The sequence below is a fragment of the Watersipora subatra genome, chromosome 4 (genome assembly GCF_963576615.1).
Source record: "Watersipora subatra chromosome 4, tzWatSuba1.1, whole genome shotgun sequence".
NCBI classification, from domain to species: domain Eukaryota; kingdom Metazoa; phylum Bryozoa; class Gymnolaemata; order Cheilostomatida; family Watersiporidae; genus Watersipora; species Watersipora subatra.
In genome coordinates this window covers 48,781,263-48,925,441 of record NC_088711.1, presented here as the reverse complement: position 1 = coordinate 48,925,441, position 144,179 = coordinate 48,781,263, and the positions used below count along the sequence as shown (strand labels likewise).

The window sequence follows — 144,179 nt, the reverse complement described above, 5'->3', positions numbered from 1 at the left end:
TAGTTTTCTGATGCAATGATTACTTTCATCAGCAAAGATGATGATATCCTCACTCAACTGAAGAACAAATGGCCACGAGAGGCGTACCTCGTCTCCTTGACCGTTAGCATAACCTTCTGAACACTTGTACAGGGAGCATCCGACTAACCTCTCAACATGAGTTGAATTTACGGTTGAAATGTAAAAACCTGCACCTATAAGTAAACTATTGTCAGCAGTTAGGTCTTTTTCCATGCTAACGACAATTCCAAATTGGCCGTCCCATCGCGACCAGTTTCCAAATGTTATCCTGGAGAGATTATCAAAGGATAAGTGATCACTGATAATCACGAGTTGCTTATCTAGGAATGTTCAAGATGATGATAAACACAAGGAGTTAATTTAAAGTACTTAATCTACTATCTGTCATATCGCTTCACTGTAAGTTAAGTGTAGATGTTCAATATATAATTTATTATATGTCCAGCAAATCATTTTTTGAGATATCAAAATAATTATTACCAAGTTTTTAACTGGAAACCAACAGACCATATGTCTACAATACTTGATATTTTACGCAGAATCTGTGAGATTTAACTAGTGACTTAGAAATTCTTTGCTAACAATCTCTCTGTTACATCAATGAAATATAGAAGTACTCACTCAAGCTCTTCGGTCTGATATGAACTGGTATTGAAGAACTCGTATGCTAGACTTGCGATCAATAGAGTCAGCTAAAATGTATAAAAGCAGTTTACTTGATTACTTACAAGCCGTGAGACATTCGATCAGCTAGTCTTAAATAACAACCTACTATTAATAACACCTCCAGCCAAGCTGTTTCTTTACAAAACATCATTGCAGTGAGCCAGACCTTCCAGAACCTTCTCTAACCAATATAAGCTAGAGCAGATCTTTTGTTGATGTGGTGCATCAGACCTGCTGATTGCTGAATCTGAGAGTCTGCAAGAAGTCACAAGAATATGTCCATGGTATTACTGATTTTACATATAGCATAAGGTGAAAACAATAAACATAATTGAGTTTTTTAGTTTATTAAATGTTAAAAACACGGTTCATCAAGTTATTACTAAAATAATCTTTACTTTAATAAGATCCGTGTTTGTCCGCCTCTCCTGTCTGAAACCAGGCTAATAGTGATTGGCTAACAAAAACCTTTTTTTCCTGAGCGTCACGAAAAAAAGATTGTCTCGGAAGTGAAACCTGTGCATCAGAATTGAAGGCAAGCGCATTACCACTGCACCATTTCACATGACAATTATGCATACACTGATTACTTGATTACTCATGATGATCTCTCACAGTGCACGGGACTTGCACACATACACAAAAAGCATTGAAAAAAACATTCATTGATTAAAGATGATCGCATCAACAAAACGATGAAATTAAAAAACTGATTGAATACAATATCAAAACTTTTTTCATGGCCAAGTTTCATAGCCAATTTAATTTTTAGGTAATTGCTTGAAGTAAAACATTGTTTGATAGCTGTACCAAAATGAATATTTTAAGCTCTATAAGACAATTATTTATGTAAATACCTTTAAGGCCAAGTTTACTGGCCAAGTTTGAGATGAATACTTCAGCAATTGACTATTTAATCTTTCAGGTAATCGGTTGAAGTATGACATTGTTTGACGGCTGTACCAAAATGAATATTTTAAATTCTAAAACAATTATTTGTCAATAATTTTAAAAGTAAAGAAGAATTTTTTAACCAATTTTACTTAAATCACACTATAAAACGTCTATTAAAAACACAGGCTATATAAGAATTACATTGAATTTCTCATTAATTGAGAAGGCTCGACTGGCGAATGTTTGACTGTCTGTTGCAGCTTGTACTCTAGCCTTATCAATTCAGATTCTGCGTGAAATAATAAAACGTAGAAATAGATTCTGTAATTTAACTTAATAGAAAATAAAACAAGATAATATACACTAATACATTGTACAAGACACAGTCAGAGGGTCATCAATCTCAACTAACATCTCTGCATCTGCAGTTGAATGGTAACAATATGAGAGACAGAGAGTAATGGTTAGCGAGTGACCCGTACCATAGTGTAAATGTTATAATGAAAAGAGTCTATCAGCCTTGACTGGCCTTATTTTAGACTAGTAGTTTTTAACCTGTGTGCCTCAAACTCTAACAGTTTACGGGATTTGATGAATCCAACCCCTTTTAACTAAGTTTCTATATTACATATCATATAAAAAGTCTGATGAGTGTGTATTGACTAACTTGTCACTTTTCTGCCAAGTATCACTTGTTGCATATAATTGTCTTCTTTAGAATCAACTAAATTAGTTCTGTTTTGGAGGAATCTCGTTTCATTCTTTAGGCTAATCTTTCCATTAAATAACTTACGCAAAAATTAATGATGTCATATTTTATCACCACAGAAATTTGGCTCCGTTCTAAAGCGTCAACATTACAGGTATTAGACTTTTTACTAAGATTACACTAATAATTGAATTGATCAAAGATCTTAATCTACAATTTAATTATTTCAAAGGGCCACATAAGTTCATAACATAAAAGATTTAGCAACTGTGATAACTGTGATTACACTCAAAGGTGATAAAAGATTTGTTCTTAATTGTTTTAAAGCTATTTGAGCTTGGAAGGAATAAAAACCCAAAGTTCATTGAAATTTCATCATTTTTTTACATTTTCAGTTCTCCTAATAAACAGCTGTGTTACATAACACATAAAGGCATCTGAAACGAGAAGCTTTTTCTGAAAGGCTGTAATTATCTTCCCTTTTGAAGAAGAGGGCGCAACTATGAGTACACTGACAAGGGTGAACTATTGCTTAAGCGGCAGGGACTGCCTAAAGAAGTAAAATTTTAAATTGATGTTTGAATAAAGTTTTAAATTATTTAATAACTTTTTATTGTGTATTTGCAGCTTGACAATTGATGGATAAAAACTGTTGAATTAAATATAATCGGCATTATTTGTAGCATGATAAAAATTACAGTTTGTAAATAGAGGTGCCCACTGCAAACTGCAACTTTGTTTCTATAAGTTCTGCAAATCGTGATTTGTGTAGTAATTTGTTTTTCATATGAACTCGCCAGGGAGTAAAGAGAGACTACCACAAAAGTTGTTTAACCATATCTTTGCATAAAAACTTTCATTAAGCACGCTCTTTGAAGAAAGGCATTATCTTTGTGAGGTTTCTACACAAAATTTCTAAAACTCTCAAGGTGGATTGTTGTGTGACGAAAGGCTAAAGCAAAAACATTAATCAATTGTGCTAAAATATCTGCTAAAATATTAAAATAGGATTAAAAGTATAAGAGAAGATTAAAATGAAACGCAGTATTAACTTGGTTAGGTTCAATTAACTAAAATGTGTATAATACTGACCTTGGTCTTTTTAGACAATCCCTGGAATAACTTTGATTCATACTAAATTTACGTTAACTCTTGCGTAACTCACTGCGTAAAGCTAAGGGGATGGGAGCTATTACTGTATATCCCTGCATATATGCTGACTCCAGAGCCTAAATTGGTGTGAAACTAATGAGTTCGGCTTATATGTGCGTAACTCTGATTAAAGGCAAATGAAATGACACTATGCTAACTTAATTTGAATGACTGCAACTCGAACTAAACCCTGCAAAGCATGTGGCTGGCAGCATTTTACTTACGGTTTGTTATATACAGTAGCGATGGTTTTGCCCTTGAAAAAAAGCCACACATGAGGATTCATTGAAAAATAAATGCAACAGACACTGGTGCATTTAGCCTGGCTCTTTTCAGATTTCATTCTCATGGTAAAAGTGTGCACCCTGTGGAGTAGTTTTTGTTTGGTTATAGAATGCTATGACAGCAATATAAGTCTGTGGTTGGTCATACACATGATCGTTTGTACTTTATGCACATCACATGCAATCACATTAATAGTATCGCTAGTACATTTAATAAAGTTTATCGAAGAAATGTCTGATTTTACCCATAGCAGGAAATGTATGTCTTACACTGCTTCTTTCATAATAGTTACCAGTATCAGTCACTATTTTGCTACCAAATATTTTTTTCCAAAATCATATAGTATTTGGTGAAACCAAATGAAGTAGACCCCAACATAAGGCATTAACTCGTTCTGATGTTATGATCGTAAAGCAAAAGATTTCTAAGGAGGGGCATAGGAACCTATGGTAATTATCTAATGGAATTCTAGGAGAAAAGATAAAATTTTTATATATGTAACGTACATACTAAAAGTTGGTAACACAATAGTATAGTAACCTTGGTAACTATAGTTGCCCATTTAATGGTAATGATATGCACTAAAATGTAACATTACTATATACAGTGCTGTAGTGGCAGATGTAGTTGCTAACAGAGGTGTGAGAGACCTGATAGCAATGCACTCAGTACGCTAGACTTATGTGATGTTACATAACAGTATTGAATTTAATTTAAATGTATTTAGCTTACTAAACACACACTTAAAGCTAAGTTTGAATATTTTACTAAACAACTTTAAAGGTTGACTTGCAACAAAATTCACATCACAGTTATTACTAGTTATTACATTATTATTAGCTTTACTAAGCAACTTTGATTTTTTTATCGTCTTAATTTTTCATTACTTATATGTTTACGGCTTTGCGCTTTTTGCTTTGCTTTCGCTATAACTTTTAGTCTACAGTTATAAAAAAATTTAAAATTAAGTTGACAAAAAAGACCGAGCGACGGTGTTCTCAGAAGCGACTTTTCATATACTTGGCTATTATATATGGTCATGGAACACCGACAAAGTATGCAGCGACAATTACAGTCATGTTACAGTTGAAAGCCAAAGTTGAATTTCAGAACGATGTTGTCGTTAATGCCACCCGCATGGCAGGAAAAACGCCGAAATGACAGGTCAGAAAAACTTTGTATGCTGAAAAAACCGTAAAACAGAAAAACCGTAACCCGAGGGTCCACCGTGTATGTATCTGACATTGGTGCATATAAGTTGTCATAACATTTGACCAAATCAGTTACCATAATTTGAATTAAGTTGTACTAGAAACTACCCTGTCATACAGCCCACGACTAAAGTGATATTGGAAAAAAGAAAGGCTACTGATGGTTGAGAAATGCAATATTAGCAGTCAAATGGCACTGCAGTGCAATAGGATAACTGCAATGGTAGCTGTAATGTACTGGGTGTGTGTGTTATTATGTACAACAAACAGCAATAATGAAAGGAAAAGATTATATGTTTATATCTCTTCCCCTGCAATAGGAGAAATGCAATATTAAAAGTAAAATACACTGATATTATTAGAATAAACAATATTATTAATATAGTAATACAGTAATAATAGAAAACCAATGCACAATTTTGTTTACATTTCAAAACATCATAGCTAACAATATCAAGAGGTTGTGATATTTATATAGATTTTTAGAAAATCTATTTAACAAAACTATTTAGAAAAAATAATAACAGTAACATATTGCCCATCATCGATGTTGTTAGTGTGACTATAAGACTTCGATAGTCATCCAAACTTATAATTAGATATTGTAATAATCTCATAAGAATCGTTAGAAAAAATATCATCATCATTTCCTTTACTTTCACTGCTTTGTCCAAAATGTCAGTTACTTTGAAATCGGCAAAAAGAAACGATTATATTTCAGTACTTCTACAGAAACCTGCAATTCGACAATACTAGGCTTTAGACTGGTGAAATGTGCACTTTGTTTTTGTCCAATGCGCATGACTTAATGGTTCTATTCTCTGTCGCTCGGCGTTTTGTTTGCCGGTCTTAATTTTGATAAAAATAAGGCTTGGCAAGTTTTAATAACTATTTTCGGCCAAACTAATCTATCTATTTGTGTATAATCCGATCAGATGGGTAAGTTTTAAAATAAGGTCGACAGTTTACAAAGACTTGGTAACATATTTAAATAGGATTGTATGTGTTTTTTATGGTTATTATACTTAAACGACTCCATGGGCAAATGGTTAAATTTGTTGATGAGATTTCGGTAAAAGGGTTTGCGACGGCGTTGATGAATAATTTTCGTGAGTTGTGTGCACATGCATTTATCATAAATCTCTCAACCAATCGCTCCGCTCGTGTTTGGTCGTGGGATTATTTGCCATTGGCTAATTTGAGTAAGCAAGCATAGGTATTGCTAAACTTACCAATAAGAGCCGTAAGAACGATGTTGAGAGTAACACAAAGTCACTATTTTAACCCAGATAATGACTATCTGCCCATATAATCCATTAAATCTCACCTAGCTTAATGGATTAGCTTGTTGCCTTGTCAATGGGAGGTTCCGAGATCAAATCTGCTGCGATACCAATTTTCCATTGATAGATTTAAATTGCTTTAAAGCACATCAATTATATCAGTACTGTTTTAGCTTATTCAGGTTCTTCAATATCTTGGCTTTCAAATAAGCAATTTTTGACATGGTGAGACAGATATTGGTTGGTGTTTATAGGATTTCTTCAGAACTCTACCACATAAATGTTCAATAGTATAGGCTCGAAAATTATGACGTCACAATTTTTATAGTTGGTGTTGTGTGCTCTTACCACTTATTTTATGGCTTACCGCTTATATTTATCAACTACGATAATGATGCTAGTGGCAGGGAAAGGTATGACAACTCCAAAGAACCAATAAAAATGACTAATGAATCTGTGTCATTAGCTCTCCATGTACAGATTATTTCTCTGATAAAATGCTCAGATTCCAAGCAACATTCTATGCTTTCCCGATGATATTATACACTAGCCCTTTCTTTTTATTGTGATGTTGAAGCTAATTAATTTCAAGCATTACGTGATCTCGCTAGAGTACAATTTACATATAGTCCGAGGGCCACGCCACTACAGGTCACAATTTAATCGATGTGATTTCATTACCTTTATCAACGACAGTATATTTATTGATGATGATGATGATGAAAGCTTTGATTAAAAATAATGCATAAACAAAAACAGAAAAATGCCCCATTTTGCGGGCCAAACGAAAGGTTAATATTTGAGTGTATAAATACAATCTACGGTGTACCTAATTGTTCCTGTACAGATTTTCACAGCGCTATAATGATCTAATATTGTAACGATAATATAATAATATATACAAAATGATACTTGAAAATCAAGATTTTATGAGTATTAGATTGGCAATTTTTGAGGTTTATATTCCATGAGTGATTGTGATGTGTCCTCTGAGATTTGGTGTCTGCGGCTCTGGTTTCCATTCCATTAACAACAGACGGCCCTAGTCGCCACAAAACCGAAACTTTAGCACCAATTTACAACTATAGGCTTAGTCGAAGCGTAATCATAATTAGAAAAAAACATGAAAAGCGATACAAATTCTTCAGAGAATATTAGAAATGTTTAAAATGAACAAAAGGATGCAAAAAGAAAACTCTAACAATCACCCGAAATCTATTAACCCGGAACATGTGTTTGTATTGGTCGGGCGTTAGCTTGATCCCCGAGCATTGTTGATTATCTAAAATCATAGTTTATTATTAGCGCTCTCTAGCTTTAGGAGAACCAATTGTCATAGAAAAGCGCAGTTTCAATGGCAGGGAAAGGAATCGACGATCTAAGGCTAAATGATAATTATGACATCACATTGTGGAAACCACAAGTGTTTTTTTTTATTGGAGGACATACTTTTGACACCCTGTTTCTCATATTTCTATTATTCTTTGTGTTTTAAATATAGGCTCATTCGAAAGCCAAGACTCTGAAGTACTGAAATATATGATAAAAGTACTGATATAATTGATGTGGTTTAATTGCACATGGGCTGCAAAAATGGCAAAAAATGCAACAAAAAAAAAACAAACAACAAACACTGATATTTATATATTTAGAAGTACTTCACTATATTTTTTATGTACGATGTCCACTCAATAAATAAAGTGATTTTATCTATAAAAAAAATTCTATTGTATGCAGAAAGCTATTTCTTATTTGTATAATCCCTACTGATAACTTTAATAATATTTCTTTAAAATTAGGTAATTATGTGATGCTTTCTTGAGGTCTTCTACTATGGCCAAGCAAAAATATACTTCAAAACTAAACTGAGATCAGTTATCATATTTTTGGCAGCAGAAGGGTGTAAATCCAGTGAGATTTACAAAAAACAGTGAAGGTTTACGCAGAAAACAGCTTTAGCCAAAATGATGTCTACAAAGTGCAAAATTGTTTAAAGAAGGCGAAACAAGTATTGGTGATGAAGAGAGATCAGGTAGACTCGTTGATGTGAGAATCTCTAACATGATTGAAGCAGTTAATGATCTTGTTCAGTCTGAGAGAAGGTAACAGTGGAAGATGTTGCAGAGAAATTCGGTGAGTCAGTTGATACAGCCCACAAAAATATTCATGAGAACCTGGCTTACTCTAAAGTCAGCCGTCACTGAGTTCCTAACCACTTGACCTAAGAGCACAAATAAAAGAGCCAAAACAGTAGAAGCAATCCACAAATTCTTTTGGGAGTTGTCTCCTCATCCTCTTACAGCCCTGATCTTGCATCATCTGTCTTTTACCCTTTTGGGTCGGTGAAGGAGTTTCTAAGGGGAACCTACTTCAATAGTGATGATGAGGTCAAGATTGCACAAGTGAATCTTTACCGAGTCAATTTAAAGATTTCTATGTTGAAGGTATTCAAGAGCTTGTAAGCTGAAAGCAAAGGCGAGTGTCATTACATGGAAATTACTGTATTATATCAGGGAGAGTATTATACCAGGAACTGATTCGCTGTTCGTGATCTAATCAGACTCGTGTGGAACTTGTAGTCGCTGTCAGCATCTTCTATGAGAAATGATGAGCTGTCAGCTTCTGACTCACCATTATGCGTTTCCAGGTAAATACTCAACTTTTGGTTTTTCTCAGACAAATGATGGATGGCTTCATGATCTGTTATAAAAGAAATCAAAATAGTAAAATAGCAAAAAAAATGGTAAAGCTAATCACAAATCAACCCTTGTAAAAATCAGTTCTCACAATCAGTCAAAAATCTGATACTGTACTGTCAAATCTGACAGTACCAGATTAGTGACCACATCGAGAAGATAACTCCAAGCTTTTCAGAAGACTGAGATTTGCTAAACATGTTCCAGCTCATATCTCTAAACTTTTAGAATTTACTTAGACTCATTGATTCAGCTTGACTTGTCTATATTATCAGTTCCTTTAATTTTCTGAGTCGTAACACTATAACTTATAATTTTGATGTCGATTTTAAAGGGTTAGTCGGTTTTTTCCTCAAGGTGTGTCTAGTCTTATAAGTCTAAATGTCTAGTTATTTTGTTTGGAAAGGCCAAAACAGCGGATTTTGAAAGATCTTAAACGGAATAAGCGTCTACCTGTATTTTACTGTTTACTATGGATTATTTATGTTGTAGGAGCGTCGACTGTATTTGGATACCCAGCCAAGCGCGATACCAGCTGTGCCCCTAGACCACCATGCAACTTAATGGAATAGTTGTGCACATATTCATGACACACGATAATTCGGCTAAAAGTTGATATTATTCTCTCTGTGTTCTAGAAGGTTCTATATTTTATTCACTATTTACGCACTACAGTCATACTTCAACTTACGAGCTTAATGCGTTCCGGGACTGAGCTCGTATGTCAACTTACTCGCATGTTGGTGCAATTCATTTATATATAGAACAATTAAATATATATTGATTGGTTTCCATACTCTAAAAAAAGCAAATAAAACACTCAAAACAAGATATTGTAACAGAAAGAACATGTTGGTTATTGTCCTTACGTACTACATGCTTTCAAAAAGCAACAAATAAAAAATAATGCAAGGAAATGTGATTAATTAAAATGTAAAATTAAATACATACAATAGCAGTTAACACTCGCATTTGCCAGGGAAGGAGATATAAGTTATCCTTCGTTACAACAGTTGTCCTTGATAAATTTGGATTTTATCAAAGTGTTAAAAGACAAACTTAGAAGCAAACCTAAAAGCAAACTTTCATTTTCAACTAAACGTAATTAAAATTTCTTCGACGTTCATAGTTTGAAATTTCTCGCTGGTTAGCGAGAAATGTTTCCTTTTTTTTCGCTTTCACGACTAGCCGGCCGTTTTAAGATAAACCTATCTAAGGACGTTTGCCTTTGTCGCCCTTGCAACATGTTGCGATTAGGACGAACACAGGTGTCGTCACAAATGGTTAACGCACGACCACTAGCCAACTTGTCCGAATGTCTATTAAACAGTTTGGATAGGTAGCGCCGGCCTTTTCATAGCATTCACATAGCATCGTTTCATTTACGCTGTCACCGACCAATTGTTTGTCCAATGCCATCAGCGGTCGTGAAGATCGCTGCACCGTTTAGAAACTATGGTTAGTCCTTTTGCGAACTAAATGCCCTGAATATAATCCTTCTGTTTGCTAATTATGAATGTATTTCTGTCATATTGCCGAGCTAACTGAATCACGCATACACATTTCGCATATTTTTCAATATTTTCCCGTTTAATATCGACTGTTATCATTTGCTTTTTCTTTGTATTATCTTTCATTTTACTGGCTAACTTTCGGTCTACGCACAGTACTTTTAATTCACATAATTCTGCACAGAAAATCGTGCACAAAAAACACGGTACAACAGTATAACCTGAGCAGTTGAAAAATACAGAGTGATGCTGTTCTCATAAAACACCTCCGGCATACTTGGCAACTGACTCAAGTGCTCGTATCTCAAACGTGGCTCGTATGTTAGTGCTAAAACTTGCTTGAAAGCTGGCTCGTATCTCAAGTTTCTCGTAAGTTGGAGCACTCGTAAGTTGAAGTATTACTGTAAAGCAAATCTTAAATAATGTAGACCCTTGAGTATAAGCCGCTACCATGTTGCATAAGCCGTACGCCAAACTTTCGAGGCTGTTTTCCAGGTTACAGGTATTCAACGTTTAAAAACTGCACCAGCCATTTTCTTATTAAATCAACACACTTAATTTAATCTAGTTACATGAGTCAAGTCTACCGTCTGTTTCTGTCATCACACTCACGCTTTGACCAATGAGGTCGCAATCGACCAGCTAGTATTCCCACTTTTGTGAGGCAATACGTTATGTCACAAGCAAAATACTTTTCAGTAAACAGGCACCAAATCAGTGAACACATTTTGTAACACATGTCATCAAGAACTTGGTGCAGGCAGCTTTGAAGTGAAATGCTGCTGCAGTCTGTGCATTAACAAATATAACCCAGCTAGTAAAATCAAATGCTGGATATGTCACAAAAAGTGACCATGACTAATGAACTCATTACTTCCGTACAACTGCTGGATATTTCCTAGCGTACTGTTGTTGAATAAATTATTTTTATCATTATTGAATTTCTACAGTTAATTCAGTGTGAATCAATAGGTTATGTTTTTTACCTAAACTTCAATTATTATAACTTTTGGTTTTAATATTTCCTTCAACTTTCAATCTTTCCATAACCATTTGTCGTTTTTTCAAACATGCAATATATATGGTATATGATTGTACTTACATCTGTCACCCGAACAATGTCGTGTACCAATGCTAACATCTACATAAAGTACACAATGCAATTCTCCATATTATTAGCTTAGATTTTGCTAGAAAAGCACTCATACTTGTGAGCCTGCTATTAAGCTACAGTTGTGATAGTGATTATAGGACAACCTAGTAATATTATTTGAATCCTTGGACAGTTATGACCTAAAAACTCTCTTTTTTCTCGTATGCTGGTACCTTGGTAGATTATATTATAACATTATTATATTATATTATTATATTACAATATAATAATCAGAATTCATTCATCTCTCTCATGCCCTTATGCAACACCAATGAATGCATGCTTGCCAATCATCAATGGTTCGCACTTGACGAGGAACTGGAATGTTAAGCTATTAGTTTCTAGAATTTTCTAGGTTTCTTAATAAAGAAAATACGAGGTCTATTGGCAAAGCGTATGAAACTAATGGGAGAGTTTATACTTGAGACCCAAAATCGATATAGCGCACCGTACGCTGGTACCTTGGTGGGCTTGTTTCAAATGTATACACATAGCTTTGTTGAATTAGTAAAACACCAATGGAGTAATACCAAAGTACTGACTCGCTCTCTAGAAATGGATAAACTTGTTACCTTGAATATCTTGTTCCTACCCAAAGTATACGATTAGATTAATCTGTTGCGCTTGTATCCTTGAAGGTCACATAGCCTGTTACAATGATTTCATTTAAGAGATAGCAACAGGTTTGCAGGACGGTCCCGCAAAACAGTAATTAGTGTGACTGGTTAGTAGAATACATTTTATATACAAATCTTATATGTCATTTTAACACAACCACTACAGTTATATGATATTTTCTGTTTTCATACACATGTTCACTGCCAATATTAATACAAAATTAAAATATTAAATTCAATGACTAGTTCTTTTTGCTCCCCCAGAAGAGTTTTGAGTTATCAACATACTTGGTGTTAGAAACAGGCCCTGTGACTAACTAAGCACACGTGCTAGCCAATGAAATACATAGACATATAGCTATATAATAATATTATATATTATGTTATATTATATAACATTATTTTATAATGTTATATAACATATATATGTATATATATAACATATATAATTATTATATAAAAATATTATATATTATATTATCATATCACATATTATATGATTGGATAGTACAAGTAGTTATAATACGTATATTCATTGTTCAATTGCTTGTTGACTGAAGGGATATTCAATTTGACTGCCTGACTAAACCTTTGGCCGTGTGCAGGTAATGTGGTTTATCAAGTTGATCACTTTTGATACGCTAAAGATATGAGCACTACGCAGATGTACATGTAGAGCAATGAATGCATTATGGTAGATGCTGAAAATAGCTTGAGAGTATCACTAACAACTAAACGCATAGACACAACTAATGGCTCTCTTTTATTAGCAGTAGTAAAACTTCCAAAAAATTTCATTATACTATTCATTATTCTATCATACTTTAATAATACTACAACATTTTTGGATAGGAAACCTGAACACAGAGTTGCATCCCAATACTGTGAGGAATATTCAACATGAGCCATAAATTAGCTCTATTGCCTGACTTAGGACAATATACTAATAGCCCTTTGAGCGGCCCTCAGGGCTGGATATCATCTAAAGATCTGTATCCTGAAAATGTACTAGAAGTACTAGAGAATGTAGCATACATGATACACCATTGAGTTGTCCTCAGTGATGGATATCAACTAAAGATTTGTACCCTAGACAAGTACCAAAGAGTTTACCATACTAAATACACTATGGAGTTGTCCTCAGTGATGGATATGAACTAAAGATCTGTACCCTTTACAAAACATCCACATCCAAAACATTACACTGTATCGTGGGTACGTCGCTGTCTCAATTTCAATCTCAAGGACATGCATGTAGTTAGGATGACAGACAACTCAACATTCTGTTATTGCATACAATTGCAATAGCTTATGGCAATTGCTCGTTTCTATTTCTAAATACTATCATTCCATTGAAAAGCGTTCGGTTACATTAAATATTTTTTCAATAACTTAAACACAGCAGATCTACTGTAACAGATGTTGTTATTTATAAAGGTCACTTTCCTGTGGCATCATATTTTTAAAGTAATGCTCTTAGGCAAGGTCTTTTGGTAACAGAGTCAGGGAAATCCCAACTGGAACGAGTGATATCCGGATTGCGCTTAATGGTCATATGTTGTACAATGTACTGTCTTTACTGTTCATACAAGGTTTAATGTACCCTAGGACACTTATATTACGCTAATATTTAGTTTCGTGAGTAACATACAGAGTAAAATTTCACTGCAACTTAATTTCGCAGCTCTGATGAGTGCGAAAATATAGTGATGTGAAAATAAATGATGTGGAACAAACATAATTAGATTCCTCAAGTTCAGTTCACAGCAGGCCTGTATTCACTGGTTGCAAGTTGGGTCGGCTAATGTTAGGCGACTAGTTATGAACACCTGGGGTGTTGAGAGGGCGGTGTAAGCCCCCAACAGGTTTCTCTCGTGTAGGGCCTCAGCCGGGCCTCTTGCGTGAAGTTTTAAAAAATTTAATCGGAAAGAATCAACATTTTTCGATTTTTTGACATTTGTTTTGTTTTAGGTTATGTGACTGATGAGACGTTTTTAAATTAAAATAGGCAAAACTGGATCGCAGTTAAAACGCTGAGACATTTTTCTTTTGAGCGTTTTAACACAGATCAATTTTGCCGGTTTTATTTTAAGTTCATACGGAGGTTTCCACGCTTTCGATGGAACATGGCCAAGCGGATGTTTGGTAAAACTTGATATTTTGCAAACCTTTATAAAGATCGTTAGCAAGAATATTTTGCCACTGATGATGATAATAATGACGCCTAAGAACTACTAAAAGTTGATGTTTGTCTCTCTGGCTTCGAATAAAATGATATTCTACAGCGATAAAAACCGTCTCCATAGCCGTTGGGCAAATAACTTTTCGAATAAATGATGTTGAAGTCGAGTTATCTGAAGCAATTTATCATTGCGTGGGAACGGACCAAACAAAGCCGTTCGAATTAACCTTGTGTTTGAGATGAAATGTTACATTTTATCTGAGGGCGAGTTTGACTGTACTTAGCAGCGGAAAGTTCCTAAAAAGTTGTGATGGCTCAGGCCCAGGGAATAAGGGCCTGGTGCACGGGTAAGAAAAAAATTTCAATTTGGGACTAGTTTGTAATTGTGAATCGCAGGTAGAATGGTGTGGGCGAGGTCGATAATGCAATTTGATCGCTTGCTGCCATTTGTTTCTTAAACTATCAATGAACAAAGCCAATTAATTTGGCGTTTTCGATAGTTTAGTTTCTCACATGAAATTTTCGCGAGAGGATGATTCCGTGAAAACGCGAAAGTTAGATGAGGCGAATACGTAAGTGTCCTAGGGCAGATAAGTTGTTGAAATAAAACTAAAAACAAAAGCTAATTTATATATACATGTATATATAAATCTCAAAGTTTGTCTTTGTATCTGTGCATCTGTTCGTCTGCTCATCCGTTGGTCTGTTCAGCTATACCGATTAAAATCTAGCAAGGAAAAGTCTGTATCGCAGAAGATATGATCTCGGAGAATTATGTTCACAAGGCCCGACTAAGCTACACGGAATGCAGTAGATTCTTCAGCGATATGAGTCATTCTCTGGGTTAAAAGACGCATAGCGACTCTGCGTTACGCTCAATGTCACTCAGCTTGCTCTCATGGCTCTTATTAATACATGTAAGTTTAGCTTACTAAAATTAGCCAATGGCACCTACATTACTTGCCGCTGTTTATAACACCCATGCATCACTAGACCTTTGACTAGTCATTACAAAACCAAAGTCATGTTACTGTAAATATTTTGTTTGTTCACTAAATTTGTTTTTAAGAAGCAAACGTCTTGGAGAAACTGGTTACACACAACCTCTCTATGATTGAATCGAGATTGGCGCAAGTATTTTTCCAGGCGAAAGAGCCATAGCTGCTATCCTAGTGCAGGAATCCACATGTTGTTCACAGGTCAGGTGTTTTAGACCACTGTGTCACAGAAGGTCTCCTAGTACAGGAATCAGCCTATTGTTCACAGGTCAGGGGTTTTAGACCACTGTGTCACAGAAGGTCTCCTAGTACAGGAATCAACCTATTGTTAACAGGTCAGGTGTTTTAGACCACTTTGTCACAGAAGCTCTACTAGTACAGGAATTAACATGTTGTTAACAGGTCAGGTGTTTTAGACCACTATGTACCAGAAGGACTACTAGTACAGGAGTCAACATGTTGTTAACAGGTCAGGTGTTTTAGACCACTGTGTCACAGAAGGTCTCCTAGTACAGGAATCAACATGTTGGTCACAGGTCAGGTGTTTTAGACCACTGTGTCACAGAAGGTCTACTAGTACAGGAATCAACCTATTGTTAACAGGTCAGGTGTTTTAGACCACTTTGTCACAGAAGCTCTACTAGTACAGGAATTAACATGTTGTTAACAGGTCAAGTGTTTTAGACCACTATGTACCAGAAGGACTACTAGTACAGGAATCAACATGTTGTGAACAGGTCAGGTGTTTTAGACCACTATGTACCAGAAGGACTACTAGTACAGGAGTCAACATGTTGTTCACAGGTCAGGTGTTTTAGACCACTGTGTCACAGAAGGTCTCCTAGTACAGGAATCAACATGTTGTGATCAGGTCAGGTGTTTTAGACCACTGTGTCACAGAAGGTCTCCTAGTACAGGAATCAACCATAGTTCACAGGTCAGGTGTTTTAGACCACTGTGTCACAGAAGGTCTCCTAGTACAAGAATCAACTTATTGTTCACAGGTCAGGTGTTTTAGACCACTGTGTCACAGAAGGTCTCCTAGTACAGGAATCAACATGTTGTTCACAGGTCAGGTGTTTTAGACCACTGTGTCACAGAAGGTCTCCTAGTACAGGAGTCAACATGTTGTTAAAAGGTCAGGTGTTTTAGACCACTGTGTCACAGAAGGTCTCCTAGTACAGGAATCAACATGTTGTGAACAGGTCAGGTGTTTTAGACCACTGTGTCACAGAAGGTCTCCTAGTACAGGAATCAATCTATTGTTCACAGGTCAGGTGTTTTAGACCACTGTGTCACAGAAGGTCTCCTAGTACAGGAATCAACATGTTGTTCACAGGTCAGGTGTTTTAGACCACTGTGTCACAGAAGGTCTCCTAGTACAGGAATCAACATGTTGTTCACAGGTCAGGTGTTTTAGACCACTGTGTCACAGAAGGTCTCCTAGTACAGGAATCAACATGTTGGTCACAGGTCAGGTGTTTTAGACCACTATGTACCAGAGTGACTACTAGTACAGGAGTCAACATGTTGTTAACAGGTCAGGTGTTTTAGACCACTGTGTCACAGAAGGTCTCCTAGTACAGGAATCAACATGTTGTGAACAGGTCAGGTGTTTTAGACCACTGTGTCACAGAAGGTCTCCTAGTACAGGAATCAACATGTTGGTCACAGGTCAGGTGTTTTAGACCACTGTGTCACAGAAGGTCTCCTAGTACAGGAATCAACATGTTGTTAAAAGGTCAGGTGTTTTAGACCACTGTGTCACAGAAGCTCTACTAGTACAGGAATCAACATGTTGTGAACAGGTCAGGTGTTTTAGACCACTGTTTCACAGAGGGTCTCCTAGTACAGGAATCAACATGTTGTGAACAGGTCAGGTGTTTTAGACCACTGTGTCACAGAAGCTCTACTAGTACAGGAATCAACCATTGTTCACAGATATCACAGGTTCGCAAATCTCAAAGTTTTTTTGTGCATATGTGATTCAGTTTGTCCAGTTATAGCTATTCAGATCTTGCAATAAAGAGTCCAGATTTCAGAAGATTTGATCTCGAAGCCTCTCATTCCCCACATAATATGCTAAACCACTGAGATACGCAAGATTGTTGGATTCATCAGGCGATATATGTCACTATGTGGGTGAAAATATGCATACAGCTCTATGTTAGGGCGCAACGTCATTTTATGCATCCTCTCACTAGCTTGCTCAAATTAACCATTGGCATTGTGCCAGGCTAATGGCAGACCACTACATCACCTGTCATCGTTTATAAGCTGATTTTAATACCCATGCAACGTGGAAAGCTCCGCTAGTTTTTATATAGTGCGTAAATGTTGTCCTTATGGTACTGCTTTAAATAAAGCATAATCCAATTCATCAAAAACTTCTAATTTCAAGGAAAACTATAGATTTAATTCTAGCCTGTGATTCTTACAATAAATCAACCACTAAAATGAGAACATCCAAACTACACTGTAGCCAGACTTACAGTCTACATTACCAGACTACATTACCACATGATAGCTAAAGCTATCATGTGGTAATTACTCCAATTACTAGCAAACACAAATCAATAAGACTGAAACTCAACAGTCATCCGGGTCTACCTAGATTAGACAGAGAACACCGTATTAGAAGCAGTCAAGCTAGATCAGCCACAGTAAATGGCGAAAGCAATTACACATCTTGTGAACATTTTGCAATTTTTCAAAATTCCTTTTCAGTTATAGTTTTGACAAGTTCTAGCTCTGTTCTTTGCTTACTTTTAGTTTGAGTTTTAGCGTATCCCTCTTTCGATTTCTAACAATTTGGTAGGTGTTATTGTCGTTTATTAAATGTTGCTAGTCATTAGCCTGTGGGTGAAAATTAAGGCGTTGTTACAATAGAAGTACACACTTAAAAAACGTAAAGAATTTACCTTTCAATTTCAAAGACCAGAATTTTCTTTACCCTATTCTCACCCCCACTATCACATAGATGTACATGACTTTAATGCTAACAAAGGAAGTAATGATGTACTGCATAAGTCAAGTCTGTTTAATTATTACATTACTCAAATGTGTCAGTATAGAAGTTGTCTCCTCACATTTTCCCCGAACCAAATAAATTCACATGAGTAATTTGATTTAGCTGTGATGTAATTTGAGGTGGGAGTATTTTGCTGCTCTACTGGCATGAATTCTAAGGTAATTATATCAATATGTGTTTTTATCATAGTTGTATTTAAATTAATCTCTTATTATCGATCATAGTCATTAAATCAGTAAAATATATCTTCGCAGAAGTTCTAATCCGCAGTGAATTACAAATCTTATTGTTTATACAAAATTCAAAGAATAATTGGTTTATCCAATATTACTCCCCCATCCACCAACAGGCTAAGGCTACAAGTATTGGTAATATCGCAAAGTTTTGTAGAGATCCAACTTTCTGGCTACAGTTCGCTGCCAATATCCTCGTTGAATCACGTGTAGTTATTGTGGAAGCACCAGTGGTGGCAGCGGAATTCTCACCACGTCTATTAGTCCAGCTGCTAGCCGTCTCACCCCGATCTTTTCCGCTCTCCCTTGTCGTAGCATTGGCATCGATGGTTATTCTTACCTTCACTAAAGCAATCCAAAGGCCATAAACTGAATTCATCATATAACTACCTTCATGTTTGCTGAAGAGCAATATAGTAGTTTAAATGGAATAGCTAATATGCCATTTGAATCTTCCTAATATTTCATTGAGAATGCAAGCCGAGTACGTTTGTACTGACAGGAAGTTAGGCCATCTTAAATTATAAGTTTAGCTACCAAAACTATTTTAAAATCGGAACAACGACAAGCTCAGAAGTGTTTATTACCTTTATTCAAATAAGTAAGATGAAAATAAAACTGTTTATTATAACTTATTTAAACTCAAAATGTATTTGCTATGTCAAGCAGCTATGAAGCTCATCACAGGATGAAGTCTTTTTAAACGAAGCTCAAAGTAATTATTGCGAGTCCAACGATAAACAGATGGTTGAAATGCATCACTTTTTTTCCATCGTTTCCTTGAACCTTCACTCTTACTTTCACTAGAATAAATAGAACATTTTAGTTGTGAGTTTACTATAGTAAGCTAGCGATCTAGACAGTCGTATTTTGACTAAAATATCGACAGTTTTCCGTTTTAAAAAATAGTGAAATACAGTTGAAGCTTTCAAGTTATCTACCGAAGGTCAGCATATTTATCATATATTCTAGTTTAGTTGGCTTGTGATATTAAGTACATACATAACGATTGGGCTTTGAAATACTTCCTAGCCTATCCTACTGCAAAAAGGCAATGAGTTCACTTATTTCTACTTTCCATATAGACTGTGTATCCAGCAATTTTCTTGTCAACAAATGAGCGGTTATATCAACAGTTTAAATTGGTGAGCGCATTGGCTATGAAAACTGAGTTCTCCCTCAGCCTATGTAAGGCTAGATTTATATTTTTGCTGTAAGGTACATTCAATTTAGTTAAACTATATGATTAAAAAATAATTAAATTTTTAAAACAATGAACTGGCAGCATATTGTAAAGAACATGGCTACACTACTTTCTATAAATGGTACAAAGCAGGAAATTCCTATGACTATTAATACTGTAATAGTAAGTGGTAGGCTAGACAACTTCTAGAGCTAATAATACATGCAGGAGTGAAATTGGTTGCGCAACAGCCTATTGTGAAAGGTCGTAGGTCAGCCTATCTACTGACCATAGACTGACCTATGACCTTTCATAATAAATAGGCTGTATTAAAGACTATTTTTAGGATACAAGGGAACTCCGTTGAACATTGAATTAAAAAATTGAACATTGAACATGAAATTAAAATTATCACTCGTTCACGTTTGATTAGCAACTTTATCTACTAGTAAGATATAAACACAATTCAATGTACAACCTAAAAGTATGCAGTTTTATTGATAATGGCTTTGTATTTATATCCGGATCATTTGAATACGGCTGAGCAATTGATTAACTAGTTTAGAATATATAATATATTGTTTCAGTTTGTCATTTCTGCAATGCTGGTGATTCACAAGTTATTGCCTAATATTGAGGAAAAAAATTATTACTTTTTCAAATGCCTTGACGAAAAGTCTACTAAAAGAATAATACATACCATCTAATGTGGCAATTATTTCATCCACAACATACAGAGTATTCTCGTCAATAGCCAGAAATCGCGAAAAACATCCCCCACAGGGCTTAATATACTTCATAACATCATTCCTCGTGTCTACTAGATAAAGAGACGAGCCCGTACCTATGAAGTAGATGTTTTTCTCCAAAGGCAGAATGTAAGAAATGCTTATATTTTGTGCCAGATTGGTTTTGGCAGGAGTCGGTAATAATGTAAGCAGGTAGGCGTAGTTTTTAGAGACAATATTCAGAGAGTTCAAGGTGTAAGGATTAACGTTGATCTTTATTATGTCTTCGGAGTCATCCTTGTATAAATTAGTCACCTGTTCAGTGAGGAGATCGAGTTTGTAAATGTACCGGAGTGAAGCCACCATATATACTGTGTTCGATCTGGGAAGCTTAGTCAAGCTGTGTGGAGAACTTAGCCTAGCATCGGTCCCTGTACCGTCTTTCATTCCCGCGCTGCCGCATTCGCCAATAAATGTATCAACTAGTAGCTGACGTCGATCTAGTTTTCTGATGCAATGATTCCCTTGATCAGCAAAGATGATGATATCCTCACTCAACTGAAGAACAAATGCCTGCGTGAGGCGTACCTCGTCTCCTTGACCGTTAGCATAACCTTCTGGACAATTAAAGCATCCGACTAATATCTCTATTCGAGTTGAATTTATGGTTAAGATGTGAGAACTTCCACCTATAAGTAAACTATTGTCAGCAGTTAGGTCTTTTTCCATGCTAAATGTAACGCTAAGTTGAATGTCCCATCTTGACCAGTTTCCAAATGTTATCCTGCAGAGATTATCAAAGGATAGGTGATCACTGATAATCACGAGTTGCTTATCTAGGAATGTTCAAGATGATGATAAACACAAGGAGTTAATTTAAAGTACTTAATCTACTATCTGTCATATCGCTTCACTGTAAATTAAGCGTAGATGTTCAATATATAATTTATTATATGTCCAGCAAATCATTTTTTGAGATATCAAAATAATTATTACCAATTTTTTAAACGGAAACCAACAGACCATATTTCTACATACTTCATATTTTACGCAGAATCTGTGAGATTTAACTAGTGACTTAGAAAGGCTTTGCTAACAATCTCTCAGTTACAGCAATGAAATATAGAAGTACTCACTCAAGCTCTTCGGTCTGATATGAACTGATATTGAAGAACTGGCCTGCTAGACTTGGGATCAATAGAGTCAGCTAAAATGTAAAAAAGCAGTTTACTTGACTACTTACAAGCTCTGAGACATATTCGATCAGCTAGTCTTAAATAACAACCTACTGTTAATAACACCTCCAGCCAAGCTGTTTCTTTACAAAACTTCATTGCAGTGAGCCAGACCTTCCAGAACCTTCTCTAACCGATAGAAGCTAGAGCAGATCTTTTGTTGATGTGGTGCATCAGACCTGCTGATTGCTGAGTCTGAGAGTCTGCAAGAAGTCACAAGAATATGTCCATGGTATTACTGATTTTACATATAGCATAAGGTGAAAACAATAAACATAATTGAGTTTTTTAGTTTATTAAGTGTTTAAAAAAACGGTTCATCAAGTTATTACTAAAATGATCTTTACTATAATAAGATCCGTGTTTGTCCGCCTCTCCTCTCCTGTTTGAAACCAGGCTAATAGTGATTGGCTAACAAAAACCTTTTTTCCTGAGCGTCACGAAAAAAAGATTGTCTCACACGGGAAGTGAAACCTGTGCATCAGAATTGAAGGCAAGCGCATTACCACTGCACCATTTCACATGACAATTATGCATACACTGATTACTTGATTACTCGTGATGATCTCTCACAGTGCACGGGACTTGCACACATACACAAAAAGCATTGAAAAAAACATCCATTGATTAAAGATGATCGCATCAACAAAACGATGAAATTAAAAAACTGATTGAATACAATATCAAAACTTTTTTCATGGCCAAGTTTCATGGCCAATTTAATTATTAGGTAATTGCGTGAAGTAAAACATTGTTTGATAGCTGTACCAAAATGAATATTTTAAGCTCTATAAGACAATTATTTATGTAAATACCTTTAAGGCCAAGTTTACTGGCCAAGTTTGAGATGAATACTTCAGCAATTGACTATTTAATCTTTCAGGTAATCGATTGAAGTATGACATTGTTTGACGGCTGTACCAAAATGAATATTTTAAATTCTAAAACAATTATTTGTCAATAATTTTAAAAGTAAAGAAGAATTTTTTAACCAATTTTACTTAAATCACACTATAAAACGTCTATTAAAACACAGGCTATATAAGAATTACATTGAATTTCTCATTAATTGAGAAGGCTCGACTGGCGAATGTTTGACTGTCTGTTGCAGCTTGTACTCTAGCCTTATCAATTCAGATTCTGCGTGAAATAATAAAACGTAGAAATAGATTCTGTAATTTAACTTAATAAAAAATAAAACAAGATAATATACACTAATACATTGTACAAGACACAGTCAGAGGGTCATCAATCTCAACTAACATCTCTGCATCCGCAGTTGAATGGTAACAATATGAGAGACAGAGAGTAATGGTTAGCGAGTGCCCCGTACCATAGTGTAAATCTTATAATGAAAAGAGTCTATCAGCCTTGACTGGCCTTATTTTAGACTAGTAGTTTTTAACCTGTGTTCCTCAAACTCTAACAGTCTACAGGATTTGATGAACCCAACCCTTTTTAACTAAGTTTCTATATTACATATCATATAAAAAGTCTGATGAGTGTGTATTGACTAACTTGTTACTTTTCTGCCAAGTATCACTCGTTGCATATAATTGTCTTCTTTAGAATCAACTAAATTAGTTCTGTTTTGGAGGAATCTCGTTTCATTCTTTAGGCTAATCTTTCCATTAAATAACTTACGCAAAAATTAATGATGTCATATTTTATCACCACAGAAATTTGGCTCCGTTCTAAAGCGTCAACATTACAGGTATTAGACTTTGTACTAAGATTACACTAATAATTGAATTGATCAAAGATCTTAATCTACAATTTAATTATTTCAAAGGGCCACATAAGTTCATAACATAAAAGCTTCAGCAACTGTGATAACTGTGATTACACTCAAAGGTGATAAAAGATTTGTTCTTAATTGTTTTAAAGCTATTTGAGCTTGGAAGGAATAAAAACCCAAAGTTCATTGAAATTTCATCATTTTTTTACATTTTTAGTTCTCCTAATAAACAGCTGTGTTACATAACAAATAAAGGCATCTGAAACGAGAAGCTTTTTATTTCTGAAAGGCTGTAATTATCTTCCCTTTTGAAGAAGAGGGCGCAACTATGAGTACACTGACAAGGGTGAACTATTGCTTAAGCGGCAGGGACTGCCTAAAGAAGTTATATTTTAAATTGATGTTTGAATAAAGTTTTAAATTATTTAATTACTTTTTATTGTGTATTTGCAGCTTGACAATTGATGGATAAAAACTGTTGAATTAAATATAATCGGCATTATTTGTAGCATGATAAAAATTACAGTTTGTAAATAGAGGTGCCCACTGCAAACTGCAACTTTGTTTCTATAATTTCTGCAAATCGTGATTTGTGTAGTAATTCGTTTTTCATATGAATTTGCCAGGGAGTAAAGAGAGACTACCACAAAAGTTGTTTAACCATATCTTTGCATAAAAACTTTCATTAAGCACGCTCTTTGAAGAAAGGCATTATCTTTGTGAGGTTTTTACACAAAATTTCTAAAACTCTCAAGGTGGATTGTTGTGTGACGAAAGGCTAAAGCAAAAACATTAATTGATTGTGCTAAAATATCTGCTAAAATATTAAAATAGGATTAAAAGTGGGAGAGAAGATTAAAATGAAACGCAGTATTAACTTGGTTAGGTTCAATTAACTAAAATGTATTTAATACTGACCTTGGTCTTTTTAGACAATCCTTGTAATAACTTTGATTCATACTAAATTTACGTTAACTCTTGCGTGACTCACTGCGTAAAGCTAAGGGGATGGGAGCTATTACTGTATATCCCTGCATATATGCTGACTCCAGAGCCTAAATTGGTGTGAAACTAATGAGTTCGGCTTATATGTGCGTAACTCTGGTTAAAGGCAAATGAAATGACACTATGCTAACTTAATTTGAATGACTGCAACTCGAACTAAACCGTGCAAAACATGCGGCTGGTAGCATTTTACTTACGGTTTGTTATATACAGTAGCGATGGTTTCGCCCTTGAAAAAAAGCCACACATGAGGATTCATTGAAAAATAAATGCAACAGGCACCGGTGCATTTAGCCTGGTTCTTTTCAGATTTCGTTCTCATGGTAAGAGTGTGCACCCCGCGGAGTAGTTTTTGTTTGGTTATAGTATGCTATGACAGCAATAACAGTCTGTGGTTGGTCATACACATGATCGTTTGTACTTTATGCACATCACATGCAATCACATTAATAGTATCGCTAGTACATTTAATAAAGTTTATCGAAGAAATGTCTGATTTACTCTTAGCAGGAAATGTATGTCTTACACTGCTTCTTTCATAATGGTTACCCCATCATTAACTATTTTGTTACCAAATAATTTTTTCCAAAACCATGAAGTATTCGGTGAAAGCAAATGAAGTGGACCCCAACACAACGCATTAACTCGTTCTGGTGTTATGATCGTAAAGCAAAATATTTTTATGGAGGGGCATAGGAACCTACTTGTAATTATCTGATAGCAACCCAGGAGAAAACATCAAAATTTTATATAATTATGTACTGTACAAGTTAAAAATTAGTAACAAAATAGTATAGTAACCTTGGTAACTATAGTTGTCCATTTAATGATAATGATATGCAATAATATGTAACATTACTATATACAGTGCTGTAGTGGCAGATGTAGTTGCTAACAGAGGTGTGAGAGACCTGATAGCAATGCACTCAGTACACTAGACTTATTGGATGTTACATAACAGTATTGAATTTAATTGAAATGTATTTAGCTTACTAAACACACACTTAAAGCTAAGTTTGAATATTTTACTAAACAACTTTAATTTGTTCATCGTCTTAATTTTTCATCCTACGACCAAACGAGCAGAGCGAATGTTTGAGTTTTATGATAAATGCATGTGCACACAACTCACGAAAATTATTCATCAACAACGTCGCAAACTCTTGTACCGAAATCTCATCAACAAATTTAACGATTTATGTGTAGAGTCGTTTACATATAATAACGACACAAAACACATAAAAACATATTTAAAAAGGTTACCAAGTCTTTGAAAATTGTCGACATATTCTTAAACCTTACCCATCTGATCGGATTATACACAAATAGACAGATTAATTTGACCAATTTGAAAATTGTTATTAAAAATTGCCAAGCCTTGCTTTTATCAAAATTAAGACCGGCAAACAAACCGCCGAGCAACAGAGAATAGAACCATTAAGTAGTGCGCATTTCACAAAAAAATAACGGGCATATTTCACCAGTCTATAGCATTGGCGAATTGCCGAAGGTTTTTGTAATTAACGTAGATGTACTGAAATCGTTTCTTTTTTGCCGATTTCAAAGTAACTGACATTTTGGAAACTTTTGAGTACTTTGGTATTCCAACTGATGTCCAAAGCAGTGTAAGTAAAGGAAATGACGATATTTTTTTCTAACGATTCTTATGAGATTATTACAATATTTAATTATAAGTTTGGATGATTATTGAAGTGTTATAGTCACACTAACAACATCGATGATGGGCAACATGTTACTGTTATTATTTTTTCTAAATAGTTTTGTTAAATAGATTTTCTAAAAATCTATATAAATATTACAACTTCTTGATACTGTTAGCTATGACGTTTTGAAACGTAAACAAAATTGCGCACTGGTTTTCTATTATTACTGTATTACTATATTAATAATATTGTTTGTTCTAATAATATCAGTGTATTTTACTTTAAATATTGCATTTCTCCTATTGCAAGGGAGAGATATAAACATATAATCTTTTCCTTTCATTATTGCTGTTTGTCATGACCAAACACTTTTTTAAATAGATTTTCTAAAAAATATATAAATATCACAACTTCTTGATATTGTTAGCTATGACGTTTTGAAGTGTAAACAAAATTGTGCATTGATTTTCTATTATTACTATATTAATAATATTGGTTATTCTAATAATATCAGTGCATTTTAATTTTAATATTGCATTTCTTTTATTGCGGGGAGAGATATAAAGTTAAAATCTTTTCCTTTCATTATTGCTGTTTGTTGTACATAATAACACCCAGTACATTACAGCTACCATTGCAGTGGCCTCTCTTAGAGTCTCTAACATAGTTTACAAAATACACAATATATCGGTTGGGTTAGTTCATTAACTACATCAGAGCTAATTTGTGATATGCCAATGATTTATGTCCCAAATAATAATCATCTGCTGTAAATTAATTGACTGGTTGTTTAGGACTATCGATGGTTGATTTAGGGTATTTCGCTCTTTTTTAAAATTAGTGTTGCACATCTAATTAATATGAGCGTCATTGTGTCCATTTTTCTCACCTATGCCACCTTGTTGTTAGGATGGGTTACATTGAGCTCCTTACTTATAGATAAGGGAAGCTACAAGTCTTTTTTCTAGTAAACCAGACTACTGGCATTGAGGCTGTATTATAAAAGATGGTGATGCAATACTAAATAAACATTTAATGTGTTGCATAGTACAACCGTTACTGAAAGCAGTAATGAGAATTGTACCGCCTTGAAAAATTCCCACTGCCTACTTATGAAGACCACAATGGTGTAATCCTTGCAGCAAAAGATAAATCTGTCACCATTAATATGATATTCCGACAAATTAAAGTCATAACCTGCTAGTTTGTGTAAAATTACTACCATTATAGTAGTCTTGTGAGTAAATCAAGTGTTCACCCAAAATTTTCCAAATTAGAGAATGAACTACCCTAAAATGCGAGGTAAAGCAAGTTAAAACAGCATTTACACCTACAAAGTGTCATATCACAAAAGTAACCTCTTTTGTAGTTAGAGGTTGGTCTCAACACAAGCTGAAAATTCCAAAGAGCATATCTCAACCAGTTTCAATGAAAGCCAAATGAGTAAAAATCAACCACAGAAAATAAACATAGTTTGTTACTTTCTGTCTTACGGTTGTGTGATTTTATTTGTTTCATTTCATAAGAAAATAAATAATTGTGTTCGCTAAAGATATTTGTCCAACAAAATGCACGCTTCAATTGGGCACTCAAAATGAGTTTGATTAAGACTGATCAGTGGCTGATTATTTTAGTAAAAGTTCCCGGCGTGAAAAACTCAGATTCGGAGTCATCCCTCTGTCCCCCATGCAGAACTCTAACCATAAATTAAAATTACCTCTAATCAAAGTAATCAAAGTTACACATTGCTATGTTGATATTATTAATAACATAATAGTCACAGAATATACATGTAGGTCCTTCAATTTACATTAAAAAGAGAAGAATAATGCAATATGTAATGTTAGTCATTAAAAATATTTATTGTTATGGCAAAACTAGATGATTTTGTATAAATAATGTCATTGAAATTCATTTCTAGAGTATTTCGAATATAACAGTCATTGGTCAACAAACGTTCAATCATTCATGAGATTGCTAATAGAAATACACCTATGTGAGAGTGGACAACTTCAAAACCTATATCAAAATTTCAAATTTCCAATACATGTACAGCTATTGCAACTTTCGCCTTAATGGGGTGCCTTGAGGAGTGCCCGACTTTGTAGGTGTTGATAACGGTGAAGAACCCTGAATAGATAAATAAAAATAGATATGAAGATTTATGCATCCGCTCCTTGAATTTGTAAAAACAAATGAGTGGCTCATAAGTTTTGCTCATGTTCACTCCAATGCAATGATAAGTAATGTGATAAAATAGAATAGGCCTATATATAGCTGGCTGACATGATAAGCTATTAGATAGTTTAAATGCATTAGAAGACAACTCCAAGTTGGTTTATTACAGAACTGCCATTTAGTCTCTTGTGGCTTCCAGTTAGTGAACAAGTTTAAATGCAATACTTTTTGTAAACTACACTACAGCATATACTACCACACCAGCTGAATCAACAGTTCAGAAATTATTCTCAAATCAGGCTTTAGCTTGTACGCGTAATGATTGTAATAGCTTGTAACTTAATGGAATGGAATCTTAATTGTACCTCACAAGTGTAAATATCTACTGAGTAAGTACATTGCTTTCGTTGTCATTAGTTCATCAATCATGTGGCCACATTTATGATTGCTCTGATAATACAAAACATACCATAGTATTTGAGGGTCGGCTTATATGTAAGTTTGTTCTCAGCATACATTATTTAGGGCAGTTTTCGGACGGTAATACACAGCATATACGGCAGCATATACGGCAGCATATACGGGAACATATACGGGAGCATATACGGGAGCATATACGGCAGCATATACGGGAACATATACGGGAACATATACGGGAACATATACGGGAACATATACGGGAACATATACGGGAACATATACGGGAACATATACGGGAACATATACGGGAACATATACGGGAGCATATACGGGAACATATACGGGAACATATACGGGAACATATACGGGAACATATACGGGAACATATACGGGAACATATACGGGAACATATACGGGAACATATACGGGAACATATACGGGAACATATACGGGAACATATACGGGAACATATACGGGAACATATACGGGAACATATACGGGAACATATACGTGAACATATACGGGAGCATATACAGTAAATGAACAACGATTAAAAGTTGTGGGAGCGATGTAAAGTATAAATAAATATTAGTAAAATGGTTTAAAATATACAAAAATTACTTCCTATGAGCTTTCCTGAAAAGTGTAATTGTACATATTTACATGCATCTTACAGGCTCATCAGAAAGAACAACCAATAAATAGAGAGTAATCAGAGAGCCCCAAATAGCCTATCCACAGACTAGCCTATAGCGACTGGAAAACTGTAACCAATCTAACAATACCAGTCAACGAATAATAGCTGAAGTACCTCGTATTGCGCCAATCTTCCTTTGAGAGCTGAGATTTCAGCATTCTCCACCTTTTTATTGGCCATGCCGAGTTCTACAGACTTGACTCGTTGAGCAAAATTGAGAGAGCAAAGCGTTTCGCTGACATGGTACTCCACAGGAGCAACCTGCACTATCATTAGCACCTTAGAGTCACCTCCTGAAACATCGAAAGATGAAAGGTTATTTGATTAGCCATCATTTCACAGATACTCCTCTAGCTGATAGCATTATTAGATGTCAAAACAACGCATTTCTCTCAAAATATTTTTATTGCACAACCTAAAGAATGTTGAGACAAAAAATATTTTCAGGCTTGTTGAGGCAATCTTTCCAAAAGGTTTGCCTAAGTGTAGCAAGAAAGCAAAAACACCAGCAAAGAACAGAGACGGGGTGCCAGCTGACTGAATATGTCTGAATATTCAGATGATTTTAGATTTCGTACACACACCTCTTTGGAGTGATCATAACAAACACCTATTGTGAATTGAGATAGCATGACAAGCTATTCTTTAGGCCAAAACGTCTCAATAAGCTTTGAGAGGAGTATGTGGTTGAAATCTGAATGTTATTACCATATTCCAACACGAGAATATGAGACTGACTTCTATTAATGATGACAAGTATCCTCACCTAACAACCTATCAGGACAAGTACCTTCAGCTGATGACCAATCAGGAAAAGCTCCCTAACCTAACGACCAATCAGGAAATGCTTCCTAACCTAATAGCCAATCAGCAAGCAAGATGATCATGTTTGGCCACTTCTGAACTTCTCATATATTAAAGAAATGTTGTTAGTCAAATTTTGCAGCAAGCTAGCCGATGAAGCCTAGTCAACGCTGTATTGGTCGAATTTAACATGGAAAGTAGATCCTAATTTACATCAAAGAATAAAGTTAGCCCGAGAGGCAATAGCCTGAAAAGCGACACCATACAACCGACCTAGAGAGTCTTGCAGGAGGTAAGTGAGCTTGCTATTCCGGTATGGAACGAAGGTCTGCTTGCTCCTCAAAGCTGCTATCACATCCCCGAGTGCAGAAAGACTTTTGTTAATAGCCTGAGTCTCCTTAAGACGAGCTCCATCCGCACCCGATTTGCTCACCCTTTCTGAGCCAGCGAGGTCAACGAGATTGAGCTTTCCTGAAAAAAAAGAGGATTTGATTCAGTTGGCTAGACATAAACAATAACTTCTTTCTGGCTGGTTGTAACACTCTCTTGCCTGTCAGCAAAGCCACGAGTTCCTAAAAATAAACCATACAAAAATGAAGTGGATGAAATTTATGATCAGAAACTGAACCCCGACTGTATCGCAACTACAAATCGCAGACTTATAGTACAAACTACAATTCTGTATCAGCATCTACCGATGCAATTGGCATACGTCTCAGCGAAGAAGCTGATTGTAAATTCTCTCTCTACTTCTCTACTACAACATTTTAGCACGAAATTTTATTCCTGTATGGTAAGCTATATAACTGTTATTGTTAGCTGATTTGAAAAAATCTGCTGCTGGGCTGATACCCTAATAATTACATTACGTAAAATAATTACGCTTAACATAATAAACATTTAACATAATAGAAGCAAACAAAAAATCTAAAGGATTTGTTCAAAACTGATAAAACCAGTGAGCACCTTTAATGACAAATAATCTCAGCAACTGAAGTCAAACATAGTAAGATCACAAATCTTGGCCGCAGCAACTGAAGTTTACAATGAGCTGCAACAAAAGCCGGAACCTAACTAAAGAATAAATGTTGTCCAAGCGATTTCTTATTCTAAGAAATAAACTGAATATTGCATTCGCTAAAGATATGTCATTCAATAAGACACTGACTTCCATTGCTCCTAGCTGAACCAAATTAGGAATGATCAAACACTGTTCGATTGCAAACTTTTAGGCTTTAGTTACTTGAACGAAATAAAATTTGCATCAAACTCCCGCTAACAAAAATCATTTAAGTATTAAATAAAATCAGTCAAGTTACAGATACGGTTTTATTTAGTCTTGCGTCCAGGCTAGTCGAAACCAAGCCTATTTCACCCAATATATTATAACTAGTGAAAGAATAGTAAAAACGTACCAAAGGTTTTGGCCCCGGTAGTTCGGTTAATGCCAGTGACCTCTACACAAAGCAGCGCGTGAGACCGTGATGAATGTTCATTCATGTTTGTACTCGCTGTCGCTCTGTTTCTGTGGCCAACACTGAATGTCCTGTTTACATCCTCCACGTTGCTCACTCCAACCCAAGACAGACCTGCAAAGCTAGCTCAAATGTTTGCTCGCCCGATTACTCAGGTCGACAAGTTTCCCCACATAACAGCATGCTAATACAGCTGTGCGCATTCTTTGGCATAAATGAGAAAAAATACTTATCTGTTTCTGAAACATTTATGCTTTATTACTGTATGGCAACATATGTAAGCTTGAGAATTCACTTTAAGTTAAGTTTTCCCCTTTAAAAACAAAGCTAACTAACCACACATTATGGGCTTCACTCTGAAGTACTATCTGATGGTTAAAATATCCCCTCAAATCACACAGCCTGCAATGTGTCAAAAACTGTCAATGTAAATATTTTTTGACATTCTTTACAATAGGCGCTGTGTCTGCTTGTCTCTCCAAGAAAATACAAGTAGATGGAGGTTGAAAGAAAAGATTACATCGTGTGGAAGTTAAATCCTTTCAACTTCTACATGATGTAATCTTGTGGAAGTTGTAATTTTCAAAAACAAGCAACTGAAAAATTTCAAGAGAAACAACAAATCTTAGTAAGCACTTATAGATGTGAGAAGTAATTTTTAATTGCATAGCTTTTTAGCGTCAACACTAACACATTTCTTCCGCTACCCATAGACATACAAACCAGGTACATGCAGATGTCCTTCCTGATTGTGCTTGATATCTAGTTTGTCACTCGGGTCACTACTGAGCAAGTCCCTAACACTCTCATTGTAAATTTCAATGACAGCTACTTGGATGTCGTATGTCCAATCTTTTGATCTCTCCTCGGCTTCCTCAAATAATTGAATCAGAGCTCGTTGGTTGATGCCCGGATCACTTTTCCTACCTTGAAAAATAAAATTCACAAGTCTGAAAAAACATATTTAAAGGTTAACTTGCTACAAAAATCACATTACAGTTAGTTATTATCAAAAGTTTCACCATGTTTTAGTCTGTTGTAGGTGCCAAATATGTGGAAATGTGATTACAAGCTCTTAAAAGCTCACAAACGAAAAGCCGCCGTAGATTGGAATCTGTTTATTTCTCTGACGTATTCATTACATTTGGTTATTGTCTTGTCACGTGATGTTCTCACGTGAATTGAAAGGCCAATAAAAAGCTCAATATAAAACTTATCGTAACACTAGTTTATGACAAACACTTCGGGTTTTACCGAAGACCCCGAATCAAATATAGATGCTCGCTACTTTACAGTTTTGTTTCGGCTTGATCTAATTGTCAAGTCGTAATCTGATCATGTGACCTAATACTTCGCAAATAATTTCTACAGCGCTTTTCGATTATCACAGGTGACCAACAGGCTCGTCATGATTATCTATCAGACAATGATATATACTCCTTCGGGCTAAGGTTAAAAAATTTAACAAAATTTTACTGTAAGTTATAAGATATCAGTGCTGATAAAAGTGACAGCATTACAATGACGATAAAATAGATGCGTAAAAACAATAGACATGGGTTTATTGAAAGTGTGAAGTATATTTGTGAAAATGTTTCGGCGAATGAGGTTGCATGAAAGTGTAAACAGAAACCATCTTGTAACAACTACGTCCCATTTGAGCCGTTTTGGAAAAAGAATCCAAACTGCGGCGGACTCGCGTGGCTGCGATTAACTGTTCGTTTTTTAGCTTTTAAGAGCTTGTAATCGTATTCCCACATATTTGGCACCTACAACCCAACAGAGTAAGACATGATGAATCTTTTGATACCAAATAAATGTAATGTGAATTTTGTTGCAAGTCAACCTTTAAGCTTTTTCATAAAAAAATATAGCCATAAATTTTGATGGAAAAGGTATGAGTAACAATTGAAGGAAGAAATATGGTCATAACTGAAGGAAGAAAGCTTGTCAAGAGTGAACCAACCTTCCATAGTGTGTGTTTTGCCGGAACCTGTTTGTCCATAGGCGAATATACATACGTGGTAGCCATCCACACAGCTAGTGACCAATGCCTGTACATCTTTGAACACCTGCAGTAAAAAATAACCGTCTACCACCCATTTGAAACGATACTTATCTCACTGAAGCCAAGGTATCAATAGAGCCTATTCAAAATCTTATAATCAAGAGTATAATCAAAAGTGCTAGTTCGTCTTTAGATAACTTGTGCCTGCTTATAAACCAAAAAAGACAATAATAAAACTATTAAATTGGTAATATGACAACAACCTTTTAACAGCCAGTTTGAAATGAAAAATGTTCCGTAAGTAAAACTATTTACCTAGCCACATGACTATACGTGTCAATACTGGTAAGAGCGGTAGACCAGGTAACTGCTTTACCTGGTCTACTGCTTTTATTTGAAGTTAGTATATATTTATTTAAAATATAAATGATATGTACATACTATGTTATAGAAAGTATTAGCTATTTATAAGCAACATTTGAAGCTATGAGCTGCCTAGAGATTCATCAGACCATTAAAATGAAACAATTATGGCTACTAAATATAATTAATTTACATAATTTAGAAATTTCAAAGTGATAAAAATCATGAATTTTTTAAACTCGCTTCAAATGTTTTGCGACATCTTGAGAATACACTTACATTATTAAAATGCCTAAACTTTTTGACAACAAATTGTTTAACTGGTCACAACCTAAAATCGCAGAATAAAGCAAGAATAGAATGCTGACTCACCTGCTGTTGCGAGACACTAGGAGTGAAAAGTCGATCCATTTCAAAGGACTGACTCCTACCCTTGCTATTTTCAACCATGAGCACATCTTCATCGTCAGGATGGGCGGACAGAACTGTGTGAGGGGATGCCCCATCTTCTTTGATAACCGGTCTCACTCGACAGAAAACTCGGATGTTCCCTTTAAAGAAAGTGAACATACGGACGTAAGCCAAGGAGAAATCGTTCCAAGTACATAATCATCGCAACACATGTGGAGTCAGCATTATTTCCTGCCATCAGTCTAGTCACTAGACTGATGGCAAGAAATAATGTTGACTCTATTGGATCAAAACTGAAATGAACAGGACCATCAGAAATACTTGAGACTAACATAGTCAGCAGTCAGATATTAATCTTAAATCAGCCTTGATCCTCTCCCAGGTGTACTACACAAGCGCTGATTCTATATTTGGCCCTGATATCTTAAAATTAACTAAAGTGACACTTCCGCTGTCAATTCCTTAAAAGTCTAGGGCTGTAGGTTTTATTGCAGTACCAATATATCTTAGCTTCCAGCCTTCTCCTGCGGTACTTTATATAAACTGCTGCTTATACCAGTAGTTCTTGGTAATTGGCGAGGCGACAGCGCACCGGTACAAAATATCATATTCTTCTGCAGTGATCTTTTGTTACCTGACCTTTCGCAATCTCAGTGGATCACAAATTTTTTAATAATTGCACTTCTATCACGTAAGGAGAGTACATAGTCAACTTATCTTTAAGAATGGGTTAAAGTATACTGATATATATATATACCTATTTATGTACTTAACCAATATGACACATTTTAAAACATATAAAAAACAACAATGGCAAAACAGTCAGCTAACTTTACTAAATAAAATATTCATTTTTCATCCGCAAAACCTTCAGTTTTCATCCTCTGTATCTTAATTAAACAACCAAGCTATTTCAGAGTCTAACATTTTAAGATCCTCCTCATTATTTAAGCTAAATGCACTGGCTGGTTAGGGTTCAACATTGATGCTGACATTTTCGAAAGCTCTAAAAATTAAGGCTAGCTCTATCTTGGCCCATGTGTCCACAACCCACCCCACCCGCGTATGGTGCCATAACTTGCACGCCGCTGCCTGCAGCTTAAACTAACCCTCTTAAGCATGTCGCTTTATCGATGTAACTTTAGTGATTTCTTAGACCAGTAAATAGCTATAAGCAGCACACTACTGTTCTATAGTTAGCATGAGTTTTCATTGCTTTTAGAGAAATGGGATGAGGAGCTGTGACCGTAGAGCACCTACCAATGCACACAACAGATCTCAAAACTCAGTCTACACACAATTGATTTTTTTTCAATATTTTAGGGTTTAAAGTGCTGAAAAGTACAGTAAATATAAATTAGTCATAGAATTAATCTATTACAACTCTCTTGGAAACACCGAAAAACTTGACATTACAATAGAAAAGCATGTTTATAATTGTTCTAGTTTACCAGCTACGATCACAAAGTAACAAATACCTAGCTAGTGGTAATGATTTGCAGTAGCGTGTGACATTATTATGCACAGTACTGTATGAAGTTCTTAACTTTGAAAGAGATGATAGAGGCTAACGGCGGTGTGAGAAAGACCTGATGGCAATATATGAGATGCAGTACACTCTGACTACACACACACACATGTAAAAATAAGTTTTAATCTTAAGTTACACAAAACTCAATTCTAATTTTGTTTACATTTTAACTTGTGTTAAAGTTGTCTGCCCTGTAACAGTTTTTACAATGCGCTTAGACTTTGTCGTTGTCACTCCTTCAAATGCTATATATTGTTCCGTATCCTCACCTTTCAGCTCAACGAGCTCGTTGTGATATTTTTTTCTTAGCGCCATCTCTTTCCGGTATTTTCTGACAAGATCTTTATTATGTTCACTTACATCCCTGATAGCCTGTGTCACCTGTTCGCTCACCGAGGTACTCTGGGCCAGATGCAGCTGCTCCAGCTCCTGACAAAGTTTATGCAGCTGACTACAAGTGAGGGGTTATTTGATCATAAAAGGAAAAAAACTAACTTACTAAAGCTTTCAATAAACTCAATAGAAAGATTTATAACACAAAACTACAACTAAATCACGACAACTAAAATAGTAATGCTAGAATTACAAGCTGAGAGTACTACTATTAATAAAATGCTCTAGTTACTGAAATATATATATTTCGCCTAATGTGAGTGAGAGAAAAGAAAATAATTACACTTTGATGCATTTTTTACAATTTAAATTCAACAACACTTGAATGTATATTTTTCTCATGAACCATAATTTGATCTACAACTCAAATACTTCACAATACCTAATTCAGGCAATTATATACAATAATAAACTTATGCGTTATATAGAACTATGTATAAACATATGTATAAACATGTAAAAAATACATAAAATAATGAAAAATAAAAAAGGTTTCTGCCAATTTAATTCTAATTTATGTTAAAGGTTTCCTTGCAACAAAATTCACATTACAGTTATTTGATATCAAAAGATTCCCCATGTCTTACTCTACTGTGTTGTGCAAAATATGTGGAAATGTGATTACAAGCTCTCAAAAGCGAACATTTAATCGCAGCCATCACAATAACGCCTTAGGTTGGAATCCTTTTCCAAAACGGCTCAAATGGGACATAGTTGAACACGATGTGCTTCTGTTTACACTTTCATGCTACCTCATTCGTTAAAATATTTTCACAAATATACTTCCCGCATTCAATTAAACCATGCATGTAAATAAGTTGTTTCAGACAAATATGTGCAGGAAAATCCAGGCGTTGTTTGTTAATTTTGTTAATTCAATCACTTGTTAATCAATTATAAATAATCAATTACAATTGATTATTTTATAAAGTGTCAAATTTGTAAAATATCCGTTGCTTATTATTACTAAACATAGCTTTAGCACTATTCAAGGCAATACTATGTTAGTTTTTATTGTTTATACTCTAAACATGTTAGCTACATAAATTCTAGAGCAAAGAAACAAACGTGTAATATATTCATATCATTGAAAGTTGACTGGTGTACCAAACATCATGTCATTTTTAAATTACAGCTTCACATAACTTTAGTAATGTATAATATTTAGCTACATCAAATTTTTTGGATAGTTTTGTTCATTAACATGTTGGCAACATAAAATATGTAACAAAAATATTCTAGAGTTTTTGAAATTGAAAACAGTGTATACATATCATGCTGCAAAATTGACAATTGTAGTAAAATGGCTAGCAGTAGGCTAAAAACTAAATTTGTACATGGATAGCAGTGAAAGGGTTAAAGACATGCAGATTGAGATATAGTCGTGATGATAGAGGAAACGAGCGGGGTGTAGGTAGAGATGATGATAGAGATACTGAGTCAGTCTAATATCGACTATATAAGCTTCAAGGTAATATAGTTCACACGGATCTGTTAAGTTTAATATTCGACAGTTTCTTATATCTTATCTTTAATTATCATATATAGTCTACTTTCACTTGTTTCTGGTCTGCATAACGTTCATCCTTTTTCACTAGAAAACTTTCATGATTGTAGAAAGTTTTAAAAGAATTATCCAAAAATGTTTGTGAGTTCCTCATAAATAATTTCTCGTTTGGCATCTAAAGAAGTATTACCTTATTCCTTTTTAAACACTGCCATTGCTTTCACTCGGAATCCACGATTTTAAAACTACAATGTGAACAGGCATGTATTCCCTAGTTGCAAGTTGGGGTGGCCAATGTTAGGCAACTAATTATGAACATCTGGAGGTTCAGAGGGAGCGGTGTAATCCCCCAACAAGTTCCTTTTATGTAGGGCCTCAACCGGGCCTCTAATGTAAAGTTTTACAAAATTTTATCGAAAAGTATAATTATTTTTTTATTACCGGTATTTGAGATTTGTTTGTTTCAGGTAATGTGACTGCCAGGACGTTTTCAGATTAAAATATGCTAAACTTGACCGCAGTTAAAACGCTCTGAAAAAACATGTTTTTTCTTTTGAGCGTTTCAACAAAGATCAATTTTGCTGATTTGATTTTAAGTTCGTCCAAAGGTTTCCACGCTTTCGATGGGCCATTAGCAAGCGGATGTCAAACCTTTATAAAAATCCTTAACAAGAATATTTTGCCGATGATGATAATAATGACGCCTAAGAACTCCTAAAAGTTGATGTTTATCTCCATGACTTGGAATAAAGTGATATTCTACAACGATTAAAACCGTCTCTGTAGCCGTTGGGCATATAACTGTTCGAGTAAATGATGTTGAGGTCGAGTTATCTAAAGCAATTTATCATCGCTTGGGAATGGACCAAACAAATCCTTTTGAGTTAACCAAGTGTTCGAGATAAAATTTTACATTTATTCGAGGGCGAGTTATTCGAGTTTGACTGTACTTGACCGCCGAAAAATCTTAAAAAGTTAGAGAGGCTCAGCCAGCCAGCCGCCCCAGGGAATACGGGCCAGAATGTGAAGGAATGGAACAGTGTTTAATATTATTTGAACACTGTACAAACTTAGAACTGCAAACATGGCTACTGATTAAGGGAAAGTGGAGCTCTGAGAAACTTCAGATGTTGAAATTGACAATTACTTGTGTGTCGAGACAATCACTTGTATGTCGAGACAATCACTTGTATGTCGAGACAAGTACTTGTATGTCGAGACAATCACTTGTATGTTGAGACAAGTATTCACTCATATTTTACTCTTATGCCAAAAAAACCGATGACCAATACTTTGAACTAATTTTGGATAGTCACTCTTTCATTCTTTATGCAGAAGCTGTTAAAGCAACGCCTACCGACACTCATTCCTTAGCCAAGAAACTTGAGGGAGAACTGAGGCTAGTTGCCTTCTCAGACGCTCATTCTCACTGCTTGTATCTGCCATAGAAAGTTTTAGTCGATTCTCTAATTCCTCAAGATCGACATCTCTGCAATTCTCCAACTCCACCACCTTATCCGCCATCGTTTGTCTGAGGCTGTTGAGTTCTGAATTCTTATCTTTAACCTGCGTAAAAAGGTAAATGGCCCATAGCTTATCCTCAGACTATCACTTCTGAGAAAGATAACAAATTTTTTTAGTTAGCAAGGAAGCTACAAGTTCTTTAGCAAACATCCGGGGAGAGCAATTTAATCCTCCTCCCCAACCAGAACTTTGATAAGAAAAAGTGAGCCTCAAGTAGTCTTCAATTCTTTTAATGAGCTCCTAGTACAAAATAGATCTGCCACTTATAGACATTCTTTTGCAGCATGTAGTATTATCATTCATGGACATCACTCAAAACATCGACATATAGTCTGACTCATAACCATGTAAATCCGTACCAAGGAAAATCTTTTAATAATATATAGACATATTAATATGTTACTGAGAAGGACCTTAAACACATAGACATGTAGATCATTGACACAGAAGAATAGTTTGATAATTCTATTTAAGGTACATGTATATGCTCTTACTTATTCCGTTTTGAAACTAAATGTCATCTATGATTTCAAGAATCATCCTGTTGATATTGACAGTCGTACGACACTAAAAACTATTATCGATATCTAGGAACAGTTAGACTTTTTATCGACTCTAATAGTGGGTCGCCATATGAAAAAATGGTTGTATGAAGCATAGATTATAATTGTAGGCTTGAATCAACTCTCAAAAGAATTCAAAAAGTTGAATCACTTCCTCATCTTTGCATGATTTTAGTAAGCGGTCAGATGATTAATGAAGACACGCAATACTGGAAGCACGAATATACCAAGGTAATTGATCGGAGTTGCCTCCACACTGACCAAGTCTGTTCGGCGTAACGTAAAACGGTTGAAAAAATGGCTTTGTTCCAGTAGCCGACACAATATTGGTAAAATGCTGCATACCTATGTTTGCCCATTTTTGATGGCCGTTATTGATGAAGTACAACATGGAATCAACCAATCAAATCTTGCAATAGCGCCGGAAATTTAAACCAAATGGCGGTAAATGCTGTTCTCATAGAGGATCAACTATCAATAACATTAAAATCGATAGTTACTGGGCAACTAATCACTGAGTTGCAACCACGATCTTTCATCTGGACCCACACCCTTACAGATCATTTATCTGTGATAAGCAATCCAAATCGAATGGGTATCATTGTTGTATTTCATTAGCTAAAAAGGTGACCCATTTCGTACAGTTTAAGTTAGTCTGGTGTAAAGTCTTTGCAAAAAAGTACTTAAAATCGAAAATACACTAAAAGTCCTTTATTTACTCATACATACCTGCTGCCTTAAGTCCATTATTTACTCATACATACCTGCTGCCTTAAGTCCATTATTTACTCATACATACCTGCTGCCTTGAGTCCATTATTTACTCATACATACCTGCTGCCTTAAGTCCATTATTTACTCATACATACCTGCTGCCTTAAGTCCATTATTTACTCATACATACCTGCTGCCTTAAGTCCATTATTTACTCATACATACCTGCTGCCTTAAGTCCATTATTTACTCATACATACCTGCTGCCTTAAGTCCATTATTTACTCATACATACCTGCTGCCTTAAGTCCATTATTTACTCATACATACCTGCTGCCTCAAGTCCTTTATTTACTCATACATACCTGCTGCCTCAAGTCCTTTATTTACTCACACATACCTGCTGTTCCAATTGTTTGACTGTCAATTGATGTGACTGCTTGAGCTCTGCCTCCTTTTCGTTTTGACTTTGGAAAACAGAATTCAACTCCTGTATTTCCTTTCGAGAGTTGGCCAGGTCTTTTTGTAACTTGTCAAGTGATTCTCTAAAAAGGTTCGTAGTTAATATATTGATGAACAACTGCAATGAGCTGACCAGGATTTTGGGAATTCATGACATAAGAGAAAAAGACTAAAAATTTATGCTGTACTATAGTCAAGTACTAGCAGAATGTTCGGCGTTGCACGGGTATTAAAAATCAGCTTATGAACAGCAACAGATAATGTAGTTGCCCGGCACACTGCCAATGGCTTGTTTGAGTAAGCTGTTATCTACGACTCTTACTAATAAGGGCCGTGAGAGCAAGCATAAATGACATAACGAATAACGATAATGCATTTTCACCCACATAGCGACATACATCGGCCTAATGAATCTATCAATCTTGTGTAGCTTAATTTGTAATATATTTGCCTTGTGAACGGGAGGTTCAGAAATCAAATCTTTTGTGAAACAGATTCTTCATCCCAAGATTTTAATAGCTGTAGCTGGACACACAAAATCACAAACAAACTTCGAGATTTACATATATAGAATAATGAACAGAAAATATGCACTTCTTGAAAAGAACACAACAGCAGAAGATCTCTAACATACAGAAAACCATAGCCAAGCTTTATTAAATACCGTAAACCCTTGTGTATAAGCTGCCACTATGTGAAGGCAACACTCAAAACTTTAAAGTTGGAAGGTTGTTTTGAGTTACAGGAATGCAGCGTTTATAAGCTGCACCTGCCATTTTTCCATTCCTTTAACACACTTAATTTAACCTTAGCCTTGTGAGCCATTCGCCAAGTCTCAGTCATCATACACCCGTATTAACTAATTCGATCGACCAGTGAGTGTTCTCACCCTGGTTAAGAAAGTGTTACACCTTCAGCAAACCACACTGAACATGTACCTGTTAGTGAGCACATTTTAGAAGAAAAATTAGTGAGCACATTTTTTAACCCATGTCATAAAGAAAGACAGAATACGATGCCACGTTCTAATTCAAAGCTGTTAATAATGTAGCTTGAAAATCTACAACCAAAATGCTGCTGCAGTTTTTGGCTTCAACGAAAAGCAACTCAATGAATGGAATAACTGCTGGATTTGTCGCATGGAAGTGACAAGGACTAATGACCTCATTACATGACTACAATTAATGGAGATTTTTTTAAATATTCCGGTTGAATAAATTAATTTTAGCATTTTTGCATTCTATAAAGTACCTTAACCTCGAATGTAGAAAGAAGTTTACAGATATAACGTTCAGACTGCCTGTATAAGCTGCACCTCAAACTTTTAAAGAGAATTTTCTGTTCAAGGGTCCGACTGAGATGAAGATTTATGGTACACTATAAATGCCATTTAAAAACTATTGAAACAACTAAATTGTCTTTGCAGTTGTTTTTATAATTTTAGGTTCAGAAGTTTGTTTTAAAATCTGTCGGAATGATTATTGGCAAAGAGCTGGTTGCTAGGGTGTAGTTGCTAAAGAAGCTTCAAAGGATCCCTCTATGCAAAACTATAATATTTGAATCGTTTATTGTGTCTATGAACATAAGTAGAACTCCAAATAGAACATTTTGAATTATTAAACTTCATGAAACTTTATCTATTTCCAAAAGACTGGTGAATGGAGTAAGTTCTGGCCAAAATCCCCAATCCAATAAATGATATATGTTTAAAGATAGAGACAACATTCTAGAACTTCTCTGACCAAATATTAAATCAGTTTCAACGAAACTAAAAATGTTTAAAATTTATTTCTGTCGCAAGACGAGCAAACAACATAACAAACAGGTTTCAAACTTCATGTGCCGCCAAGCTCTGCTGGAACAATGACAGAAATTGTTATAGGCTGGAAATATTGCAGGTTTTTATAACACTGTACTAAATTTTTAGTAAATTTTATACACGGAATACATTCAGTTATACGATAAAAAGCTTTTTCCCAATGGGTTTGTAAAGAAGCACAATTTTAATTATGAAATTCGGACACAGTTGAAAAATTTGCAAATCTGAGCGCATAAAGAGCAGTGCATAAAAACCAGTGTTTACTGAAAGAAAGATGCCCAGTTATGACAACTGATTGAAAAAATTTATAATTTGAAATACCTAAGCTCAAAGGAAGAAAACCAGGCGGCATGAATGTAACACGTAAAATAAAACCGTGAGGCGATAAGCGAAGTAAAACCCCTAGACGAGCTAAAAATGATTGAAAATGATAAACTCTTTGACCAGATAGAAACCAAACCAGATAGTATACCAACTTGTTTTGTGATTGGAGAGTAGACAAGTTGTTTTCATGGTTTAGTTTGAGCTTGCTTATGGATTCTGTTAACTGTTTTTTTTCAGCCTCTAAGGCAGCGACTTTCAATTTTGATGCCTCGCTCTCCACCTGTACCTCAACCACCTTCTCGACAGCCTGAAAAAAACCGTAATTATAAAATGAAGATAAAAGCGACTATAATATGACAGCTGTTTAGACTGACAAGTTATTCAGGTACCCCATTGTCTAGAATACTGGTTAAAAACAAGGTTATTATGACTAGCGCCTGGAAAATTTGTCCTATTTCAGAGTATGATGGAACGGCAGTCACCACAACTAATGGTATACATCTACACGAGACAGTAAATATATGCAAAATGTATAGCGGTGATATGTATGGCAGATCATAAGCGTGGCAGGTGATATGCATAGCAAATGACATGCCCGGCAAGTGTCCGAGTAGGTGCAAGCTGAATAGCTAGAAACAGCTAGGGAAAGACACGAAAATGTAATCTTCACCTCGCCACATACTAAAACGATATTACAAACTAAATACATAAAATAGATAAACATTGTACAGTAAGATGCACAGACTCGCTGCACTTGAGTAGTAGGATTAATTACATAGAAAAGAACTAGATGCGTGAGCACGAGCTAACTGAAAACTACATACAGGAAGTGAGTTGTGTCTGAGAAGTTGCTGCTTGAGATCTTGAATCACTTCATCCTTTACAGAAGATTCTTCAGTCAGGCTTTTTAAATCCTGACGCCGCTGGAGGTCCATCTCTGCATACTCAGCCTCCTTCCTTAGTAGCTTGTCCTGAATGAGTAACAAAATCTACAGGTCTGTATATACAGAGTTGTCCTACCTTGTAGAATATCAAACTTATTAAAAAAAAGATCTAGACAGATTATGAAAGTTATTCAGAATAAGATAAAGATCCATGTGTCTATGCTTGCTCTGAATAAGTCTATGCTTGCTCTGAATAAGTCTATGCTTGCTCTGAATAAGTTTATGCTTGCTCTGAATAAGTCTATGCTTGCTCTGAATAAGTCTATGCTTGCTCTGAATAAGTCTATGCTTGCTCTGAATAAGTCTATGCTTGATCTAAATAAGTCTATGCTTGCTCTGAATAAGTCTATGCTTGCTCTGAATAAGATAAAGATCCATGTGTCTATGCTTGTTCTGAATAAGCGTATGCTTGTTCTGAATAATTCTATGCTTGCTCTGAATAAGATAAAGATCCATGTGTCTATGCTTGCTCTGAATAAGATAAAGATCCATGTGTCTATGCTTGCTCTGAATAAGATAAAGATCCATGTGTCTATGCTTGCTCTGAATAAGCAAGGTCTACGATATTCTTTGTATTTATTTGCACAAAAGAGTGGGCTTCAAGCATAGTTTTGTATGATGTTGTTTGCAGTTGTCATTATTTATCAATTCAGGGATCTTAAATATCGCAGCCTCTAAATGCTGCCTCAAAAATGCTGTTAAGTTAAAGGGAAGGATTACGCTGGAAACAATAAGTTCTTTCATATTCAGCCAACTACAATTAGTAAATACCATTGCTCGGACAACCTTCTGACGAGAATTAGGCATACATAAGGTGATGGCAAAGTTCCAATTTAAAAACCTTTGAGATAAGTAACTTAGTGTAGCTCAAAATTAGTTCGATAACTAGAGGGCTGAAAACATACGACGTGTAAATTTGTTAACAAAATAGCAATTCAAGTTTTCATGTTTTATGTTTTTAAGAGACGCTCAATCAGAAAACAAATTTAAATGTCTCCCATCTGCAAAGATCCAACAGAGGACACACAACACCAACAATTGGAAAACAACATTGGAAAACAAATAGAATTGGCCCATCAAACCTGCAGCTTGGTGTTGCTCTCCTCTAGTTTGGCAACAACTGTCTTGTTCGGCGTCTTTTGGCTTGATAATTTGAGGTTTTCTAGCTCCCCTTCTAACTTATTTATCTCTTCCTGCATCAGCCTCTTCTCACCCTCAGCTTGCTTGCTGAGGTTCTACAAATAAGACATCGTTGTGGAAGAAGCTCATGTCAAGTTCTAAAAGTGACGGTATCAATAATAAGAGTCTTTAGAGTTCTTTTACGAAGAAACTAGAACAAAAAGACTAAAATCGCAGCAAGATTAATAAAATTATAGTTATAGTAGTTATAGTTATAAAATGAAATCAAACTTTACAAACACTGCATCATAGATATTGGGCTTGGAGTCATGCTCCCTTACAGTTACAATCCCCTCCTACTTCTTTCATTACATTAAAGGTTGACTTGCAACAAAAATCACATTACAGTTATTTGATATGAAAAGATTCACCATGTCTTACTCTGTTGTGTTGTAGGTGCAAAATATGTGGAAAGGTGATTACACGCTCTTAAAAACTAAAAAACGAACAGAAAATCGCAGCCACACGAGACCGCCGTAGTTTGTATTCTCTTTCCAAAATGGCTCAAATGTGACGCAGTTGCGAGAGATGGTTTCTGTTTACATTTTCATGACACCTTATTCGTCAAAATATTTTCACAAATATACTTCACACATTCAATAAAACCATGTCTATTATTCTTACGCGTTTATTTTATCGTCATCGCAATGCCGTCACTTTTAGCAGTGATATCCTATAACCTACCGTAAAAATTCGTTTAATTTTTTAGCCTTATCTTGAAGGAGTACATATCATTGTCTGATAATCATGACGAGCCTTTTGGACACTTGTGATAATTGAAAAGTGCTGCAGAAATTATTGGCGAAGTATTGGGTCACATGATCAGATTACGACTTGCCAATTAGACCAAACCGAAACAAAACTGTAAAGTAGCGAGCATCTATATTTGATACGGGTCTTCAGTAAAACCCGAAGTGTTTGTCATAAACTAGTGCTATGATAAGTTTTATATTGAGCTTTTTATTGGCCTTTCAATTCACACGAGAACACCACGTGACAAGACATTAGCCAAATTTCATGGCTACGTCATCGAAATAAAGAGATTCCAATCTACAGCGGCTTTTCGTTTTTGAGCTTTTAAGAGCTTGTAATCATATTTCTACATATTTGGCACCTACAACACAACAGAGTAAGACATGGTGAATCTTTTGATACCAAATAACTGTAAAGTGAATTTAGTTGCAAGTCAACCTTTATGTATCGATTGAACAAGAACCTACTTGAAAAGGCTTACACTACAATAAATCATCATTCCATGAGCATTGCAAGTACATTACTAAAAAGAGCAAACAATTTGTAAAAGTGCCACAGTGGTGATCGCATTTATGGGACTGCCTGGTAATTTCATAATAATATTTTTTTCATTTATGGCATAAACTCCCTATACATACATGTATTTAAAAAGCAAATTTTCTAGACATTCTGTCTACCACCAAATGTGCACTCTAGTTATAAAATCTGTTTAATGGGCACCCATTATATCCTATCGGGTCAGTCTAGGCTTATGGTGTCATACAAAATACTAGGATGCTAGAAATACTCTAAGGGAACTTAAAAACACCACCAATTAACTTTTATAAAGCTATGTTCTAAAAGTATGTCAAATTAAGTTGCGTTTTCCACAAATTTAACGAAAAAATTGTTTTGAATTTTTTTACTGCTCCATGTCGAAAATGCCATATTGTGCCAAAATCAAACTAATAAAGCAAATATCAGTTAGTTTTACATAATATTCTTATCCAGTACGTTCTGAGCTTTCCATTGATGTGCATATTGTTATAATTGACAATATATAAATTAACAACAAAAAAGGTGTTCATTTCAAGTGGTCCCACAAATGTGATCACCACTGCACATATTAAAATGGGTACTTTCTTTCAAAATTTTGTAAGAAGTTTTCAAGGTGAGATGAAATTAATAACTGTTGATACAAATCCTATTAATCATATTTTGTACAAAGGAAATTGGTAAAGTTCTCAGCAATCGGGAAACATTTAAATTTATTTCTTAATGAAGGTCTGTTAAAAAGACAACACATAAAAACTCCTAATGTCTAGTCTATTAAGAAATTAACACCATATTATGACACAGGTCTGTAGATAGAGAAGTCATATTATGACTCAGGTCTGTAGATAGAAAGGTCATATTATGACTCAGGTCTGTAGATAGAGAAGTCATATTATGACTCAGGTCTGTAGATAGAGAAGTCATATTATGACTCAGGTCTGTAGATAGAGAAGTCATATTATGACTCAGGTCTGTAGATAGAAAGGTCATATTATGACTCAGGTCTGTAGATAGAGAAGTCATATTATGAGTCAGGTCTGTAGATAGAGAAGTCATATTATGACTCAGGTCTATAGATAGAAAGGTCATATTATGACTCAGGTCTGCAGATAGAGAGGTCATATTATGACTCAGGTCTGCAGATAGAGAAGTCATATTATGACTCAGGTATGCAGATAGAGAAGTCATATTATGACTCAGGTATGCAGATAGAGATGTCATATTATGACTCAGGTCTGTAGATAGAGAAGTCATATTATGACTCAGGTCTGTAGATAGAGAAGTCATATTATGACTCAGGTCTGTAGATAAAGAAGTCATATTATGACTCAGGTCTGTAGATAGAGAAGTCATATTATGACTCAGGTCTGTAGATAGAGAGGTCATATTATGACTCAGGTCTGTAGATAGAGAAGTCATATTATGACTCAGGTCTATAGATAGAGAAGTCATATTATGACTCAGGTCTGTAGATAAAGAAGTCATATTATGACTCAGGTCTGTAGATAGAGAAGTCATATTATGACTCAGGTCTGTAGATAGAGAGGTCATATTATGACTCAGGTCCATAGATAGAGAAGTCATATTATGACTCAGATCGGCAGATAGAGAAGTGATATTATGACTCAGGTCTGTAGATAGAGAGGTCATATTATGACTCAGGTCCATAGATAGAGAAGTCATATTATGACTCAGATCGGCAGATAGAGAAGTCATATTATGACTCAGGTCTGCAGATAGAGAAGTCATATTATGACTCAGGTCTGTAGATAGAGAAGTCATATTATGACTCAGGTCTGTAGATAGAGAGGTCATATTATGACTCAGGTCTGTAGATAGAGGGATCATGTTGTGGCTCAAGTCTACAAATAGGGAGGCTAGATCAACTATGTTGGGGAGCATGAATAACTTTATCAAAATTATTTTATAGTCAGAAGAATAATTCCATATGCGATGTTCATTAGACGAACAGCACACACCATCCTGCTCGTATATAGACAATTGAATATTGGCTCATGCAGGGCATACTACAATACGAAAAACATGCCTCTAGGTCCATTCTAACAGATATTGCCTCCAACTTATTTTTAATAGCCTAGACATAGACAGCTGTACGCACATACATCCACAGTCTTGTTGAGCGTCGAAGTTTGTACTTGCAGGTCTGAATTCTCTGATTTGCACCTGATGAGACCCTTTATCTCTAATTGTTGTTGCTTTATAAGTGACTGCTGGCTAAAAAATTGAGCAAGAATATCATTCTTCTCCTGTGTCACATGGTTGAGCTGTGTAGACAGTCGCGTGATGGCCACACCCCTCTCTGATATTGATCCCTCCACATATGTGCCGACACCTATTAAGCATATTAACTGTAAATTTCATTTCACAAGCTACTGAAGCCTTATGATTAATCAGTACGAGGGGTGATCATAAAGTTCCCGGAATCATTTTCCTAGTCAAATATAAGACCATGTGCAGTTGTTTTGATTGTTCCATGTTGCTAAGCAGCACGGGATTTCCCCATAGCCAAAGTTTTACGCTTGTCAGAGCACCCGCAATGAAGTTATAGTAGGCAATGTCAAGGTCATTTTTTATCGTTCGTCGGATTTTCGAAAATGAATGAAGTAGAAGAGCAACGCGTTTGTGTAAAATTTTGTGTAAAACTTGGAAAGTCCGGTGCTGAGACACTCCAAATGTTACGGACAGCTTATGGAGACTCTGCCCTTAAGAAAACAGCCTGTTATGAATGGCACAAAAGATTTAGAGGGAAGAACAAGTACTAAAGATGATGACTGCATGGGCAGACCGGCAACTTCAAGGACCACAACTGCCATAGACCTTGTGAGGCAGCATGTGATGGGAGATAGGCGATTGACTATACGGGAAATATCAGCAGAAAGTGGGCTTTCTTATGGTACATGTCATCTTATTCTCACTGAAGATTTAGGCATGAGAAGGATCTCTGCAAAGATGGTACCCAAACTGCAAAAAAGAGTTAGCTGTTGTATCGAACTAAAAGATGCTTTAACACAAGATCCTGACTTTATTTCAAAAGTTGTGACTGGGGATGAAAGTTGGGTCTATGGATATGACCCAGAGACCAAATCACAAAGTTCTCAATGGAAATCCCCTGGCTCTCCTAGGCCTAAAAAAGCTAGAATGTCTCGCTCAAATGTAAAAACGCTGCTGATAACATTTTTCGACATAATAGAGGTGTGGTACACTCTGAATTTCTGCCACATGGTCAAACTGTGAATCAGCATGTGTACAAAGACATTCTGATAAGACTTAGAGACAGTATCAGAAGGAAACGTCGAGATTTGTGGCTCTCAGATGATTGGTGCCTACACCATGACAATGCTCCCGCTCACACCTCATTGATGGTACGTCAGTATTTGGCAAAAAATAAGGTGACTGTGCTTAACCATCCCCCTTATTCACTTGATTTAGCACCATGTGACTTCTACCTATTCCCCAAAATCAAATTGACAATGAAAGGTGAAAGATTTGACGACATACCAACTATTCAGGAAAATGTGACAAGACAACTCCGAAGCCTTACGGAAAGTGATTTCCAGCATTGCATGGATCAGTGGAAACACAGTTGGGACAAGTGCATAGCAAGCTCAGGCGATTACTTTGAAGGGGACAGTTTAAATTAGGTAATTACGATTAACGGTTTTTGTGTACTGAGACAATTCCTGGAACTTTACGATCGCCTCTCGTATATACCCAATTATTAAAGGTAAAAACATATGTACCTTGAAAATATGAGTGGTATCCGTAATTATAAAAAAGTGAATTCTTCTTTACCATTGACTAAGCATATATTGAACCCGATCGACTAACAAAGATTTACAGAAATCATTCAGTGTAAATATTCAGAGACCAACTTACGTTGTAACTAAAAGTTCTACAGCCAAAGCAGCTGGTATAACTTTCTATTTAATAAGATGCAAACCTTCAGATTGACTTCGTTTGCGAAGCTCATCAAGCTCAACTTCCTGTTCTCTGACGATTGTCTGATAGAGATGGATCGTGCGATTTTTATCACTAAATGCCTGTTCGTGTGTGTTTTTCATAATGTTTAATTGATTCTTTCTGTCTGATTCTTCTTTCTGCAGCTGCCTCTCGTGCAGTTTGGTCTTTTCCTTCAACTTTGAGATCTAAACAAAGACAGTGCATGGCAGCCACTGGTTAAACACATGTTGTGTATGAATAAGATGGTGGAGTGGAAGGCACATGTTTTTTAAACAAGACAATTATGTTTGGAATCATCCTCGTTCAATCCTATTAAAGCTAACACCAAGGAAAGTTTAAAATATGAAAAAATTGAACGTAATATAATGCAATCTTTGTAAAGATTGAATTGAATGAATTTGTAAAGATTGATTGAATGATATTTAACCAGTAAAAGCAAGATCATTCATTTCCTCACTTGGTGAGAAAATGAATGGTGCTTCTACAGCAGCATGACTACTGTGCTATTGACATTCTCCCACCAAAACAATTTGTAACTGAGATAATTTTATGATGGAAATCTTTTTAACATGGTCAATAACCTTCCAAGGTCACCGGATCTGTAACTAATGCTCTTCAGCAAGGTCAAAGTTGTTCACAAGCTTTAAAATACAAATAATTAAATTCAAACTAATTAAGTTCAAATATAATCCATAATGAAACTTTTACTTGTCATTTAGTTAATTTAGTCCTTGAAAATTTCACAACTAACAAAACAATTTCTGTAAAAGGTCTATGCACTATCAAACAGGGTAATTTTCAAGGGCTACATTTTATTTTTAATGAAAATGCAAGTAAGCGATTAATAAAATACACACTAAAATTTTAATGAAATAATCTTACCAATATTTTATACCATAAACTGTTCGATTAACATCCTTTTTTTACCAAATTGACTTAAAACAATTCATTTTTGAAATTAAATAATTTGTAAATCAATAAAAAATAAAACATAAAACTGCTATTATCCAGTTTCTAATTTTTATTGACATTCAATAGACATTCAATAGACATTCAATAGATGACGAAAAATATTGGAATTGACAGCACGACACTGAAACTATTGGGTAGACAAACAAACATTTTATTGGGTAATATATTTACCCAATAAAGGGTTTTACTTTTAACCTTATGCAACATGGTTCTAACAAAGGTCTAGAATAGATACATTGTTACAATGCACTATAAGAATATAACGCCTTACAGTTACATGTCAAGCCAGTCACGTTCACATCTCAAGTTCTCTAATGTCTGCCAGTGTTTAATAATCAAAGGTGTGAAAACAGGAGAAAATTTCTTTATAACTCTTTTTCAAAGAGGCAAACATTGCACACAGCTTTTAGGGCGTGTTTTTTACTTAGACATATATGTAGAAAACATTCGAGCGGATAGCAGTACTAGTGTAGATGGTCAGATATTTATCCATAGTTCTTTGGTGACAAACAGATGGAGCTCATGAATTGGCTGCTAGCATCTTTGAAGTACACTATGCTTCTCAATGGTAATATGAGCGGCTTGATATGCCGAATTTTAACTACCGTAAAACCTCTATTTGAACGCCACAGCGCTGTAACTCTTCCCCTATAATAGTGGTGTTTTATTCGAGGTGATGTTTAATTAGAGAGTGACGCTGTATTTTTTGAATAGCTCATCAGAATTTTAGAGCGTTACATTTTTCTTTTACGGGCAAAGCAACGATAATTTTTGCACTTTCCCTAGGGGATCGACATTATTGCCATCGGCCTCAGAACTTTTATTAAACCGTTTTTTCATAAATAATACGAAAGTCTCAAACAGAATCGAACAAGGAACTACATTAAGTAAAGCATAACAGGATACAGTTATCAATTATTTTGATGGTGTTGCCTTGAAAGTTTCAAAGAAAAAGCCGGACAGCTTTAAAGTTAGAAAACGGACTTCGATACGCCATAACAATGGCTGCTATTACGTCGTACAATGTTCATGAAAAGTATTCTCAAAATTCATCAAAACGTCTTAGTCTTCAGGTAAGATGAAAATTATATCACATTATGGGTGAATCTGAAAAAAATGGATTGGGTTTAGAACTTAGTGAATTCGAATCAAGCCAGCATTTAAGCTCTTTGTTCTACCTATTGTATAACTATAACTAGCCAGATTAGCGTATGCTAAGATTCATTCAAAACAACGCATGAATGAACGTTGTGACAATAGCTTTTACCTTAAGAGCTGCGTGACAAGCTTGTAAACTACACTACTGTTGAAGTAATTAGCAATTTAAGCTCTTACAATCACAACAAATAATCAAGCCCATTTGCTTATAATGGAATTCCAAAGCTTGGCTATTTTAAATACCCGAACAAAACTAATAACAGCCGTTAGAAAAGAAAATAGAATAAAACAATGGGTGAACGCGCAAGTTCATAGGTGTGTCTGAGAATTGCTATCAATGAAGACTACTGTAGTTTTCTACGTATATGCAGTTCAGTGTTGTACTTAAGATTAGGGAAACATCCTTGCGAATTTAGAGCTTTCTAATTGAAGTAGCAGGTTTGTAGCGAGTTGGTACTAAGAACTAACATTTTGCTGCCAAACTCTATTTTTATACAGTTTGTAGAATCTTGTTGAGATAATAAAAGTTAACTCAGAAGCGATTGGAGAGGTGTACAATGTACAGATTGGAGAGGTGTACAATGTACAGATTAAAGAGGTGTACAATGTACAGATTGGAGAGGTGTACAATGTACAGATTGGAGAGGTGTACAATGTACAGATTGGAGAGGTGTACAATGTACATGTTGGAGAGGTGTACAATGTACAGATTGGAGAGATGTACAATATACAGATCGGAGAGGTGCATAATGTACAGATTGGAGAGGTGTACAATGTACAAAAACTTATGTTTAACAAATAAAATTCCTTCTCCCTGCTTCGATGAGTATGCTAGTAAGACCACTTCTTGTCAAGACCAAAGTTTTAGTCATGTTTGCACAACTTCTCTTTTCAAAATCTATTTCAATGCAACTGGTTATAGCTTCACCCACTCAACCTAAAACAGAATGTCACCTAACAGCACAGATACCTTGAGCAATAGACCTTCCCTCTCCTGCTCCATGTGCTTCAGTTGTCTTTTTTGAGCGTGATACTTGACTGCAATATAAGTGATTAGTTGAACACAAAAAGTTAATGTTTTCAAATCATTATAAATCTTTGGTTTCTAGGTTTCCCCTAGCATTTATGTTATATAGTCAGTACTCGAGATACAAGTGCCCCAAGCTACAAGAATTGTGTGATACGAGCAGACTTTGGAGCATTATTTTGTCTTAAGATGCGAGACATATTTGAGACATGAGCCTATGAGACAGTTCTCGATGCGTTTTGAGACCAGCATCACTCGGTCTTTTCTCTTTTTAAAAACTTTTGAAGAGGACGGCTAAGAGTGGTAACAAAAGATAGGCAAAAAGCGCCAATTCCGAAAGATAATAAAACATAAAAACGATGACAAAATTAGAGTTAATTATAGTGTAAGATTGAAACTTATTTCAAATGTGTGTGTTTAGTAAGCTAAACACAATTTTGTTAAATTTAAAGTTTATGTTACGTAGCATCAAAGTGTAGCGTACCGAACATGTTGCCGTGACGTCTCTCTCTGACCGCCGTTAGCTGCTACGCTCATCTCGAATGTAAGAACTCCATGCTGTACTGTACATGATGTTACATTTTATTGAAGATCATAACCACTAGACAAGTATTTGTTACTTTGTGAGTGTAAGTAAATAATTAGAACAATTAAAAACGCGCTTCCCCATGATATTCAGTTTTTAAGTGGATTTTCGAAGGATGAAAACATTACTTTGTATTTAGTTATTTTATATAAGAAATATTGCTTTGAGATACGAAAAAATTGACATAAGCTAATAATCTCATAATCTCGCAACCCATTAAGCTCGTATGTTGAGGTATGACTGTATTATATATATCCTTTACATATATATATATATATATATTCTTTACATATATATATATATATATATATATGTAAAGAAACAACTAGATCATAAAAATAACGAGTCTGTAGCGCCAATTGCCATTTTGCTAGAAAACATTTGTTATCTGCTAATGGTGAATTGTCAGAACCAAATCATTTGAATCAAGCGCAGGTGAGTTGCTGGTATATCACACTTAAAATGAGTTGGCCTGAAACATTATTTTCTGTTTATATAAGCTATTTAGTCACAAGTAATTTCAAAAGACAAAAGTTACAAGAACATCACATACTGTAAGGGCACTCTTAAGAAGCAGCTATCGCAACTGATTGGTTTTTAATTCTGTAAATTCTGGAAATTTGGAATAGACTAACAGGAATATTGGCTATAGAGCTGTACAAAAAAGCTGATTGGCTAATTTTCTTTTAAATGACTACCTTAGGACACTTATGTATTCGCCTCGTCTAACTTTCGCGTTTTCGCGGAGTCATCCTCTCGCGAAAATTTCATGAGCGAAACTAAACTATTATAATGAATGAGCGAAAACGCGGAACTAAATAGCTTTGTTTATCGATAGTCCAAAAAAAAAATGGCAGCAAGCGATCAAATTGCATTATCGATCTCGGCCAAATAATTCTACCTGCGGTTTACAATTACAAACTAGTCCCAAACTGAAAATTTTTTTCTTACAGGTGAACCGAACCTGAGAAATCTAATTATGTTTGTTCCACTGCATTTATTTTCACATCACTATATTTTCGCATTCATCAAAGCTGCGAAATTGAGTTGCATCAAAATTTTACTCTGTATGCTACTCACGAAACTAAAATTAATACTAGTGAAATATATGTGTCTTGGGGTATGTTAGTTTAATAACTTTCAAAACAACTTGTAAATATGAAACAAATGTAAGTGATGTGACTCTCCATAACAAGCTAAGCCAATCAGATGAATGATCCATTATTTGACTGAGGAAAGAAAATGCTGATATCTCATAATAGTCCAAACCACCAGAGCTTTGGTTTTTGTACCGGAATTAGGTACATCCATGCATTCACATCAAGAGAAGCTTAATAGATCTCATAAAATTTAAATCAAAGGTCACAGTATTTAACTACAAAAAAAACGTATGCAGAGCCGCATATCTGTGAGGAAGTCTCCAAAATCCAAAGCTTGAAAGCTGAAGTGCAAAGGAAAAATGCTATTCCTAAGAAATGGTATAGCAGCATAATGCAGCAGCAAGTGACAGCGACTTCAATTGTCAGTAAATCTAGACAAATTTCTTCACTTACATCTCTCATGATTCAATTCATAGATGGTCAGCAATTGGTTTCAAGAAAAAAATCAAACCGCTCCGAAAAGCAATCCGGTTTAAACTAGGACTGTTTTGGAAGAAATAAAAAACATTGTGCAAAAAATATGAACCCTAACCATTTACAAAAAAAATGGTTAAAATTTTTGAAGCAAACGTTCAACATGTGACACCTTCATTACGGGTCACAATGTTCTCATTCTATGCCGACATTGTTTGTTTTATAAACAGCCTCAACTTATAATAAAGGAAAGTGATTAGCACCTGAACGTAGCCCCACACTTACCTGCAGGTACACTGTTCTCACTACTATCAGCCAGCACATTATCTTCTTCATCAGATGATAATGAGCCGTGTCCATTTGAGTCCTCATCTAAAGACCGTAATATTAATATCGCATTAATTAGTAAGTGGCGGATATAGGAATAATTTGAGAATTATCTCCCTTAGCATCAGCAAAGGACCAGAAAATAGTCTTGAATTATGCCAGCCTCTTACATATAGAAGCATTTTTATTAGTACTCATTGGCGATCTTATGCTGAAGCATAGGCCTATATATTTAGTGATACATTTAGTACTTCACATCACATGTACAGTTGTATTAAGTGGATATATCGCTTGCAGCCCTAAGATAGTACATCAGCAAAACGACAATTTAATTTATTTTATTAGCAATATTGAATTCAAAAATATTGAACAAAGAACTCGAAAGGATTTATGGTATAACCAAAATTACAATTTCAGTTTTACTTTCATTCACAATAATTTTTTCTCAAATAACCCTTGGTGAGAAAGAGAAGCCCAAACATATTTTCAGTCATAATCCTAAGCTTCCAAGTATGATCATGTAGCAAGCAAGGCTGTGAATTCATTGCAATACAGAGCACCACCAACTTCCTTAGATGTCAGAGGTTAACCAGAGCGGCACGTTAACTGTTACTGATAACTGCGTGAGACCTTTTTGAATACAAGCCACTGCAGTTGAATCACTAAAATAAAAATACTTTTGTTGGCAGTTCAATTCATAAACATAAGAAAATTAAAGAAACACGCACTTATTTTTATGTAAAACAACACAAACAATAAAATACACTGTATACTTAAGAGAACATTGGGTCCCAAACATCACGGTATAAGGTTAGATCGTATTACAAACTTTCACTTTGGAACAACTTACAGCTTAGTCCGAGGTCAAGAGATAGCTGCTCTTGTCTAGTGGGGGTAGGTTTTCCGGGTGAGAGCGGCATTGGTCTCTTATACACTTGTGAACCCTGATATATAATAAACTGAAATGTGTACAAATATAGACTACCATGTAACTAAACACATACTGTAAGTCAGCAGTGCATTCTATCTACTACCAGTGGCTTGAGAGGCGAATAAGCTATACGGGAGGCGAGAGGAAGAAGCAATATGAAATGCAACTTAATGAATCTTTATAATAAATGGTGTTGTGCAGTAAAAAAGGAGACTAGAACTATGATAAGAGAAAATGGTGACCAAACATGGTAGTTCAATTCCATGCACTTCAATATCTTCTGAAAAAAGATTTTCATAAAATGTGTTTCAGCATATCAATGATTTGTCATAAATTACCATCTGTCCGCATGTGATTGTATGAGTTTACTACAAGGTTTACAGATACCTTCACGGTGTTGCCAAAGCAGTCCTATCTGCATTGTCTATTTTGCAAAGGGTACAATCAGTCAATCACAACAATCAATAGTGGCTGTTTTGAAAACCATACTCAGCCCAGTTGTTCTAACATTACGTACTATAAACCTCAAGGCAGTTGAGCAGTTACCCTATTTTTAGTCACAAATGAGTGTGCTAAATGTAAATTTCATTGACTATTATATTATTGATTGAATTTCATTGATTAGTTCACTTCTGGGCCTTGTTCAGGTTAAATGCACCAGGAGTACAATAAATTTTTACAAGTCAGCAACGTTAAGAATTTGACTAGTAAACAATCAAACAATGTATCTGAAACCTTCAAACATCAAAAAAATAACAGAAGCGGTAGCTTTTGCAGATCCAAGTTGTAGCATAGCAGTTGGGAACCATGGTAATCAAAACAAATGATACTTTTACAAAATTGAAAATTTATGCAATTTATTCCAAGTTTTATGACTGCTAACTAGTAAAAAATAATTTAAAAAATAAATAAATAACCGAGCACAATAATTATGATTAATGGAACAAATACATTGAACTATTTCTAAATAAAAAGTCAACATAATCGGACAGTCCATAATTAAATACGTATTTAAGCATGACTAGATACGAGGAATTCTACGTGTTGTAAGTTTTTTAGAGCTGCAGTTTCTGTTAGCTCTCACACCGACACAACTAATAAAGGTTAGGCTCTATAGATAGTAGTAACAAGATTACCTATGAACATATGGAACAGCGTGAATAAGCCTGACATATAAAAGTGTGTTATAGAAAGCTAAGGAAATGTAAGTTAACACGCGCCACGCCATTGCACACGGTCAGTGATGCAGCTCCTAATAGGCTCAACTATACTTACACAGCCCATTTTGGGAAAAGGAGGGGTATTGAATTCCTAAAAGAGTATGCGACAGACCTGCACAAACGCACCTGCTACACATCTAAGCTACCTGAGAATTTATTTTAGTTGTTCTAAAAGGGTGATAAATAACAAGAATGCAATATTTTTTAGAATACCAAAAAGATTCCATGAGAAAACGAATTTTGCACTGCCATCAAACAAGAGCAAAATAGGAACTTTTTTTAAATAAATTAATACAAGTGACTCAATGGTTACGACTGAATGATGGTACAATGTAAGGAAGAAGCATCGACATCAGTATATTGAAAACTTCAAACTTTCGATAATACTATCAATCGATTCCAATAATTCTTTCAATCTTGCGTTAATACTTCCTACACACCAACCATGCAGAAATTTCGCGGAACCTGCACGTACCCTTCTATGACAGGATGAAGCTTATTAGTATGTAAGAATTATAATACACCTACAGCTTGATAAGGTCATGAACGCATGACCTCAAGGTTATAATTAGGTCATGTTCACAAGACCTCAAGCTCATTAAATAAGTAGGGCTCACATGACCTTAACGATAAATTAGGTAGGGGTTACATGACATGGTTACAGTTATGAAATGGTCACAAGACCTCCCGGTTATAATGGTCTAAAATAATTCACTATAAACTTTTTATTCACAAAGTTGAAGTTTATGGCCATACCGAACGTATACATATTGAAGTATCTGTATATTCACAGTTATCATTAAGAACCTTGTCAAAGTGTAAAGCAGATGCTGCAAATATATGTACAAAAAAATAAAATTTACAAATTTATATACATATATGATGCAGATAGTTTAATAAAACCATATTCAATGGCAGTATAGATGGTTTTTGTGATATGGTCTAAAGCGCTGCGAACTGTTTTGCCACACATCTGGTTTGCTATGAGTTGAGATTATTCTAGTGTTTTATCTAATTTTCTTATTTCCTGCTGACCTGGGCTATTGAACCACATAAAACAAACGTCATCATGCATTGAGATATTAAGCTATGAATATAAACAAGCCAGAAATGAATTTTGTGAAGATGAGTATGATAAGCATGCACCATTTCAAAAACGTATAGATCTCTGACAGAGCGTTTGTGCGTGACCGACTAGTGGTTGTTGGAAGGGATACCAAGCTTGCCAAGCATGGAGATAAGATAAGGCAGTGAAGTAGAAAAGATTTACAGTGTATGCTCACAAAACACCAAAATCATATTGACACTCCCTTATCTTTATCAAAAACCATTGTTCAAATCGTAATAATCATGAACACATCAAATGTGTATATGCTACCTAGCTTTTTTAAAGCTCCAAAAATAGCCAACACTTACATAAAGTGTAATATTACTCAAACGCCATATCCCACACAGACACGGCTTAAAGAACTTTGCTGCCCGATTTTATCGCTGGCCATTTCTAAATATGTGAGCAAGTACTACCATATACAGGCAAGCTTCAATTTGTTAAATATGAAAACTGGTGAAGTGAACAGTTTAAGTTCCTCGGTGTTTATATTTCATAGAACCAGTGAGGCATTGAATGGTGAACTGCCTTACAATAAATCACAGCTAACTTACAAAATTTACACATCGGTCTGGTAAAGATTATACAATAAAGCTAGCATCATGCATAATGATAGCATAACAAAGTTAGCACATAATATTAACAAACCTCACAAGAAAATTGCTCAGGCTCAGTGATACAGCATATGGACATCATACATTATACTAACGTCTATGCAAGCATAGTTGCTACTTGTAATGAAACATCAAGTTACACAACAGGCTCTGAACAATGTTGCCAACACCATTTTTATAAGCTTGTTTAATTTTAATTATTAAAATTGTGATCTAATTTTAGTAAGTATATAACATATAGATATTGGCAAAATGTGCACAGGTAACCTTGCTGGAGTTAGAAAAAATTTATGGATTTTTCCATAAAATTGGAGTTTTTCGATTTATATCAATTTTTTGATCAATGTAATTTTTTGATGAACTGGATTTTTTCACTCAATTTCGCTCGTGAAAAGTGTCTGGGAATTGAATTGCACATAAAAAAGCTGATGAAAAAATTTCTAATATTGGCGACTAACATGCTTTAGTTTGTCAGCTTCCTATATTTCTTGCATTCAGCAGCCATATAAAATTATAATATACAAACTACATATAAGTTAGTAGAGTAGAGCTACAAGCAGTTTTATATGAAGCACTAATGAAAGCCATAGACATAAAAGGGTACTAGAAAATATTTTTCAGTACCTTCTTCATTGGTGTGATTAAAGCGGTAGATCATGCAAAATATAAATACATGTAGGGGAGGGTGTGGTAAGTTGTGCCAAAATTCAGTATTTTCAGCCTAGAATCTATATATTTGAAGATACATGTATTTCAATGAGAATCACAGCTATTGTACATGTATATCTTTGCAAAGATTTCAGACAAAAACTCTAGTGACTGCAAGGAAAATATTTTGTATAATTTACATTTGTGCAACAGCTTTTTAGTGGCACAACTTGCCCCATTAGCAGGGTAAGTTGTGCCATGCATTAGAATGGACTGGGGTAAACAGTACCATGTAAAAATTCCCCAATTTAGTGCAAATGTGAATTTTAAAATCTTTCTTTTCTAACCCAACTTCATAGCTTATAATATCAGTAAAAAACCTGAGTTAGATTTTCGAAGAACATGGAATAGCATCGAAAATGCCTGTTTACTGAATTACAAAGCCACTAAGATCGAGGCCAAATGTGACTTTACTTCAACATTTTTTGTGGCAGCTATCAGTCTCTGCTATAGGCACCAGTATATCCTCTTCATCTGTGTTAAACTCAACAACGGTTTGGGGTTTTTGTTTCATTCCTTTGTTTGTAGGATCGCTTGATTGCTTTCGGTTACTTTTACCACACTGTTCTGTTTCTATTCGATTCTTTTAAGCTATGTCAGTTAAAATTGTGGCCTTAGCCTTTTCTTCTGTTTGCTTGCTAACGTGGGTCTGCCTTTGAAAGGAGAATTTGTTCTGGAGTTATACCACATTTAGAACCATTTACATTAAACCCTACATTCATTGAAACTTGAGGTATCTCAGCAATAATCTCATTTATATGTTCGACAGAGTTGCTTGAGCCCGCTGGGTTTTTACTTGCTGGGTTTTTGCATACAGTCACATAAGCTCCAGATCATTTCAGTTTTACCTGATGAATGGTAACAACCATGAAACTTAGCTGCAGTTTAGTAAGTAGTAAGTAGTTTTTAAAGTTTACAGTTCTCAATACTATTATACTATATATATATATATATATGTATATACACACACACATATACATATATATATATAGATACAAAAATATAAACACACACATATACATAATGTATATATATACACACAACTATATTATATAGATAATATATTTGCTCCAAAGTAAGGGAGCAAATACTATATTATATATATAGTATTTGTATAATTTATGTATATTATTGTATTTGAGCAAATACTATAATATCTATAAATACATTCTAGTATTTTTATATATAGAACAAATATAGAAGCCTTAGTGCAAATCACATTTGAACATTTGTAATTTCAGCACTCTGGTGTCAGCACATTGACTCTCTTGAAGTCTGTGAAGCAACTTAGCTATTTCATGGCACCCGTTCAACTCTAATTAGCAATGAGATTTGTCTCCCTTGCCAGCTCTGATGAGGCTTCAATAGCCGAAACAGTATTCTCTGTAGCATGAGTAATGTATCTATATATATATATATATATATATATATATATATATATATATATATATATATATATTTCTCAAAGTTGGTGTTTATGCTATTCCAGCTATAGCTATTGAAATCTTGGAATAAAGAATCCGTATTGCAGAATATTTGATATCAAACCCTCCGATTCACCAGTTCGACGCCTTACTAATTCAGCCACACAAGCTTGATGGACTTATTAGGCAATATATGTCGATATATAAACTGGCTACCGATTTTGGTCACAACGCAAAGTGATGACGTAGCGTCATGAGAAGCAGTAGTTCGTACTAGTAAGTTTACTCAAATTATCCATTGGCAATGTGACAGGCTAATAGCAAGTGGCAGGCAACTCTCATTACCTCTCATAAGCTGATTTTAAATACTCGCGCAACGTTGGGTAGCACAGGTAGTATATATATATAATTAGTAGAAAATTAGAATGTGTACTTATCTTTGTCATCTACTGTCAGTTTCTCGCTTACCCAATCGTAATGCTGTGGATCTCAACCTGTAGATCATCAGTTGAGATCTGCAGCCTGATTGTTGCGAAAGCAAAAAACTGACAGCTGACAAAGCTTAAAGATTGACTTGCAACAAAATTTGCATTACAGTTATTTAGTATCAAAAGATTCACCATGTCTTACTTTGTTGTGTTGTAGGTGCCAAATATGTGGAAATGTGATTACAAGCTCTTAAAAGCTCAAAAACGAAAAGCCGCCGTAGATTGGAATCCGTTTATTTCTGTGACGTAGCCATGACAGTTTGGTTATCATCTTGTCATGTGATGTTCTCACGTGAATTTAAAGGCCAATAAAAAGCCCAATATAAAACTTATCGTAGCACTAGTTTATGACAAACACTTCGGGTTTTACCGAAGACCCCGTATCAAATATAGATGCTCGCTACTTTACAGTTTTGTTTCGGCTTGAACTAATCGTCAAGTCGTAATCTGATCATGTGACCCACACTTCGAAAATAATTTTTGCAGCACTTTTCGATTATCACAGGTGACCAACAGGCTCGTCATGATTATCAGACAATGATATGTACTCCTTCGAGCTAGGGTTTAAAACTTAGATGAATTTTTCTGGTAAGCCATAAGATATTACTGCTAAAAATGACAGCATTACAATGACGATAAAACAGACGTGTAAGAACAATATACATGGTTTTATTGAATGCGTGAAGTATATTCGTGAAAATATTTCGACGAATAAGGTTGCATGAAAGTGTAAACAGATACTATCTACCACAGCTACGTCATATTTGAGCCATTTTGGAAAGAGAATCCAAACTGCGGCGGTCTCGTGTGGCTGCGATTAACTGTTCGTTTCTGAGCTTTTAAGAGCTTTTAATCACATTTCAACCTATTTGCACATACAACACAACAGAGTAAGACATGGTGAATCTTTTGATATTAAATGACTGTAATATGAATTTTGTTGCAAGTCAGCCTTTAAGTACACGATCTAATTCTCTACTAATTTACACTGCTCCATTCTATGTTGAGCACAGGGGCTTTAGTTATTGGTAATATAAATTTCAATACTATATACTGTGTATATACATGTATATATATTTATTTTTCAAAGTTTGTTTTATGTCTGTATGTTTTTCGACCAACAGGCTCCCCATGTTTATCAGATGATTATATGCACTCCTTCAAGCTAAAGTTAAAAAATTAAATTTTAGGCCAGGTTTTAAGATATCAGGGCTCACAGTGACAGCATTACAATGATGATGATATAGACGCGTAAGGACAATAGACATGATTTTATAGAATGCGTGAAGTATATTAGTGAAAATATTTCAACGAATGAGGTTGCATGAAAGTGTAGGCTAAACAGAAGCACATTGTGTTCAACTACGTCCCATTTAAGCCGTTTTGCAGAGGGATTCCAACCTACGGTGTTTTCGTGATAGCTACAATTAATTGTTCGTTTTAGGGCTTTTGAAAGCTTGTAATCACATTTCCACATATTTTGAACCTACAACACAGCAGAATAAGACATGGTGAACCTTTTCATACCAAATAACTGCAATGGGAATTTTGTTGCAAGTAAACCTTTAAAGTAAAATTGATAAAATTGATCTTGGTTAGAACGCTCAGAAGAAAAAGATGTTTTTTTTCTGAGCGTCTTAACCGCGATCAAGTTTTGTCAATGTTAATATGAAAACGACCCGGCAGTCACATCACCTGAATAAACAAACAAATTTTAAGTGATGGAAAAATTTCTATACTTTCTGATAAAAACTTTTAAAACTCAACCTGAGAGGCCCTTTAACGTGCAACAAGCAATCATGCTTTTGATTTATATATAGTTATATATATATATATATATATATAGTTATATATATATATATATATATATATATATATATATATATATATATATATATATGTACATGTATTTACTGATAAATACATGCACCTGTGACAGTGCTTTAATAACTTGAACTCTCTGATAACTCGAACAACTTCGCTTGGTGCCGTGAAGTTTGAGTTATCCATATTTGACTGTATATATTCACACATTCGTATCGTAGTTTAATTTTATTATGGATTTGCTAAACTCAGCTATTTCTAATAGCCATATGCATCAAGCTGTCCTGGGATTAGCGTAGTAATATGCAAGCCAGCTTTCATGGAAAGCCAATGGACTATCACAGAACATTGTATATAAGAGTTTGTAAGCCAGTGTATAACAAGATGGGTAAGAATAGGCCTATGTAACAAAATAAGATACCTTAGTGACAGAAGAACAAAGAGCACAAGATACGGACTGCGAACTGAGCGTTACGCTCTTGATCTTCATTAAGAACGGCATAGAAACCTTAACTCATCTCTGTGCAGCTTTAGCTTGCGTAAAGAGCCGTACTCATTCACCAATCACTTTGCTTTCAACAATTATAGTTGTGCGTGAGAGTTAATACTCATTCGGTTTAAGACCACTTGTAACCTAAACCCACTTGCAAGTGGATAGTCAGCACTGACTTCTACAACATATCTATGAATTAAAAAAAAATCTTGAAAATTCTGCGTACTTAGGCTTGGCAGAGGGCTGCGACGACTCATCTCACATGGAGTAAGTCGTACAGTGACTGACTTTACAAATTATGCTTTATACGATGGTCAGATTACGACCTTTTCACGAATGATGCTTACTTTAGTTAGGTTAATTAAATTACCTGTATCTTATTCTTGGCTGCTTGGCTACGAGTGAGCATTTTAAAGCTGCTTGTTTATAAATAGATATTTAAAAATACAGGACCACCGATTTGCTTATACTAAGCTAGCGCAAACGAACCTTTGTTTGTTTTAAAACTTCTCCGACTTCCGCGCCTGTGTTCTCCAAATCTTGTAAACCAATAATAGAGTAGACATCTTGAACGTTGAATGTCATTGGGTGAATCAAAGTTAAAACAAGATTTTGGGTTATCCATAAAAATAATCAAAATATTGGTTGGGTCTATTTATTACGTATTCCTTCGGAAAATAGAAAAGTCAATGTCATAAACCAACGACTTCACATTTGTTTTAATCTTGTCGCAACTGGTGACCATATTTATTTGGGTAGCAATACATACTCTGTTGCATGAAAAAGTAGTGAACAAAAACAAACAAAATGAAAAACTATGGTCTACCTAAAAAACTAATGAAAAGCCTTCACTAATATAATAATGTTGGAACTGAAAGCATAAACCATAGAGTTATCTTTCCCTGAAGAAGGTAACTCTATGGCAAAAACGATGTAAAAAGCAAGATTCAGGATTGATATGAGTATTGTTTAAAATAAAAGTGGACACTAGTAAAAGCTCTGTGAAAATAGTTATGCGTATCTATGACAACAAATTTCTAGTTATGAAAACGCAGTATAATATAAAAATGTTAAAACAGGTAAGGCTAGATGGTGAATGGTATTATTGGTCAGAGGATTGTAGGCAGACCTGCCAACCCAAGAGTGAGGCAATGCGTGAGATTTGGTTTTGGGGCAATTGATGTATCAATCATAGTATCTATAAAATTGTGAAAATTGGGGCAAAAATCTCACGCATTTTCATTTTTTCTTTGGGGTGATTGCGTGAGTCTCACGCCTAATGTGTGAGGGTTGGCAGGTATGATTGTAGGTGTAGTTTGAGTTTTGTTTTAAAAGATTGCAGAGGAAGAGTTCTTAAATGAGAGCAGAGGTTGTTAAATGAATTTAGCAGGTTATTGTTGAGTTTGTTGTGGTTTATGGCACGAGGTAGTTTAAATCTGGTCCTAGTTTTGTGATCACGGTTTGAAAGTTATACTTGAGACATTTAGGGCAGTTATTGTGGAGTATTGAATGTGCATTGAGGCAGGTAAAGTACAGTGATAGCTTAGATTATTGAAGAACACCAGTAGTGCTTGTTATTGAGTTGGTAGGTAGTAAGCGATAGTTTTAATGGGGTGTGTTTAGGTTTTTGCATATAAGTCGTAAAGCTTGTTTTTATAACATAAATAGTTTGTTGATATATTTTACAGGTGTTGCAGGGTAGAACATATGTAGACCATATATAAAATAAGAATGGATAAAATTATAGTAATATAGTCTGGCAGTATCAAAGTTCATAAGATGGCGAGTGTAATGTCAGGGTTTGAAGCAATAGATGACCAAAAGTCAAAAGAAATAATAAATTGTGGGATCACCTAATACCACAACTGCTGCAAAACATTGCACCAAACACTGTGATGCATCAATAAGCAGACATGAAATATATGGCAATTGCTATGCTGCTGGAAATATCAAGCGTGGGAGTTGTCCAACTATCACAGCTGATGCAATATGAATATATGGGACATCAGTTCGATTGGGAGTTGTCCAACCATCACGGCTGATGCAATGTGAATATATGGGACATCAGTTCGATTGGGAGTTGTCCAAACATCACGGCTGATGCAATGTGAATATATGGGACATCAGTTCGATTGGGAGTTGTCTGATCATTATAATGAAAAGCTTAATGAATGAAAAACAGCATAAAATTGTTACTAAATCACGATTATTATTGATCAACACCACTTAATATGAAAGAGACTAACTAGTTACAACAATTATTAATGGATATTCAGCGAAGCAAACAACTCTACAGAGTATCAGGCAAAAATGGAGGTATATCGCCAATATTACAGGAGCCAGCCACATTAATGACTTGTTGGAGCGAAGAAGCAGCCGGCGTGCACCAGATCAGCAACCAGCCATCAGTGAAAGAATCATTTACAACACTTTATTCAGTATATTTAGTTATAGCTTATAACATCATTATAGTCTAGAAAATGTTGTATTGTAGAGCAGTAGAAAAACATAGCATAATTATTCATTAACTCAGATATTGTATTTTATGAGAAAATATTGACGAAATGGTTATAAAAAGAATGGCATAATATGATAATAGTTTCTCTTGCTTCATATAAATTAGCTAGCTAGTAGCGTCTTAGAACGAGGATTACTGTAAAATTAATTTTATAATGCTGCCATTGTTAGTTTTTGAGTTATGGCCAGTTTTGTACAATTTGTTACCGGACTTAGAATATTTTTCACTTCTCATTCGCTTGTCGTCATGGAATCCCAACCACAGTAAGGAATTTTAGCTCACCGCAAAGAATCTGAAATAGAAATTACACAAAAGCTTACGCAAAGACCGCAAGTAAAACACAACCAACCAATGACATTCGACAATGGCTCAAGGTCAAGTATAAAAGAGGAGCAAAATCAAGGGAAGAGAGGAGAAGCTGGCAGCGAGCCAAGCAGGAGGAGAAGCTGGCAGCGAGCCAAGCAGGAGGAGAAGCTGGCAGCGAGCCAGACGGCAAAGGGGAGCCGCAAAGGAGAAGCTGGCAGCGAGCCAGACGGCAAAGGGGAGCCGCAAAGGAGAAGCTGGCAGCGAGCCAGACGATAAAGGGGCGCCGCAAGGAAGAGCCAAGATAGGAGGATTAACATAAGCCCAAGATAGCCAAGGAGCCAGCAGCAACCAGCTCGCCGAGGATAGACTCAACAAACACGATTCACCCAAAAAGAGGTGGCAAGCCAGGAAGCCATAAAGCCCTGAGAGAAGAAAGTTAACTCAGCCGCCCCTGTTTACAGTAAGAGCTACTACTACACGCCTAACAGATACGTACTCATTTAACCTAGTAAGGCCATAACAAATAGGGCTAAGCATATTGTTATTTTTGCTTGAGCTAGTAAGCCTTGACAGAATAATTGTTATTTTGACCTTTGGAGGAAAATAGAGTTTGCAGACACATAGAAACAAACCACTGGCGTGTTATTGTCAATTATAAGATAATTACCTGCAGAGAGTTGCCTACAAGAGATAGTAGGCCTCATAATCTCAATAATACTTGATACTTGGGCTCATTGATACAGCAACGCCTTACTGTCAAAACAAAATTGCAAGGATAACTATAGTAGTGCCCATCTCCATTGATTGAGTTGGTATTTCAATTTTGCTTTATAGCAACGGTCTGATTTTCTGGGGCAGAAGTGCCACTTTGTCTGCGGTCAAAATTTGTCTTGGGAGAAATTGAACTCAAGGTCCAGAGGCTAACCATTACACATAGAACCATAAAAACCATAGAACCATTGTAGTATTTCACTCAAAGGAAACTCACAAAAACGATACATTTCATATTATTATTTAAATATCAAATTATCATTATTAGCTTACTTTTTATATTCATTATTATAATAAACTTCAAATAAATATAATAAATTAAAAAATTATTAAATAACAAATTTCTCCCTTGACAAAGTGGAGCTTGAAACCCGAGATTGAATCGAACATTTTTATTTGAAAAAAAATTTTTGTTTGGATTTAATTATATAGTTTTAGGATATATTACTTTGACGCTACTTATCTTTTATTCTTTCTGAAACATTATTTTGATATTACTAACAAACAAAAATAGCTTTATTAATTAATCAGTACCGCTTTAAATATTTGATCTGTACTTTGCATATTATATTAAGCTTATGCCATTATGAGCCGGCTACGAGAGACAGCCAAATATCTAATAGGAGTACAGCCTCCAAGAAATAGAAGGAGCAGGAGTGAGGAGCCAGCAGAAGAGATGCAAAGGAAGCGTGAATCAGAAGCACAAGCAACTAAAGAAAATAGAGAAGGCAGCGAAATGACTACTGAAAACTTACAGCAAGAAGAAGAGCTTCTCCAGTTAGCTGACAGACAAGGTCAGTTGGAGACACACAACAGAGAGGGTGTGAGCGATGAGACGTTTGTTACTTTGGATGAGTATAGAGCTCAGCACGAAGACGCAGATCCCTTTGCTTCGACTTCAACAATACGGAGGGCACCTACTGCCAGACCACCTGCAATAGAAAACAGCGATGATGATGAGGAATGCAGAGAGCAAGCGATGTTAGCACAACCATCAAAGCGTAGAAGTGACGCTACAGCCATAAACAAGGCAGCAGAGCTAGCAAGATACAATGACTGGTTAAATAGATTGACATGTGATATGCTCAGGGATGAAGACCTCGGAGCCAAACACCAGAGCTTCAAAACACACACGAGAGTAAAGCAACTTGAGCGTCATGCTGACTTGTTCTCACCACCCTTGCATATAAGCACAGATGATGATGAAATACCAATTTCGAGACAAGGATTATCCCCAGCGTCCAGTTACAGAGAAATAGACCAAACGCCACAAGCAATGCAGAGACCTTTAGCAAAAAGCATTTTGGCAAGTTATAATGCTAAGGATAAAGACAACCTACAAAATAACAGAAAAGAAAAGCACTCACAAACCAGCCCACCAACAACTCGCATACTATTTAGTGACGATGCAATCATAGTTAGTGAGGAGAGCTCAGACGAGGAGAGCTGCACATGCAAAAGCGTAGAACCCAGCAAGCAAAAGCACAATATCAAACAAAACCATTTTGAAATAGAGAGTAGCAGAGCAATTAATAATAAACATGACTTCACACAACAAGCAGCTGACACCCAGCAACCAATACAAAATTATAGAGAAGAAAGAGCGAATAAATATGAAGAACAGCTAGCTCACCACAAGAAAGGACGGCTTCTACAGAACATGGGAAACCCACAACACGAGAAAAAACTGAATGAGCAACGAGAATGGCGAAGGACACAAGAACTCATGCCGGAAGAAGTGCGAGGCAAAAGGTCAGAGATGAGCAACCTAAACTTACATAGTGAGAATTATTACAAGAAAAACAACCCAAAACTAACATGGCCTTATGGATTGGAGAGATATGAAGAGTGCAGAAATCAGTCACCATGCGCAGAAAGGAGACAACTTCCAAAAGATTGGCTAGAACTAGGACACCAAGAACAAGTAAAATTTGATGAAGAATGCTACCAGCCTCGACAAGCAATGTGTTATGATTATCAATGCGATGTAACACCAAGGAAAAGCATACTCAAACCAAAGCAGTATCACATGGCCGAAGCAAACAATGAGTATGGTAGAGCATTAGATCAAGAGAGGAGACAACTCCTACAAGAGCCATACTCAACAAGATTTGAAAGACTTGAACAAGAGCGGTTAGCATGGCTAGAAGAGCAAAGACAGCGGGAGTTGAATGAGGAAAGATTACGCTACAAACCACACCAGAAATTAAAGATGAGACAGGGAGTAAACTATCCGGAGTGTGAGATGAAACATAGCCAGCGAGGGATGCAATTGGGAAGAGAAGCTAGACCAGAGCAAGACACGTGTGAATCAACACCTTGGCTCAATGCATCAAGCCAGAAGCATTATAGAAAAAACAGTCAGCCATTACAGGAGCCATGGGTGCCTTACTACGAATCTGACAGCTCTGACCTAGATTATTGTCAAAATAAACGAACACAAGGACTGCCTACCAAACGAATACCTGCAAAACAAACAGTGGAACAATCAAATAAGCAAGCCACAAACATAATAAATGTAGCCACAAAACTACCCGAAGTAGAGAAGTTTTCAAATGGACCCTCAGCAGAAACCACCTTCAGTGAATGGACAGACAACTATGAGCTTAATTGCCAAGCCCTGAGCATTCCACGAGAAAATTGGGGAAAAATACTTCCACTGTATCTCACCGAAGGTGCTCTCATCACTTATCGTAATATAATAGCAAGGAACCCATACATCAAAGAAAATTACAGCTTGCTCACAGCTGAACTTGCTGAAGAATTTGCTGTAACAGATGGAATAGCAAACTCAGTGGACCTAAATAACAGAATAAAGCAGGAGTCTGAAAGCATTGGTAAATATTACGCCAGCATCACCACTATGGCTAAAAGACTCTTTCCCACCATGAATGCTGATGCACTAGACCAAATAATATTATCATCATTTGTTCGAGGGCTGCCAGTGACTTTCAAGAGGGGCTTGCTAAACAACCCTAGCATCAGCACAGCAGATGGCGCCTTCAAGGCAGCACAGAGGATGGAAAAGACCAATGCTATCCTACTTAATGAATCAGCACATGCAAATGTTAGTGTAGTAAGTCGAGACATAAAACAGGAAGAGCAGCTAGAAGCAATAAAGCAACGCCTGAAAAATTTGGAGTTAAGAGAAGCTGAAAGAGTAGCTGAGAGTAATAGGCGAAATAACAACAACAACAACAACTGGTTTCGACGAGATAGAAATTATGGGAGCCATGCAGCAACCAACCCAAACTGGAGAGACAGAAGATGGAACAGGCCCATGGGTAGACAATTCCATGGCAGCTATAGAAACAACCAAACACGACATTTCTCAGGTCAAAAATTTAATAATAATTGGAAAAACCATAGAAATACCAACTTTTCAAGAGCGCCTCAATGGCAATCATGGAGACAGAACCGGACACTAACAACCCAAGATAATCACCACCAGCATGAGGGACAGAAGTTCACTATGGATGGCCGACATATATACCGAAATTGCAATGACATTGGCCATGAGCACTACTTTTGCAAAAGAACAGCTAACTCCATGCCAGAAGAGTGCCAAACGCAACCAAATCACATGATAGGCTTTGAAGACACCGGAAATCAGTTTAGGGCTACCAATAAAGTGAGTAGCCATAGAGATCAAGACATTAATAGAATAGGAATGGTGAACGCCTTAACTCAAGACCTACCTACACCAACAGCTAATACAGAAGAAAAATTCAGAGATGCCACAGTCAAAGAAGAGCAGACAAATCCTCAGCCACGAGTAGAGCCGTCAGACATTGAAACAATAGCCACAAACGGAACAAAAGCAGTGCAGCAAGTAACAAGCCAAACAGGAACACATACATGGGAAGTGTCAGCAAGCGCTAAAGACAGTTATTTTAAGTTTCAGCAGTTACCACAGAATAACACTGTTCGATTTAGCACAAGACAAAAGTCAGGAAGACTAACACCCGCTATGGAAGAAGCAGTACGACTGATTGCTCTAGGAGCCATAATTATTTTGACTGGCAACCTAATTGAAAGAACAAAAGCGTATGCAGATCACCCCATGCTATGCCACACAGCAGATCACACCAGATTGCACCCAAATTTAATACTGGACTTACCTGAAGAAATGATATGCTCCAAATCTAAAGACTCTACACCGGAGGCAACACTGCTGAATCTACAAATATACAAGAAGAATTATGACTGGCAAGCAACAAATATGCCTTTAAAAAAAGGAAATAGATGCTATCTGTTGCAACCGAAGATGGACAGAAAATGCAGTGGCCAAACTTTCTCAACCCAATACCTGGATTTACAGCACCTATTTTACTCACCAACAAGCCAACAGCACTTAAGTATGTTAAAAGCGCTAGAGACAAGGCATTGTGATATGTCTGAAATTCAAAACAAAAAGCAATCAGAAAGCACAAGTGATGGAGAAGAAAACTTGCTTGGAAATGTGACAAGAACAAGCAAAATTCATGATCTACGAAACATTGTAAAGCAGAAACGAATGACAGATTATATTTATGAAGATGGACAGTATAAATGGAAATAGCTGACAGCACCCAGCTTAACACACACGAAACTAAACCTAAAGCTACAAAAAAAAATTATAATTTAATGCTCGACGCTTTAGCATATACACAGCTAGATATCTATAAGCCACTAAGAATATACGATTCTGAACGACTATAGGAAACTTACGTGAGAGGATACGCCGGCCCATATTCAATACAGCTGCTACTACCATATTGAAATTACTCAACTTTAGCCTTGCACGTGTATATAATTACAGAAGACAGTAAGAATCTAGAGGTGACTAGGCCACAACTGATAGAGGGATAGTTGACATTCTTCAAACTGAGACAAATTGGCCAAACAATGGAAAGCCATCCAATAACTGACGCGCTGTAAAACTAACCACGAATGAAGGAGTGAGACACTGCAATAAGACACGCCCACATAAAGCCTACTCCTAAACAACACCAAAGACATGACACAGAGTTGATCTTTAATGTTAATGAGCTGATATTACGATCAATGTTGCGAAAGGCTGATAAAGACCAAAGGCTACACACAAAGCTATCCATACATTAGATGGCAGATGATCAAGATAGATGCGTCGCAAATGTTTAAGCCAGGGTCTGGCTTCACCTGAGGGCCAGTATGTGTCAGGGTTTGAAGCAATAGATGACCAAAAGTCAAAAGAAATAATAAATTGTGGGATCACCTAATACCACAACTGCTGCAAAACATTGCACCAAACACTGTGATGCATCAATAAGCAGACATGAAATATATGGCAATTGCTATGCTGCTGGAAATATCAAGCGTGGGAGTTGTCCAACTATCACAGCTGATGCAATATGAATATATGGGACATCAGTTCGATTGGGAGTTGTCCAACCATCACGGCTGATGCAATGTGAATATATGGGACATCAGTTCGATTGGGAGTTGTCCAAACATCACGGCTGATGCAATGTGAATATATGGGACATCAGTTCGATTGGGAGTTGTCTGATCATTATAATGAAAAGCTTAATGAATGAAAAACAGCATAAAATTGTTACTAAATCACGATTATTATTGATCAACACCACTTAATATGAAAGAGACTAACTAGTTACAACAATTATTAATGGATATTCAGCGAAGCAAACAACTCTACAGAGTATCAGGCAAAAATGGAGGTATATCGCCAATATTACAGGAGCCAGCCACATTAATGACTTGTTGGAGCGAAGAAGCAGCCGGCGTGCACCAGATCAGCAACCAGCCATCAGTGAAAGAATCATTTACAACACTTTATTCAGTATATTTAGTTATAGCTTATAACATCATTATAGTCTAGAAAATGTTGTATTGTAGAGCAGTAGAAAAACATAGCATAATTATTCATTAACTCAGATATTGTATTTTATGAGAAAATATTGACGAAATGGTTATAAAAAGAATGGCATAATATGATAATAGTTTCTCTTGCTTCATATAAATTAGCTAGCTAGTAGCGTCTTAGAACGAGGATTACTGTAAAATTAATTTTATAATGCTGCCATTGTTAGTTTTTGAGTTATGGCCAGTTTTGTACAATTTGTTACCGGACTTAGAATATTTTTCACTTCTCATTCGCTTGTCGTCATGGAATCCCAACCACAGTAAGGAATTTTAGCTCACCGCAAAGAATCTGAAATAGAAATTACACAAAAGCTTACGCAAAGACCGCAAGTAAAACACAACCAACCAATGACATTCGACAATGGCTCAAGGTCAAGTATAAAAGAGGAGCAAAATCAAGGGAAGAGAGGAGAAGCTGGCAGCGAGCCAAGCAGGAGGAGAAGCTGGCAGCGAGCCAAGCAGGAGGAGAAGCTGGCAGCGAGCCAGACGGCAAAGGGGAGCCGCAAAGGAGAAGCTGGCAGCGAGCCAGACGGCAAAGGGGAGCCGCAAAGGAGAAGCTGGCAGCGAGCCAGACGATAAAGGGGCGCCGCAAGGAAGAGCCAAGATAGGAGGATTAACATAAGCCCAAGATAGCCAAGGAGCCAGCAGCAACCAGCTCGCCGAGGATAGACTCAACAAACACGATTCACCCAAAAAGAGGTGGCAAGCCAGGAAGCCATAAAGCCCTGAGAGAAGAAAGTTAACTCAGCCGCCCCTGTTTACAGTAAGAGCTACTACTACACGCCTAACAGATACGTACTCATTTAACCTAGTAAGGCCATAACAAATAGGGCTAAGCATATTGTTATTTTTGCTTGAGCTAGTAAGCCTTGACAGAATAATTGTTATTTTGACCTTTGGAGGAAAATAGAGTTTGCAGACACATAGAAACAAACCACTGGCGTGTTATTGTCAATTATAAGATAATTACCTGCAGAGAGTTGCCTACAAGAGATAGTAGGCCTCATAATCTCAATAATACTTGATACTTGGGCTCATTGATACAGCAACGCCTTACTGTCAAAACAAAATTGCAAGGATAACTATAGTAGTGCCCATCTCCATTGATTGAGTTGGTATTTCAATTTTGCTTTATAGCAACGGTCTGATTTTCTGGGGCAGAAGTGCCACTTTGTCTGCGGTCAAAATTTGTCTTGGGAGAAATTGAACTCAAGGTCCAGAGGCTAACCATTACACATAGAACCATAAAAACCATAGAACCATTGTAGTATTTCACTCAAAGGAAACTCACAAAAACGATACATTTCATATTATTATTTAAATATCAAATTATCATTATTAGCTTACTTTTTATATTCATTATTATAATAAACTTCAAATAAATATAATAAATTAAAAAATTATTAAATAACAAATTTCTCCCTTGACAGTAAACATAAAATAAATGTAGATTAGATGATATTTTATTTGAACTGAATGAGATGTGGTCTAGCCATGAAAAAGAGCCATTGTTGATAAAGCCAATTAGTTTAGAAGTAGATTTCTTGTTAGGGTACTGTCAAATATAAAAATCGTCAGAGGGAAATTCAATGGTGGAATTACTAAGGGATAGTGAGATTTTGATTTTGCACCACTGTTGGGTGAGTGTTCGGAGTAAGGTGTGTTGGGTTATGTGTAGGGTTAGGTGTGGGTTATGTGTAGGGTTAGGTTAGGTGTAGGGTTAGGTTGGGTTACGTGTAGGGTTAGGTGTAGGGTTACGTGTGGCCTGCTATCACTATGTTACTAAAAACTTTTTTTAGTGCCAAGCATTTTTCTTAGTAACATAAGTTTTTAGTAGCATTTCGTAAAGCTGCATATCAGACAAAGCAAATATTTTTCATTATCACTCACCTTTCCAGTCAAAATATAATCACTTGTACTTGACATATAAACTCATGCATTCATTAAGAAAATTGCCGCATGTATATGCAATTCATTTAACATAATGCACTTAATACGTGTACAACCTACACAATAAGCGTTAACCTACACATTGACAAAGGGTAGGCCTAATATTACTCAATCTTCATATTTAGTAACAAACATAGCTTATATAACGTTTGCCTCCTAATCCTTTTCAAACCATGCTAGGTATTAGACTGATTGGCTATTCTTACATACTTGACGATTGTGGCTAGAATTTTGCTAGCACTCAGGCCACTCAGTAACTGATGGGTGAGAACTCAAAAGAGGTTACTTAACTAAGAGCATTAATTGAGAAACTCCTTCACTATTGGGGTTTTGAACATGCAAGTAGCCTTGTTATGTAATTTATTTACTCAATGAAAAGTTTTCTTTTAACCTTTCACAATTTGTTCTTCAAATTCTAGAGTAGATATATTGTTACAATACATCATAAGAAAAGAAAACCTGCCCACATAAACCTGCTCTTGTTTGTATGTCAAGTTCTTGCATGTATGCAAATGTTTAATGTTCGAAGATGGGAAAAAAGGAGAATAATGCTTTAAAACTGGTTTTAGTGAGGCTAACAATGCACACATCTTAGGGCTATTGTGGTTTTACTAGAATGTATCTAGAGAACGCATGCTAGTAGAGTTAATAGAAATTAACCAGAGGAAGGTGCCAAATCTTTAATAATAATCCCTCTAGCTGCTTGTTACATATTACAAAATGCTGGTAGAAAATGAAGCTGATCTGCCATACTGTCAATCAGTTTATTGTGGTATGTTTATCAAACACTCAGTAAGCAACAGATCACTAGTACTGTGTGCATCTGTTTTTATGATGAGAATAAACTAGCATAACAAGCAGGGGCGGATCTACTGTGGTGCAAATGCACCACCTTAAATATGGCAAAAAATTAAAAAAAGATTTGAAATCCATCAAAAATTAAGTGAATTACATTTTATTGAGAACCTTGTAATCTTGATATACATAGTATAATAAACACTATAAAACACTAAATTAATTAATCATTTCTGATGTCAACTTTTACCTCTACACTTGTTATTTGCTGCAAACCAATGATTACACTTTTTTGGGCTCAAACACACCTCTCCTTCACTCTAAGATGCCTAAGTTTAAAACAGTTCTGCTAGCGAGGGGCCAGGCAAAAGGTTGTCCCCCCTTTCCACTTTAGATATATTACACAAATTCTGCACCACATACTTTTTTCCTAGATCCACCCCTGACAAGTACTTCTATTCAAATCTAAATTGCAACAGAATAGTCCATGTACATAGTCTAACAAAGTCATTGCATCAAGCATGACGTAATGTAAGCATTGCAATAGGCTGTTTACAAAAAGGAAACAGTCAATCTCAAATCTATGCCATAGTTAACATATATCAAATACATTCTACATTTATTTTATTCATCATAGCGACATCTACTAAATCTCATAACATTTTTGCTGGAAATTCTAACTAATTAGCATTTATCCCTTCCATTAGCACTTTTACAGTCCCAGATCATCACACAGATCCACTCTAAAAGTTCTGAACATAAAGGCTAGCAGCTGATACACTAGCCTAGGGATTCCCAACAATAATATACAGCCCCCCATTTGGGGGCTGTATATTATTTTTCCCAACCAGGGAGGAATTTTAAATATACAAGGGAGAACAGAGGTGTTTGATTTATTAAATTTTTAATTTATGTCCTGCACTGCCGTGTGAGTTCCATCATGTAACATTTGTGTTTTATTTATGTTGCTAATAATGAATTACTAGTCAGAACCGAAATACATGTGAACACATCCATCCAGATTTTGATTGGATAGTAAGTTAACCTAGTCATAAACCAATTCACCTCCATGCCGAAGGTCATGTATCTTGTGTTGTATGTGTGCTGTATAAAAATATGTTATATGTTTAGATAAATGTACAATAAAATGAGATTATAATTTGTATCGATTGTTTTTAGTCATGTGTGTTAACAGTGTGTGGGGAATCAAATTTATGAAAAGGCATAAGGGGGGACTGAATGCAAAAGGTTAGAACCCCTGTTCTAGTCATACAAAACAATGTTGAATGTAAATACCCTGCCTGAACCTACAAATTTGTATTTTACTACATACTACATCTTTACTACATATTGCTGATAAGTGATCTCTTCTACGAAATCAACAGGTGTGGATATTGCAGTTAATATTTAAACTGCAAACTTTATTTTTTCATGTTGTTGGGAGTTGAAAAACAAGGTACTGAAGCCAAATGTGAAATTAACCAATAATATGTTGGTATACCATGAAAAAACAAGCTTTATAAAAACCATGATTTTTGCATCAGTAGAGTTATCTTGTGTATCTATACTTGCATGTTTTCATGTGTTTATTTAGCTTAGGCACCATGACACAGCCTAGTTTTGCATATTTTTTGTGACACGCATGATGGCAGACTGATCCGCAATTCACAAAATTGATTAGTCATGACTTTGTTGGAATAGAGAAACTTTTGGTAGTCATAATGACATCAAGTGGAGGCCGAAATTGATTCCCAGGGCATTGCAGGAACCAGTCCTTTTAAACAGAATTTGTTTTTGTTTACTAAGCTATTGACAACAAGCTCATAAAAATAAAATGATCCAAATTAGACAACAATAACAAATTAGATCATTATAAAATTGATATTAGCTAGAAAACAAAATAATCATTTGTCATCTCCTGATGCTTTTTCCTTGTAGGAGACAACTCCCCTCTCTATCATATCTGGAATCTCGACAGCCAGCCAAGGCCCAAGCTGTAACAAGAGGAAAACTTCTTGCATAACAAACACCGCTAGCAAGAACTATTAAGTCGAACATCTACTTGCAATCATCTACCCAATAACCTTTTACCAAGCAGTTTGAAGGGGAAAGGGAGGGTGAAGGCAACAAGAAAATATCAAAGCATAAACAAGTTACCGTAAAACCTCTATTTGATCGCCACCTCTAATAGAACGCCACTATAGGGGGAAGGGTTGAAAAATACAGCGTCACCCTTCAAATGAATGCCACCTCTAATAGATCGCCACTTTGACATTCATTATGTTTGATCTGTATGAACCCATAATAGAAAGTATTCAGTTGAAAATTGTCAACAAAATTGTTCTAGTAATGACTAGATTACAACAATAATAACAATTAATAACAATAATCAATTAATAACAATTGATTATTCTGTTCCTGCTATAGTAGTTGCCATGATTTTAGTGAAAGTGTACCTGAGAGATCGATAATCACAATTATGAGAACGAAAACCTGATTTGATGTGATTAAAGTCTAAATCCATTATTGTCTTCCGATTCGTCCATAAAGTTCTTGGTTTACAACCTGCTCTGAAGACCTTAAAACATTTTGACGCTCTTCAAAAACAGCGAACAAAATAATGGCAGCCATTGTTAAGGCGTATCAATGCCCTTAATCAAACTCCAAAGTTTTTCCATTTTTTCTATCAAAACTTTGAAAGCGACACCATTGAAATAGCTAATAATTGTATTGGTTCAATGTGTTTTACTCAAAATAGTTCCTTGTCTAATTTGGTCTGATACTTCGATGTATACGAAAAACCATTTAACAAAATTGCAGATGCTGACTGCATCAAAGTCCCCTGTCTGAGAGTACAAACTTTAGGTGACAAGCATTGCTTCACCGGTCAAGGGTTAAATTTATCTCATCAAAATTCTGACCGGCTAGTTGAAAATTAAAGTGCCACCCTCTATTTGAACACCACCGTAAGGGAAGGGTTGTAAAATATGGTCCCATAATGTTCAAATAAAGGTTTTACAATACTCTATAGTCTATACTTACACCTAATAAAAACACACACACTCTTTACTTACACCTAATAAATAAACACACACTCTATACTTACACCTAATAAAAAGACACATATTCTATACTTACACCTAATAGAAAGACACATACTCTATACTTACACCTAATAGAAAGACACATATTCTATACTTACAGCTAATGAAGAGACACATACCCTACACTTACAGCTAATAAAGAGACATACACTCTATACTTACACCTAATGCAAAGGCATGTGCAATGCCAAACTTGGGTACATTTCTTGCCCAAAGAGGCTTGAAATGATCTGTCAGGCAAATCTTTCCACCTCTGTACATTTTAGCTGTTTTGCCATCCAATTCAGGAAGAGCGATTTCTATTGCTGTAGAAGGGTAAGTAACAGGTATCTACAAAAGTGGATTAAGTATGTAGGAGAGGAAGAAAGTACTTACAATAAGTAACAACAGGGTTGGGCACAAAAAATCATGTTTTTTTAGTTTATGATTTTGCAAAAGACAATGTAACAAATCTGGAAACACTTCTCTGTCTTGAATCAGCAAGTGTGATAAGGATAATAAACTGCATATATGTAGTACGGTGCCACAGAAAGACCGTTGACGTTACTACCAGTGAGTTTATTTAGTAAACCTCAAAGCACAATTAATTGTGAGGTAGCAACGGTAACTGGTACAGTTTGTTCTCGCTACTCTGTTTATTAAATGACATCAAATTCTTTCCTGCAACCAGCTCAAGCATCGAAAGAGTATCATCCTCCACTTTTGATTTCGTTCATTCAAGGATAAGAAACCTGAGAGGCACTGAAAAAGCCGGCTAGTTTTATAGACCATGATTGCGGTAAATTTACAACAAGTTGATACTTGATAGGGAGTGCATACTTTTCTACTCGGCAAAGTCTATCCTGCAAAGTAAAGCTAATAACAAATACTCTGTACATCTACAATAAGGCAAAACAACAAAATTTTTACTATAAAAAGCAGTTCTACCTGTTCATCATCTATCACTTTCCAGGGGTCAAAGTAAAAATAAAGATAATTTTCAACGATACTCTAACTTGTGACATTAACATTGGTAGACCGACGCGGTAACACCACCAATCGCTACCCTTTGTAATTGTGAACAATGCGCAGCTATCTTATTCGCCTTTTTGTTGACACATTTAATGATCTTTTACGAAAAACTAGAATGTAGCGAAAGATATATAATACAGTATATAAAACGCTAAATGCGTGGCAGTTTTTCTTCCTTTTTCTTTCTTGCTAAATAAACTAACATTCAAATCGAATTTAAAAACTCACCCAACTTGACACTTTACGTTATATAGAATTTTTAACGTAGTAGGAAGCAAAAACTTCATATAAATTTTTTAAGTTATCTGGAATTTATGTTATAAGAGGTATATACGCTATAGGAGCGTCTACTGTATTTATATTTCAAATGATCAACAGCATTAATCACACCAAAGAAGAGTGCGCTTAATTATTTCACAGTGCCTTTTTATGTCTTTGGCTTTAATTTATCTTTTCTGTAAAACTGCAAGTAGCCCGACTCCACTAACTTACATGTACATGTAGTTTGCACATTATAATTTTATGTGACTGTTGAATACAAAAATTATTTTATTTTTCCAATTGAAGCATTTAAGTTACTAACACAGATATTTCTAGCTGCAAATCAATTTATTGAACCCAGTCAAAGCCATTTACTGGTTTATTCAACCATTCTTTCCTATTAGAGCCAATCACTGTATGTCAATGTTTGCTTCATATAGTCGAACATCTACTTAAAATTGATTTAACAAAAAAATTTCCAACAAGATATAAATTTTTAGCAAATATTTGACTCTGGACCATTGATAATATTTAACATACAGCTCTCAATGTCTTTCCACACACCACAGCTTTGCATGTAAAAATGAAGACACACTGGTGAAATTTTGCCAAAATTATAAAAATACATATAAGCCAAGTCTAATCTAGTATAGGTTACCCTGCGTATTAACATGTATGACATATTGCCATCTGTTTTAATACTATGTGCAATTAGCTGCAGTATGTTTCAATGGGGTTTATAATGTAGGAACATTCACCCTAAAATATGACAGTTTCAACATATGAAGTATATCACATAATGAATTACCTTCATATAGGCCTATTTAAAGGTTTGACAGATGTGACACCATCTATTACTGTATCCCTTTAGTATGCTGGGTCAGACATGACGAATCTATTACTCTGAATTACTTTACAATCAAATTTAATTTTTTAACTCCATCATTTAAAATGAGTGCCATATTAGACAATTTGATGTCTGTTATTGATCTCATAATGTAGATGACAATGACAGCAAATTGTGACACCAATGCCCAACTCCAGCTGTAACCAATAAATGTGCTAAAGAGCTTCATATTAAAAGGTCAACATTGAAAAATATAATATATACAAAACAATTTTTCTCATAGGATTTTTAACCTCCTTGCAGGTAAGAATGAAATTGGGGCTAGCCTACATTTTTCTGTTATCACTGAAAAGAACAAGGAAGTCTTGGAGAACCACGATCGCCTACATCCTTACAGGATGTCATTCATAGAGATTAATACAGAGTCGTAATTTTAGTGAAAGACAAAGCTAATTATAGTTGATTATATCAATTATTGCCAATCTCACAGAGCTCTGACAAGTTTCAGAATGCACAGGTATGGGTAAAGATTTTCCAAAGTAAAACTACTTACATCAAATATGACTTCAAACTCATATTTTAGTCGATCCTGAATGTGCCAGCATTTTCCAAACCAACGAGTGCCCTCCTGATTAGCCTCCAGTCTGAACCAATCATTGTCTTCCGTTTTATTTTTCTCTATGTACTGCGAGTAAATAATAGAAATTGTTAAACAGTTACACAATCAATCTAAAAAATAAGTTGTACTGAACTTCTCTTACGGTCAGAATGAATTAGGAACATTCACCTACCGAAATCTGTATCTATACATAATAGACTGCTAAATTATCCCTCATTCTTATCAGAATGAATTGGAAACATTCACATTCATCTACAACAATTTATGTCTATAAATAATAAACCACTACATTATCACTAGACTATTTAGAAAAGTCAAATTCTTCAAACAGCTTACTTACGATTGTGGCCCAACAGAATTTACATATCGATATACAATCGATGATCTATGACTAAAATTACTGCTTGCACGTGAAAAGAAAGATCTTACATTTCTCAAAATGGCGCAGAATCATTCTATAACGAATAGCTAGAATGTATTAGCCATCAATAAGCTAAAATACTTTACGATAAAAAACACTATTACGATAAAAACAACTACAAAAACACCAATTTTTTCACTACTATCGTCGTTGCGCCAATAACAACGTACTTTCTTGCTTGTATAATCCATTTTTGAACTGCGTATATCAAACGTATAAGTTTGTATTAAATTAAAACTCTTACAGCAATAAGCGATTGATATTCTTCTTTTAATCTCTGAACCCACAAGTCACCATCTCGAGGTCCTGCTTTTGTCTTTAATAACGGAATTTGTCCTAAGGTCTTTTTAGTCGCAGCATCCACCATGTTGCCATACAGCTGTCAATTTAGACTAAGCTCTCATATTGAGTTTAACGCGACTAGTTTGAACCACCCAATGAAAAACAATGCCATGTCGACAAAAATTAAAAAGTTTACAAAAAAATATATGTTTTTTTAATTAAATAAACAAAAATTTAATTATATTTAAAAAAAATTAAAATTACAATAAATTAAATTATAACTAAAAATTGGCTGTTGTTGTTTGGCAACACAAAGGTTCTGTTCTCGCTGACCTGTTCCGAATCTCTGGCACCCGTTCCGCACGGTATTTTAAACGTGTTACAGTAGCATTGTTTATTTTTTTATAGTGCAAGGCAGTATATTGTGCAACCATTTATAAGCGTTTTGTCTGACATGACATATAGTTTCATCGCTAAATTCAAATAGCCTAACCGATAATAAGGTTGTCAATTACAATAATTGCTTAGTCTATTAGTCCGTTACAGTTTCTATCTAGATGTTATGGTTACAAGTTTGAGTGCAACAAGGTGATAACATTTCTCATGAGTTGGTAAATTGTTGTTGCTCAGGTTAATGAAATTACGTAAGCAGAATGCTTTGGTGTGCCATCTGGCAAGTGCCCTGAATAAAAGTTCCATGGACTGTGTGCATATGCAAATAGCTCTCTATGTAACTATTATTAAATGTGCTACACCCCATGATGCATAGCGCATTGCAAAGCGTTGTCTCATTAAAGTTTCTTTCAGACAAAACATTATGTTAGCTGAGTACCCAGAAGACTAGTTCAAGCTCTTGCTACAGGTTGTGTTGCTTCATACTCATGTAAAACAATTCGTTAGACCCATGTTGCTAAATATAGGCTTTGATGTGAACTCACCAAGGCTCCAGGCTAATTTGATGATTTCACTTCACCGAATTAGCCTGAATTTAAAGCGCAAATTTTTTGTAACTTGCTAAATTGTACATGCGTAATCACGTGATGGATTAAAAAACAATTTGATTTTGACTAGTCATTCGATGCCATTTAAAATAATTGCACATTATTGTTTAGGGCAGCTGGCCAATAAATTAACAACAAAGAATCATGTAAAAACTGATAGCTGTCTTTTTCATTTGAATGAAGTTAAGTCGTTGTCGAGGCAAATAACTTAACTTGTATCTCCTTTGCTTATTTCTAACAATATCATTCTGTCAATGAGTTCATAGACTTTCAAAAAGTTAATCATTTTAGTGATGCGCGTATGGAGTTTAATGTTAGATGTCAAATCTTGCGCTGGCTCTATTAAAAGTTATCGCTACTAGCACGAATTTACCACTGAAATGTTCTGCAAGTCGAAGATCTTTTCTTTAGGAATAGATTGTGATTGGTTGAAGCATTTAAAGGCTCAGACAGAACAAACAAAATATTTATCCTGTTTTATACGTCATTAAATGATAAGTCGAAACTACATATGTTTCAATCTGTGACCAAATATGCAGGTAAATTGTAGCCACTTACAAAGAAACTTGATTCTTCAACTTACCTGGTAATTCTTCGTAAATGACTGTTTAACAGCATCAAAGGATTGTTTCACCTGAACAGCACATAAACCTGTAAGCTACTCTTGGCTTTGTAAACATGATTTTCTTCATTGCAACTGGTTCAATGTTGGCATCAGCCAAGGCCCAACAATGTAAACATTCTGAAACGGCTTGGCGCCACTTTATGTCTCAGCAAATGTCAATAGATTACCTATTATTGCTTCTACGCTAGTAGCCCGAGTACTTGCTGTTAAATCTATCAGTTGTCTAACCTTGTCCCTGTACTGAATCGCTGCAACAAAGTTGTTGATTAATACTAGCACGTGCAAGAATGCTAGTAGTTTGGAGTTGTGCTTTCTTCAACGTTAGAGCAGATAACTATAGCCATCAATAGTGAAGGCCTCTTTAATCTTAGGTTTGTTTATTCTGATATGCACTTACCCACATGGTGACATTTCTGTTACAGTATATAATTTATGACTGCTGAGTTTATTGATTGGATGCGTAACTGGACTCTGAAGCAGCAACTGATACTCACAATAAGGTTTTTATATTATAGCCTCTATTCCTACTGCATTTACACATCTATCAAATTAGTCTGGCTTACCAGCTTCTATAGAATAAAAGACACAAATGTCAGCAACATTGGAAAGATTTTTTATCAATTATAGTATCAAGCAGCTCTCTGTGATCACTGGTATGATTGTTGATAGCATACAACGCACACATAACTCTTACATATGCAATTAGACAAATGTGTCTCATTATTAAGCATTTACTACACAAGGTACACCATTTAATGATGGCTATTACTCGGTTTAAAGTAAATGTTTGAATAGAGATAAGTTTGCACTATTTAATCAAGAAGTACACCTTCAGATCACATAAAAGATCTGAAGGTGTATTTATCAGGAACATTTTTCCCAGTTGTAGCAATAGTGATTAAGGATTGGCTTGAATTACATGGCAACTAAAGTCAAATAGTACACATCGAAAAGCAGGATTTGTAAATTAATATATAGGAGTTGGGAAGTTAACTGCTTAATTATGGAAATCAACTAGATGTCAGTGTGCACAATTAATCTTTTGAGTATTAAAAGTTGAAACCTGTAGATCAATGAGCTTGTTCACTAATAGGCCAATAAATTTTAATCAATGTTACTAACAGCTACTCTCCAATTTTAGCAACAAGACATATTTCACTCACACACTATATCAGTCAAACAATCAAAACTAGTGCTTGCTATAAAGCATATACTAACATATCAGCTACCCAAACAAGTTCATTAAGGTGCCAAACAGTTGTAAACAAATTGAAGTTTTGCTGCACACAAAAGATTATTGTTGTTCAAAACTAAGCGAAAACCCAACCAAATAACTCATCCAAGTATAGAGAAGAAGATGGTAGGGATGTAATCCATCAGCTCTTCCAGACCTAGTATTTGTGAGCACTTCAGCTGTGAAATTATGGGTGATGTAATTTGATAATATTACATAATGTATTAATATCAAATTTAATTTGATAATTGATAATTAGGTTTGATACTTACATGTACATACATGTAGATCAGAGCTTCTAGTGATTTTGCTTATATTCATGTTGTTGTCTTATGGCTGTTCATCATCCGACCTTGCAACAACAAATCTTTTCAAGAAAATGGGCCTCTTTTTTAACTAACTTGCAAGTTTAGAACTGCAGAGTGTTGAGGCAAAAGGATAAATTCTTTTTAAATCCAGACGGATACCAACAGACAGTTGTGGGATTTAATGCCCACAACTGGTCATAGTGCAAAGGGAGAAATCACTTTGACCAACACTGTTAAAACAACAGAGACACTTGTTAGACTAGCCCTGCTGCCCATTGAATGTTTGAATTTTATGTTTTGTTGTCTCTTTAATTATGAAAAATCATTTAGAACTTGATACTTTGATTTCCAACTTTTATTTATAACTATTATCGTCACACAAAATACTTCTATCTTAATGAAACTTGTTATATGTTGATTGTTGCCAGGATCAGTCATACATTGAGTGCCAGTATTAGGCTGTTTGTTAATTTTCATTTCGGCAAAAAATGTTCATTTAACCTTTCCTGTCAGAAAGGTATCCTTTTCCTTTCAACCATTCGGAACAAGTTCATTTTTGACTGCATGGGTCCCTTCTAGTAATTCTATCCACTTGCTAATTATTCTTACATATACAAGTTGCTAATACTTACATTCAAACTCGAAAAGGTATACAATTTATTACAAATCAAACTTGTATTGGTGTCATAATTGTGTGTTTAATTGTAGTTTATGCTATTTGGACTACATCACGGAATTTTAGCTTTCAAGATGCATAATGATTAGCATAGGGCAAAATGAGCATTCCTTAAACTATATATCATAGCTATGATGTTAATTGCCTTCCCTATTGTCAACAGTACTATATATATGAGATGCTATTGATTAGACTTAATATCAAAAAATAACTTACTAAATAATGATCAGGTCATGTTGGCGATGTATCTCACAATGTTATTGGTCAATTGTTTTTTTGTGTTGGCATTGATAAAGCCTATACCTTTGTATAGGTATTGATCTTGCTGTGCATAGGTTAATTTTTTGTCACAATATATTAAACATCATCGCTTTTACCAATTTAAAACTGAAAAAGTCAGAGGGCACTAAAGAGTTTCGGAGAGATAAATGCCACACCAAGTGTTACATACAGCGCAAACTATTGAAACCAATCTATTCAACTTTATTAAGTTGAGAGTTGTCGCATCTCTGAACTTGCTGGCAGTCATAATTGATATTTACTTCTGTGCACAAAAATCAATTTTTTTTATCTTTTTATTTGTTGTGATTTTCTTACCAAGGTTATTAAGATGGAGATCGATCCCACATTCCAAAAAGCACTTCAGCTGCTCATTAGCCGAAAGCCTGACTCTGGTGAGAAATTGAAAGAAATGCTGTTTGAATCGCTTGGAAGAGAATATATTCCTCCTTCTAGTCCTAAAATTGTTGTAAGTGCAAATTCCTACACGGACTCCCCTTTTATAGTTATTTTTGCTCTCTCAATAGATATAATTTGTACTTCGCAACTTAATGAAACTTTTAACTTCTGTATGTTATGGCAAGTTGTGAAACGTTGCTCATACAAGTATAGGCCAAGAATTTCTTAATGGTATTTATGCAGTTCTGATTACAGTTAAAACGCTCAGATCAAGTGAAAGTGTGATTATAAAGTCTATAGCTAGGAAGAGACTGACAGAATAGAGACATGTAACACTGCAACTTGAACACAATAGCCGATATCAACTATTGCAATGATAACAACGAGTGGCATCATTTCCCAAGTATGCTTCTTCTGAGCATTTTAACCGTGATCAAGTTTTATCTATGTTAATCTTGAAATGTCCTGACACTCAGATCACCTCAAGCCAAAAACAATTACAATTGATAGAAAAATACCGATTTTTTTTGATAAAATCTACTGTTTTGTGTAAGTTCATCTTTAAAATATATATTTACACAAGAATGAACAAGTGAGTTGGAAATGTGAGAAAAACTGTCATATGGAAATGCCGCTGTTGATCAGGTGTTGATCTCTCGCTCTGATGTATATTTATCATCAGGTTTATTCTACGAACTCTGATCCCATTGATATATTTGTCAGGAGCCTAAGCTAAAATCTCAAGTCTCTCACTCCCAGGATTCTGTGGAGAGCCTCGATGAGGAGGAGGATGAGGTACAGGCACCTTCTTATGAGTTTTCATGCTATAGTTTCACTTTATATTCCCACATTCATGTTTTTATTGCCCATCCATGCAGTTTTACTTTCTCCCAATTTCATGTATTAATAATAATAATGGCTTGTATGGAAAGTCAAGTAAAAGCATTGGTTTATTTTTGTAGATTCTTATGTCAAATTTTATTGATTTTGAGTTTAGTCTTTTAGAATATTTTATCTAGTTCTATTGATTAATCGAATTAAGTTTTGGACTTATCTGACAGAACTTGTAAAGACAATTTATTCATGGCAAGAAATTGGAGATGTGCTTGCAGGTTTGTTTCAGGCGGTGTTTTGATCTTGGAGTTCCTTGTGCAAACTTTCCTATCGTTTATCCAATCCATTTGGCCAGTTAGCGATTGCGTAGTGCTATTTTTAAACGGATGTCACAAACACATATGTCATTATTTCAGCAATATATTATCGTTGTTATTGTTATTGGGCAGCTGAATGAAATGGAGATGGAGACTGACTACAGCACAGATGTTGGTGGCAATAAGAATGATGATACAATGGATGCAGATGATTTTGCATTTGGAATGGGAATAAGTTGTGTTATTTGCAGGTAACTTTTATTTTCCTGTGCATCTGAGTTTGTTTTTTTCACATTTTGTTACACATTTTTTCCCCTTCGATTCATTTGGTTTTTACTCTCTGTATTATTTTCTAGAGTAATGTTTTCTCCAATATCATGTAAAATATGGCGAACAGTTTCTTTGCCTGCCTTACATAGTGTGCATTCAGTTTCCCACTGGCCCAGGGTACTTTTTACATTGGCTAGAGTTTGAGTGGTCAATCGAAAATGTGAAAGCTATTTGTTGCTGACCACATTCCCAGAGTTGCAGCTGTCGCTATATGGTGCCGAAATATTTTTTGTAGGCAGTTTGATGTAACATCCAACAACCAGCTGTTAGAATGCATGAAATGTGGCACTTTGTACCATCAGGTGAGGCAGAAATTCTCCGAAAAAACCTCGTTTTGTGGCTGAAAAAAACTCAAATTCTAAATAGTTGAATTTGCCTCTGCCCAATCTATGAATAACTACTAACCAGCCAGTCTGGTGTGCTGTGAGGAATCATAAGGTGTGACGATAAGGCGTAATTTAGCAAAAATACCTATTTTAGATATGTTTTTAGCTCTGTCACAAGCCACCTGTCGAGATGCAAGATAATACTGACACTTGGCACTGCTACAAATGTCTATCGTCCAGTGCTAGCTCCTCTAGCAAGGTAGGACATCAGCTAGACCTATGAAAATTACTAGAATTTGCTTTTGTCAATGAGTAATGTTGAAAACCCTAACAAATATTGTTATGTTAAAGATATGATGAGAGTATTAGCGTGAGTGAGACTACGAGTTGTGTAATTTCAGAAAATAAGCATCTGGTGGTTATTTGCTAAGCCTGTCCTTCTATATTTTCCACAGTGATGTCAGTGGTCAGCATCGGTCTGTCTCCAATATAGTTCCTAAGGGGCAGCATGGTTTTGGAGTAAATAATTCAGTATCTAATCAAGTTTATTTTGTGAAAAATCTGTCCATGACTAGCTGCTGACTGCTGTCATGACTAGCTGCTGACTGCTGTCATGACTGACTGCTGTCATGGCTAGCTGCTGACTGCTGTCCATGACTAGCTGCTGACTGCTGTCATGACTAGCTGCTGACTGCTGTCATGACTAGCTGCTGACTGCTGTCATGACTAGCTGCTGACTGCTGTCATGACTAGCTGCTGACTGCTGTCAAGTAGAATATTTATTTTTGTATCTTTCTGTTGCGGTATTTACTGTCGAAGCTAAGCGTAATGTGTGCCTGTGTCGAAGGAGTGGGAACATCACAGGGTCTCTGAATTTCTGGCTTTTAGGTTTTTTGCCATTGTTAAAGGTTGACTTGCAACAACATTCACATTACAGTTATTTAGTATCAAAAGGTTCACCATATCTTACTCTGTTGTGTTGTAGGTGCCAAATACGTGGAAATGTGATTACAAGCTCTTAAAAGCTCAAAAACGAAAAGCCGCCGTAGATTGGAAACTTTTTATTTATCTGACGTATTCATTACAGTTTGGCTATCGTCTTGTCACGTGATGTTCTCACATTTATTGAAAGGCCAATAAAAAGCTCAATATAAACTTATCGTAGCGCTAGTTTATGACAAACACTTCAGCTTTTACCGAAGACCCCGTATCAAATATAGATGCTCGCTACTTTACAGTTTTATTTCGGCTTGGACTAATCGTCAAGCCGTAATCTGATCATGTGACCCAATACTTCCAAAATAATTTTTCCAGCACTTTTCGATTATCACACGTAACCAAAAGGCTCGTTGTGATTATCAGACAATGATATGTACTCCTTCGAGCTAAGGTTAAAAATTTTAACGATTTTTTACAATAAGTTAAAAGATATCAGTGCTAAAAGTGACAGCAATACAATGACGATAAAATTGACGCGTAAGAACAATAGACATGGTTTTATTGAATGCGTGAAGTATATTTGTAAAAATATTTCGACGAATGAGATTGCATGAAAGTGTAAACAGAAACCATCCTGTAACAACTAAGTCCCATTTGAGTGGTTTTGGAAAGCGAATCCAAACTACGGCGGTCTCGTGTGGCTGCGATTAACTGTTCGTTTTTAGAGCTTTTAAGAGCTTGTAATCACATTTCCACATATTTTGCACCTACAACACAACAGAGTAAGACATGGTAAATCTTATGATACCAAATAACTGTAATGTTAATTTTGTTGCAAGTCAACCTTTAAGAAATGCTTCCAACCCAGGAGTAAATCTGTAAGAACAAAAGACTTTGGTAAGAATGCTGTTTGTTGCTACCACGGAAGTAATTATAATTGTACGCCTTTGTATTTTTACCATAGCAAAAGGTTGAGCCATAGTACTTGAAAGTTAGAGGCCTTGTAAATTACCCTCTAATAATAAAATAAAAAGATGCTGCCTTGAAACATGGAAGTTGAAGCTGTAGTGTATATTCTCCGTGTCATGCCCGCTATAGGTTTCTGGTAGCAGGTACAAATAGAACCGTGACGATTGGCGTATATTTTTGCTGCTTGGTGTACTTCTATTTCTGTTGACAGACCTTTACAGTTTTTTTATGCTGCTTTTCAAATTAGATTCTGTTTACAGAATCAAATTTGAACATAAGTCAGCCAACATGTCAGAAGTCAGCCAACGTGTCAGAAGTCAGCCAACATGTCAAAGTCAGCCAACATTTCAGAAGTCAGCGGTGCTTCAGCATGGTTGACTTACACCTAAACTTACTCTGTGATTACTACAAGCAACAATGAAATGCTGCTTGTAGTAATCGCGGAATCAGTAATCTATTGGTTACCTGTAATCAGGTGACATATTGAAGTGACCTGTCGAGGCCCACATATAATTGAGCAGCGGTCTTGCTGTCTACCTACACTATTAACTATTGAGTTCAGTCAACCATTTTGTTTTATGGCGATTTGTCACTTGGTTTTGTCCTATCCGTGGTAAGCCCTATACTGTTGTGATGATTTCATTTGCCTATTGTAACATTGCGGTTAGGAGAAGCTAGCTGAACAGGAGGAGAATTTGATAGCCAAGAAAGAGAAAACATCTCCTAGTGATTCCTTCAAAAAGCCAAGCAAAAAAGTGAGTATTCCGGAGCTTGTTACCAAATGTATCATCGGGGAGTTATCGTTTGTGGTGATGAATGCAACTTATGTATATGCATAAGTATGCCATTTGTTGTAGTAATGGCAGATTTAAAGTTTTAGCAGTTAATGGGCAGCATTACTATTCACCACACATAGTGAAGACAAGTTGTTAGGTGTAACTAGGGCTAGTTGTCAAGCATGGCATGAGCGACTCACCGAATGTGACGCTGTGTTGTCATCAAGCGTAGTCAGGGATAGTTCTTACACAGTGAGTGTAAGTGACAGCTAGTTGTCATACAATTTGAATATCTAGTGAGGGCGAGTTTTCACACATAGTAAGGGCTAGTTGTCATACCTAGTGATGGCTAGTTGTTATACATGTACATGATGGTGGCTAGTTAATATACATGGGAGTGGCTAGTTGTCACATGTAGTGACGGCTAATTTTCATATGTAGTGAGGGCTAGTTGTCATACATAGTGAGGGCTAGCTGTCATATTTGGTGAGAGCTAGTTCTTATACATATTCAGGGCTAGTTGTCATATGTAGGGAGGGCTAGTTGTCATATGTATTCAGGGCTAGTTGTCATATGTATTCAGGGCTAGTTGTCATATGTATTCAGGGCTAGTTGTCATATCTAGTGAGGGCTAGTTGTCGTATCTTGTGAATGCTAGAATACATATCGAGGGCTAGTAGTTATTCATATTGAGGTCTAGTTGTTATACATATTGAGGGCTACTTATGCATAATAAAACCAATCATTATAATAATTGAGGACTATTCATCACTTATCATACTGCTATGCTGTGAAAGGGAGGGATAAATAAACACTGACTTGTACTTGTGTCTTGTAGAGTGAAAAGAATGTCTCTGATACAAAGAAAACCGCTGAATCATCATCGTTGAAGGACAAGAAGTTGAAGACAGATAAAAGGGTGAAAGAGAAACTGGCAGAGAAGATTAAAGGTCAGGGTTGACTGTGTGTATGCAATAAACCTGTAGAATACAGCATTCCTCTCTCAAATAACAAATGTGAAAAACAGTTGCTCACTAGCTAGCTTTACTCCTGGTTGAAGTGTTTGAAGTGCTTCAGCATTATTATTATTGTTATTGGTGTTAATCTTTCAGTCTTCTAGACTTTATTATTTTACTTTATAGTTCGTATCTGATTATCATAGTATTGTTTATCCTGTAGTTATCATACACACATTGGGTATTCTAATCTAGTTATTACGCTAGGAACAAATATAGTTACCGTTATCTATTGGTAGTATTTTAATAGGCCAAGAAGACATGAAAATTTGAATTCCAGGTGAAAAGATTTTGTGTATAAGATAGAAGGAATTGATATTTTAGTTTGTTTATAGTTGTGTAATTGTTGGAGTTTCAATTAGCAAGTTTTTTTCTTATCGAGCTAAAAACTAAAAAATATTTTCAATGCTTCTGTGGGTTAGCTATTGTTTGTGAGGTATGATAATTCCAAATCACTCGGGAAATATACGTTTAAGCATACAACGGCATCCAGCTAGGGCTATATCATATTCTCTCCGTTCATTTTGTGTAGTTGCAGATCTTGTTTATACGTAAAGATTTTCTAAAACCCGTTAGTACAGTAAGAGAAAATGCTTTAATCACTGAATGTTTTGCTGGCAGCATTAATTTATTGATCTGGCAGCTAAAAGGGACCATAAAAGTGCTCTGTTCAAGGCTAATAATTTTAAGATGATAAGATATTGAATGTTTAATCTTTATTCGTTTATACACTTCCTCTAGATGCTGACATGGAGCATCACTTGTGTAGTGCAGTGCTTTTACAGATCTTGTGTTTGGTTCTGTGAGGGTGTCCAGTTGACCTCTCATCTTTGTGTGGAGGTTGACAGTTTAGTCGCTGTTAGCCGGAGCTATGCACAGATAATACCAGATTACATGTATTATCATTAGCAGGTTTATATAGCCTGACTTGACCTTTATACAATTACTAGGTGAATGCCTTATTTTTATTCAACATATAACAACAGTTACCATTCTAACTTTCAAACTTCATATCATGAGGAAAGTGTTTTGTGCAGGTCAAATAAATCAAGAAACAAAATAAAACAACTATAAAAGTGTTTAAATGTAAATGTGAAATAATTAGAAAGTAATAGCTAAATTAAGTGTTTTGCTACGATTACAATAAAAGATTTGGTAATAATACAATTAATACGAACTGAAAATAAACAAATTAAAAATCCTGAATATGTTGAATTAATAATAACAATCCGTACATAGAAGTGTGTGTAAAAGAGGTTACTACTCCACCAGAAGCTATCCATTCAAACTTTGAATATGACGATACTGGTACCTCTCGATGTTGGTACACATGTAAAATGATATATTGTACTGTCTTTGTCTGACCGAACGGTGGGAGAGTGTAGAGGCCATTCCTACTCGGGATAATACAATTTCCCGCGTGAAACGTATTAACGTTTACAGATTTAGCAATCGAACCTCACGAAAAACCGGAAAAAGAAGTAAAACAGCACATTTAAAAATTACAAATTAATAAAATAAGTAATAAAAGCAAAAAATTAGTTTTTAAACAAATTCAAAAAATAACAAATGCCTAAGGTAATATTAGTTAATAATCAAAAGTTCACATTTGGCTTGAACTTTTGCACCATATGTGTGTGTGCATGCGTTATATGATGAGAGCGATAGATTATAAAGGACTGTATAGCTTAGCGAGTTCACGGTTAGTTCAAATTATAATCACCATGGGTTCAAGTCCAGCACGCAGCGAGCTTTTAATTCCAAGATTTTAATAGCTATAGCTGGACAGACAGACATCTGAACAGATGAAAACAAACTTTGAGATTTGTATATATACATTGGTTAGCTTAACAAACAAAGGATCTTCACATAATTTTTAATTTCAGTGGACAAACTATGGCATACGGGTATGTTTTAGCTGTATTTAATCAGGAATCAGATGGTCATTGATTGCCTTTTAATGGACTCTATGTTGTTTTTCCACGGCAACCAAAAGCATTGTCGAAAAAGTCGAGACTTAAATGGCAATAAATTAGTATTATAATATAATATTATAATAGTTATAATTATTATAATATATTATAATAATTATTATTATTATAATAATCATAATATACGGTATTAGTCGCCTCAACTGACTACAATAGAGAGTTTTTATTTAGCGAAAATCTGTCATTTTTATTCAATTTAAATCAACTTCCTGTGCATAAGATAGTCGGTCAACAGTTTTATTTTATATAGTGCATTAAGCGTTCAGTGTATAACAGAGTATTATTATTTATTATTATTATTGTTTAAGGTAAATAACAAGTGCATAAAATGAGCTCTTATTCTTTTGTATTAACAGAAGCAAAGAAACACAAAAGTGCTGAAAAAGAGGTCAAATCAGAAAGTGGACGGAAGGAAAAACTAAACAGCAAGGCTGGTGAGGCAGCAAAAAGTTCAACTGGATCTAGCGGTAAACACAGCAGCAAAGACAAGTTAGCTGACAGGAAGTCATCCGCTGACTTGAAGCATAAAAAGTCAGATTCTGGAGTGGACAAAGAAAAGAAAGCTAAAAAGTTGAAACGAGAAAAGGCAGACTAAATTATTTTATTATGATCTGTACATTAACTTTGTGGCGTAAAATAAAGGCACTATAGTTCTCAGGTCTGACAATTCCAATGCGTATTTTTGGTACTGTATAAAATTTGTTACTATGCGGTGCTTGTGTCAAACATCTACGTGTACCTGCAAATTTTGATAATTTTAGATCTGGTTATGTTAAATTCTTGTACGTTGGATCAAATATTATTGTAAGATTATACCGTAATTTGCTCCACTTACAAAGCTTGCTGCCAAAACTTACAACAACACCTTAGTATGGTTAGATATACCATTAAAACAAATGCATTATATAAAACAAATGCATTATATAAAACAAATGCATTATATAAAACAAATGCATTATATAAAACAAATGCATTATATAAAACAAATGCATTATATAAAACAAATGCATTAGGTACAGTCAAACATGGATAACTCGAACTTCAAGGGACTGAGCAAAAGTGGTCGAATTATCAGAGCGTTCAAGTTATCAGAGCACTGTCACAAGTCCATGTATTTACTTATTTATTAGTAGATACATGTACATATACAAACTATAATATAAATCAAAAGCACAAATGGCTTGTTTTGAATTAAATGCTTTTAATGTAAAGTTTAAAACGTTTTTATCAAAAAGTATAGAGATTTTTCTATCACTTGAGACTGGTTCATTGTTTGAGGGGATGTTATTGCCAGGACGTTTTTTAGATTGACATTGGCAAAACTTGATCGTTGTTGAAATGCTCAAAAGAAAAAAACATTTTTTTCTTTTGGGGGTTTACCCACGATCAATTTTGCCGTTTTTTCTTGAAGTTTATGCAAATATTACCTTACTTTACCTGGGATTCGTTAAGAGCAACACTCCGAGGCAGTTCAATTAGAAGTTTTACGAGGTTTTACGTACATTCTATATCACTCACGCTTTTTAATAGATACTTATTGAATGTACACACGTATTCTGTGTTTAGGTCAAACGATGAATAGTGTTTTGTAGCTAAGACAACGTATACGTTTAATTACAACAATTTTTAAGACGTTTTAAACATTCAATATTCCAACGTTGATTCAACATGGAATCAGCGTCGGAAAACTATTCATCACGGGATAGCTGGGTTACGCCACGCACTCAAGGATTTTCGCCACACACATACAAAACAAAAACAACATGCGATTTTTGTTTTGTATGTGCGTGGCGAAAATCCTTGCACACGTGACCCGGCTAGCCCGTGCTATTCATCGTATAGCAGTATAAATCAAATTTCACCAAACCTTTAGAAAAGTCGTTGACAAAAATATTTTGCCGATGGTGGTAATAACGACGATTATGAATTACGAAAAGATGAGGTTTAGCTCTATGGCTTTGAATAAAGTGATTTTCTAAAGCGATAACAACCGTTTCGGTAGCTGTTGGGCAAAAAAACAGTTCGAATTAACAGTGTTGAGTTCGAGTTATATATAGCAATTTATCATTACGTGGGAACGGACCAAAGAAACCGTTCGAATTAACCATGTGTTCGAGCTATCCGTGGGCGAGTTATCCATGTTTGACTGTATATATAAAACTAAAGTAACAAGTTAATAAAGTCACTATCACTTTGATCAGAGGCTGGTCAACAAAGGTGCTATCTTGTCAAAGCATTAAATGAGTGGTGTAAAGGTGAGCTGGTGATAGAGGTATAATACCTAACCTATCATAATATAGCCTTAGCTTACTTGAGACTTGACTATTTTTATACTGTTTGTTTATTTTTATTTTGCATCGACTTCCTCTCATTCACTTACAAAGATATAATTCCTCAAAGAACTCTGAAAGTTCTGTGTCGAAAATTATGGTACTTTTGTTGTAGTCAAGTATCTCTTAAAAATCATATTTGAACTATATATTAGACTACGGTGTATGTATTGTATTTGAACTATATATTAGACTATGGTGTATGTATTGTATTTGAACTATATATTAGACTACGGTGTATGTATTGCATTTGAACTATATATTAGACTATGGTGTATGTATTGTATTTGAACTATATATTAGACTACGGTGTATGTATTGTATTTGAACTATATATTAGACTATGGTGTATGTATTGTATTTGAACTATATATTAGACTACGGTGTATGTATTGTATTTGAACTATATATTAGACTATGGTGTATGTATTGTATTTGAACTATATATTAGACTACGGTGTATGTATTGTATTTGAACTATATATTAGACTACGGTGTATGTATTGCATTTGAACTATATATTAGACTATGGTGTATGTATTGTATTTGAACTATATATTAGACTACGGTGTATGTATTGTATTTGAACTATATATTAGACTATGGTGTATGTATTGCATTTGAACTATATATTAGACTATGGTGTATGTATTGTATTTGAACTATATATTAGACTACGGTGTATGTATTGTATTTGAACTATATATTAGACTACGGTGTATGTATTGTATTTGAACTATATATTAGACTACGTTGTATGTATTGTATTTGAACTATATATTAGACTACGGTGTATGTATTGTATTTGAACTATATATTAGACTATGGTGTATGTATTGCATTTGAACTACATATTAGACTATGGTGTATGTATTGTATTTGAACTATATATTAGACTATGGTGTATGTATTGTATTTGAACTATATATTAGACTACGGTGTATGTATTGTATTTGAACTATACATTAGACTATGGTGTATGTATTGTATTTGAACTATATATTAGACTACGGTGTATGTATTGTATTTGAACTATATATTAGACTATGGTGTATGTATTGTATTTGAACTATATATTAGACTGGTGTATGTATTGTATTTGAACTATACATTAGACTATGGTGTATGTATTGTATTTGAACTATATATTAGACTATGGTGTATGTATTGTATTTGAACTATATATTAGACTATGGTGTATGTATTGTATTTGAACTATATATTAGACTGGTGTATGTATTGTATTTGAACTACATATTAGACTACGGTGTATGTATTGTATTTGAACTATACATTAGACTATGGTGTATGTATTGTATTTGAACTATATATTAGACTACGGTGTATGTATTGTATTTGAACTATACATTAGACTATGGTGTATGTATTGTATTTGAACTATATATTAGACTACGGTGTATGTATTGTATTTGAACTATATATTAGACTATGGTGTATGTATTGTATTTGAACTACATATTAGACTTTGGTGTATGTATTGTATTTGAACTATATATTAGACTACGGTGTATGTATTGTATTTGAACTATATATTAGACTACGGTGTATGTATTGCATTTGAACTACATATTAGACTACGGTGTATGTATTGTATTTGAACTATATATTAGACTTTGGTGTATGTATTGTATTTGAACTACATATTAGACTATGGTGTATGTATTGTATTTGAACTATATATTAGACTACGGTGTATGTATTGTATTTGAACTATATATTAGACTACGGTGTATGTATTGTATTTGAACTATACATTAGACTACGGTGTATGTATTGTATTTGAACTATATATTAGACTACGGTGTATGTATTGTATTTGAACTATATATTAGACTACGGTGTATGTACTGTATTTGAACTATATATTAGACTATGGTGTATGTATTGTATTTGAACTATATATTAGACTACGTTGTATGTATTGTATTTGAACTATATATTAGACTTTGGTGTATGTATTGTATTTGAACTATATATTAGACTATGGTGTATGTATTGTATTTGAACTATATATTAGACTGGTGTATGTATTGTATTTGAACTACATATTAGACTACGGTGTATGTATTGTATTTGAACTATACATTAGACTACGGTGTATGTATTGTATTTGAACTACATATTAGACTACGTTGTATGTGTTGTATTTGAACTATATATTAGACTATGGTGTATGTATTGTATTTGAACTATATATTAGACTATGGTGTATGTATTGTATTTGAACTATATATTAGACTACGGTGTATGTATTGTATTTGAACTATATATTAGACTACGGTGTATGTATTGTATTTGAACTATATATTAGACTACGGTGTATGTATTGTATTTGAACTATATATTAGACTACGGTGTATGTATTGTATTTGAACTATATATTAGACTACGGTGTATGTATTGTATTTGAACTATATATTAGACTACGGTGTATGTATTGTATTTGAACTATATATTAGACTATGGTGTATGTATTGTATTTGAACTACATATTAGACTATGGTGTATGTATTGTATTTGAACTATATATTAGACTACGTTGTATGTATTGTATTTGAACTATATATTAGACTACGTTGTATGTGTTGTATTTGAACTATATATTAGACTATGGTGTATGTATTGTATTTGAACTATATATTAGACTATGGTGTATGTATTGTATTTGAACTATATATTAGACTACGGTGTATGTATTGTATTTGAACTATATATTAGACTACGGTGTATGTATTGTATTTGAACTATATATTAGACTATGGTGTATGTATTGTATTTGAACTATATATTAGACTACGGTGTATGTATTGTATTTGAACTATATATTAGACTACGTTGTATGTGTTGTATTTGAACTATATATTAGACTATGGTGTATGTATTGTATTTGAACTATACATTAGACTATGGTGTATGTATTGTATTTGAACTATATATTAGACTACGGTGTATGTATTGTATTTGAACTATACATTAGACTATGGTGTATGTATTGTATTTGAACTATATATTAGACTACGGTGTATGTATTGTATTTGAACTATATATTAGACTATGGTGTATGTATTGTATTTGAACTATATATTAGACTACGGTGTATGTATTGTATTTGAACTATATATTAGACTATGGTGTATGTATTGTATTTGAACTACATATTAGACTATGGTGTATGTATTGTATTTGAACTATATATTAGACTATGGTGTATGTATTGTATTTGAACTATATATTAGACTTTGGTGTATGTATTGTATTTGAACTACATATTAGACTACGGTGTATGTATTGTATTTGAACTATATATTAGACTATGGTGTATGTATTGTATTTGAACTATATATTAGACTTTGGTGTATGTATTGTATTTGAACTATATATTAGACTACGGTGTATGTATTGTATTTGAACTATATATTAGACTATGGTGTATGTATTGTATTTGAACTATATATTAGACTACGGTGTATGTATTGTATTTGAACTATATATTAGACTATGGTGTATGTATTGTATTTGAACTATATATTAGACTACGGTGTATGTATTGTATTTGAACTATATATTAGACTACGGTGTATGTATTGTATTTGAACTATATATTAGACTACGGTGTATGTATTGTATTTGAACTATATATTAGACTACGGTGTATGTATTGTATTTGAACTATATATTAGACTATGGTGTATGTATTGTATTTGAACTACATATTAGACTATGGTGTATGTATTGTATTTGAACTATATATTAGACTATGGTGTATGTATTGTATTTGAACTATATATTAGACTACGGTGTATGTATTGTATTTGAACTATATATTAGACTATGGTGTATGTATTGTATTTGAACTACATATTAGACTATGGTGTATGTATTGTATTTGAACTATATATTAGACTACGGTGTATGTATTGTATTTGAACTATATATTAGACTTTGGTGTATGTATTGTATTTGAACTATATATTAGACTATGGTGTATGTATTGTATTTGAACTATATATTAGACTACGGTGTATGTATTGTATTTGAACTATATATTAGACTTTGGTGTATGTATTGTATTTGAACTATATATTAGACTACGGTGTATGTATTGTATTTGAACTATATATTAGACTACGGTGTATGTATTGTATTTGAACTATATATTAGACTACGGTGTATGTATTGTATTTGAACTATATATTAGACTACGGTGTATGTATTGTATTTGAACTATATATTAGACTATGGTGTATGTATTGTATTTGAACTATATATTAGACTACGTTGTATGTGTTGTATTTGAACTATACATTAGACTACGGTGTATGTATTGTATTTGAACTATATATTAGACTACGGTGTATGTATTGTATTTGAACTATATATTAAACTACGGTGTATGTATTGTATTTGAACTATATATTAGACTACGGTGTATGTATTGTATTTGAACTATATATTAGACTACGGTGTATGTATTGTATTTGAACTATATATTAGACTACGTTGTATGTATTGTATTTGAACTATATATTAGACTACGGTGTATGTATTGTATTTGAACTATATATTAGACTATGGTGTATGTGTTGTATTTGAACTATATATTAGACTTTGGTGTATGTATTGTATTTGAACTATATATTAGACTATGGTGTATGTATTGTATTTGAACTATATATTAGACTATGGTGTATGTATTGTATTTGAACTATATATTAGACTACGGTGTATGTGTTGTATTTGAACTATATATTAGACTTTGGTGTATGTATTGTATTTGAACTATATATTAGACTATGGTGTATGTATTGTATTTGAACTATATATTAGACTACGTTGTATGTATTGTATTTGAACTATATATTAGACTACTGCGTATGTATTGTATTTGAGCTATATATTAGACTATGGTGTATGTATTGTATTTGAACTATATATTAGACTACGGTGTATGTATTGTATTTGAACTATATATTAGACTATGGTGTATGTATTGTATTTGAACTATATATTAGACTTTGGTGTATGTATTGTATTTGAACTATATATTAGACTACGTTGTATGTATTGTATTTGAACTATATATTAGACTACTGCGTATGTATTGTATTTGAGCTATATATTAGACTATGGTGTATGTATTGTATTTGAACTATATATTAGACTACGGTGTATGTATTGTATTTGAACTATATATTAGACTTTGGTGTATGTATTGTATTTGAACTATATATTAGACTACGTTGTATGTATTGTATTTGAACTATATATTAGACTATGGTGTATGTATTGTATTTGAACTATATATTAGACTACGGTGTATGTATTGTATTTGAACTATATATTAGACTATGGTGTATGTATTGTATTTGAACTACATATTAGACTATGGTGTATGTATTGTATTTGAACTATACATTAGACTATGGTGTATGTATTGTATTTGAACTATATATTAGACTACGGTGTATGTATTGTATTTGAACTACATATTAGACTACGGTGTATGTATTGTATTTGAACTATATATTAGACTATGGTGTATGTATTGTATTTGAACTATATATTAGACTTTGGTGTATGTATTGTATTTGAACTATATATTAGACTACGGTGTATGTATTGTATTTGAACTATATATTAGACTATGGTGTATGTATTGTATTTGAACTATATATTAGACTACGGTGTATGTATTGTATTTGAACTATATATTAGACTATGGTGTATGTATTGTATTTGAACTATATATTAGACTACGGTGTATGTATTGTATTTGAACTATATATTAGACTACGGTGTATGTATTGTATTTGAACTATATATTAGACTACGGTGTATGTATTGTATTTGAACTATATATTAGACTACGGTGTATGTATTGTATTTGAACTATATATTAGACTATGGCGTATGTATTGTATTTGAACTATATATTAGACTATGGTGTATGTATTGTATTTGAACTACATATTAGACTACGGTGTATGTATTGTATTTGAACTATACATTAGACTATGGTGTATGTATTGTATTTGAACTACATATTAGACTACGGTGTATGTATTGTATTTGAACTACATATTAGACTACGGTGTATGTATTGTATTTGAACTATATATTAGACTACGGTGTATGTATTGTATTTGAACTATATATTAGACTACGGTGTATGTATTGTATTTGAACTATATATTAGACTACGGTGTATGTATTGTATTTGAACTATATATTAGACTACGGTGTATGTATTGTATTTGAACTATATATTAGACTACGGTGTATGTATTGTATTTGAACTATATATTAGACTACGGTGTATGTATTGTATTTGAACTATATATTAGACTACGGTGTATGTATTGTATTTGAACTATATATTAGACTATGGTGTATGTATTGTATTTGAACTACATATTAGACTACGGTGTATGTATTGTATTTGAACTATATATTAGACTATGGTGTATGTATTGTATTTGAACTACATATTAGACTATGGTGTATGTATTGTATTTGAACTATATATTAGACTACGGTGTATGTATTGTATTTGAACTATATATTAGACTACGGTGTATGTATTGTATTTGAACTATATATTAGACTACGGTGTATGTATTGTATTTGAACTATATATTAGACTACGGTGTATGTATTGTATTTGAACTATATATTAGACTACGGTGTATGTATTGTATTTGAACTATATATTAGACTATGGTGTATGTATTGTATTTGAACTACATATTAGACTATGGTGTATGTATTGTATTTGAACTATATATTAGACTACGGTGTATGTATTGTATTTGAACTATACATTAGACTATGGTGTATGTATTGTATTTGAACTACATATTAGACTACGGTGTATGTATTGTATTTGAACTATATATTAGACTACTGCGTATGTATTGCATTTGAACTATATATTAGACTATGGTGTATGTATTGTATTTGAACTACATATTAGACTATGGTGTATGTATTGTATTTGAACTATATATTAGACTTTGGTGTATGTATTGTATTTGAACTACATATTAGACTATGGTGTATGTATTGTATTTGAACTATATATTAGACTACGGTGTATGTATTGTATTTGAACTATATATTAGACTACGGTGTATGTATTGTATTTGAACTATATATTAGACTACTGCGTATGTATTGTATTTGAACTATACATTAGACTATGGTGTATGTATTGCATTTGAACTATATATTAGACTATGGTGTATGTATTGTATTTGAACTATATATTAGACTACGGTGTATGTATTGTATTTGAACTATATATTAGACTACTGCGTATGTATTGTATTTGAACTATACATTAGACTATGGTGTATGTATTGCATTTGAACTATATATTAGACTATGGCGTATGTATTGTATTTGAACTATATATTAGACTATGGTGTATGTATTGTATTTGAACTATATATTAGACTATGGTGTATGTATTGCATTTGAACTACGTATTAGACTTTGGTGTATGTATTGTATTTGAACTATATATTAGACTACGGTGTATGTATTGTATTTGAACTATATATTAGACTATGGTGTATGTATTGTATTTGAACTATATATTAGACTACGGTGTATGTATTGTATTTGAACTATATATTAGACTATGGTGTATGTATTGCATTTGAACTACGTATTAGACTTTGGTGTATGTATTGTATTTGAACTATATATTAGACTACGGTGTATGTATTGTATTTGAACTATATATTAGACTACGGTGTATGTATTGTATTTGAACTACATATTAGACTTTGGTGTATGTATTGTATTTGAACTATATATTAGACTATGGTGTATGTATTGTATTTGAACTATATATTAGACTACGGTGTATGTATTGTATTTGAACTATATATTAGACTATGGTGTATGTATTGTATTTGAACTATATATTAGACTACGGTGTATGTATTGTATTTGAACTATATATTAGACTACGGTGTATGTATTGTATTTGAACTATATATTAGACTATGGTGTATGTATTGTATTTGAACTATATATTAGACTACTGCGTATGTATTGTATTTGAACTATATATTAGACTATGGTGTATGTATTGTATTTGAACTATATATTAGACTACGGTGTATGTATTGTATTTGAGCTATATATTAGACTACGGTGTATGTATTGTATTTGAACTATATATTAGACTACGGTGTATGTATTGTATTTGAACTACATATTAGACTTTGGTGTATGTATTGTATTTGAACTATATATTAGACTATGGTGTATGTATTGTATTTGAACTATATATTAGACTACGTTGTATGTATTGTATTTGAACTACGTATTAGACTTTGGTGTATGTATTGTATTTGAACTATATATTAGACTACGGTGTATGTATTGTATTTGAACTATATATTAGACTACTGCGTATGTATTGCATTTGAACTATATATTAGACTACGGTGTATGTATTGTATTTGAGCTATATATTAGACTACGGTGTATGTATTGTATTTGAACTATATATTAGACTATGGTGTATGTATTGCATTTGAACTACATATTAGACTACGGTGTATGTATTGTATTTGAACTATACATTAGACTATGGTGTATGTATTGCATTTGAACTATATATTAGACTATGGTGTATGTATTGTATTTGAACTATATATTAGACTACGGTGTATGTATTGTATTTGAGCTATATATTAGACTACGGTGTATGTATTGTATTTGAACTATATATTAGACTACGGTGTATGTATTGTATTTGAACTATATATTAGACTGGTGTATGTATTGTATTTGAACTATATATTAGACTATGGTGTATGTATTGTATTTGAACTATATATTAGACTACGGTGTATGTATTGTATTTGAACTATATATTAGACTGGTGTATGTATTGTATTTGAACTATACATTAGACTATGGTGTATGTATTGCATTTGAACTACATATTAGACTACGGTGTATGTATTGTATTTGAACTATATATTAGACTATGGTGTATGTATTGTATTTGAACTATATATTAGACTATGGTGTATGTATTGTATTTGAACTATATATTAGACTATGGTGTATGTATTATATTTGAACTATATATTAGACTATGGTGTATGTATTGTATTTGAACTATATATTAGACTATGGTGTATGTATTGTATTTGAACTATATATTAGACTATGGTGTATGTATTGTATTTGAACTATATATTAGACTATGGTGTATGTATTGTATTTGAACTATATATTAGACTATGGTGTATGTATTGTATTTGAACTACATATTAGACTTTGGTGTATGTATTGTATTTGAACTATATATTAGACTATGGTGTATGTATTGTATTTGAACTATATATTAGACTATGGTGTATGTATTGTATTTGAACTATATATTAGACGATGGTGTATGAAAAAGCTCCAATTATCCTGACAGAGCTTCACGAAGTATGCTAACTAATGAAATATGAAAAGCGCATGTTTCACATACTTTATCCATTCCAGACTAGTTGAAACATGAATAAAAAATGTTACTTAGACAAACAAAAGCAGCTCGGTAGTCAGCATATCGGAGATTCAATAAGAAAGAATGACACATCGTTAACCGTTAAGCTTTCTGAATTTTTTGAGGAGCTAAACAATGGCAACTGTAGCATTGTACATAAGGTCGAAAGAATGGTCAGTGAGCAGCGTGATGAGATCGCCTTGCTCACAACTAAAATTGAAGCGTTGAACCGACAGATTGAGCGACAAAGAGAGTACTATGGGAAAAGAGAAGATATCCTCAAAGAAATGTATGAAGAAGAGCTGAATTTAATTGAGAGTGCGTACGAATCAAGCGCTTGCACTCATTCGTCGACTAATCGTAGCCCAAGATCGCTGCCGAATATAGCTGTTCTACGAACGATGCAGCCCCAGCACCCAATATCTGGAAGTAGCAGCAAATCAAGCAGTCGGAGTGGCAGCTCAGTAGAAACAGTGTATGAATATTCCGGAAAATCAAAGGTTGCAGCGATAAATAAAGGTTGTGTTTCTGAACAACTTTCACCCACAGGTAATGTAAGTTCATTGATCAAGGAGAAGACTTTATCAGGCAGAGTGTCTAGAAGTCCAGTATTCAGTAAATCTTTAGATTGCTCTTGCTTGGCCAGCAGCCATACTCATAAGGAAATGGTTACGAAATCAATACAATCTGATGCCATGACTGAAAGCAGGTTGCAAAAAGATGCGCCCACTACAGTAAACATCGGTACTAGCCCTAGTATTACTAGCCAGAGAGACGCTGAGTGCACAGCCAAACTAAATGAAGCCAAGGTCACAGTCACTAAGTCAGTTCAGTCTGACTTTTACCCTAAGAGCTGCTCTGAGTTCTGTGTTCATGCTGGTCAGCAAATGATTTCAAGTTGTTCTCTCGATGCCTGCCATCAAATAGGTCAACCAGTCGACTTATCCGGGCACCCAACAAAAGCACGCTCACTTGACATTTTCAGTCCTAGAAGGCCATCAGTAGCAATGATGGCCAAATCTGTGCAGTCGGATTTTGGGGCATTTGGAGAGGAGGATAACACAGTAGCCGCTGAATATGAAACATGTAAAGACGAGTCACCACTTAGATTTTCTGGTGATGTGCTCGACAATCAGATGACAAAGGCCATCGAAGACGACGAGGCTCTTTTAGAAGCAGAAAAATTGCACGAGAAAACTAAGCAGTTATACAAAAAACTTCATGCTGCTATGAAAGATTGTCACGGAAGCTTGTACAAACTAAAAAATCGTAATATTATATGCACAGAGCTAGAATCAGACGAAAAGCGTGGTCAATATTCTAGCCCGTCATTAGTTGTTAAACACAGCCGATCAAAACAGGACAACAAATGTATGTCGGAGTCTCAAGTTGAAACTAAACAATCGTTTTCTAGGATTAACAACATCAACACCAATGCTATTAAATCAGAGTATATGCCACTTGTACGAGATGATAACAAAGTCGACCATAACAATAAATTCACTTGCAAAGTCAAACAACAACGAAATTCATCGCCACTAACTCCTCCGCCAAAAAGAAATAATTGTTCATCTGACAACGATGTCATATCTCCATCCGCCTACAACCGTAAGACCATAGTCCGCCATTCCTCATGCATCCCAGCACGGAGTCGACCCAACAGACATTTTAATGACAGCACTGTTAACTCCGATGTTTCTACTATACACGATATGTGGGTGTAACTTATAATTAAATGGTTAACAATTTTAATAAAAATTATTGATACATTTGTAAAACTTTTTGTATAGTTGAAGAACAAAATGTTACCTCCAGCAATTTAATCTGAAAAGATTTTAACAGGATTTTAATTTTGTGTTTTGCCTGAACCATTATTGCAGCTAAACATCTGCAGACATCAAACAGTTGCGTATCCTGTTGGGAGTTCTGTTGCGTACCCTGTTGTGTATCCTGTTACGTACCCTGTTGTGTATCCTGTTGTGTATCCTGTTGTGTATCCTGTTGTTTAACTTATTACGTATCCTATTGCAAATCTTGTTGTGTATCCCGTTCTGTATTATGTTGCGTATCCTGTTGTGTATCTTTATGCTTATAAGTTTCCTGAGGGGTAGAAACATTTCATTTGTCTTTTAGCCCAGTTTCAGCCAGTGAGTGCTTGTGTGTGTACATACATGTGTGTGCATGTGAATGTACACACATGCGTGCGTGTGCGCGAGTGTGTGTGCGCGAGTGTGTGCGCAGGTGTGTAAACACACAGACACACACATGACAATCGATTCATTTACCCGAAAAACCATCTGAAATTCCAAAACCATTCCTACATACAGGAATACATGTAGACAATTCTCCAATTTTAGTATATTCTTCATTTCCTTGTTTCTACCTTTGTATTCTATGTTAAAAATACCGTTGGCGAGTTTAGCTTCTAGCATGTAACACAATGTTGAAATTGTTACAAACTTTGTTTTATCAGAATAAGCAAATCTTTGCTTTCTAATAATTGTGATACAATACCTCAGCTATAAACAGAGGGTGGTATTGCTAGCATCCCTTACACGGCGATACAATACCTCAGCTATAAAGAGAGGGTGGTATTGCTAGCATCTCTCACAATATGTTTAATACCTGTGTTACTCTTTGACATTTTTTAATGAAAAGCAACAGCAGGTATTGAATAAACTTCTGTATTAAATATGTATTACAATAAATAATTTCCATATTTAAGAAAAAGAGACATATCAGAAGGGTTTGCAGCTTTTCACATGTTAGCAGCGCATTTGACAAAGCTGTTGGCTCTCTTTGAAATACATGGTGAAAATTTCAAGTGTCGAAAAGTCCAATTTAGAGAATGCCAGAGTGAGAAATCTAGATCTCATCATCTCCATCTACAAGACAGCAAAAGTAAGCAAACAGTTTAACACAGCACTTCATCCCGTTAAGGAAGAGAAAGGTTTTAAAGCGTTCATAAATTTTACAACTTTTCTGTGTTTAACAAGGGCAATTCTACCCAATTTCCTCTGCACCAAAGCTTTTAAAAACTGTTGCATACAATTTGGCACACCGCCGCGACATTTAGCCAAATATACACTAGCCAATAAGCAAGAGGCTTAGCTAAAAGTTGAATTTTTCTGCTATAATTTGCTGATGAATAATTGAAAATAACGCTGCTTTTTAATTTTTTGTACAATTCTTTTCATTCAATAGCCAATCAGAATAGAACTTTTACACTTGAATGTGATTATATTTCCTATAAAACAATGATCATTTTCAATTTTTGAAATGCGTTTTAAATGAGAATTTTTGTCATAACAAACTACTGCTATTATGCCAATTTTTAAACATTAGTAAATACCTAAGTTACAAGGACTCTAAAACAAAGGAAATTTTATTGAGATCGGCATACCGTCAACACGCTGAAAGCTAAAAGAAGCTGCTTGAACCTTGTGTTTGATTGGTTAAACTAGCAAGGTTAATAAAAGTACACTAGTTATTGCTGTTTATTGAGCTGCAATTAGACAGTTCAAGTATTGAAATTAACACACAATACAATACAAAAATTATCTTTTTGTGATGTATTTGAATTGGTAACAACTTGTACATGTAACTTGTACAACTTCAACACGTAACAGCTTCAACTGCACTAAATGCAACTAGAATTTAAATTTTAAATAAATATTTACAAGATACAATAGAAAGCTGATGAATTTATAGCAATAACTATAATTTTTTGTTTAGGTTGTATCAGCTTTATCAATAAATTTTAATTTATCATTGTCTGTCTGTTAGCCTGGATAAACGCTACGCATTCTTTGCCTTTTTTACCCGATTTTATCCAAACATCATGTGCTTCATGTCTTCTGACAGGTTACTAAAATATTTGGTTTAAAACGCTGCTTGGTTTTGGAGAACTAGTCGCTGAAACACCCGAGATCTAAAACTTTGAGCTAAAAGTTAAAGAAATCTCGATCACCACCAGGTTTACTGCTGACTACTGATACAATTCGCCTGTTTTTGCTGCTCCGGGCTAAAGCAGCTTTTACAACACAACTGCCAGTTGCAATATTGAAGTAAAGAAACAATTTATGCCCGAGCATTTTTTTGACGACCTGTAACTACTGACCTCTCGCTTGGCAATCCTGAGTGCTATCCGCTACACTATGGCTGTTTTATCATAGTAACACCAGAAAGTGTAAAAATAGTATGGTCTGTCTTCAGCTTCCGATTAAAAACAAATTGCTTTGAAAGCTTGATTTATAAACCGATTAAAACAAAGGAACAAGTTTCTATTATTAGCTGAGGGGATAGCGTAAGATGCGAAATAATTGGCTCAGAATTATATTATAATTTAATAGCGCAGTTTCAGTTTGTGAGCAGACAATTCCTCAAAGATGGAGTGTCTGTTTAGCTTACTGCTAGCAGAGGCTATGCATGTTTTTCAAAGCCATTGGTGCACAGACCATGAATTTGTAATCTTAGCGGAACATGTCTGAGTGCAGTAGCTTGGGAACCTCAACGAGTGGAGACACGCCCAGTTGGAGAAAGCTATTCCCGTCAACTACGGTGTTTTGTTTTCAGAAATTAATCCCAACCTGTTGTTTGCAGGTGAGACGTTCCAGACCGTTACGCTGACGCTGCTCTCAGCTAATGGACACACAGATGAGAGTCTACTACAACCATCTTGTCTCTTTGCTTGCCACTGGCAGCATTTTCCAATAACGTCTATTCCATGGTCAGGTGAACTTTTATTGCACGCATCTCATTGGCTAAATCTGCTGTAGCTGAGCAAACTACTAACATTTTTTTAATACTGGTAAATATCAGACTCACTGTTGGATGGAAAAGCTTCTTATAAAAACAAGCCAAGAATGGTTTTAGTACCAGTTGATCAAGACTTATTCTTACCTCCGCTAAGTCCGCCTTCATCTATACCGCTGCCAACATCAAAGTCACAACTGCATGTCGTATCCTCTGAGTAGTAACAGATACACTCCTGCACACTGAATAGGGTGCCAGGTGGGCAAGACAACTCCATTGTTTTGTCATCTTTGGTTTGCGTGAATGTTTGGCAGTTATTGGTTATGTTTCCTTTGTACTTGTTTCCATAGTTATCACAGCACGCGCATGGATCTAAAATAAAACTGGACTATCTAGAAAAACTTTTTTATAAATAACATTATTTAGTTTATGAGAAGCTATAGAATTAAAAAAACTTGTGCACACAAATCCTTACTTAGCAAAATTGGGATTTTTTGCAAGATGAATCAACACTTTTTTGCTTAAAAAGAAAAGTTACTGATTATAGAAAAGCTTGAAAATTAAAAAATAAAATACCTTAAGACTTTTAATTGAATGCCATGGCGCTCTACTTTTCAACCCTTACTCCGCAATGGTGGTCAAATAAAGGCGGCGTTCAATTAGAGGTTTTATGGTAATCAGATAAATTAACAGAAAGCTCACCATACTTTTCTCAATGGGCTTTACTTTGCTATATTGGTTCAACTATGCAACTGTACTCTATAGTTGATAAACTTCTTTTTTAGCCGTAAAATTATGGAGTGAGAAAAGTGAATTTCATGGCTACCTTTGCTTTCGTTTAGCGAGACAGAGCTTCAATAAATTGACAAGCTGCTGAACCGTAATTGCTATAAAAGGAAGTGACTATCTTTTTCAAAAGGTTCTTACAGGCAGCTGGTCTAGTCAGCTGAACAGATAGAGCAGTAATATTCTATCACATAACTAACCTATAGATATTTGCAGAGAGTTCAGCCAACCTGTTGCTTAGGCATGTAAGGAAAATATTTAAACCATTTGTTGACCAGCCTACTACTCCTGGTTTTGTGATTTATTATGAGTGACAATTTTGCGAAAAAATCTGCACGAGTAGCAAGCATTGCAATAAAGAAAATAAACAATTCAACAAAATAGTCTTCCTTTTGTCAAAAAAATCTGCATCAAAGAGGTGAAAATAGATGAGAAACAAAGAAAGTAAGAGAAGACAATTACTACTACATTCTTCACTATAATATGAGCCCTGTCCGCCCATCCGAAGCTTGGTGTGTTAGAAAAAATAAAGTCATCACACGAAAATTGCTCTCCGATATTCCGTTTTGAAACCAGGCACACTGCCAACTGCACCACTCTACTACCTCGGAGCATTGTGGAATACTTGTGCAATCACTTATTACACCTGATGATCTCTCACGATGCACAGGACTGCTAATGCACTAGCTCACTATGGTATGAATACAAATAAGTTCGTAAGAATTATATCGGCCTTTCCATGCGCAGTCTGAATAAATAACACAGCTTCAAGAGAGACTCACAAAGCATGAGACAAGTTATTGCTATAATATCAGTAAGTTGGGAGCTGAATATAAACAAGAACTGTGAAACCGGTTTGACAGAACTTACAAACTATATTCCGAGTTATACATTTTATTGCTATTGCTATTGTTGCGGCTGCTTGGTTGAACTTACCAGACTTACTCAAGCTCAAATAATTAAAGGTAATCAGTGATTTTAAACTTGCAGTGCATTGTACTTGGGCTAGCTATTGATGATATATAAAAGTTGCACTTGTCTCCCCTTGCCTGTTGCTGCTTACATTACATAACATAGCTGCACAATTCTTGTAGTTCTACATTTGCTATATAGCTGTGTTATTTTATTACACTTTCTTTTTCCACGCTTGTATATAATTTACTTCATATAGTGGCTTGAACTTGTTTGTTTTTTTTTTAACTTTTTTAATAATGTAGACATTTGAACTAATGCTAGCTTGCGTGTTGGTGGGATTCATTTTAATGTGTGATAGTGGGTTAGATACTTCTCATCAAGGATTAGAGACAATATAGTCATTTAGATTTCTTTCTTGAGATGGTCACGATTGCATTGACAGTTGGACAGGAAACAGCCACATATATTTTTTGTGCCATATTTGCTGCAAGAAAGCTAAAGGTATAAATAATGTTTTCTGAAGTAGTTGACACAATCTTTTCACACCTAAGTCGCAAGCTAAACTCGCATTTATAAAGCCATTGAAATCATCTGCCATGGACTTTATAAAACAAACTAGCAAGTTAAGCATTTTTAAAGGTAATTAAAAAGAAGCTGGCAACTTCAGTTCTCTAAGTTTCAATTCCACGGCTTTTAGCATAAGGTTGACTGACAAGCAAGCTGATATGCTCAGATAGTTATATGTTTTTCTTGTGTTGTTACGCACTATAATGTGGTCATAAATGCTATTGTAATAATGCATGTTCTTCAGCGTCAAGCTACAATTAATTGCTGATAATAAATAGCTTATTTTGAACCATCCAAACCCACAATTGCGATAATATAATACCTTTGACTACAAGTACTAGTTCAACCCTGATTCCTCATTTACTATAAACTTCGACAGTAATTTTTTCCACAAAATATTAGCCTTGCAGGAATTAGCATAATATGAAAAAAAATTTGATATTATAATCCAACAGCTAGTTCTAACAAAACTCACCCCCATCTATGCACAATAGAGAGATGCTTCGAGAGAATGAGAGTGCCACGAGTACTCCTAGTACAACAGCGACGAGAGCCCTCATGCTTGGTCTTGTCTCACGTTTGTCTCAAATTTCTATAATGATCTCAGCATTGCCGTACATGTAGGTGAGCTAATGTGCTTGCTTGGTGATAAGATGGAAAGGTTTCGAAAGGGCTGACGTAATGTCAACAATTGGGAACATGATTTTGTTTGTTCAACGATAAGCTGTATTGTACATACATGTACCTTTCTGTTTTATCGAAACTGTTGATGTTACCCTCAGTTCTTATAAGATAGGAAAATAACTGGGCTTTACAAGTTTTCATATCAAGTATCTTACAGTATAAGTAAATATACATTGTACCAAGCTGTGAGAAAACAAATAGGAATGTGATAAAGAACGTGTTTGATTCCTGGAAGTGTCAAGGGGGAGGTGACCTTGGATTACTCATTCTCTCAAACAAATAAATAGGGAACTGTTTTAGGTCTGCAACTATATTGAAGTTGTTTTTTCTTTGACGCAGAGAAAGCTTCTGTCAGATGTTTTGATTAATGTGAAGATAAAATAAATCAATTAAAATACTAATTAAGTTAATTAACATCTTTACTTTTAACTTATATTAATATCTTTGACACAGATGCTTATCTAAACTAAAAAGCAAAAGTGTTTTAAAAAGTTTTTCACTCATGTTTTGTTTCTTCGAGTTGTTAAATTCTTTATCTGAAGCCTATTGCAAGTAGGGCTAGTTAGTAAGCATTTACTAGACGTATTAGCGATAGAAATTGCACCTGTGGTACTGTTTAATCTATGAAATTCTTATTACCGTAGCAGGCCTAACTTATGAGATATTTCCATTTATACATAGGTCTATCTAGCAAATAGATTGTTTCATTACCTGACACAAACTATAAATAACTTGATTCCATTTGATAGTTTAATCAACAATTCCATCTATGAAGAGCTAATAAACTCTATCAAATAGTTCTGCTTATTAGCAGATTTTTTGTAGGGCAGCTTTCTTATAGTTTGAATGAGTAGTCATTATTTCTATCAAGGTTGGAGCAATTATATGGGGTAGACTGATTTTAGTTTATACCAATCCGCTTTGTTCACTGTTGATAGTTCTAGTTTAGGCTCCACCAATCAGTCTAGTTCATTGTTAGTAGTTTTATTGCAGCTTGTACCAATCAGCTTTGTTCATTGTTGGTAGTGTTAGTTTAGGCTCCACCAATCAGCTTCACTCATAGACAGAAACCTGTTTACCAGTGTACATGTATATAATGTATATATAAACAAGTATTAAGATATGAGTATTCCATAGAAAAGACAGTCTGAAAACAAAAAAGTTCACTTATAATAGTCGTACACATCTTTATCAAGTTTCTAGCAGTTCCATGTTTGTAGCATGCTTCATTTTCAACCAAGTAGCACTAGCATAAAATAAATACTATAATCAAATACTTAGTATACTTGTATTAAACGATTAAAATGAAACATACATGAATACTTTATTATAATTGAATGAACTTAAACATGGTCTGTTTCATTGCTTGTTGACATCGTAGTAACAGCGCATGTTTTTCTACGACGATTATAGCTCGCTGTTGAATTTCTTCTATACTTCATCAACGAGAGTTCGTCATCACTCGCAAGAAAATGTCGACAATCTTCAGCTACCATTGAGGGTCGTCTTTCAAAAAGTGGTTGTGCAGCTGTTAGTCCACTTGCGCAAGACATTCTTCTCTGGGGGATCGCCGCTAACACCGAAGACTTCATAGCCTTGACCGCTTCATCTGCAGAAAAATAAGCATGGTTTAAAAAGATGTCTTGGCATCAACGCCAAAATCCCTAATAAAATGCAGTGTCTATTTTCGTAGAACTTAATTCTCTACATATCACAATGTTTGTCATGCGGATGTCCAGTTATAGCAATTAAGTTTTAAGAATAAAAAATAATTATGCTTGGCACAGGACATCAACTTGGATACCTCCAGCTCTTTGGACTGGCGTATACTACCCATTACACCATACATTCAATTGATTATAATTGATTATAATTAATGACTGTGCACGTACTTATGCAGCAAGTGCAAAACTACTAGCATAGCTGACTCGTAACGTCATGATGAGTCATAACGTCACACTGGCTTTACGGCTCCTATTATAGTAAATATTTAGACTAGCTTAATTTACTAGCTTAAGTTCTCAAATTCATGGAGTAATTATTTTATTACTTGTGCAATGCCGGACATTCACCTAGTTAATATATAATTATAATAATAATAGTATTATATATATATATATAATATATATAATTATAATAATAATAGTATTGACTCTTGCACTTCTACACACCTCCGTGTCCCGGGATATGCAGCTTATCAGTATCGGTAATGTGAACGACCTTGTCATCACCTTTAGTGCCGTACTGTATCTTCACCATGTCACTCATTTTAGCGCTTCTTGTAATTTTCATGATAGTTTTTAACTACAATTCAAGAAATGGTGAGACAAGTGCTAAAGTTTATATATCCAACATGTTTGTGTCAAAAGAAACATACAGCACGGATATGAAAAAGTTGCAGATATTATAAGAACATGGCACAAAACATATTGCAACGATGCTCTCAGCAAAAATACAGATTATAAACATAATTATAAGCAAGAAAAGTGTAGATGCAAAAGTATATATCAGGAAGTATGAATAGCTATAGTATATACCAATGATAGAGGTATATACAGGATGCATCTATACATTTAGCAAATAGTAGGTACATTTTTTATACTGCTAGTTGACTTCTTTAGCAAAGATATTATGTTTAAGTTGACTTGTAGTTTCCTTTTTTTATTGTAACAGCTCAATAACCTAATAACACAAAAACATCTTAAACATTCAAGTAAAAAACAGTAAATGCTGGACATAAAAAAACAATCCGGTAAATATTCAGATAGTGTTTGTTACAGTTGGTGGCAGCAGTCTGAAGCGATTTTATGTAAAAACCTTTGACAATTTCCTGTACTTTTTGTCAACTCTTGGAAACTGAATTATAGAACAAAACAGTCTGCCATAGGTTGGTGTTATGGCCTTTAATAGCAGCTATAAATGCAAAGGGCTTTTTACCAAGTATGAAGAATTGTAGCAGTAAGAAAAAGTTTGATTTGAACTTTGATTTAAAAAGATTGTCAGCTGAAACCACAAAAAAGTTTATATCAAGCCAAAAAGCTTGCTATTAGGTGTTCTGCTTGCTGGTCTACAGGGTAATAGACTATTTCTATTTCTGTTTTTCATACCACTTTTTAGCACAGATTTGTACAGTATATACGTAGCACATACTGTATAGGTATACAGTATACATGTATATGTCAAAGTATGATGCAAGTGATGTATTAAGAGTTATTTAGCTGTGATGCAGAGAGTAGACAACTACTTAGGTAACAGTTTCAAAGTTTACTGATAATATCCTTGAACTAAGGTCGAAATTTTAGCTGATCTGAACATGAAAAGTTTAGTTAAAAATTTGTGTCACTGCATGTGCTGTCTGATTAAAAATAAAGTAATTTTCAAAAGTTGTTGAATCAAAATAACATAATATACTGCTATAACATTATTATAATAATAAATATTGCTCAACTGCTTTTTCTAATTCGGACCATAATTTGAAATAACTTTGAAAAATGAACTTTGAAAGTAGAGTCTGCTATAATATTTTTATGATAGACTATGAAACATCTTATTTTTTTTCAAGTGTAGCCATTCCTTCAATCGGCATTGCAGCGTCTCCACAGAAAACAAGTTTTGACGCTGTAGCCTTTGCTCCCATGCATTTAGGTTTCATTAGATACTATAGTCTCTGCTCATGAGCATTTAGCGACCTCTCAACTTGGATTATTATTTTTAGTTGAGCCATTGCTTGATGTCTTTGTTATGTAATAGCGCTATGTAATCACAACAGAGTTTTCTGAGGCAACAGGAGTTAAGCTAAATGGAAGTTTTACAACTTTTTAATGGTTGGCACATTATAAGCTAAATATGGAGTGGGCTTTATGATCAGGCGGCTCAAGAGTAGGTGGGCGTTGATTGCTTTTAACTTCCTTTCATATAAACAGGTGCTTTCGATGATCTTTCTTCTTCCTTTTTATGAACCTATAGTTTCATGTCTCAAAGGTTAGTCCTTGCTAGCAACCACAGATGGGCACCATACTGTGAACATTCATTTTTTCAAAGGAAGCCTTTCTAAAATAACAAGCAGCACCATGAATCCTACGCCAAGCAAAAAAGATAACTTTTGAAAATTTTAAAATAGATTTGACTTTGCTGATTTTGTCAAACCATTTTTAGATTTTGCTCCATTGATCTGCCATTTGTCTTGAAGCTTACAAGCTATCTCCGTAATGCTTCGGATAAACTTGTTCAAAAAGTTGTCGTGGTTGCATTGCGTTATTACACAATGAAACCAGCAAACAACTATTCAATTAAAAATAATAATCTGTCTAAGATTGTAGTCACAAAATGCTCATGAGCAGAGGCTAAAGGATCTGGTGAAACTCTAAATGTCCTTATTTTTATCAAAGTTGGAGAAATTATATGGGGTAGATTTCCTAATTTCGATAAATTCTTAATTTCCTCTGCCAGGTTTGTTTGGCGTGTAAGGAAAAACATCATTTTTCTGATGGTAACTAATGTTAATGAATAGTTGCACATACGTGTAGGTTTATATAACAAAACATTAAAAAAGTCTGCAACTACAAACAATAAAAATTCTGCTTATACTATTTTAGTAATAGCTAAATAAATAGATTTAATAAATTTAATAAAGCAAAGTAAAGTTCAAGCTAACTAATGTTAAACTTTTTTAGTTTTTTAGCTATTGCAGTCGCGAAATACATTTCTTGCAAATTAGCATAAACACCTGAGCTCCTTTTTAGTACATTTTAAGATTAAAGTGTGATGATTAAGATTAAGATTAAGCGTGAAGATTAAAAGCAGTAAAATGTAGGCAAGATTACAACTTTATTTTTAGCAAAATTAGTTTTGCAACACTTTTGCAATACTTTAAACGTATTTTTTTCAAGTTTTGAACAAAGTAAAATGATTCAATAGTAATACTTTTAAATGCTTTGCATATAGCATTGAACTTTCTAACAAATCAGAGTGATAGTCAAATACATAGCTATAACTACAGTACTCCATGTTCATCATTGTTCAATGATACTTTTCATATGTCAGCATGTTCAGTGATAATACATTTTTTATATGACGAACTGCTTCTTATCAAAAATAAGTTGCCTGCCATGCGTGTAGTCAAAATAATAAAATGCGTAAACTTTGCCTTCAAGAACGTCGAAGGGTGTTGTAGTTTTCACTGTGGCCATATCAATATGCTACAGTAACATATAGATTAAGCATAATCTTAATTCAAAATTTAAATTCCCTAGGACACTTGTGTATTCGCCTCATCTAACTTTCGCGTTTTCGCGGAGTCATCCTCTCGCGAAAATTTCATGTGCGAATTTAAACTGTCATAACGAATGAGCGAAAACACGAAATTAAATAGCTTTGTTCATTGCTAGTCCAAGAAACAAATAGCATCAAGCGATCAAATTGCATTATCGATCTCACCCACACCATTCTACCTGCGGTTCACAATTACAAACTAGTCCCAAATTGAAATTTTTTCTTATCGGTGAACTGAACCTGAGAAATCTAATTATGTTTGTTCCACTGCATTTATTTTCACATCACTATATTTTCGCACTCATCAGAGCTGCGAAATTAAGTTGCAGCGAAATTTTACTCTGGATGCTACTCACGAAACTAAATACTAGCGAAATATAAGTGTCCTAGGGTTCTTAAAAATTGTTGTAATAAAATGCTTAAAAACAATTAGGTTGAGATGCAAGTTGAAGACCATGTAAGTTGATAAAAAACATTTAAAGGGTTGACAACTAAATTAAATGTACTCACTAGATTAGTAGCTTGTGAACCTAATTTAAGTTTGGCAACTAAAATTTGATGTTTGGTAACTCATTGTATTTTATGGCTGTATGTAAACCGACATGCAATCATTTTTTCAAAGGAATGACAACTCTTACATTGTGTATATTGAGGCAATACAGAAGTCATGACAGTTGAAAGAGAAGCTTTTATGAAAACTTAAATAGCTTCTTGATGATTTTGCTCTACTGTTCTTGAACAAAGATATTATCTTTTGATGCGATGCATACACAAACACTTCTCTTCAGTATGTTAAAAGCAATGTAAAACATTTTTTATTTATTTGAATAAATCTATTAGCCGTTTAAGATAAGCTTGTAGTAATGCCTTAAGAAGTATTAAGATCAATGTATTTTATTTTTATTGTAACTTATATTACCAAGTTGTTTTGTACACCACCAAAGAGAAAGTTGTTTTATAGTATCAAATCTTATTTAATAAGATTTGATACTATAAAACAACTTTCTCTTTAGTTCTCAGAACACATGACCAAAGTCTTTAAATGATGCTACAAGAGTGTAATAAAATATTGGTGGTTCTTCGAGTTTAAAAATTTTTTAAAGATCGAAGAACGTTATACAAGAGTAGCATGCTACATGTTATGAAGGCATTGTTGTACAATACACTCATCCCTTATTCTAATCAAAAAGCTAAAACAGTTTTTGGTTTTTTAAAAAGCTGCTTGTGGTAGCAGGTAAGGCATCTAACCATAAATTGCCTCAAATTCCAAATCAACAACGTAGATTCTTCTGTTATCATAACACTGACAAATGAAAGCTACAAATATTCTTCTTTCAAAAACATTAGTAAAGGAATTGATAAGACCAAATTAATTTTAAAAAAATTAACTATAGTTAAAGTCAGATACAATTAGCAATTTAAAATAAACTGTGTTTTAAAATTAACTGTCACTGTTTTTGCAGTTTTATGTAGTTTCGGGCTCGATGCTGTCTTTCAAAATTACTACTCTACCGGAAAATTGGCTGAGATCAGGTTAAAAATGATCCCCTAAACATAAAAGTCATGCAGACCTGTTTTACCTAATAAACATCCGCTGTGTGTTTTCAAGTATACATGCTTTGAGTACAGGAGTTGTGCTCTCCAGTCTCTAAGTTCATTATCGATTTTGATGCTTCACTGTGGCCTTTACCGCAGCCAATAATACTATCATAAATTGTTATATATCTTTTGATAGCTGCAGTGCTAAAACCTGTGTTTTACACAGTTTCTAGGACTGCAGGCTACATGTATATAAACTGCATATGATTACTAACAGATTAGAGGTAGTTTGTGTTTGACATTGCCCCGCACTACCGCTCACCTGCGCGCAAAGTTTAAAAGTTTTTGTCAGCAATGTGTGTTTACTGTGAGCAGATGCACTAACTGCTACTGCCACATCCCCTTTAACTCTCATGAATGACAACTTCTTCTTAGTATCAAAGACCGCGAGTTGCAGTTTTTACTCTGGCAATGTACATCAACTTACTCAAATAACAATTTTCTAAACTTTAAATAAAAAATAGTCAAAGGTTGCTACAACAACACTTTTATATGTAATTAATTATAGTAATAAGCTTAATTAATTATATAGCTGATATACCATTAGGCTGAGATTCAAATTGCTGACCTTGTACATTCATATTTATGCTATATAAATATCAATTTATATAGCATAAATATATAGCAATGATCATCTTTTGTTAGCCTTTTGTTTTCTGTCGTCGCTGTGTCCAGCTATGGCAATCTAGGTCTAAAAAATCCTCACAGTACTGGAATTGAACTCGCGGCGTTTGCAGTTATAGGTACACAAACACGCGCACCTAACCACAAGACTAAGCTGTTCTTATCTATAACACCTGTCAAAAGTATCCTTATTGCGATTTAAGCTAAATATTTACATTTTATTATGAATTAATATCACCTTTTGCGTTTGCTCTCCTTTTGAATTGTTTATTAAAAACCATTTCCAAATCCATTATTCATTTTTCTTTATTTGTAATTTTCAATTGTGCCATTTCAATTTTAAATGTTGCGTTATAGTGGGACTGCATAATGGCACAATTTCAATCTTCAACTTTCGGTTGTTGCAAAGGGCAATCACTAAAAATTGTAAAGCTGGAAAATGTTCACATAGACATTTTCAAATAGGAATTGACTTTACATTCTCTCTCTCTGTTCAGTCAGACAAAGTACCCTCATGCGCTTCACTGAAGTATTCAATTTCGGTATCTCATTTTTATGTTGATGTCAGTATCGGCTATCGAAAAGTCCCAAAATAGTAGTATCCAAAGTTGGGACCGTTAGCTTCTGCTGCAGCCGTAACCTTTATTTATAGACACACTTCTGTGCACTTTTTGTTATTATTAATTCAACATATTCGTAGTTTTTACTTATTTTTTAGTTCGTTTTAACTATATAAGTATCAATTCACTTTTCATTGTAAGTATTGTAAAAAATCAGACTTTATCCAGCCGTTACTTGCGAATTATTTCACATTTGAGCACCTTTACAGATGTTTTGTCTTTTCTCTCAATTTATTTAAACTGCACAAACACTTTATTCATGATATGAAGTTCAATAGTTATGATGGTGAGTGTTGCATGTATTAAACAAAAATAAATTTTCTGTGCAAAGGTTTTTTTATTTCTCGGGCAATGCTGGGCATTTACCTAGTTAATATCTAAAATTAGTTTAGCAAATGGTAGTTGTCTCCCATAGCCAATAAAATTTGAGGTATTCAACATTATATGCTTAACAACCATTACTAAGTGAGCTGATGTTTATATATAGCCATATTATTATATATTATTATAATACAATATTTTATTTTATATTATTAGATAATATGATATTATTAGCAACATATTATATAGTAATATAGCAAGTAACTGCTATATTACTAAACACTTGACTTTTAAAGACTAAACACTGAATTTTAAAGTGTGAATTTTAAAAATAATTATGCTTATAGTAATTATATTGTGCACTATAATAAGTTCTACATAATTTACTACTAATTATGCAAATCAAGCAGTTATCTAGTGCATGTGTACACAAGAAGACCTAATGCTGAAGCCATAAGCATGTAGTCAGTATGAAGGGTCAACAGAGCCAACCCTCCGTTCACCTTTTCTCCGATAAGCTTTAATAGCCAAGCTACTTGAGCAACTATTAATGCTGGAATGCTGGTCTGACCAGTGAAATGAATGATTGTGAATCTATTTGTCGTTAAGATTGAACACACCAATAAAATAAAGAATTCTTAGACCATTCATCTCAGACTCACCACTCTGCGGAACCTGATGACCATCTTGTGTCTGTCATCAGTGAGGCGAAGTATGTACAAGTGTTCATCTGTGACTATCATGTGGCTGTAAAATAAAGGCTAGGTAAACATTTATTCCTCATTACTCGTAAGCCATTGACCTTCTTTAATTGCTAGCAATCATCCTCAAATTATCATACCAAAGAAATGCTGGCGGTATACTCTGCAGGTGTGTTAGTATACCTGGAATACACATTAACACTTGATATGTCATACTGCTGACCTCACTATCAGGCCATAAAAGTACTTCAAACTCATTCATAGACAGAAAATATTATGGTGGAAGAAAACAAGGCAAACTTAATTAAGGAAGAAAGCAGACTCCTATGAATAAATAAAGAGAGAGAGAGAAAAAGAGAGAGAAATAGAGAGAAATAGAGAGAGAGAGAATGAGATAGAAGGAAAAAAAAAGATAGGAGAAATGGTGGAGGGGACATAGAGGGAAAGAGGGCTGCTGGGAAAAAAGGAGAAAAAGAGCAAGGGAGAGGGCGACAGGGAGAGAGAGGCAGGAAGAGAGGCAGGAAGAGAGAGAGAGAGGCAGGAAGAGAGAGAGAGAGGGAGAGAGAGCGTAAGAAAGATAGTGAAAGAGAGAGAGACTTGGAGAGACCTAGAAAGACTTAAAGAGGGAGCTAGGAAGAGAGAGGGAAAGTGGGGGAGAGAGGGGGAGCGAGGAGGAGCGAGGAGAGAGAGGGGAGAGAGAGAGAGAGGAGGGAGGTAGAGAGGGCAGTAAAGAAGGAGAGAGAGAGAGGAGGGCGAGAGATAGGAGTGAGTGAGAGAGAGAGAGATAGGAGTGAGTGAGAGAGAGAGAGAGAGTGAAATTGAATTGACCTATTTAATTATTTGTCACACCATTGAATAAATTATCATCTTGTCTTGTTCTTTGAGACTCTTCATAATGACATTCGACCAATACGATTCCTAAAGACTCTAATCAGTTGTAAACAAAGTTAGGAAATGTTTTTTATATGTTTAACAAGCTTTCTCATTCTTCAACAGTTTGCAATGAGATCTGAATAGTTTAGAAAGTTATGACCTCATGCTGACGACAGAGAAGGTTGACATCAATATTTTTAGACCTCAGCCACAGCCTACTTCAGTAGACTAACGAATTTTTCATAACGCATGCTTTCATTAATCCAAAAAGTAAACTGCAACTTTTCTAAGAAGGATTTGTGTTGAGTTGAAGCAATCTTAATAGTTTATGAATTCCATGTTTCATATTTATTATATTTGTAAGAGTATTTTGACTAATTTACAATTTAATTATTTGATGAAACAAAAATTTTTAGCCAAAAGTTTTTGCTATCATTGATTGTTCATTGATGAATTTTATTGGCTCAAGCTAAAATATTTAAATTTGTGTAACAAAGTGCTTTTCATAAAATTTGAGTCACATTCCAACTTTTGCTGCAATGGTAAACCTGAAATAAATGTCGCTTTATAATGCAATTGATACAATACAGCGCAGAGCATGCAATTTCTTGTTTTTGTGATCTCCGCGTATGCTAGCAATACAGTTCTTGAATTCCTAGACATATCTGTATACTAGCCAAATGCTTGGCATTGCACAGGTATTAAAAACAGCTTAAAACAGCGGCAGGTAATGTAGTTGCCTGCCACTTGTCATTAACCTGACACATTTCCAGTGACTAATTTGAGCAAGCTACTATCCATATTGCTAAACTTACTAGTAAGAGCAGTGAGGGCAAGCTTTAGTGATGTTGCATAACGCAGCGTGCTATGCATATTTTAACTAACATCACGACTCATATGAACACCTAATGACTTAAATGATCCATTGCATCTCGCGTAGCTTAGTTGATTAGGTTATTGCCTGATGAATGGGAGGTTCCAAGATCAAATCTAGTACTAAGCAGATCTTTTATTTCTAGATTCTAATAGCTATAGTTGGACACACCGATCGATGGACTTTTAGATTTATATATGTAAATAAAATAATTCGAGAAGTTTGGTTTGCCAAAGTCAAAACACGTGACCTGGCTCTGCAGTCAGCAGCAAGTAGCTGCTGTTGAACAAGCGTAAGTACTGAAGTGCCCTAGAGACAAAACAAGATGAGTTATGAAATGTTACTACTAGCATCATCTTCGCCATAAACGCTTTGCAAAGAACATCGGAGTTGTTAGACCCTAGTCTATCCTTTTTTATTTAGAATTTAACGAACCTGTCATTAGTCGAACTACTCTCTTTTGGCCATATAAGTTTTGTTTTCATTTTTAAAAACACTCTTCCAAAATTAGCTAAAAAATCCTGATGAAGCCGTAGGAAAAAGTATCAAGTACTTTAAATACATGCAAATACTTCAGCGTCAGCTGGGTTGTCAGTGCTGATTGTACTCAGCAGTGTCAGTACTCATGAACTCACTGAGTATTTATTCTCTAGTAGTATTGGTTATCCAGTTTGCAGCCACTTTCTGACAGCAATGAGAATGGATATTAATTTTAGCAAATAGCGACGTGTTTTTATGTACAAATTTGATTTGTTATGTTTACTTTGTGTTTTAAAACCGTCATGTGTCAGATCAAACTGTCTTACAAAAATACAATGTAATTCATTTCAGTTGTTCCATAATTTAAAATCCAACTATAACTTGTTAACAAATGCAGTCAATAATTATATATTAATGATAGAGATATATAATGAGCGACATACAAGAATGAATTAATTAGCAAGTAATCAATAACAAGAGGTTGGGGATTTAAAGACTGAGTGAACAGAGCTGTAGGTTTTGTCATGCATATATTTGTAAATAGACATGGTGGTAAAAATAAATGGTTTAATTTACTTCAAGATCTCTATGGTAAACTTACTCATCGTATATATTTTAACTTTTAAATTTTCTGCTGTTTAACATTTTACTTTTAAATGTTTACTTATTATCTCATTCTACTTGTAAAACTCTGATGCCACAAGTCAGAGCACCTTATTATGTAGATTGTAGAATAGACTATCCGCTGACCTGTTGTACTCTTTTATCTTAAAGCGGTCATAAGAACAATGGGTGATGGAATATGTTTCTGTTTGTTATAAATTGCACCTCTGTTTAGTAAGAAATAATTATCTGCCTATCCTGTGCCATACCGACTCCCCCATTACGTGTAACTCCCACCGCCTCTAATCACAAGATAAGGGATAAGGCTTGTATTTAACTACTTAGATGTGTCATCTGCTAAGCACCGTGTTATAAATTAGCTCCGCTAACCTCCGGCAGCTATTAAAAATGCATGATATGCAGCAAATGCCAAGACGCTGCCGAAACAACGGGCGTCTATGTTTTTATGCAATGCCTTTGAGGGCTGTCTGCTTGCATCACAGGTGGGCTCATTAGTCTGCGCCTCTGCTCCTTGGATCTTAAAACAGCTTTATTTTAAACTCCCCTGAGGCTGAGAGAGGCTTGTTTATTCATTCACAAAACTTGTTTTTGAAAAAGAGTCATAGACGTAGTCATAAACAGCATAGACAGACTACGCGTTACTAGAGAGGTTGCTTATACAGAAAAAAGGCATTTTTTGAAAGAATACAGAATATCCAAGGCTATGCAAGATGAACAATACGAACCTACACCAATTTAGTGTTGACACGTTTACCAACAGACTAACGCTAACCAATAAACTATAAAGAGCTTTTTACCTTCCCTAAATTTACTGGTGCAGTGTAACGTCTGCAGTGTAACGTCTGCAGTGTAATGTATGAAAAATTAAGATTGATAACATTGATATGCCTGATGAGGTCTATCGAAACACCAATTATAAATTTATAGAATATCATTCAAATGTGTATTTAAAATCATATATTGAAACTTTTGTAGCGTATTTTTATATATTTTTATAGAGGGTAAATGCATATTCATATCTACACACCTTAACATACATAGCATAACCTATATGTATATATTACAACTATATGATTTTCACATTGATGCGATGTTCTTTTACATTATATACCGTATATTAGAGCATATTATAACTCTTATATCACAATACACAAACACTTCCACTCTCATGGTCACTTACACTGCTGTTATAGTCACTGACATTGTTGTTATGATCACTTACATTGTTTTTATGACCAATTACATTGTTGTTATGGTCAATTACACTGTTGTTATAGTCACTGACATTGTCGTTATGACCACTTACACTGTTGTTATGATCACTTACATTGTTGTTATGGTCAATTACACTGTTGTTATAGTAGAGGTGGAACGAGACACGAGATGTCTCGAGTATCGACCTGTCTCGTCTCGTATCGGTCTCGTCTCGACTTAACTATTGCCAAACTCGAGACAGGAAATAGAACTAAAGCGCCTGCGCACGGTTGTTAAAACATGGCTTCTTGCGGTAGCAACAACTCCATATAATTATTGTAATGGATTGCAGGCAACTGCCTTTAAAGTTATACCCAGTCCGTTACTATTTGTTGCTATTGATTATATTGGCCACCGAGTCTAATCATGTAGTCCGGTCAACGGCTCTGTTAATATATTGTAGTCCGGTTCTGTGTCCTTAAAACAGATATCGGGTCGTATCTAATTACCCTTCGGATAATCCAATTTAATAAATAAGACTTTTGCGGGTAAAATGTCTGTATTTTATCGTATCGTGTCTAAACACTAATCTGTGTATCGTGTCTAAACAACTGTCCTTCATAAAATTCGGGCCTCTTTTATATACTACCAATCGCGGGTAAAAATTGCCCGGACACGGAGAAACGAACGAAAGGCCGTGTCGACCATAGTCCGTGTTCGGCTAACAATGACTTTATTGTTAGTTCAATATAAGAATATACATGTACATGTATACAGTAATTAATAAATTCATGAGTACAATTTAAATATAATTTACACATTACAGTTAATACACAAACAAAACTTAACATTAATGAAATGATAAGAATGAAAGTGTTATCGTGTGTTCTTTTAGTTGCAGTATTTCTTTGTAGAGCGACGGCTATCGGTTTCATTACACATTACATTAAAAAGTAAGACCTATTCAATAGATGGTAAAAATATACATGTACAAAGCAATATGTTTATAATAATTATGATCAATCAAGCTCAAAATTCTTAGAATATACAACTTCGGTATTTTAGAGCTGTTTGTGTCACTTTTGTTTACAAAAACTACATGCATATTACTATTAAAATGTATTTAAATCGTTTACACTAGGTGAAAATTCAATTTAAAAAGAGTTTTATTAATTTTATATATACCAAGTAGCTAGTACCTGTGTAGTGAAATCATCACCAAATGCTCATTATTTTACTGTCTCGTGTCTCGAGTCTCGAATTTTTACAAGACAGAGTCTCGTCTCGAACTTAAAAAACCTGTCTCGTTCCACCTCTATGTTATAGTCACTTACACTGTTGTTATGATCACTTACAGTGTTGTTATGGTCTCTTACAGTGTTTTTTGATCACTTACATGGTTGTTGTTGTAACTTACACTGTTGTTATGGCCACTTACGTCGTTATTATGGTCATTTACACTGTAGTTATGATCACCCACACTGTTGTTATGGTCACTTACACTGTTGTTATGGTCAATTACATTGTTGCTATGGTCACTTACAATGCTGTTATGATCACTTCCACAATTGCTATGGTCACTTACAATATTGCTATACATTCTTTCTCAAGAAAAGGTTTAGAGGACTCATTTATCGAACGAGGAGTTAGGACAATAAACAAATTACATATTTCAAACCCAAAGATAAGTCAGTAGAGTATACCCTTCCTCGTCTCTGCTGCACTGTTCTCAGCATAGACAAGTTGAATAACAAGCGCTAACTATAGCTACTACAGTTACCACTCCTTTCTCTAATCAGCTAGTAGCCTCCAACTCTAGTTGCTTCTCACTAACAAACATGCGGATTAACATTGAAAAAGCTTGTTCTGGTATACTTTGAGCAGTAAAATACCGCCTGAGATATTATGTAACTTTGGTAAAAACACACTAGGCAATATTTAGCGCGATGACGCGCTGCGTGGCGCTTATCTGCGCTAGAACTCGCTCAGCGAGCTCATGCAGAGCGATAACGCCAGACATTTTCATCACCACTTTATCGCTAGCGAGATGTATTTTGATTGTTTGGTTTTTTCCAGAATGCATTTTTATGGCGGGCAATTATTTCTTATCGATGTTCACCAGCGTACATAAGCAACATTTTGTTATTTTGTTACGATAACAACATCATCAGAACGAAAACTGAAATGTTCATGAATTTAATGAAAGCACTTCCTGTCCTGTACGACAACACACAAAAATTACAGAAAATCTTAGTTGAAATCCAACATTTGGGGTCAATCGTTGCGCAGGTTGACCATCTTGAGAATGGTAAATATTTAATATATTTAAAATAAAAACCTACTATAAAGTAAACTATATATAAAATTTGTAGAATATTACTGTGAAAAATACAAGAATTACTTTTTTATGTCTTCTTGTAGTGTACAATCAGTAAAAATGAGATTGGCGTAATAACAAAAGTGGAAGTTGTTTACGTCGTTGCCTAGACGGAGCCATATTGACTTACCTAAATTTATTAACAACTCCGAAGAAACTAATGATACGGAATTTTATTGGCAGTTTGTGAGCGTGCCCATTATATCGTTTGTTGATGAATCACTCAAGTGCGTTTAAGCACACGCCAGCGATATCTCCGCCCTCCTCATGATGCATGCGATAAAATCGCCTAGTGTGTCTGAACCATAAGACTTCTACTGAGTCAGCCTGAATTACCATATCCTAATATATTCCAAGTGTCCTAAGCTTTGGCTGTAATGAATCTCAGGTACTCCCAGTCTGACGTCAGACAAATGTTGACGACTGTTGAAAGGGATATAAATAGACGAGTGTGCATGGGAGGAGCTAAGGCTATGCTGAGCATTTATAGAGAATCTAAAGCTATATTTTTCTATTTTTAGATACTGAATTTGGATAAATGCCAAATGGCGAGGGCTAGATTATAGGTTTACAGACATAATAAAATTTAACTTGTACTCCCTGTGATAATGATGGAGTTATGTTATGTTGTTTTATTAGAAAGTGAGCTAGCAACATAGACATTGACTTCATAAAGCAAACACTGTTCTTCACTTAAAAGTAATTGATGGATTACAAGATTGACAGAAAATTTACCTATGAGCCGACATCGCGTTGGCAAAGAGCAACAAAGTAGATCGATACAATTAGATCGATCAGAAATTGCTCATGAAAGAAAGGCAGCGCTGATATTTAGACCAAATTTGACCACAAAGTAACAATAACATTGTATAATATATATGGCTGATAACAAACCCGATACACTGACTGAAAAATATCGCATCTTCACATTTAACCAAGATCAACTTTTTTGGAAAAATGATTACATTCTAGTAATTAAAACTTTGGCTAATAAACTTGTTTTATCTCAATGTGACGAAACTCGCTAGGTCATGGTCATCCATAAAGTTCTAAAAAAACATTGCCATATAGAAGTGTTTCCAGAGACCATTGATCTAGTGATTATATGATGGTATATCACATGACAATAGATTTATTGAAGGAATAAGTCTATGAACACTCGAGCAATGTGGCTTCAGCTACTGAGTGTACATGCAATACTAACGTTAAAGCTAAACGAACCTTGGAATGAGTTCCTCGTGGTCTCGCACTTGCTCACAGCTGCAATGAAATTTTACTGTAGGCCTTGATTGCCATTCGGAGATGTTGACTATCGTGCCTATCTCACTGCGAGAGTCTAGCTTACCCGCCCCTATAGCAACGAAAATAAGAATAATGTATACAACCTAAATGGCGAGCAAAAGATTTGTAGAGCTAACTTGCCAACTATATTGTTTTACGGCCATACATTGAGGAGGGCATTAATAAGCTGCTCACTACCATATAATTGTAGAATTACCTTGATGTAAAGGTTGCTACTGAAACTAAAATCAACTAGTTCTCTTTTGGCATTCCGTCTAGCATTTACTGTGTTTTTATGCTTTGAAAGTCCTTTATGCGCTTCTCCTGCAGCGTGGATTTGTTGAAGGAATGATCCTTTAACAACTATAAATTCTACATCTGACGATTTCGATAGCCGCTAGCGATATTCGGTTTATGTTGAAAATTTTGAACTGCAATCTCTGCTGAGGCAGTTCATACCAGTTTACTACAATCAATATCACTTCAGCGAATATTCAAACTCACATCAAGCCGTCTAAAACAAATAAAGCTAATATAGTTAAAACTATATTATAAACTAGTCGATAATATATAAACTAATTTGTATATTATAGACCAAATTTCGTAATATAAACAGTCTAAAAAAATCACTGAAGCAATAAAGATACACAACCAAAAATGGATTAAAATAAGTCCAACATGACAGTATGTGAGTTGATAAAAACTTCTCTTGCTCTCATACAGCAGCGAACAGCTAAAAATTTTAATATTTAGTTTCATGGGATCTCCTCGAGCTGTTTGCAATCCGTCTGCAATTATTTTTTTAGCGAATGACAATTCCTATGTAGAAACCCGTCAATGTACAGAAAAACAAAAAAATGCAAAAATCATACCATAGATGACACATTTCGTGGCAATATATCAAACGCTTTCATTGCACTATTTTTCAACAAAGCTAACTAATATATCAACTCTGTATGATAACAGCAGTACATGAGAATTAGACAGCCTTCTTTCTGAACCATTCATTGTTCTGGTTTCTGAGTCGACTTGATTGTATTCACACTGCTCTAATCATGCCTAATCATGCATCTATGTGGCGCATCATATTTACATTCAAACCCGCATTTCTATTCAATAAATATACTTTGCATGTAAACTGATTTCACACTTCCCATTTGGCTTAAATTATTATAGTATTTTTCTTATAATCTCAGCAGTCATTCGCAGCTTTCTCTAATTAATATAGTTATTTACTGGGTATTGAAGATGATGATGTTGAGCTTCCATCTAATCATAGCCAGACTACGATTTATTGGATCAAAGTCTATTAGACCACCCAACCAAGACCACCCACCATCATTGATTTCTTAAAACTCCTATTTGGTTCTAAACCATTGACATCAATCATTTTGTGGCTTTTTGATGACCAGTGCAGGTTTAGAAAAACACTTATGAACTGAACCTTTACGCAGGCAATTAAGTTTATACCTCTTCTTTCCTGGTAGAATTGTAAAGAGAGTGCGAGCAGAAACAATATCTATTGCTGAACGAATAGTAAAGTATGCAACTACGGATTACTGAGATATGGTATCAGCTGCTTGACTTGCTCCAGAGTTCAATACACCGTCTTACCAGGGTTGTAACAATGCCCTACTTGTCCAGGCGCTTCAGGCTCTGAATCTCAATAAATCAATAACTTTGAGAGGTTTTCATGTTGGTTCTTTCTACTTATGAAGTAGATCTAATAATCATATCCAGTGGTTTGAATCGTCTCTCTTGATATTGCTATAAACAGCTTATCTAGCAAATACTAGTGTTTTTGTTATTCTCGGTATTGTCAAATGTAACGTAGAATTTGTTGGGAGGTTCTTTCAAGTAGTCTCCGGGTTTAGAATTAGAGATAAGGCTGAGGCTAATCAGCATACGGAAAGGGAAGGGGGCGGGTAGCGTAAGACGGGCGGAGCAATGTTTTACATTCATTGGTTTTGTATTTTTAAGGATTAATTGACTAAAGCCTTAGTAGGTTGGCGCTGGTCCAGGACCCTTCTGCATTGCTTGCATCTAATTGGCTTAGGTTTTACCTTTAGCTTTAGACTGTGTCAAAAAATAATATAATTATTATTTGAGTCAATATTTTTTTCAGCTCATGTACATATATATGACTTGAAATGATTAAATAAAACTGTATGTGGTTTCGTCATATCTGTATAGATTGTTATCTTCAACCATTAAAAGATGAAATGCTCAGAATTTAGCCTACATAATCATTCAAATACATAATTTTACAGCTGTTTGGTTTACATATTTGAAGTCAGAAGAAAATGAGGATCAGTTTAATATATAATTTATGGCTATTGACTAGACACACAATAAGTAACAATGTTGTAAATGAGATTTTAGTTTTTTATCCAAGTTTACTTCACACACCCTTCATTTTAATATTTATTCTTTCAAGTAACAAAAATATAAAAAACAACCTAACTTTATTGATCAACAGACGTTCAGCACAGACATTACAGCACAACTAGTGATTGTGTATAAAGTAACACAGTTAATACATCTGAATGTAGGCTGACCTTTTCGGCTACTTATAAAATTTATATAAAATATCAACTAGGCATAAGAGATAGAACTACCCTTATAGCTTTGCAAATATGAACTTATAAAAGGGTTCTATTGAAATAGGCTACTGGTTTAGAATTTTATATTCTCATGAAGTAAGACAATTACTAGAAAATACACCATAAAATAATTAAAGGCTGCACGCACACAATAGCTTGGTTAATTGTGGTGCGGAGCAGAGTTAGGGGGCAGTGAGCAAGGCCACCATGTAGTGTCTATTTCAAGTTCTAGTCTAAACTTTATTCAGCCAGACACTATAACAATGAGGGTTTAACATGACTTTCTCTTAGCTGCAGAGTGCAGGATGAGTTTCGCTTGAAGAATGGTGCATCATGACAGATTCTTATGAAGAACAGATAATGGAATTCTTAATTGTAAGAAATAGCCAGTTTCAATTTTTTTAAAAACCCAACCTGTACTGTATATAAATATTATTAACTATGACCCAACCTGTACTGTATATAAATACTATTAACTATGACCCAACCTGTACTGTATATAAATATTATTAACTGAACTGAATAGCTTTTTCATCAGAAAAAACTTATAAAAATAACAAAAACTACCTTAACCTATAATTTATTTTTTCTTATTTCCGGTTTAAAATTCGCAATTTCAAAGGAATGACATCAATATTTCATCTTTAATAAATGACATTGTTAAAAATACTGTGTAAATAGACAAGTAAGTTTTGTCAATCATTGTCAACTTTATATTTTAAACAATTAAAATATTTTAATTTTGAACAATTGAAGAGCCGCGAGGTATTCGAAGAGTTGTAAACTATAGCTAAAATGCCTTTGGCAAACAATAGATTTAATTAGACATTCATAGACATAGACATCAACAGACATCAACAGCTATTTTCAGTAGAACTTCTCTTGTAGAAATGAGAAATTTTAGATGCAAAGAGAAAACAGAATTTTTGTTAGGGAAATCTACCTGAGTTAAATACGCAGGTAATGACGCATTTGCCTACGGGAAAAGCTGTAAACTTAATTTATAAGCAGAATTGGGATGCTGACAGCTTCTAGTCCAATAAAATATTTTATATGCCATGTAAAAAGGCAGATATAAATATGCAGGTAGAATACGAAGGTAATGAAAGGCAGATATTACCGGTGAGATTAAAAAGCACAAGTTTGAACTGATAGTTGCAATGCATTTCATAAAAAGCAGATACTGTACAAGTATATAAATATTTTAAATACTCAAATCAAATCTCCCATCTGCCTATCCATTACACTCCTGCATCTTAAAATACTACTACACCTTATATCAGATACCAACATCTTACCAATTTACAATAGGCCTATAGGACAGCTTTATGCAAAAATAGCTTTTTTGCAATAGGCCTACACATAACTTACTGTTTTTGTTTTTTGTCTCATGGTCTAATTCGCTTTAAAAGGCCTTGACCTGTGTAGATAAAGTTAACATCTATCTTATTTTATAATAAACATTTGGAGCTTTCAGCTTAACTCTACATGTAATTGAAACTAATACATAACTCTACTTCCTTATGTTATAAACTCATATATTGTACTTACAGGTATTACATATTGATATTGTCATGAATACCAAAAAATTTAGCTTCCCGTAAAAATCAGAACTTTACTGTACCTTCGAGAGATAGCAAGAATTGCGCAGATTTTCTTGTTTCAAGTTTTTTCTTCATGTTGTTATTCTTCTGTCTGGAGTTCAATAGAGCAACTGCTGCTCGTTTGCAATCCAACTGATTTGTGGCAGCAACCTGACAGCTGCCACGCTAGTAATCAAAACTATAAATAAGTATTTTACGATAGTTTTTCCCTCGGCGATGTTGCAATGTAAATTATTGTATGCGAGGTTGTCAAGTAGGTATTATTGAATGCTGCCATTATGGTAATGAGATGATTGCTTTGAACTCAACATTGACCAATCGTAACGCTGCATTTGTCAATAATACAGCGGCTTAAGAGGATGCTCAGGGCATCAAGAGTACAATAATAAACACTAATAAGGCTGCAGCCAGCGCGTGTTATTTTTAACAAACCATGCAATAATCTACAAAAGTTACCTGCACACAGCTTTACCCAACTGCTGTTAATAACCTTTTCATTATGACATCACATTTAATTATTTGCAAGGTTATGATTTTCTTAAAGCGAACATTAATATCTATATATACTCAAGGTAGCACCATAACAACACAGACTTCTGCTAGCCCCTGAGGTTGGGTAATTGCTTCTTTCTGACAAAAACATGGTCAATGACTTTGTTTTTACACAGATAAGGTTGTAATTTCTGTCTGCCAAAGTTGGCTATGTATGACCTAAGGATACACTTGTGTCTGTGAGTCAACCAGTGATATAGGAAATAGATTTGTCAAGTAATATAGGGCAGCTGCTGCCGCAAGGGTGTCAACAGGAAGTTACCAGACTCTCAAATGATTTTTTTGTAAAGATTGTTTTAGGTGTGAAAACTTATATCATTTTTACTAATTCTTATTATTAGTTCTGTTGAGATCAAAGGATGGTATATTATTTAATTTTTTACACGAGTGATTTATAATATATTAATTGTTTAGTTTTTCATTCATAAACATAACTTGATATTTAACCGCAAATGGCAAAATAAAAATACAACCATGTAAACCTTATTTTTGATTTTTGAAAATATATTGTAAGTGAAATATATTATGAGTAAGGTAAAGGGCTTGCAAAAACATGGTCATATAAAAACAAAAAAAATGGCTAATAAACCTGCTAAAAATCATTGTAGTCAGCTATTGGTTTGATTCTGAAGACGAAGTAATTGAAGTTAACACAGTTGGATTGATGGGGTGAAACATAAGGTTGAACTTATCACTTAAGTTCTAAATAGTGGTTGAGGTTATAAGAGCATTTACGAAATCATTTAGTACAATCTGTTTGTTACATATGAAAGACATTTACTAAATTACGCATTCACGTAAAATTACTGCTCAACATATCGGTTTTTAAGAAAAAAAGAAACAACTTCGCATCTTAAAACATTCAAGTTTTGAAATTAATAGACCTACTTGTTTTTTCCTACTTGTCTGTTTGAGAAATATATCAGCTCACTTCAATTGGTTTGTAACTTGATACAAAAATGATGGGGGTATTGCGTATGTGACAAGAGAAAAAAGGGAGCTAAAGCTTTGAAAATTTTGATTTTGTTGCTAAAAAATGAGAATTTTCTTTGTCAAAAAGCAGATGTTTTTTTCTTTATTATCACTGCATAGAAAAATGAGTACACATACTTGCAGTTTCAGCATAGACAGCACCATAGCTCAACACCACAAATTAAGCTTGTGGTGAAAAGCTCGAAATGTTTTTTTACATAAAAATTATTTGAAAACATTGCTATTTTGGCCAATTGCATTATAGATTCATTGGGTAAATCACACATCTGTTATACTACTGTACAGTAGCTGCAGTTTTACTGTCTTTCTGCAGCTAGCATAGAGAAGAGAAAAATAAATCTCATGAGGTGGTTTAATATTATACCTGGAGCACAGATGCTTTTGGTTTGTATGAATGTGTTACAAGCCAGTATAGTGTACGTATAAAAATAATCATGTAAAATTGTAAACATAGCATTGTCTTCTCTTGAGTTTGCATTTATTGGGGGCTGACAACTCTCACGTTAGCATAAACACCATAGTTTAACAGTTTAATTCTATGTCGTTATACCTATACTATGTATTAGTATTACACCTTTAGGTAGAAGGCACTCTGAAATTTTCGGTGCAGTTTTGCTTAGTAACTTTTGTACTCATTGGACTTTAGACCGTGACATGCTTCTTACCCTATCGGCCAAAACTCGTCATTAAAGCAAAAGGTCAAGCCAAAAATAAAAGTAAAGGAGTAGCAAAATTTGTGCAGCCACTTGATCCTAAAAAGAGCAATGTGACTGATAGCATCTCATTAACTTTGTTGCAATTTGTGTCCTCCTACATTTGTGAGGTCATAACTAGTATTATTAACTATTCTATAACAACAGGTCAAGTAACTGGTGATTGGACAGCGGCTAATATTGTGCTAATTTACAAGGGTAAGGGTGATAGAGCTTTGTTGCTGAATCATTGACCGATATCTTTGACAGCTATCTTTTCATAGGTCGCGGACCACATTCTTGCTCATGAAATTTGTAGGTGCTTTGACAAAAAGCGACTACTTAATGTCAGCGAGTATGCATTTAGGGTTCAAAGGGGAGTATGAGTCGTAGCTGTTGTCTACAGTCTGAGAATATATTAATAATTTTGATGATAGAATTCAAACTGATGTGGTTGTATTAGACTTTGTCAAAGTCATTGATGTAGTCTTCCAAAAATTTGGTGTATAATTTATCTGAGAGTGGGTTCGACCAAATCTGGTGAAATGGATTTCTAATTAGCGCAAGGGATAATCACATTTTGTAGGCGTTAATGGTGACACCTCAGCTTTACATAGGGTAACATCATGAGTGCCCCAGGGTTCAGCGCTTCAGTTCCTTATTTACATAAATGCCCGACATAGTGAAAATCTCAAGGCTGAACCTTTTGGCCGAAGACTTGTTGTTTTGTTCTATTGAGGGTCCTGAGAACAGTGTTGCTAGGCAACAAAACCTGGACAATCTAGTAAAACGAGCTGATGATGGGCAAAAGCATTTCACCACCTTATGCACCTTTTGCACACATTTGCACTCTACTACTGCACTTCTACTTTTTCTATCATCTATGATTTAATGTAAATAAAACAAACAAACACGAGTAAATGTGAAACTATGTCACTTGTTATATCAAACTGCCGAGAGCAACATTAAAACATTATATGCAGGGAACCCTCTTATTAACTACTCTCTTTTTTGAATACATGAGTGTTACAAACGATACTAGGTTGTAGGTTAATGAACATTAACGTATGCAAAATTCCATTAGTTTTCTTTGTTATAATATTTATGTTCAGGCCTGTGTTCCCTGGTTGCAAGGTGGGGCTGCAAATGTTAGGCGACTAGTTATGAAGACCTGGGGGTTTGGCAGACGGTGTAAGCCCCCAATGGGGTTTGGTGGCAACGCCTAGCCTGTCTTGACAAGCTGTTGTTTTTGCGTAGTTGTCCCCCCGTTGAGCGGTGAGCAACAACTCGTTGTTGCTCGACGGGGGGAAGGGGGGGGGGGAGGGACAACTACGCAAAAACAACAGCTTGTCAAGACAGGCTAGGCAACGCCCCGAAGCTCCGGACCTTATAAGCATTAACAATTTTCAAAGTATGTATAAATGCAATCAATTGTAAGCATCAAAATCTACATAAATATATTGTGCATGGTTCATGGTGGGCAAAACGTTTTCTTTATTCAACGAACAATGTAAAACTCATGACACTACAGATTACTGTAAAGGACATGAACGAGAGCTATTACTTTTTTATTGTAATAGCTCTTGTTCTGTCAATGTGTCCATGGCAGAAATCCTTCACAGCTGATTCTGTATCTATTTCAACATCTTTATAAACATGTATGTGTAATATTAAAAAATTATTTAGACAGCTGACCCCGTAGTGCTCCTCATCGATGTGTTGATTCACTTCAATGCAGAAAAGGATCTCCCACTCACTGATTTAATGGCAGGCAAAACCAATACTACATTAGTGAGCCTCTCCACTTCATCGCTAGTTGTGCTAGAGCGCAAAAATTGGTTGTTGGAAATTCCAAGTGAATGAGCTCAACTGCAATTCTTTGTACTTAGCCGCCAAAAATCACTAAAAAGTCAGGGCGGCTCAACCACCCAGCCGCCCCAAGGAATACAGGTCTGTCTATATTAATGGGATCATCGAAAAAATCTAAGCCTTTGACCATGAAGATTGCTTTTTTACCATTTGTAGACTATTTTGGAATAATCCTCTACTGTTTAGTCATTTTGCCTCATTAAAAATACTCAAAAACTAGAAAGTGTAAATAAAAAATCTACTTTCTCTAAATACTCAGAGATTAGCAACATCATATTCTAGCAATGCCAGCCTTTCTTGCAAGATGGACGAAAGATTGCTGATGTCAATTTTTTTAAAAAGAGTGAAAATTGCAGAGGGATTTTAAACTACAAGATATAAAACATGACATAATACACAATTTGCTGCTACAAAGATACATTTAATAACAGAACTTTTTTATTAACCATCAAACAACATTAGGCAATAATGATCCAAGTGATCTTTTTTCTGTTGTATTTTGTAAAGCTTTAGCAAATTATTTGCACATCACTACAATACATCTTAAATGCGAATGGGATTTAGTATCAAGATAAAAGAAGTTGTTCTTTCATAAAAAATAGAGCAAACAACTCCAAGTTTACATCCTTAATCAAAACCGTCGGAAATTTTAGCATAGACCAATCCTATCGTTAGCAAGTTTTCCACAAAATGCAAAGAGTGGTCACAACAAACTCCTTTATCCGGCAAGTTGTAGAATATGTCAGCTATGTCAATAAATTCATGTTGTGTAATGTCGAAATTCATTTTGTTTAATACTTTTTACGCTTTACCAAAACCAATCTTGTGAAGGAACGACACGGCAACATTTGCATGGAGAAGGAGCCTTAACCATGGCTGAAAACCCGGAAAGCAAAGTTTCAAAATCGAGTGCTGACTCTAGTTCTAAAAAAGTTGTCTACGAGTATTTGCCACCTCCTACACTTGAAATGAGAACTTCGCTAGACATGATGAACACCGAAAGCGCTAAAGAAAAATTCACACGAAAGTTCACAGAACAACCTTTAGTACCATTAGGTAACAGCTATATTTTATTCATTAAATGCCCAGCGCCTTGCTGTAACCAACTGAAGATCAGAGAAAGAAACATAAGATACATTGTTAGTATGAGCAAGTGTTGCGTACTGTGACCTATCAAATACTAATTTTAATAGTGATATGAATAACAACAAGGATTACTAAACTGTTAAACATTCGTACAAACTGTAGGCATACTAGTTTTTTTTTTCTGTTAATCTTTAGCAACCGGCACCGAGAAACGGCTTTTTATTTCACAATAATTGAAGCCAGAAATTGCAGAATATGCCTAGCTTAGCTGGATAAGTTTTAAATAGGGGAGATCGGGACAAGTAGAGCAGGCAAAATTTCAATGGCTATCCTTTATTTGTGTAAATCGTACAACCAAGTTCACTTTTACATCTTAAGTGTTGCCTACCACATAGTTTCAATGGGCAGTATTATTCTTCTAGTCCAACCATGACGTTTGTATTAAATATAAAAAACAAAAGCAATATTGCGGCATGTTGGGCATGAATAATACTAGTCATGTTGTGATTGCAGAAACTTTTATTTATGATACAAATTGCCCAAAAAGCTAAAATGATACAAACTGAAGTAGCTAAAACTATAAAAAAGTAAGACTATTAGTTTCAGTCCAATGCATAGCTAGAAGTAGTTTTCGTTGTTGGTCGGTGATGGGCTTTGGCTACACTTCAAGGACATTTTTATGGTCCACCCTTCCATCATTCTTGTCTGGCTAGCAGAATGGTGTCCGAGTAGATGATCTTCCCCTCTTAGAACCAATTAGTTTGCACAGATCAACTTATCATCTTCATCAGCCACCATAGCAACATATGTTTTCGTAGACCTCTTTTCTGATACACTAGCCATTACATAAAAAATTCTAACTCTCAACTCAACCGTTTTTGAATAGTCTGTTTCATTTATTTCCTCCTCATCTGTGAATTCAAAAGTGGCTGATTTGTATTTACTACTGTAACTAATAGGCTCACGCTTCTTTTTTCAGTTTAGGCTCAACATATCTTATTGCCGCTTTGGCATGCTTCCTTACAGGGATCATATCTTTGGTCGGGGTGTCATTCAATATCATCACATATCGGATGCCTCTATTGTAACATGTGGCAAAGCATCCAGTATATGTACATTAACACACCAGGGTATATTGAGCATGCTCAACTTATTCCAAATCAGCAATGACATCTTGCCCTACATGGCGATTGTCAAGCATTGGAATAAGACCTGGGAAACCTACAGTAGGAATCACGAAAATTATATTATAAGAAACATAAGAAACATTCTATTAAAGGTTGACTTGCAACAAAATTCACATTACAGTTATTTGGTATCAAAAGATTCATCATGTCTTACTCTGCTGTGTTGTAGGTGCAAAAAATATGTGAAAATGTGATTACAAGCTCTTAAAAGCTCAAAAACGAACAGTTAACCGCCGTCATCACGGAACTGCCATAAATTAGAATCTCTTTCCAAAATGGCTGAAATGGGACATAGATGAACGAGATGGCTTCTGTTTACACTTTCATGCAACCTCATTCGTCGAAATATTTTTACAAATATACTTCACACACTCAACAAAACCATGTCTATTGTCCTTGCGTGTCTGTTTCATCATCATTTTTATGCTGTCACTTTGATCACTGATATCTCAAAACCTACCATGAAAATTTGTTTAATTTTTTAACTTTAGCTCAAAGGAGTACATATCACTGTCTGATAAACATGACGAGCCTGTTGGTCACCCGTGATAATAGAAAAATGCTGCAGAAATTATTCGCACTGTTTAGCAGGAAGTATGGGTCAGATGATCAGATTACGACGAGACAATTAGACCAAGCTGAAACAAAACTGTAAAGTAGCTAGCATCTATATTTGATACGGGCTCTTCGGTAAAACCCAAAGTGTTTGTCATAAACTAGTGCTACGAAAAATTTTATATTGACCTTTTATTGGCCTTTCAATTTACGTGAGAAGATCACGTGACAAAACAATAACCAAATGTGATGAGTACGTCAGAAAAATAAATTGATTCCGATCTATGGCGGTTTCGTGATGGCTGCGATCAACTGTTCGTTTTTGAGCTTGTAATCACATTTTCACATATTTTGCACCCACAACACAGCAGAGTAAGACATGGTGAATCTTTTGATACCATATACATGTGTAACTGTAATGTGAATTTTGTTGCAAGTCAACCTTTAAACAAGATGTAACAATGAAGTTGTCACAGACTGGTTCAATTTGGCCTTTTGCACAAGTATAATGTGTATGAACAATTAAACAGACAAATAATGGCTATTTGAATGAATAGTTTACCTTTCACTTTGAGCTTGTAC

The 144,179-nt window shown here is 34.7% G+C and overlaps 4 protein-coding genes and 1 long non-coding RNA gene across 5 annotated transcripts; 1 reads left to right on the top strand and 4 right to left on the bottom strand.

Annotated features, from left to right (window-relative positions):
• Window positions 1-27,701: 27,701 nt before the first annotated feature.
• On the bottom strand, window positions 27,702-65,703 carry LOC137393299 (kinesin-like protein KIFC3). The gene is made up of 19 exons (XM_068079785.1): window positions 65,604-65,703; window positions 57,274-57,367; window positions 56,382-56,468; window positions 53,880-53,947; window positions 50,760-50,964; window positions 48,922-49,151; window positions 45,415-45,567; window positions 44,213-44,359; window positions 43,541-43,695; window positions 41,184-41,328; window positions 39,340-39,548; window positions 36,352-36,533; window positions 34,513-34,691; window positions 33,736-33,841; window positions 32,493-32,696; window positions 31,710-31,883; window positions 30,568-30,765; window positions 29,605-29,783; window positions 27,702-28,325 (listed from the first exon to the last, which is right to left on the bottom strand). The coding sequence occupies exons 1-19, from the start codon at window positions 65,640-65,642 to the stop codon at window positions 28,251-28,253; spliced, it is 2,829 nt and encodes a 942-aa protein (XP_067935886.1). The 5' UTR covers window positions 65,643-65,703; the 3' UTR covers window positions 27,702-28,250.
• A 2,004-nt stretch (window positions 65,704-67,707) lies between these two features.
• Window positions 67,708-73,657, bottom strand: LOC137394818 (uncharacterized). Its single transcript, XR_010978381.1, has 4 exons — window positions 73,539-73,657; window positions 72,950-73,008; window positions 69,584-69,760; window positions 67,708-68,043 (listed from the first exon to the last, which is right to left on the bottom strand). It is a non-coding gene; the product is annotated as an uncharacterized lncRNA (long non-coding RNA).
• Window positions 73,658-78,855: 5,198 nt separating this feature from the next.
• On the bottom strand, window positions 78,856-84,114 carry LOC137393438 (ubiquitin-fold modifier-conjugating enzyme 1-like). Its single transcript, XM_068079990.1, has 4 exons — window positions 83,985-84,114; window positions 83,254-83,385; window positions 80,744-80,911; window positions 78,856-79,471 (listed from the first exon to the last, which is right to left on the bottom strand). The coding sequence occupies exons 1-4, from the start codon at window positions 84,105-84,107 to the stop codon at window positions 79,382-79,384; spliced, it is 513 nt and encodes a 170-aa protein (XP_067936091.1). The 5' UTR covers window positions 84,108-84,114; the 3' UTR covers window positions 78,856-79,381.
• Window positions 84,115-84,343: 229 nt separating this feature from the next.
• LOC137394671 (integrator complex subunit 12-like) lies at window positions 84,344-96,863 on the top strand. Its single transcript, XM_068081428.1, has 10 exons — window positions 84,344-84,387; window positions 86,071-86,148; window positions 88,468-88,614; window positions 89,268-89,339; window positions 89,828-89,946; window positions 90,261-90,327; window positions 90,518-90,610; window positions 92,928-93,014; window positions 93,874-93,985; window positions 96,399-96,863. The coding sequence occupies exons 3-10, from the start codon at window positions 88,477-88,479 to the stop codon at window positions 96,635-96,637; spliced, it is 927 nt and encodes a 308-aa protein (XP_067937529.1). The 5' UTR covers window positions 84,344-84,387; window positions 86,071-86,148; window positions 88,468-88,476; the 3' UTR covers window positions 96,638-96,863.
• A 19,703-nt stretch (window positions 96,864-116,566) lies between these two features.
• Window positions 116,567-136,817, bottom strand: LOC137394738 (TBC1 domain family member 23-like). Its single transcript, XM_068081501.1, has 5 exons — window positions 136,684-136,817; window positions 132,397-132,526; window positions 124,715-124,799; window positions 117,789-117,921; window positions 116,567-117,226 (listed from the first exon to the last, which is right to left on the bottom strand). Exons 1-5 carry the CDS (start codon window positions 136,736-136,738, stop codon window positions 116,961-116,963), a joined length of 669 nt encoding a protein of 222 aa, XP_067937602.1. The 5' UTR covers window positions 136,739-136,817; the 3' UTR covers window positions 116,567-116,960.
• Window positions 136,818-144,179: the final 7,362 nt, after the last annotated feature.

What these genes read in the sequence shown, in the direction of transcription:
- LOC137393299 (XM_068079785.1), bottom strand. Translation starts at nt 65,642, where the DNA reads ATGCTCACTCGTAGCCAAGCAGCCAAGAATAAGATACAG. An exon ending in CAGCCAAGAATAAGATACAG is followed by an intron (nt 57,368 to 65,603) that starts GTAATTTAATTA and finishes ATTATATATCAG; the next exon opens with GGTTCACAAGTGTATAAGAG. An exon ending in CGAGCTCGTTGAGCTGAAAG is followed by an intron (nt 34,692 to 36,351) that starts GTGAGGATACGG and finishes CTTTCTTTAAAG; the next exon opens with GGAACATCCGAGTTTTCTGT.
- LOC137393438 (XM_068079990.1), bottom strand. Translation starts at nt 84,107, where the DNA reads ATGGTGGATGCTGCGACTAAAAAGACCTTAGGACAAATTCCGTTATTA. An exon ending in AATATCAATCGCTTATTGCT is followed by an intron (nt 83,386 to 83,984) that starts GTAAGAGTTTTA and finishes ATTTACTCGCAG; the next exon opens with TACATAGAGAAAAATAAAAC. An exon ending in CACATGCCTTTGCATTAGGT is followed by an intron (nt 79,472 to 80,743) that starts GTAAGTATAGAG and finishes CTCTTGTTACAG; the next exon opens with CTTGGGCCTTGGCTGGCTGT.
- LOC137394671 (XM_068081428.1), top strand. Translation starts at nt 88,477, where the DNA reads ATGGAGATCGATCCCACATTCCAAAAAGCACTTCAGCTGCTCATTAGC. An exon ending in ATAAGTTGTGTTATTTGCAG is followed by an intron (nt 89,947 to 90,260) that starts GTAACTTTTATT and finishes TATTTTTTGTAG; the next exon opens with GCAGTTTGATGTAACATCCA. An exon ending in GTGCTAGCTCCTCTAGCAAG is followed by an intron (nt 90,611 to 92,927) that starts GTAGGACATCAG and finishes CATTGCGGTTAG; the next exon opens with GAGAAGCTAGCTGAACAGGA.
- LOC137394738 (XM_068081501.1), bottom strand. Translation starts at nt 136,738, where the DNA reads ATGAAGAAAAAACTTGAAACAAGAAAATCTGCGCAATTCTTGCTATCT. An exon ending in ATTCTTGCTATCTCTCGAAG is followed by an intron (nt 132,527 to 136,683) that starts GTACAGTAAAGT and finishes TCGTTGCTATAG; the next exon opens with GGGCGGGTAAGCTAGACTCT. An exon ending in TCATCAGGTTCCGCAGAGTG is followed by an intron (nt 117,922 to 124,714) that starts GTGAGTCTGAGA and finishes CTTGAATTGTAG; the next exon opens with TTAAAAACTATCATGAAAAT.